At 41.4% G+C, this 144,179-nt stretch overlaps 4 protein-coding genes across 14 annotated transcripts in view; 1 reads left to right on the forward strand and 3 right to left on the reverse strand.

The window, feature by feature from the left end:
- Positions 1-49,641: 49,641 nt before the first annotated feature.
- Positions 49,642-62,546, reverse strand: LOC125879694 (NLR family CARD domain-containing protein 3-like). Of its 4 annotated transcripts, XM_049561692.1 has the most exons (13): positions 62,416-62,546; positions 61,431-61,734; positions 61,258-61,310; positions 60,865-61,101; positions 57,549-59,433; positions 57,195-57,368; positions 56,636-56,803; positions 55,883-56,056; positions 55,331-55,504; positions 54,630-54,803; positions 54,449-54,498; positions 53,852-54,036; positions 51,673-51,821 (listed from the first exon to the last, which is right to left on the reverse strand). In XM_049561692.1, the coding sequence occupies exons 2-13, from the start codon at positions 61,700-61,702 to the stop codon at positions 51,807-51,809; spliced, it is 3,561 nt and encodes a 1,186-aa protein (XP_049417649.1). In that variant the 5' UTR covers positions 61,703-61,734; positions 62,416-62,546; the 3' UTR covers positions 51,673-51,806. The 4 variants fall into 4 exon arrangements, with proteins under 4 accessions (XP_049417647.1, XP_049417649.1, XP_049417648.1 ...); XM_049561690.1 differs by lacking the exon at positions 53,852-54,036 and having other exon boundaries at positions 49,642-51,821; XM_049561691.1 differs by having other exon boundaries at positions 51,689-54,036.
- A 6,599-nt stretch (positions 62,547-69,145) lies between these two features.
- atf7ip2 (activating transcription factor 7 interacting protein 2) lies at positions 69,146-86,419 on the reverse strand. 8 transcript variants are annotated; one of them, XM_049561699.1, is made up of 14 exons: positions 86,288-86,419; positions 85,192-85,277; positions 83,298-83,564; positions 78,759-78,831; positions 78,488-78,619; positions 78,196-78,264; positions 77,947-77,984; positions 77,787-77,827; positions 77,641-77,696; positions 75,885-75,930; positions 75,559-75,638; positions 75,176-75,340; positions 74,891-75,078; positions 69,146-70,403 (listed from the first exon to the last, which is right to left on the reverse strand). In XM_049561699.1, exons 3-14 carry the CDS (start codon positions 83,525-83,527, stop codon positions 70,193-70,195), a joined length of 1,329 nt encoding a protein of 442 aa, XP_049417656.1. In that variant the 5' UTR covers positions 83,528-83,564; positions 85,192-85,277; positions 86,288-86,419; the 3' UTR covers positions 69,146-70,192. The 8 variants fall into 8 exon arrangements, with proteins under 8 accessions (XP_049417656.1, XP_049417654.1, XP_049417655.1 ...); XM_049561697.1 differs by having other exon boundaries at positions 83,298-83,580; XM_049561698.1 differs by having other exon boundaries at positions 83,298-83,651.
- Positions 86,420-90,281: 3,862 nt separating this feature from the next.
- emp2 (epithelial membrane protein 2) lies at positions 90,282-113,600 on the reverse strand. The gene is made up of 5 exons (XM_049561707.1): positions 113,390-113,600; positions 96,225-96,498; positions 96,021-96,129; positions 94,835-94,975; positions 90,282-93,392 (listed from the first exon to the last, which is right to left on the reverse strand). The coding sequence occupies exons 2-5, from the start codon at positions 96,300-96,302 to the stop codon at positions 93,223-93,225; spliced, it is 498 nt and encodes a 165-aa protein (XP_049417664.1). The 5' UTR covers positions 96,303-96,498; positions 113,390-113,600; the 3' UTR covers positions 90,282-93,222.
- A 28,961-nt stretch (positions 113,601-142,561) lies between these two features.
- The window catches only part of nubp1 (nucleotide binding protein 1 (MinD homolog, E. coli)), a 14,504-nt gene continuing 12,886 nt past the window's right edge, over positions 142,562-144,179 (forward strand). The window contains exon 1 of the mRNA XM_049561706.1: positions 142,562-142,630. Within this exon, the coding sequence (XP_049417663.1) occupies positions 142,600-142,630 (31 nt within the window). The 5' untranslated portion in view covers positions 142,562-142,599. The remainder of the gene's footprint in view (positions 142,631-144,179) is intronic.

Here is a 144,179-nt window from a genome sequence, read left to right on the forward strand (position 1 = left end):
TTTGGTTTGAAAATTAAATCAGTTTACTGTAGCCGCCGACATTTGAGCTTATTCTGCATAATGGTCTGGAAATAGCTCACTATGAGTAATTTCAGCAGAGACAGAGAGCCTGGCAGGTCTACTCAATAAGCACTCGGTCCACAGTATAGTGACACATCTTGCACAGTGAAAATAGGGAGTTAATGAAACCACTCGCGCACAGACAGAGGAGGAGTGATTCACACGTTGCTGATAAATGTAATTGTAGGGAAGAGTTCAACTGCCGCTTCTAAAATATGAGATTTCGACAAAGGCCTTCAACACCAGCAGGCGTATTACACTTGACATGTTATTAACACCCACCCCTTTCCCCTCTGACTGCGCCTCTATTCCTCTTTTAGCTACAACTCTTTCTGCTATCTGCCTTTTCTCTCCCTCCCTGCGTTCTCTCTCGCATTCCCCAGACCTGACATTAGCCCATTAGATCCAATGTAAATTACTCCAAAAGCTGTTAATTAAGTAGCTGGTAAGGTTACCAAAACATGCATAAAGTACCGAGTGTCCTGCCATTTTATAATTAGCCCCCAGTGGGCTATTCATTCATAGAAAAAGAATTAAATATCTTGTAAGATAGATAGAGTGGAAAGACCAACAGAACTTTGACCTTGGCGATCAAAGGGACGGATAAAGGAAAACAAAGCCAGCCTCTCTGCCTGTCTTTCTGGCCTCGTCCCACCATATTCACCCCTGTTGTCATGGTGATTAATAGAGACCTTAAGTCCACAGTGGGGTCCGAAAGCTGTGATTAGAGGAGATTGCACCTGTCAAACACACACGCGAGCTGACAAGGCAGACAGAGGTGACCCGAACATGGAGCCGGCCATATCTCTTCAAAGATAAACACAGAAGCTTAGGTCGTCAATCGCGCATTGACAGCAGCCACACTGAGGGGTCAGTGTCACGGTTATAGATTATACAGGAGCTCTGCAAACTTTGCAGCACGACTCCACGGTCAGACCACAGTGTTTTGTGCATTGGTCTGTAAACCCTGACACAGACACCAGCAAGGTTAGAGGTCCGATTTCCAAACCATCAACTATAGAGCCGTATAAGATCTACAGGGTGTTTATAGTCCCACAGGGAGTTGGAATTTCTCCTGAACTGACTGGGAAATGTAGAAATTAGCGAAAGTGAACTGCACTCAAACACTGGCCATCATTAGAAATAGAAATAGAAAATATTTTTAATCAGAGACAGAACTTTTAATTACTTCCTCAGGAGCAGCCTTGTTCAGGTGTTGAATGATTAAAAATAACTTTAAAAACACATTTAAAGAAATCTGAAGATGATTAAATCTAATGAAGCAATTATTTCTTATGATTTTTTTTTTCTATTAAATCGTCAAGGCATCTTTTCCCAGGCTGGTCAGTCTGAACAGGACAGCTGGTGATGGTGGAACCCAGAGCCAAAATGCATCAAGATGTTTGAAAGTGTGCCTCAAACCACTCCTGCAGCATAATCCACTTGTCTTCTTCTAGTGGCACTTCGGAGTCTTTGAGGAGTCTGTGGCATATCAGGAAAGTAGTTGGGAGATTTGAATCATCAGTTGGAGACCCCTTAGTCACTTGGGATCACTTCAAGTCGAGCAGCCAATCATTTGCTTGTCTGTTTTTTGTCATCAGTGTGCAGTGCTCTTCTAAGGAAGTTTCAGTCCACAGATTTTGCAGCAGAGTGAGCGCTCCTTACTTTCACGCTGCTCTTCTGTACAGGAAACTTTGACCCGACAGGCTCCAAGGTGACATTATCTTCTGCCTTCTGCTTAATAGTGACTTTACAGCTAACAGAAACTTCATACGATATAGTCTCTAGATTCTGATTGATATCTAGAGTCGGCACAATTAGTTGCAATTAGTTCATCTTCTAAATTACATGAACGTCACGGTCACCCTGAACATCCTGCCAAATCCTGTTCAGACTGTCAAACGAATAGATTAATATTTGTATTGAGCAGCCAATCTGATCCTATTAGCATAATTTGCTGGGTACGGCTCTAGAAAGTTGTGTATTTAGCCATAAAACCACAGTTCATTTAAAAGTTATTGACAAAGCTACCATGATGTCATCCACTGGATCATCTATTGCAGTTTTAAAGCCTTGAGTTCGGCATGTCAGCCGTCACCATCTTGGTCTCTTGGACCATATTTGAATGAGAGGGTGGAGCCATGGAGGAGTGAGGGGTGGATCTGACTGGGAACCTGAGGTTGCCGCCATGCTGGCTGCTGGTGTGAAGGGGTGTGTCCTCTCACGCAGGCGCAGGACATACATGCTTGTTGGCAGTTGGTTTGGTATGTTCATGTGCAATGTTTTTTCCGAGACGTGGTGACGAGAGTCGACACAGCAGCAGCTCTCATCACCGCTAGGTCTCTGAAGTCGGTTTTGTGTGTCTGGGCCTTTAAAGCCACAGTGTGTAGGAATTTCTCCCATCTAACGTTGAAATCATATATTGCATTCAAACGGATAGCGCACTCTAGCGCCTCACTGTTTCAAACGTGTATTGCAACAACGGAAGCCGATGATAACATTGATGAAACCATGTGATCCGATACTTCATGGAGTATTCATTCAGGCTCCTACACAGACACACGCGATGTGAGTTGACAAACCCCCTCCTCACCACGCTGGCTGTGTTTACAACGTAGGACTGTTGGGGCAGGTGTTAATCTAAACAAGCCAATCACATCTTGTCTTGTGACAACTGACAAGTGGCTCAACCTCACACACCTCTTCCCTCTCCTTACCTTTCTCCTTCAGCAGCTCTTTCCACCCGGGAAAAACGTTCATGTTGCCTTTTTGATTCCCTTTTGCGCTTTCTTGGCGACGAGGATTCCGTCTCCCGTGATGCTGCATACGCATGATCCTGCATTATGCTCAAAGAGTGGGACTTTGTTATGCTGCAGTAGTGCTGGGGTAGTAGCGAAACACCTCTTGCTCCTCTGCTTCAGCTTCTCAGTCACGCAGCACTGGCCTGGCTCTCAACGGAAACGCCAAAGGCAAGGCTGTATGTCCCTTGCTGATGGATGTATTCTCAAGATGGCGAAATGGCGAAACGTTATGAAACCCCCCAGACGACTTACCCACACAATGTACCAACAAATCCGAAATTCTCCTTTTATGAGAATAAGTCAGATTATTGGTGGAGGTAATAATACACCAATGATGACATATTTATGAATGCAGACATCGATTTTTGCCAATAAACAAGGACAGAGGACAGAGGGATGTCGTATGCTGTACAGCCCTTTGAAGCAAATTGTGATTTGATATTAAATAAAACTGAAATTGACAATTGACAAAGAAGCCATACCCTAAAATATACAATTACTAAATTTACTCTAAATGGGACCATAATTTACAAAATGAAAAATAAAAGCAAGAGAAAAGTAGAGTGATTTTCTCAAAGACTTCTGCTCAATCTGACTTTTGTTGCAACCAGCGGAGTCGTCTCCTGCTGGCTGTGAGTCACCATTGGCTTCACTTGGAGGTTGCCACTTGGGGAATACTATAGACGTGTTTGAAACATTCTGAACACACAAATCGACAGCAGAGAAGTGGATTATACTGAAGAAAAGGTTTAACTAGTTTCCATGGACACCTCTATTTCGACACATTTGATTCGCTGTTACTACGGTGACAATTGGAATCCATTGTAACTTTTATGAATTTAGGCCGACTGCGGCTGCTCTCCTCCATGAAGGAGAATGCTACAACCTTTTCAGAGCTGCCTTTCAAGCCTAAAGGGCTGCATATTTGATACACAAAAGATAGATTTTTAATAGAGTGTTCAAGGAGCTTTTACATTTCTCCTGATGCCATGGAAATAAATTGTTCACTTTGAAAGGCCGGGAAGCGACCAAGTGGAAACTATTAATTTAACTCAGAATGATTGTTGCTTAGTACTTTTAATATTTTATTAGTAGTATTCAGAATGTAAGAATGGATCACTCTTACATGTGTGTTCATGCATCTGCTTACTGTATGTATGCGTATTTCTGTGTTTCCATGTGTTAACAAAGGCCTTCCCCGTCGCTGTATCTACATGTGTGGTTTCCATGATTCATTGCGCATGTCTAACAGGTGCAGCACCGCACGGAGGATCTCAGACTAAAACATGATAAATCTCAAACTCCTTCAAGGTTAATCTCTCGGAGGTGTAGGATCCTATATATCTTCACAGTAATGAGCCATCAGCTGCCACGCTCCGCAGACGAGAGCTGGGGTGTAGATTCACTGTCAGAGCCGCGTTGCATGTGGGTGAGTGTGTTGTGTGTGCTGCACTTGATTACGCCTGGAAAGTGCAGTTAACGTTATTTTAATGTCCACAAAACTAATTGAAAAGAAAAAAAAGCTCTTTGAGAGACAAATTGGACGACAAAGGGAACATAAAAGATGACAAATCAGAAGAGGGTGCATGTGCAATTGGAGGGGAAAGGATAAAAAAAAAAGTCTGATGTGCGCAGAGTGGATAGAGAAAATGTTTTTAAAAAGACGAGAAGAAAAAAAAGCAAAAGGGGGTTCATGCTTTGGTTCTCCGAAAGAAGAGGGAGAGGCGGAAACTCTAATTAAGGATAAGAGACTCTTTCTGTCTCTCTCCTTTCTTTTGTGTGCCTCAGCAACTTTTACAGCACTTCTTTTTTTTCCCCTCCTCCCTTTTTTTCTCATTTACTGCAGTGGCAAGCACATTCCCCCACTCTGTTCAGTGCCTGCAGCATGGGAGAGTGCTGTACAGCCTCCTCTCAGGGCACACACACACGCAGATAATACAGAAATGCATACAACCCACACACTTACATTTGTAACTTGTGCATTTTTAGGCACAAATAAACATGCACATGCGTAATCATGTGTTAACCCAAAGACATACACACAAATACTGCGCCCTGAGGTGCCCTGCTGGGGAACAGCAGGGGGTGTAGGACTCAGAGATGACGTGAGTCCCTCTCTGATCTCCGCTAATGTGTTTGTTTCCGCGGAGAGTTGAAGAAAAATGAGAGAAGCTGTGGGGACGGAGGAGGAAGTGAAGGAGATAAGGAGAGGTACAAAGATGCAGTTGAGTGAGGGTGGGGAGAAAGAGGACAAGAGAGAAGGGAAGAGCAGGTGAGGCAGGAGGGAAGAGATGAGGGGGAGAAGTTGGTGGCAGAAAAAAGAGAAGGGGGGAAGGAAAGGAGGGAGTCAGGCAAGGATAAGAGATAGATGAGATGGAGCGATGCTGTGGATGTCTTAGCTAGGAGACTATTAGCATTCACACCCTGACGCCTCTCCCTCATTCTCCCATCGCTCCCTCTATCTTGTCCATCAGTTTCCATCTAAGCCTTTAGGGTGAAAGATTCATTTACACACAGGCGCACACACACAGACACATACTGTACAGCGGATGCTCATTTTGTTAAGGAAATTCTCTCCACGTAATTTCCTAAATACTTTTTTTCTCCTTGTTTTTTACACAGTTTCTTTTCGCTGGCTGATTGTCAACAAAAGAGACTGCTCAATTGATGTGAGAACGGCCCTCACGGCTGACCTCTTTCCTATTTTCTGTTGTTTCCAGGACATTTGCATCGTCAAAACATAAATCTCTCAGAGGCTCGCTGATGAGCTGTTATGAAATACCCCGTGTCCTTCTTTCACATCCGTTATTATATTTTGCTGTTTTCCTCTGAGACAAGATCTCTCATCACACCCCGGAGTAATAGTTTTGGAGAGCGCAGGATGAATACGCACACACAAACACACACACACACACACACACACAACATACGGTGAGATGAGATAGATGAGATAGATGGATAGATAGATGGATAGATAAGTACGCGTGCCCCCCCTCTCCCTGACACCCTCGTGTGCATTTGTTTTTCTTTTGCTTCACTGAACGATTAGCTCTGCCTGGATGGAGGAGCATGGCACTCTAATTTAAAGCATAAAGAAACCCAGATGCAGTCTTCTGTGTCACTGATGGCCTTACTAGTTTATAGTAATTATACTAACATCTAAAAACTGAACCGACGATGACAGATTGATGTACACCCTCTGTACGCTCCGTTTCAGTAACAGCTCAGAGACGTTGTATACATCGTAGGAGATGCATCTCCCCTTAACGGTTTTAAAGCAGATCCCTTTAGTCACTGTAGTTGTCCAGAAAAGACCATTGTCAAAAGCTTAATTTCTGAGAGTCCTTCCACGTTTGACACCAGTGACCATCCTTAAACAGAGAAAGGGTTTATAATTCCCCCCACTGACAACCACATATGACCAAGGTCTTGTATTTAGGTCACGTGGTGACACCTGATGAAGTTCCATTCACGGAACATGACAAAGGGATGGAGACTGTCCACTCAAGAAGAACAACAGCATCAGTCTGTTTGGCAAATGTCCAAAATGACATACGTTTACATTACTTACATTATTCTTACATTACAGTAGCAACAAAGCCCTCTAGCATCTGGTTGTGATTGGTCAACAGTACATAGGGCTTTCAATTAATCAGTCCATCCAGGATTTTATTAAATGATGAAGGATTGATACCACCTGAAATGCCTGATTTCACAGCAGCCAATGAGCTGTTAATGCTGCTCAACACAGCATTGAAGGACTGTCCCCATAATATAGGCTTTCCTCCTGCTCTCTCTGCCAGGATAGCATGAGCTAACACATCACAACATAATCTCATCCCTACTCGCCACAATTTGATGCTTGGGCAGAAGTGGTTAACCACAGCAACAGTTCATATCCAACACCGAGCCGTTAATCTCACAATCACAGCAAAATGGCTTGACTTGTTGTTAAACCTAAAAATAACCGTGGGGTAATATTAGCCGTGTGATGCTAACAGATAGCCCTGTCACTGGGTCCAGCTCCAGTCTTGCAGCAGCAGTCTCATGATAAACGGACAGAAAGAGAAAGGGTTGAGCAAATTTGTGGTAAAGTTGTAGTGATTGGACAAATTTGCAAGGTCACACAGAATTTATGAGAGATGGTCTCTGGAGGAGGGAATCCCAGGTGTGCGAGAGGGTGTACCCCCCCTCACCCCCACTTCCTGATTTCGATTGCCTCTTTTATCCAACGCCGCTTGGATAATAGCGGCACCATCTACCGGGACGAGGGGACGTACACTCTCTCGCACACCTGGGATTCCCTCCTCCAGAGACCATCCAACGGCAGGGGGCGTGGCTGGCCCGACAGATTCTGATAAGTCCATTGGGCCAGTCAACTGATAAATGACACATTACCAGCACGTCAGATGACGCTTCTGAGGAAGACTGGCGTTGCAGTCGAAACTGTCAAGGAGGTAAAAGAAACATCTCCTACACTTTTTTGTATGAAGATAAGAAAATATTGAACAATTCTAAAAAGAAGACAAAATGAACCTAATCAATCAATTGTTGCCATTGCAACATCACAGTTATTAGCCCATTAAATGACCTTTATCTGTGGTTATAACCCTTGTAAGGTGTGTTTACATGGATTCTAATATCTAACAAATAATCAGAAAAATAGCCCAATCAGAATAGAATAACCCTGTGTAAACACCTCAGTTGGAAGAGATTGGCCTGATCAGAAGGAATTCTCAATCAAGGCTGGGATCGGTGGTGTAAACTTCTGATTATACATTAAACAGTAAAATGTAAGCACCCCTTAACCATGCAAACGCTTAATCCCATTCTTTCTTGTTTTTCTAGCTGGAATAAATAAGGTCTTTCTGCATATTTGTCTGGCAGTCTGGCAGATGTGTCGCTTTGCAGCGGGAAGAATCACTTCAGTCCAAAAAAGCTATATTCTGATTAAATGCTTTGGGGCATGTAAACACACACCTTATTGGATCAATTTATTTAGCATCCATGTGAACAGTTATGTTGGAATATCTATAAAGAATGATTTCAGTCAGACTGAAGGAATATTATCCATGTACGCGCAGCTATAGATATGGGTCAGAAGGCCATTATCTGCCCATTCAATTGAAGTTCTGTGGTGACCTATTGACCACTGCTTCCACTCACCCTATATGCAGACTCTCACACATGGGAGAAAGTTCCATAAAAGCCTTGTCTGGCTTCAGAAAGTTTTACTTCATGGCCTGATGATGGCTTTTTAACTCTAATAGTGGGTGTGGCAGACCCCTACTAACTGATATCTGTGACACTTATTGCCACTGATAACGGCTAACAGCCAAATATGCAGGTCGCCTGTCCTAAGAAGTAATTTCAACTCAAACCATGATCTTTCCCTAAACCTGACCAAGAGGCATTTGTGTCTAAACCTAACCAAACTTTACAGCATCTCTTCCATGCATCCCTGCAGGCACAAACGTACAGACAGTCAGGTGTTCATGTGTGTAGAAAATGTTTAGCTCGCCTTCTTAAATTATTTTCAAACAGAATCCAAACATTATTTCAATTCCATCAATCAGACACACTCTGTAAGCCTGCAGCCTCTGATTCAAATGATTTCTATAGCATTACATTTATGACTGAACAGTGTGAATGTATGGGGATGGCTCTTGAACAAATTCCTCTTTGATGCTTCCTTTTTAATTTAATCATCTACAAGATGTGTCACCATGTTTCACAGTGTTATTCCATGCCAATAATTTATGGATGTAGTACTACACACACACACACACACACACACACACACACCTCTAAGATGTGTTTACTGCTAATGACTTTTAATTGAATAATCAAATCAGAGTAATTAAGGAGGAGTGATAACAGGGTTACATTTTTATTTGACAATGATTTTAATTAATGGCACATTTACAGTCTGATAAACTCATGAACTGCTCATTTTACAAAGCTGTGCATTTGAGCGTGCTGATGCTGCTGATAGAGGAGAGGAGAGGAGAGGAGAGGAGAGGAGAGGAGAGGAGAGGAGACAAGAGCGATGGAGCCTAAAGGGGCTGTAAGTGGAAAGGTTAGAAGAGAGACAGCAAGCCTGAGGAGAAATCAATAGACCAAACGTTGACATAACCTTCTACTGATCCTATATTAACCACACCCTAGTGGCCTGTATTTGGGAGCGCACACACACACACACGCACATGAACACACACTCACAAGGTCGAGTGCACTCTGTGATGTATCATCCGGGAGTTCACAAGGGACTGTTAAAAGTTAAAAGGGAACATGTGTTGTAGCTCGGTGACTGCTGAGTGTGTGTGTGTGTGTGTGTGTGCACGTGTGTGTGTGTGTGTATGTGTCACTGCTCCTTCCCCTCTGTGCACTTACTGTAAAACATGGATACTGCTGTAATTACAGTTGCTCCTCCATCTCTCTCATCTATCCCCTCCATCTCCCCTCTGCTTTCTTCTTGTCCTTCCTTTGATCATTCTCTCCTTGTTATTCTACATATTTGTCTTCCTCCATTCATCACACACTCTCATTTACCATCCTTTCTTTATCTTTTCTCATTCCACGTATTTGCAAAATCATTTAAAAGCAGCCTTTGCATTAAAACAACTGGTTAACTATTCACACATGGCCTTGCTTTAACCTGAATACCTAATGCCTCGCACATGTTGATATATTATTGAGCAGCAGCATCAATATGTTGCATTTCCATACTACAGTTTACATGAAGCTCACACACTTTAAATCATGCCTTCAGTGTTTGCTCCTATTCACAGGTGTAGTCACACACACGCACACACACTGCTCCCAAAACTCTGTAGTGATTCTACAACCGTCTGGCAATATGCCATATGCTCCGATGACGGCAGAGGAAGTGTGTGAATCTCAGGGTGCATTCTTAATGCATAAGTGTTTATCCATTAAAAATATATATAATATATGTATACTCATGAATTTAAGATAGGTGCGGGAGCTTAAATCATACGTGATAAAAGAGGTAAGTGTTTTCTTATGGCATGGGGCCTTACAAATGTTTTATAAAATGCAAATGCACAATATGACCTCTGTGAATACACACACACTAACATAGCTAAAGTAGGTTAGGTGACAGGAAGTTTAAAATAACACCCCTGATACATGGCACTGCAGCTGATGTTCTGTACGCAGTTTTTCCCGTTTCCACTGTGAAAAGTTGTGGATGGTACCAATGGAACCATTCCGTACCGTCCCCGTGTTTGGTCCCCCCTCTGTTGGCGTACCTAGCACACAGATCTGGTACTAAAAGGTGGAGCTGTTACACTGCAGTCTGTTGATTGTTGGTCAGTAGAGGATGGTCACTCTGTTCAGAGATGTGGCTGGTTTTGAGGCTCATCTTGGATGGATCTTCAGGTGTTTATATGTATAATTTTTTTGACCAGGTTATGTGAACTGCAAATATCCTAATCCTCACTCGAAGAAAAAAATGTGTCGTGGAGCGTTGTTCCTGTGAGCTATGGCAACACTAAACCCCTGAGAAGGACTAAATGCACAAACTCTGTATTTTTAAATATCCCATGAAGAGAGACTGTTTTATTTCGCTCTGAAAATATCAGCATGCAGCCTCGTGCTGTGGACGACAAACGAGACGTAGACTTCCATCTGTGTCACCGGTAATGAGGAAATAAATGTGAAAGGCGAGGCTTAAAAAGTGTCCTTACTTTCCTCACATTCACTGTGTCTTTATGTTGTTTATAAAGTGTCCACCATTCAATCTTGTTACCGTTAGCAACGGGATCTTTTGTGCAATATTTGTAAGAAAAAATCAGCACCAGCATCCTCCTACCAGCAGTGTGATTTCAGCAGCAGTCCTACAGACTTGAGGATTTTGCATTGCTTCAGGGGATTTGGGCCAAAATTCTGTATTTCTATATGTGGTAAGAGCTGCTGTAGCAATTTAGAGACGAGGACCTCACTATCTGCCAAGTACAATAAATACACAGGGATGTGTGTTGGTGACATTGCTGCAGGAACAAAAATGACAAGTCACAGTGACATTTCTGACACGTTGCACAGGAACAACAGCACTAAGTGTTCAGTGGATGGGGACAGCAGTCTATAAATATCACCCTACATTTTTACATTTAGCATGCCGTCAATATTGTGCATAACGGTGTGGTAAAGGTGGCAGCTTCAGCAGATTCTGACAGTTGCTGGGTAGAGGACAGGTGTGTGAACAAATGTGCTCCATTTTGATGACATATAGCCCCTTTGGAGATAAAATGGAATTGTTGTAGATCAGTGAACACCCTAGTGAGGCTGCCAGACTATCACAGGGCTGACACATAGAGACAGACAACCATTCACACTCATATTCACATCTACGGACAATTTAGAGTCACCAGTTAACCTGCATGTATTTGGACTGTGGGAGGAAGCCGGAGCACCCAGAGAAAACCCACGATGACACGAGGAGAACATAAAAACTCCACACAGAAGGCTCCAGCTGGCCAGCAGCCTCTTGTTGGGAGGCGACAGTGCTAACCACTGCACCGCTGTGCCGCCCCTCAGTAACTCAAATAACGATTAAATGATTGTAACCCTTTGAAACTTAAAGCAACATCACTTTTCTTGTGCTGCTTTCAGACGCCTTTCACACGTATTCAAACCTTTGAACTTTGAGCCAATTGGTGCAATATCTTTCAAAAACATGGGGGAAAAAGGCAATGAGCAACTTGGTATAAATGTTCCATACATTTGAAAAAAATGATTGATTTGGAAAATTTTCATTATTATACATTTAAAATTATGTTCCATAATTACTATAATTCTTAAGGTCTTTCTCTAGGTCATTTCCTTGTTTGCATATTGTACATTTGTTTTTCCGTTTGTTTTTGTTGTTTTTTTTTACTAATTTCTTGCTAATTTTTTTGGGTAATTTCCGCTTTTGTTGCTCATAGCCTTCTTCCCATGCTTTTGAAAGAACCCAAGCCAATTTGCTCTGGTTTCAAAGGGTTAAAAAATAATCTATCAGTGACACAACAATATAAAAAGATTAATAAAACTAAAACCTCCAGTATTTAGTTTTTTGTTGTTTTTATTGGCCACTTGGGGGCAGTATCGTCCCCTTATAATTGTGTGTTGGAAAACAGTGCCTATTTACACATCCATCAGACCTGAAGCAACATTTGCATCCTGCTTTTTAGCCTGTTGTATACAAATGACCATTTGTATATCAATTACTCACCCTGGGTTACGCTGAACTCATAAAGTTTCATTTTTCTTGCTTCCCTTTGGTGACCAAGAATCTAAAAATCTAAGTCTAATCTAAGTCTCATTAATCTAGTCATATGGTCAGTACCTCCCAAACAGACAGCTCTTTCCAATGGAAAATTAAACTGAGACTCAACTGATAAAAACAGTAATTTTCACTGAACACAGGAGCTGCCTGTCTATCACTGCCTTGATAGTTAGGATTCACCAAAGCTACCAAACGCTTTAAAACACCAAAGTCACACAGTAACACAAACTTACTGATCACTCTTTTTTAGCTCTGGTTTGGTCTCTACAAACTGTCCACCAGCGAGTGAAACAAAACAGTGAAGTTGCGGCTGTAAAATCAAAACAAGCTAAAATATGTTAAAATACTATAAAGAGGAGAGAAGAACTCCAGGGTCTGGTGAAAATCGTTGGTGAGTTTGGCACTACAAGCGATCCCTGTCACATTACACAGTCATTTGATCAATATAAAAATCCTGATTAGAGCAGCCTTACAAACTTTGAAAATAAAAGGATATCAGAAATCACAAAACAGCAGGAGAAGCACAGGTGTTAGTCACAACATTAACAAAAGCTCTGTTAAAGTGTCCCAGTAAACTGTGACAGTGAGCCTGCATGAACAACACCAGGACATGCCAAAATGTTTTCAGAAAATCAGTGTTGCGGTACCACCCACACTGTTTGAATGATAAATGATCTCCCACAGGAGCAGACACGCCCTTGCAATTAGTACAGAAGATGTCACCAACCTCTGTTTGCCATTTGAGTGTCCCCTTTCTGATGATGAAAGCTGGTGGCACTGTCTGTGTGTGATTTTCCGTGACATGTTAGATGGCATTCTTAAAAAGATCAGGGGCACTGTCCCCTCACTGCACTGCACATGAACTTGATACATAGTGAGAGCCAGTGTTTGGTGACATTACTGTTGCGTAGCACTTTCTGGAAGACCGCTGCTTTTAATTACCAACAGCTGCAAGAGCCTTTTATAATGAGGGGCTCTCTCAGACCTAATTACTCTGCTTTACTGTTGCACATACGAGCTGGCACACACACATGCAACCACACATCTCTCTACTTCAGACCAATTAAAGATTCAACACTTAGCCCCTGTTTCTATCTCTCCTGTTTCCTGCTCGCTCTTCCTCTCTGGTGTTTTCATCTAATTGGTCGTCTTGGGTTCTGTGTTGTTCTGTGAGAACCTACTATTTGTTTTGGTTTCTAATATTTAATTTTTAGGTTTATCACGTATTTACCTACTGTCTTGTGACACCCTGCAGGCTCTAACGTTAAGCAGCGTCTGAAATTCATGACTCACCCAGTATGTGTTGGCTTTTCCCTAAATCTCATTTTACATCCTTGGTGGTCTAGACAGGTTTGTTTTCCTCTAAATTTGGCCTCTAATTCAATGTGGCTGGTTCAAGTCAGCAAGACCAGCTGTCTCATTAGCCTATTGTTGTTTGGACAAATGGCCGGGCCCTAATGAATTGATGTGAATTTGTGGCCACAGTCAAGCTGCAATAAGGCACTAATTATAATATATATCCGGGGGGGACACATCTCCCCCAATATTCTAATATGCTCAAAATTTTGGTTCCACCTGCAAAATGTCCCTCAAAGAGACACATACTGATCAGGAAGAGACTCGAAATAACCACAAAAAAAGAAAACGACTACAGTAGACAGTTGAGTGAAACTCTTTTTTCGAGAAGTGTTGAATTCTGCTGACACAGATATCTCCAGTTGTACTGGCACAACCGCTAACATGACTAGCGCGCATGCTACAGAACAGCTAGCAAAAGCGTGGTCACAATAACTGTGCACAGGGCAGTAATGTAATCTGAACACAAGTGGTCAGCTGGAGATGCATGCTGGGCACAGGTGTTAACAGTGATGTATCTCGGATGTCCACTTGTGTTCGGATCACTGAAACACATGTTAATACCAGGTCTGAACTACTACTACTGCTACTACTACTACTACTACTACAAAGAGATACAAAACAGCTACAAAGAGGCACAAAATGAGCACAAAGGGACATCAAACAACTATAAAGAGGTACAAAATTACCACAAAGAGACATCAAACAACTACAAAGAAGCACAATATAACCACAAAGAGACACAAAACAAATACATAGAGGGCCAAAATGACCACAAAGATACACAAAACAACTAACAATTGTTAAATGAGCACAAAGAGACACAAAACAACTACAAAGGGGCACAATATGACCACAAAGAGACAAAAATAACTACAAAGAGGCACAAAATGGGCACAAAATGGCACAAAACAACCACAAAGAGGCATAAAATGAGCACAGAGAAATCAAACATCTACAAAGAGGCACAAAATGGGCACAAAATGGCACAAAACAACCACAAAGAGGCATAAAATGAGCACAGAAACATAAAACATCTACAAAGAGGCACAAAATGAGCACAAAGGGACATCAAACAACTACAAAGGGGCACAATATGAGCACAGAGAGACAAAAACAACTACAAAGAGGCACAAAATGGGCACAAAATGGCACAAAACAACTACAAAGAGGCATAAAATGAGCATAGAGACATAAAACAACTACAAAGAGGCACACAATGACCACAAAGAGATACAAAACCACAAAATGATGCATAACAGCTACAAAGAGGCCTTAAGCCACAACAAAAGGAGGCTAAATGTCTATACAATCTGTGTGTCTTGCTCTAATATAGGAGCGGCGGGCCTTTTGCGTGTCTGTGCTCAGGGGCCCACTGTCTCATAATCCACCCATGCCCCATAATGATGACTCCATGGCTACAGCCTTAAGGTGCAATATCACCTGCACTAAATGTGGATGTAAATTCATATAATCTTTGTACAGGGTCACCACACAACAGGAAGGAATCACTCCTCTTGTTGCGTTATCATAAAATGTTGCGGCCTATGATTCAGTCTGGACTCGTGATTACTGAAGTGCACGCAGTCAATACTCATTGCATAAACAACAATCAAAATGTCATGCAAACATGAATATAAAGCCTTAACAGAGTTAGCATTTGCCCATTTCAACTATTTTTCGAAAGCCGGACAGTTTTTGTGTTGTCTCTTCTGTGACGAGTATCGACTCACTGATATTTTTTATGCCTGCTGAAGGTCAGTTCATTCATACTCATGCATAAATTTGGCCCTCTAAATGTTAGCTTATCCCTCTGATATTTAAGGCTCTAATGGACTGTTCGACTCAGACATTGTCAGGATGAGCGTTGGGTCTGCTGTGCAGTAGTCTGCTGTGCTTGACCTTTTAACTCCCCTCTCACAATTATTAGAAATACAGATACATGCAGAGAGGGAGAAAGGAAATAACTAGGAAATAAAGTAATTCACAAAAGCAGGACACACTTGAGGAGTTCCTTCGTACCAAAGTTTATGATATTGTCTAAAACATTTCTTTTAAACATTTGATACAGGCCAACAGGTGGGTGTTGTTTCACATAAGCACATTCTTTACTAATGGTCTTTTCTTCCCACTAGCAATCACACTGGAGGAGAGCTTAAGAGATAATTGATCTACTGTCCAGTATCCCCAGGAATTGCATTTCATTAAAACTTTCCACACCTCATGATTTACATGCAATGCCAGTCTAAGTTCACGCACTCTACTTCAATTATCCATCTACTGGGTCACAACGTTGATCTGTAAGTTGTGTCATACTGTCTTACTCAGGGAAATCGCCACTATGCTTAAATAAAAATGACCAAAGTCACACAAAAATGTCAGTTACAGTATCATTAGGTTATATAACGTGACAGATTTTCCTGTAAAATACAAGCGGCAACCTCCGGGGCTGAAAAATGTAGCCAACGCAGAAGTACCCAAAACTGCAGTTCCTCTAATGGCCACCTGAGGCTGGCTCCCAGTGCGAGTCAATCCCCATAGACCCTCATGTTACAACTACAGTCTAGGGTAAAATAGAGTATGTGAGAGGTGTACCCACACGAGAGGAATTTAAAGCAAATTCTTCACATTTCAGGGCTGTACTCAACCAAAGAAAACTTCTCTTCAACCAATGGACTGGTCGATGGGGTAAAAAGATGTGCATGTTATCTCTAGATTAACGAAATCTGCCACAATACACTGAGTGCACTCTACCTGGTAGCACAGTGTGTCTCAGAATAAAGGAATACTACTTCACACATCTATTTCCAAACAGGTGCGTAGGAGAGAGACGAGGAGAGCACAACTTGCAGAAAAACTCCCGTACACAATTTGACTTGCAAAAATAAGGATTTTAATGCTGCAACATTTCAGTAACTAGACGACATCAGACAAACAGTTTGTGCATTGTGTCCACCAAAGCATTTTTTTTTTCTGTCACAGTGCTTGAAATTAACACTTCCCCTGGGCGACTAAACTCTGTGTTCGGACAAGTGGAATGTCCCAAGGGAAAAAAAATGTGTTATCTGACAATACGCTGCTACTCCTGAGCTTTGTGCACCAGTCCACCTCACCACTTGATGCTGAACAGAACTTTTGAGACGTAAAATGCTGAACTTTGGATAAAATGCTGCACTTGTCATTATCACCAGCTGTCCAATCACCATGGAGAAGGGGAGGGACAAATACCACAAATACCAACCATCACAAAACGAAAAATACAAGTGCTGTTTACAACGGGAAAAATAAATGGACCTGGATTTGTATAGCGCCTTTCTTGTCATCCAACCACTCAAAGCGAGTCACATTCACCCATTCACGTACACATTCATATGTATGTTGCTCCAGGGTACTTCGACATGCAGACTGGAGGAGCCAGGAATCGAACCACTGATCTTCAGATTGGTGGACGACCCCCGACTCTACCTCTGACTCACAGCTGCCATTGGCGGACACACACCATTATTAAAGTAACACCAGCCATTGTACGACCAGTGCGAATTTGGTTAGACAAGAGCACATCGACCAACTGACCGGAAGTTGACAGCATTACAGATTTTACTGGCTCACTCAAAGTGGGCATGGCTTAGTGACAGTGGTAGCAGACTGTTAGCTTCAACCTCCACCTTCCTCACCAGTGTTGGTAGATCAACAGGTGGAGGAGGTGAGGAAGAATTAATACATTAGAACTCAAACCATGCTCTTTTGCAAATGTCGACAAAGTTTTCACCATCTGACACCCAAACTCCTCTGACCCATGATATCACTCTGCTAGCTACAACCCATAAGCTAGCTATCAAATGATCAGTAGTGGGATTTCCATCCAAATGTATCGAAATTTTTGAGCGAATTTTGTGAAAATGTGCAAAAGAAAATGTGAATTTATGCCTGTTTCCATTCGTTATTGTTTTGCGATTATTGGGAGCCAACAGGAAGAGCAGTAGGTGGCGCTTCTCGTGAAAAATGAACAAAATAAAAACACCCCCGCAGAAGAAGAGTGACGTCACGCTCAACAACTGACCATGGACAGATTCCTGACAAACCTGTGGGCTCTTGGGAGAACTCTGGTTAGCATTTTGTCAGCGTTCACAGCGTACCTAACCATCTTGAAGAAGAGACGACAAAGAAGAAGTTTAATGTTAAGAGTACTGTTGTAAATAGCTGATAGGAGACCACCGTGTCGCTCTCCGTGTGTATGGGAACATAGGCATGTGAAGGACTTTTGGGAAGTAGTCGTCCAGCAGCATTTCACTTATGAACTCTGGCTGAAACATTTCCGTATGTCAAGGGCCACATTTGAGGATCTGTGTGCCGGTACGTCATCGTTTATTCGTAAAACATGTTTCCATAGCAGAAAGTCTCATTTTGCTTTTATCGATGTGCTGACAAATCCACCCTCTCCAAGCGTAAAAACTTTTTTGCGAATTTTCGGCCTTTTTTCGAATTTCTGGCATTTCCATCCATTTTTTTTTTCCGCAATTTTTGAAAATGCAAATAAAAAATAAAAATGGGTGGATAGATACCCCACTAGTTAGCTGGTCAAACTAAATCAAAAATGTTGTAACATTTTCTTGGAGAGAAAAAAGAGGGACATGTATTTAGCATTCATGTAAATGGTTTCCATTACAACACATCAAAGTTATTATGGAAGCATGAGAGGCAAAATAATAAAAGAAGGTGGCAGATCAACTGCTGCATTTTGGTACAGTGTTCTTCCCTCGGACCTAACACCTAGCAGCTACCATGTGACAGTATTTGTTCCTATATTGGTGTTGGAGAAAAGAATGTGGTTACTATATTTGTATCATGGTACTTTTAAGAACATTCGCTTCACTTAGTGAATCTGGATCTCTCCCAGTTCCACCACCTCCTTTCCACTATTGATTGTCCTTCATCTGCTCAGCATTGCATTTAAGCTACACTTAAGGCACCTAAACGGTTCAGAAATCTCACTTCTGTGGGTTGTGGTTTTTAAGGGAAAAAAAAAAAGTCTGACGCTGCATTCTGCCATGGCCTCAGGAGTGGGATGAGAAATATCCCAATTAATCAGTATAGGGGGAGAAAAAAAGAAAAGAAAAATAAACCCTTGAGTCAGGTCCACTCCACGTCCCCTTTAATCAAATCCACCCCAACTTCCCTTTAATCACAGCACTTTTCTCTAATGCTAAATACTAAATAAAGCCTGGAGGGCACAAGGGGGCGAGAAAATCCCCGGGAGATGTTCTGTCATCAGTTGAGCGTGGTACTGGAGTGGAAAATTAACCTCTTCATTCACCTGACGCAGAGATGGAGCAAGGAAGAGACATAGGTCCATCAAGCACGGACAGTACATCCTGTCATTTGTATGTATTGCTGCACCAGCCCAAGTTAGAAACCACGCGATTGTGCATTTTGTTTGAGCTCACTCCTCCCCCCCCCCCAATAAGCCTCAACCTTACTCCTCTCTCTTTTTCTCTCTCGCACAGAAAAAAAAAAAGATAAACAAACCATATTTGTTGATTAGCCGACATCTTGTTCCGTCTGTATACATCTTGTCTCTATCACTACGAGGTCTCCTCTTTCCAAGAAATTTGAAAGCAAGAGAGGATCTCTGCAAAACTGACGTGTGTTAAGACTCCAGATACTCAAGCCTTTGGTCCTCTGTGAGGCTTTACTCCATCTCAATGATGAAAGCTCTGGCAATTGGCTTTTCGTAGCAAAAATCCTCCCTTTCCCTCACACACACACACACACACACACGGACACACACTTGCCACCAGCGTCCTCATTAGGGCTTCCTGCCACTTCAGCACTTCGTATCCTGTCTGGTTTTAGCAGAGCCAATTTAAATGTCTTGCTTGTAGATTTGAATCATTTATGGGTGAAGTTTGGCATTTTTGAGCCATTCCAGGATTTCCATCTAGCTCAGTAAATGTATGTGGTGATTGTAAGATGTATGTCTGACTGGTTTTGACTCTGCTTTCCTGCTTAGTCCTCTTAAACTGCTGTCTCTGCATCACGTAAGTAAGAGAGGTGTAACTGTTACTTTTTAGACAATGCCGTATCTCAGCATTCGTGTCACCAAGACACATGATTGTGATTGCAAAGTTTGTAGTCAGGCCTTTCCATCTCCGTGTCCCTGCTTACGCAGTGGAAACTGTGTGACAAATGACAAGTTCATAAATGGATGGAGTTGGGCTCTCATTACATTATCAATACATCACAGGAGGACTGACACCAAAATCATTCTCACGTCTGTGAGGAACAACTTTGTACAAGCAAATGTTAAAAGAGCACTGCAGTGATTCAGTCCAGATTTACATAATGTTGGGGTACTCATGAAAGGTGGATTGGCAAACAGCCATGTCTTTTAAACTCTATGCCAGCAGACTGTAATGCAGGGTTTCCATCAAGACTGGCTTATACACCCATGTGATGTCACAGAGTTGTTTTCTCTGACTTTGCTTCTTTTTTGTTGGTAAGTCTGTAATCTCAGATTCCTAATATCCACACAGTATTACACAAGACAGATTTTTTTTAAATCGCAGACTATGTTTTCTTCCTCCTTCTAGTGTTCCTATTGGCATCTGAACAAAAACAAATTATCAGAGTTGAGGAATCTATAACGCAGCTGTCAATATGTCAATCACTGCTAGGCAGCAGCGAATCAAGATTCTGTTATCGCATTGTCTATGGACCCTTTTAGAGCTGACGTCACAATGTTTGTTAGCTGGAGGCAAAACACAATTCTCCACCACAGGACTGTAGGCTACACAGGAGTCTTAAAATGTCATCTCGTTGTGTTATTGGGAGCCAGAATAGGAGTCATGGCTCAAAACTGAAATTTCAATTCTGTCAAATCATCCATCCACTGAACGAGAGCATACAGGTTCTCGTTGCTCAGTGTTTACTTATTCAAGTAATATTCGCAGTCCCGGAGACTGAGTGACCTGACATGCTGCGTCATTAATTCAGTCTGATGCTCTACACTAAAATGAGAGCCCTGTTGGTCGAAGAAACAGAGCGTTATATTTCTGTATGAATTAACGAGCTGTTAAATTAATCACACATTCACTCCACTCAGTGCTCTGCTGCCCAGAAAGCACTCTGCTACTCCAAGAGTGCGGTGCTCTGGGTAACCAAATGGTACATTAAAACAGTGCTCTGAATACAAACAGTCCAGTTTGTGCCAGAGTGCACTCCGACACTTAAAATGAATATTTCAGAAAGCATCACTCCTATCATCTTCCTCCATTGTCTAAAACAAGCCAACAGAACTTGCTAGCTAGCGTTAACTAATGTCTGTGCAGAACTGTTTTGCCTTCAGCTAAGCCCCGCCCACCAAAAAACGACACTGTTTACTAACAGTAAAAGGGTCTATGCGTCACTTCCGATGTTGTCAGAAACATATTTTGGTGTACTGTTTGGCTGTAAATTGAGACAGTTTGCTTCGCCAATTGGGCGTTGTTTGGTTTTGGTACAACTGTTCTCAAAACAGCGGCTGGGATGCAAGCTCCCTCATTTTACAGCTAAACTGTACACTAAAATATGTTTCTGATGACATTTGAGGTGAGATATAGGCAATGTCATATGTTTTGCATTTGATCAGCGCTGCCTAGCTTGACCTCAGTTCAAAAGCAGTGATTGACAGCTGTGTTAGAGAATCCTCGGCTGTGACTTGTTTTTGTTCAGGCGCGGTAGATTCTTGCAAATGCCATCAGAGGCACTTGGAGGAGACAGAGACAATAAAATATATTTTTGTATAAGTTATCAGCTACTGATTTTTGGTAAATTAGGTTAATAAACAACTTTTAAATTATGATTTTGCTAGCTTATACAAAAGGTGACAAGGCAGTCCAATGCAAAACGACAAGAAAGTGCATCCCGCAGACGACAGTCCTTTCCAATACAGGACGTTAGGGGCTGCGCCAAGGGTGAAATGACAAGTTGTTAGGTTGTCATAGGTGTACTCATGGGTGTGTCAGTACATTGTGACATCACTGCTGGTTATGGTTACTGGTTCAACAAAGCACTCTTCTGACCAGACCCAACTGTGACGCTAGGTGTATCAGAGGTGAAACAGGTTTGAAATTTTCAAACTGGAGAATGCAACAGACCCCCGCTTTTCAGCCTGGTGTTGAGTTACTGGTTAGCCCTGCCATAACTGATTTTTTCTGGCCACTTTAGGATACTGAAAGTGAACTCTATACAAAAAATGACATATATTCAAATCATAAGGTTGATATGGCAAACTTTTTAGCAGAAGCATCAGCACTCATTTGTGTTTCTGACCACATGATGAATTTAAGTTCAATATTCACTCTCTTTCAGCTTTGTTTTTGGTCTCCACTAACCTACTGATGTAATATCTGGCTCTTTAGCTGCTAAATGCTTCACTATTTTCACCAGCTTGTCACTTACTCTGTCTGTTATTTGGTGGTGGGCATGTAGCATACAATTGATTGTTAGAGTGAACCAAAACAGTAAAGTTGCGAGCCGAAAAACAAAACAATGCGCTGAAAGCATACAGTGTATAAAATAATGGATGTAGCCCCCATGACATCACTCATTAGTTTGTGGACTCCTGTTTTTAAGCCTCGAGTTTGGCATGTTGGCTGTCGCCATCTTGGTTTTTCATAACCTTAACACTAGCTGCTAGCTTAGTTAGCATTGTGCGTTTACGGCTATAATTAACTGCGGTAATATTAATGCTAATGCTAATGTTTCAAAACAAGCTGCAAAAACGGGCTTAAAACAATTAAAACAACATTTCCAGTGGGACTACTTACCAGAAAAACTGGTCTTCGATTCTAGGAGGGTCTTAGTACAACCAAATCCTGAGCAAGATTTTTTTTAGGCAACCAAAATCTTACAATTAACTTTCAAGAACTGAAAACACACTGAAATAGCAGCAGCTACGGCTACAACTTTAGTTTGAATCTGGGGTTCCACCATGGCTAAGTTGCCTACTCAGTGTCGTCGTCGTCGTCGTAGTAGGAACTTGTCAACGGATGGCTCTCACCTGTCACTCAAAGCCGACACGCCCTTAACTATGCAGAATTTTAAGCCTTAATAGAATTGAAACGAGTGATTAATTCATTCATTAATTTTCTGTAACCGCTTATCTTGTTAGGGGTCACTGGGGACAGCTGACATTGGGTGAGAGGCAGGGTACACCCTGGATAGGTTGTCAGACTATCACAGGGCTGACACATAGAGACAGACAACCATTCACACTCACATTCACACCTACGGACAATTTAGAGTCACCAATTAACCTGCATGTCTTTGGACTGTGGGAGGAAGCTGGAGCACCTGGAGAAAACCCACGCTGACATGGGGAGAACATGCAAACTTCGTACTCTCAGGTTTTGAACCCAAGGTGGGGGATTCAAACAAGGAACCTTTTTGCTTCCTCACTCTTGGAGCAGGGCCACAACTGCTGTTTCTAGCACTAATGCGTTTGCTTCATTTTTCAGCCCCGGAGGTTGAAAGGCGGCTAGAAAATGCTTTGAAGCCCACCCTTACACATACAAGAACTCATGTGATTATTGTTGATGTAAAAATATTGATTCTTACAATTTTAATGAGCCAGTTAATGTGTGTATCTAATATGAATAAAAATCCACTGAACATACACATGTTCAAGGATCAATACTGTAATGATGTTGAGAGTCAGAGGCAGAATCGTTGCAGTAACTAATAACTTCTCCTCCTATCTGTATTGCTTTTCTGTCTTTTACCGTCTCTCTGCATTTTACTTGAAACTGTCCGTCTCTGTTGCCCGGTATTTTTTCCCTCCCTGTTCCTCCTTTGGGAAATGAATCACTGCTAATGTTTAAGACGCTATCTTGGAGTGTACTTAACCTCTGCCCCAACCCTCCACCACTGATTCCTATGCCTCTTTCTTCTCCCTCTCTCCCATTCACACAGTAGAAGTGAGTCATACACAGAACGTAATACACACATTTACAGAAATATGCATACATGCAGACACCCAGTGCAAAACTCATTTCTTTCCTACTCTTGATACAGATTATGTCTGGCACGTGTCTCTGTGTATCCACATCACTCTGTTAATATGGGTTTGTGCCTCTGTGCGGATGTGTGTGATACTGCAATTTACAGGGCATAGCTTTAATTTTGTCATCCCTTTGTGAGCGTGTCACCTCGGTTTTTACTGATGTTGTTTGTGCATGTGTGTGTGTGTGTGTGTGTGTGTGTGGGCTAGTTTAATCTGACGGTGCAAATTATGTTTGACGTTAATGAAATGTTTAATGAAGCCGTGGCCAGAGGGCAGGTGCAAGGAGCCACGTGCACGTAAGCACACACACAGACACACACTTACCGAAGCACCTACTGGAGTGCATTCACACACACAAGTACAGCCACACATGCACGTACATTTTGCACACACATGCACACAAAAAAAGCATTATAAAAAGGTCCCTGTCACATTAAACAAAGGTGACAGAAAACCACTGTCTCTGACATCCCTTCCTCCATCCCTTCATCCTCCATCCCTTCATCCTGAGGCTTTCAGCCCCAGAAAAGAAAAAAGCATATACTGACCTGTGTTTGTGAGCTTCTGACTTGTTTTCCAAATTTTCATTTTTCATTGTTTTGTGTTTCTCCACAAATGAAGGCGATGGTGTTGGCAGAACTTACGACACACTTGACACCAAAACTATCTGCTCATCTAGCCACCACCAATCACAAGTGAGTTTTGTTGTGCTTTGGGTGAACTGACGCTTCAGTTTGAGTCACAGATTAATTCATGCCCTGAGCCTCTCCCATTCAAATATGTTGCGTTAGCTTGCAGATGTATTTAGCACTTGTTTTAACCTTTCACACCGCCTGGGTTCGCAGGGTCAGAGTTCTGTGATTTGCAGAGACCTGAGCAGCTGGAGAGCAGCCAGGGCTCCTCGGGCATGGCACCTTTGGTTTGTCTGAATCACCGGTCCACAAATCAGGTCCTCGGGGCCACGGTGCTGCCGCATTTTTTATTCTGCTGAGTTGTTTTCATTTTGGCTGTCTAATCAGGGATGGTTCAACCAGGACAACAGGTTAATGGAATTAGCCACCTCACAGAATTAAAAACCAGCAATGCACTGAACCCTAAATGCCGTGATTGTGTGGCTTTCAGAAAATAATGCGTAACAGGCTGAGTTCCTCTATGCTGAGTGCACTTTCTTTTATAGTGGATCAGACTGCTTATATTTGATAACTTGACTTCTATTAGAATATGACAAATTTTTCTTCAATGCTCAGATGCATTATTATAAATAAAGACTAGAATTACCGCCTTGGGGAGATCTATACAATCAGCACAGTTTCAAGGTGGGCACCCACAAATAGGTCACCAATTCAGTATCTGACCAAATGTCTCTGCTTCTGTTCCTGAGATGTGATGCTGCATACGGCCAGAGAAGTGTTTTTGCAGAACATTATGATGCCAGAGTGAAGCTGACCATTGACCTCTTGGATATAAAATGTCACCACTTCATAATTGAATCATACTGTTTGTGTGAAATGTTGTCATAATTTCATATGAATTCTTGTGCTATGGCCAAAAAACATGTTTTGTGAGGTCACAGTGACCTTCACCTTTGACCACCAAATTTTAATCGTTCGTTCTTGAGTCCAAGTGAACATTTGCTCTAAATTTGGGAAACTCCTTTAAGACCTTCTTGAGATATTGCGTTCACTTGAATGGGAAACACAAGGTCACAGTGACCCTGACCTTTGACCACCAGAATCTAATCAGTTCATTATCGAGTCCAAGTGTACGTTTGTGCCAGATTTGAAGAAATTCCCAAAAGGCATTCTTGAGATGTCACATTCATTAGAGTGGGACGGATGGATGGACAGATGGACAGACAACCCTGAATACATAACACTCCCAGCCACAGCTAACTCCAGTGCGGTGGCTAAAAGATTTGACATAAATATCCAAAACAGAGTTCCAATTTATGAAATCATATATACAATCTCCAAATGATGCTTTGTTCTCAAAACTCCTCAAACTGTACAATCAACAAAATCACAAACTAGTGTCTAAATAGAAATTGCCGTAACCAAAAACTCATTTTAGCCAAAGAAACGATACAGCTTCACCCTACATTTGTGTCTCTTTCTATTTTTTTCTGTACTTATTGAGTTTAAAGTTTTTCATCTCTTCATATATTGTCAGACAGTGCATGTGGTGACACAGCAAAAAAAAAAAAAAATTCCCCTCATTAAGAATACAATGCTGAAAATGGGGGGTTCTCAGGTGAACTCTGTACTAGTGTTAAATGTTCTTGCCAACCCAGTCGCCAGAAAAAAGTTGGCATTGTACATGTCTGCAAAACATTGATATGTTTGCTCATTATTATGTAGCAGATACATTACAAATGTATGTTTCTATAATGCTATGGCTAACTTGTGGCTAGGTTTAGGGACAAAAACCTCTTGGTTATGGTTAGGAAAACATCATTCATTCAGTAATTTATTCATTTTCCGTAACCGATTATTCTGTTAGGAGTCATAAGGGGGCTGGAGCCTATCCCAGCTGACATTGGGTGAGAGGCAGGGTTCATCCTGGACAGGTCACCAGACTATCACAGGGCTGACACATAGAGACAGACAACCATTCACACTCACATTCACACCTACGGACAATTTAGAGTCACCAGTTAACCTGCATGTCTTTGGACTGTGGGAGGACGCTGGAGTACCCAAAAAAAACCCAAGCTGAGATGGGAGGACAGGACATGAGGGGCTTCTCCACCCTGAACCTCCCTCACCAGGCTCGAACCAGAACCCTATTTGCTGTGAGGCAACAATGCTAACCACTGAACCATCATTTCACCCTGGAAATGTTTTGGCTTAGAATAGCTGGTTGGGTGGGCACAATCCTAGCAGGAAAAACAGCAATGTTTCAGAAAAAAAATCAACTGTGTTTTGTGGCACTATCCCTGCTGGAAAAATAGCGATGGGTTGCTACAAAACATCCATGTCTGGGGCCTCAAGAGCTGCTGGAAAAACACAGATGGATCACCACAGACACCTGCATTTAGAGCCTAAAAAGCTGCTGGATAAACAAAGATGGATTGCTGCAGAACACTCATGTTCAGAGCCTTAAAAGCTGCTAGAAATACACAGACAGGTTGCAACACAACACAGTCATGTGGTGCCTAAAATGCTGATGGAAACTCACTGATGGTTCACTACTAAATGCCCACATTTGGAGCCCTAAAAGCCTCTGGAAACACACCAACAGGCTACAAACCACCCACATTTGGAGCCTTTAAAGCCACGGGATCAACAAAGATGCAATACCACACCCACATTTGAAGCCTATAAAGATGGTGGAAACATAGGTAGAACAGCCTGTTTTGTTGTTTGTTGGTCTAATGGAAACACACTGATGGGTCACTACTAAATGCATACATTTGGAGCCTTTAAAGCCTCTGGAAACACATCAACAGGTCACTACAAAACACCTACATTTGGAGCCTTTAAAGCCTCTGGATTGATGAAGATAGGGTGATACAAACCACCCACATCTGGAGCCTTTAAAGACATGGGATCAACAAAGATAGGGTGATACAAAACACCTACATTTGGAGCCTTTAAAGCTACTGGTACTACAAACACAGGGCAATGCAATACACCCACATTTGAAGCCTATAAAGTTGATGGAAACACAGCTAAAACAGCCTGTTTTGCTGTTTGTTGGTCTCGAGCAATGGTCTGCAGTGCAGCTTTGCAGGCATCTCACCAAGGTGACACACCATCCACCATCCCCACTGCCTCCCGATTACAGAATCAGCTTATATACTACATAACTTTTATATGCTCCATATGAAATGTGCAAATGTACTGTATTCATGGTTTGCGGAGATGTGCAATGCAGACATTTTCATCCTGTGACTGGGCTGGTTTTTGCACACTGTGTGAAGAGACCCAGAAAGGATTGCGTCACTGAACATCGCTCATCCAATTTCAATGTGTCCAAATAAATGGTTAGAGCAATCAGGTTGTGATTTGAATGCAGTGCTGCAAGTTCAAGGAAAACAGCCACTGGCTGCACAAAACGTCACCATTAGTTTCCAGATATAGTAATACCCAAAGGAGATTTTCCTTGCCCTCAGATGAGGGTCTAAGCTTGTTTTCATGTATTATTTTCATAATGTGAGCCCTGAGTGTAACAGAGAATAAAGGCTATATCAACAGAAATTGCCGGAGGATTGCCAGTTTGAATCCTGTGTGTGCGTGTGTGTGTCTGTGTGTGGGGGGGGGCATCCTTTCCTCTCCCCGCCTGCCCCCGTGTTGTTTAGGTGCCTTTGAGTGAAGCACTTAGCTCTGAACTGCTCCAGCTGAGCAACTTGTTATTAACAGTGAGGTGCAGCTCCCAGGTGTGAATGTGTCTGTCTATGAGTGCGAAAAAAGGCAGGCTACATGCTCAGCAAACCTTGCCTGAGTAAATCAAATTTTAGAAAGAAAAAAGAAAGTTCTAGCGGGGGGACGTGTTGTGGAAAGTATTAGAAGATTAACATCTTATTTGTCCTTGCAATCAGCAGCGATGTGAGTGCAGCCGTATAGGAAAGTAGAGAAGAGACTGTATAGAGAATTGGTTTTGAATCACGAGGAAATTGCCTATCGCAGTAACTGCATTTACCATGAGACCATCACACTCACACAGACACACAGATATACACAAAGACAATAGGAGAGAGGGAGGCAGTAAGAGTGCTGGGAGAACACAAAAAGAGTGAGCGAGATAGCAAAATGGAGCAGGTGGGAGGAAAGAGAGGAGATAAGACGGATAGAACAAAAAGTAGTAAAATGCATGCAGAGAGGAGTCATTAATCTTTGAGATGCCCCTTCCTCTTTTGTTCTAAATTGCCTGCTATTTATAGGCTGTCGTCGGGGCTGCACCCCGGTGTCGAGGATGTTCTCATTGGTCCAGAGAGAGGTCAGAGGTCAAGTGATTTAACTCCAATCGCAGACTGTGTGTCTACTATGCGTGTGTATGTGTGCGTGAGAGAGTGTGAAATGATTTAACTGTGCTCTGAATGTGTGTCTCCTGCGGCTTCATTATCCAAGCTGGAGAATCACACACTGAGGCAGCAGAATCACCTTTTAATGGGACTATTTTCAGCAAAATGGAAAGGAATGAGATAAGGCAACACACACACACACACACACACACACACACACACACACACACACACGCACTCAAGTGATAGAAGACATTTACAATCAGCAATAATGCAACACATTCTTTACAGAGGCATCAGGACAACTTTTCAGCTGGTTGTGCTGTTGGTAAAGTAACGAGTGGACACTTTTGCCCCAAAAATACAGCAGAATTTGTCGGATAAAGCCCAGTGGATGGTCATTGTGGATCTTATAAAGGAAGAGATGGATATAATATATAATATATCAACTTTTAATAAGGGCAGACAACTTCCCCAGCCAGTCCAAGACTGGGAAAAAGATTTAGCTGTCTCCTTTGATATCAATTCCTGGTTCTTCTCAATGACCCATAACTCTGAACTGCAACTTACTCAATACAAAGTTCTACATACAGTGCGTTTACATGGACAGTTTAATTCCCTTTTCATTCGGAATTAAAGTTCATTCCTATTGAAAGTGATCTTGTAAACACCTAATTCGGAATGAAAATGGCCAATGCGATTGAATATTCATTCCGATATAAGGGGCTGGAATATTCCGTTTCTAATTCGCACTTGTATACCCTCATTCCTCTTTAAGTTCATTCCAGTCTTTCTGCACATGCTTGTTTCCTTGCCCTTCTGGCACGATGACGTATATAGTGTGCGTGGTCCCATGGAAGCATTATTTTTAATTTCTACGTTAGAAGACTTGAAAATCTTGACAAGATTGGATGGTCGGAAATACAAAAACTCTGAGATTTACCTAGCGATGGCAGAAAAAATGCAGGAAGACGGGTTCGTCGACAGAGATGGAACAAGGACTACAGTATTTCCTTCCGGTAAACATAAACATGTAACATCCACCTCGTCCCCTATCCAATCAGAAACCTTCCCTGCCCTACCAATTGCTAAAAATGCACAATAATTCACTCATGCACACTTTTAATTTGGTAACTACCTCCTCCTACAGCCGGTGGCATCGATGCCCCCTGTACACACACCTACACATCCCTCAATTATAGAACGGCCAGACCACAACATCTGCCAGACTCTATTTTATTTCTATGCATTTTCTCATTTCTCCCTAGTCAACACATTCATTTCTTACTTTTCAATATGTACATGTATTATTATAATTTCTATGATTTGTTTCTTTAGAATTATCCTTATTTGGTTTGCTATGTTTTTTACATTCATACTTAGTCAAGCTCTGTATGAATGTTACCATATTTTCTTTTTCTGTCCTTGTGTTTTTGTATACACTTTTTTTTGCAGTAATAAAAAAGTAAAAAAAAAAAAGTTTACTTCTCTGCATTTGCTTCACTTCCAAAACTTGACAAGGTGAAGAGAGTTATGGTCCGAAAGCTGCAGCTAAACATTATTAGTGATAGTCGTGTAAAAGTACATGGGAGGACAACCTACTGTATTTAACTGTTCCAAATGCTCCCCGTTTTTTTAATCGACATGGATTTGTGTGACTGAAAGAAATAGTCACATACGTTGTGGCATCTAACAGCCAACCTTTTCTATACATAGTTATAAATTAACTAAATATTAAGCAACTTGTATAAAGATATTAGTTTATTTGTTTTATGTTGATTACCGCACACTCTGCTCATTTTGCTCATCTGGAAACTGTGAAAAGGGTCACATAGAAGACTTGCCGATGACTGGAAAAACTTATTGCACAATAACAGTTTTAATCTCCAGCCCATTATTTTATGTATGTTTGAGTGCTTGCAGACACTTCCTCTGTCTCCCTCCTCTCAGGCACCCAGGAAATGGTGTCTGACCATGACCAAGGCCCTGCTCCTCATAAGTGTAATTTACTTTGAATGATGACATTGCTCAAGTTAAAAGTTGAGCAAACTTTGATGGGAGATATGGGAGTTCACCAAACCCATTGCACTGATAAGAGTCATAGTTATTTTGTCCCGCCCTAATGTCTGCAACAAAACTAAAAAGGAGGCTGAGGGAGGTGTCAATCATACACATCTATTAACATCCACACAGTCCTGAGAAAAGTTTTAACTAGCCAAAAGAAGTGGAAACACCTGTGTAGGTGAACTGTGTAGGGCCATCAACTTAATGACTCATCAACTCCGTAGGGCTTACAAAGAAAAACAGTACTATACCTGAACTAATAATGAAGTTACAGATCTTTCACTGGGACTACTAGCTACTACTGAAGAAATACCCCAATTACACCTCCATGGTGTGTTCCTTAGAGTAAAGAGGACACTATTTAGGGGTTCAAGCACGGTCGCTTACTGCATTGTTTTCTCATTATTCTTTCTTCTATTATAATTATTTTCCCCCTCTAAAAAGGTGTTCATGCAGCAAAAAACAAAACACCAAGTCACCAAAACTGGCAGGTGGGTTGCAAATTCCACCCACTACTCACATGACACACACTGACCTCAAGGTGACGCTGTATTAATCAAGTTCACATTTTCACAATCATCTCAAAAATGGCTTAGCTGAGAGAATTATTTCATCATTTTAATTATCTAAAAATGTCAAATTTGGTGATTAGCTTCTCAAATTTCTCAAAATTCTATTTTCGATATCTAGTCAGCGTTCGCTTGGCCATTCATCGGAAAGCTCAGTCAGGATCATCTTCAGACCTCACTGATCTTAAAAGTCTTGTGTGTAGGATTTAGTGGCATCTAGTGGTGAGGTTGCAGATTGCAGCCAACTGAAACTTCTCCCATGTGCCAAATGTGTAGCAGAACTGTAGTGGCTGATGCAAAGACGTCTAGAGCCAGTGTTTGGTTTGTGCATTCTGAAGCTATGGAAGAAACCAGTGCTGAAGAGTAACTACTTACATATTGTTAGTATGTATCTTTACATCTCCGCTGACCAGTGAATACTTGGTCAAGACCCCTGGGGATCATGTTCCGACATGGCAGACGAAATGGCGTCAGAAGTGCTAGGCTTACTGATGAATGGACAAGTTAGACTAATTTTAGTTGGCCCAAGGCCAAGTTAAATGTGTCAAGGCACCATTTTAGGTAATAGTATACATGCCACCATCCCGTATAAGCTGTGTCTCTCTCTGTTCACACCTATCACATAGCTTCTGCATGTAGCCATGTTGATCTAAGCTCGTAATTAAACGTGCATTAAGAAAGAACTCTGTGATTGGCCTCGTCCTTGAATACTCTCACATATAATGGATATAAAGTCTCTCTTTTAGCAAGAGACTGAGGAGATGATGTGAGTGCTTTTTCTGAGTTATGCGAGACAGCTTTTGCCTGAGAGGGGTGAGCCGAGCTTTTAGAGACATCGTTGTGCTTGGCATTGGTAGCCAAAGTCCGAAGCTGAGAGAGCTCCGAGCCTGGAGCAGCAGTGATTCCGTGAGGTTTTAACAGTTCCAGAATCTCTGCGTTTAAACCTTCATGACGGGCAGCTATCCACGCACTGTGCCAGGTGTTCGACGGTGTAGAGGACTGCTCCAGTAAATCGGCCTCAAACAGTTCAGATTCACAGCCTGACATCATGAAACAAGATGACAGCCTGAAAATTAACAGCAACACCAAATGTATACTCACCATAAGCAGCAGGGGTGGTGACAGATGTACACACAGCTGCAGCATCAAAGGACTGCGAGCAGGAAAAGAGCCATATTTAAAATGAGTAGCAGTAAGATCATAGGAGTTGTTAAAGCAATCCCACTCTCTCTTTCAAGTATACAAGCCAATCAGTTTTGATCAAAATAGCCACAAAGGGTCGTGAAACATGTCCTCACTGAAGGTCATAAGCTACTTCAAATGGTAGTGAAACTAGATTCACATACCTCAGAGCGTGAGCATTTAGTGATGACCATGACAAATTACTTTTAAGAAAATCAAGAGCTTTACTTTTTGTCGTTTTTAACCATTTGAAACCTGGAGCGACATCGCTTTTCTTGTGCTGCTTTCAGACGTCTTTCACAAGTATTGAAACCCATGTACCCTGAGCAAATTGGTGCTTTAAAAAAAAAAAAAAAAAACATGCTGAAGAAAAAGGCAATGACCAACTTGATTAGAAATTTTCCAAAAATTGCAAAAAAAAAATGAATAGATTTAGAAAATGATTTAAACAAAAAAAATAAGCTTGGGAAAAGCTGCATTTATAATTATCATTATCATATATCTAAAGTCATGTTACAGAATTATTATAATTTTTTAAGCTATTTTTTCAGGTCATTTCCTTTTTTGTTTTAAAGTTTCTTTTTTCCCTATTTTAAAAATTATTTTCTTTTCTTTTTTTCTTTTTTTTTTACTTTTCTTGCAATTTTTAGGGGCCATTTCTTCTTTTGTTGCTCATTGCCTTCTTCCCAAGCCAAATTGCTCAGGTTTCATGGGGTTAATATGAAACAAGCATCCAAAATGTTTGAAAATCTGCTTAGCCCCAATTATTGCCATTTGCAGCTATCTAGTTTTTGAATGACATCATTCTAGGTTGTCTTTCACATCTGAGAAATTGTTGAGAATGATGTATCCTAATCTTGTCAAATGTCCAGTAAGGCTGAGGTCCTATGGGAGATATTTCTTTAAACAGCGGGTAAAAATGAATTTCAAGGAGTGAGATCCACGTGAAGGCTGCAAAAGTTTCCAGCTCCCTCATCAGTGTCACAGCTTGGTTCCATGCCAAGCTCGGCCTGCTAGTGTCCTGCAGGGACAGACGTTGTTGCGACAACTGGAGTGCATGTGAAGGCCAATCAGATGAAAACCCCCGGCCCACGTCAGGTCCCATGATGTCTCCGCTTCACTTGCAGTAAATTGTTTGTGAGTGAGTGTGTGTGTGTGTGTGTGTGTGTGTGTGTGTGTGTGCGCACATGTATGTTGGGTAACAGCATGCCTGCTGGCTGTGGTGTCCATCTTGGCTGTGTCATCGTTCGCTGACCTGTCTGTGGTGATGGTTTGTGACACCCCTCTCTCTTCTGCCTGTGTGTGTGTGTGTGTGTGTTCTTTATTTCATGTCACATTAACACTTTTATAGACTTCTCGTGCATTAAATTATCTCTCAGTAGTTGAAAGAGATGTGTGAGTGTGCAAATGTGGGCAATCTTAGGCTCACGTGTAAATATCTGTGTGTGTGTGTGTGTGTGTGTGTGTGTGTGTGTGTGTGTGTGTGTGTTTCCAAGCCCGCAGGACCTGTGGAAAGTGGGAGCTTGTTTGTTTTGTGGTTGTCATTGATTATGTGGACAATGATGTTGCTTTAATTGCATCTATGAAAATGTATCCTGACAGCATGACTGTGTGTATGTGTGTGTGTGTGTGTGTGTGTGTGTGTGTGTGTGTGTGCTTGCATGCCTGTGGGTATTATTCTTCTTTACACGATGTGGAAACTTTGCTCCTTATTTGACCTCAAAGACTGCAAGGCAAAAACTAGGACACCGCAGTGAGTACACATTAGCTCACACACAACCGCAGACACACACTCACTCAGCAGATTCTTATGAACACAGCTAAAACAAACGCACATGTTTCATGTGTGAAATCACAGTGCTTTGTAAACAGGTTAAGACAAAACCTCCCGGATTTAAAGGGTCCTGCTTTTAGTTTCCACACCAGACACAGCAAATCTAAGAGATACTATTTTATGCATCAGGGTTCTCAAAATTAGTCATACCGAGAAACCAAGAATTCAGCTGCAGACGGCCTTAACACTAACAAATATTTTATACTTTTTGAGGACATCCAGATGTCTACATCCCAAGGACCTCACACTCAGTGCCAGACCGAGGATATTCTGCGCCCTAGGCAACCTCCCCTTGTCCCCCTAGGGGAAAAAAATCGTTATTATTAGCCAAAACAAACAAGAACAAGAGGGAATGAGAAACACCACAAATATACAACTTCACCTTCTTCTCTCTTTTTTGTACCGCGCCCTAGATGGCTTTTTCGTTTTTATTTCCTTGCTCTAATTCTCTACACACACACCCCACTACACCATATCCGTTAATGTTGTAGCACAGGGGTGTCAAACATATGCCCCGGGGGCCAGAACCAGCCCGCCAAAGGGTCCAACCCAGCCCACTAGGTGACTTTGCACACCTTATGTTGATGTACTTGTAAAGGCTGAGAGGTTTCAGGAGCAGTCTAAACAGTGAGCAGATACTTCATGTAAAATACTGCTTCAGAGGCTTTTCCACCCTGACCAGAATACAGCTCTCTGAAATAACAATAAATACTTTCTGTGGTCATATTTTAAGTAGCGTTGTGTCGTTCGCGAACGAATCGTTCAAAAGAACGAATCTGTTGTTCCGGTGCTGATTCATTCATTTCTCAGTTCAGTTGAGCTCAGCAGCAAGCGTGCAGGCCGGGAGTGGAACTGCCGATTCGATCCCTGCGAACGATGAATCACTCACGAGTCGCAAGGCAGCCAGGGTGCAGTGAGGGACTGCCTACCATGTGACGAATCACTCAGTGAACGACGTAACCCCGATCCCTGAGTAATTCAAATCATTTCTTCTCTGTGATACACTTTCACAGGGTTTTCTCCAAGCTAACGGCTAATGTAGCCACCTCCCCATTGTTTTAACAGACTTAGTTTGCAAATAAACAAACTTAAAACGTTAGGCTGGCCAGTAATGAGACTCGCCAGTGCAGGGCAGACGCAGCAGCAGCAATCAGACTGAGTCGGACTACGCAGTACACAGTCAGGGCTCCTCCTGCCAAGCACTGAACAATTCGATGAACAAATCTTTTGAACAAATCTTTTTAATGAACTGACTCTAGTGATTCAGTAACATCTAAAGAGCTGCTTTGCCCGTCACTAATTTTAAGACATTGAACAATGTGCTAAAACTGTCAACCAGCAGCTTCAGTACAAAAGAATCTGTATCAGACTTCTATCTTAAAACGATGAGGGTGGAGCCCTGCTGCTGAGGCACTGACAAAACTTCAGTTTGTAAGGCAGGGGATGAATTAACCTGCATTTTTAATAGCTTCCACTTCAGTTGAAAGTTATGACAAAAAGTCACATGTAATGAAAGTGAGCAGCAGACTGACTGAATGTGGAACAACTGAGACATACTGTTGAATGTGCATATAATTTATATCTGCTTCAGCTAACATTTGCTTCACAGAGTGACAGCCGCGAACTCGGGAGGTCCTGATTCAGAGCTTAACGAGAGATTCTACGTGTTGAGTGTTCCACCAGCAGCTGATCATTTACACAAGATTCCTAGCTGTTAATGAGGTCTCTGAGAATCATGAGACAAGATCATTTAGACTCAGAAAGTCACAGTGACTCAATTTCGCTGAGCACCACATGATAAGCATGTACTTATGGGGACACCTGAGCAGTAAACCCACATGTGACTTTTTATGTGACTCGTACTGCTAGGCCGTGGGAAGTAATATACTGCTGTAACAGTCTCCTGGGAAGGCTCTCCACCAGACTTTGGAACCTAGCTGCAGGGGTTTGCTCCCATTCAGCCACAAGAGTGTTAATTCCCAAGGAAGTCAAGTTCTCCCAAAACAAACTTATAACAATCAGCTTACCTTTAAAGCCTAGTTATGAATTAAATTCAAAAGCTACAGTGATTACTTAACTTGGTTAGAGGGGGGTTGACAAAATAAAGGGCGTGCCTTTGGCTCCCTACAGACACCAGCAGAAGATGGTACTAACGGAAATTTAAATAGGCTCAAACATGATTTATTTATATATTATTCCCCTCCCCAAATGAAAATACAGGAGAAAAAAAATCAATAAAAAAAAAGGTAATCAGAAGAATTTCCGCTTTAACAATTATCTACTTTGTCCAATTTAAGATAATCCAAGTGAGAAGGAAATGTCCAGTATTTGAAATGAAAAACAGGAACCATGAAAAAGCAATGCATTGCAAAAAAAATAATCAGGCTCTCCAGGGTGGAATCAAGAAAAGAAACAATCTGGTCCCACTTGTTAGTTTGCTCAGTCCTTTTACAGTGCTCCACACACCTGGAATCGAGTGGATAACTATTAAATAGCAAGTGTAAATGCATCCAAGAAGTGTTAGAAAGGGACTGAATTTCAACACATTTTAGCTCGATGTTGAACAGGTGTAAATGCACCCGTATGTATAATTTTCACATCAGGGACCCAGGCCCAGATCCGAGTACACCTGACCCCAAAGTCCAGATTAGTGTGAACACTGTACAGCCTGAAAACGTGGTCTTAAGTATGGTTCATGTGTACTCCGGCATGATACACATCAGGTGTGAACAACCATATTAAAACACAGAAGTGGATTTCTATTTCACGTGAGTAGAAGGACTTTTTAACCAGTTATTTAACAGTCCCAATTTAATACTGATGTCTCTGTATCACACGGCAGTGCAGACCCAGATCTGGCTTTGCTGCTGACTTCGACATGCAGGCAAATCTACGGCAGGAGGTGGAGAGCCCCACGCCCAACAGCAGCAGCTCCTCAATTCACCTTGCTGCTCTGACGGTCCGACAGTCCCCGGGTCAGTGGTGTCCGTATGGCATAGAGTTCTGCTTGGGCGCAAAAAGATGGAGCCCAAACCTACATGAACCTGCAAAGTTTCTCTCCAAGGTTGACCCATCCCTGAACCACTGCACCAGTTTTGTGCCAGGGCCTGATTAAAAACCTGAATTTCAATTGTAAAGCATGTTATTTCTTATATACTGTATATTTTTTTAATAAGATAACATTTATTACGAGCTAAGGGCTGACGTGTTTCCTCACACCACTTCTCCTTCTCTTCCTTCGTCTAATGCACGACAGGTTCGGCAGAGCGGGCTCTAGTGCACATGGCGATTCATGACGATGCAGCATGCAGATGATGATCACTGCTCTTTGCTACATGTTACACACATCTCTCCCAGTGCTGAGGAGGCAGAAGCAAACCCCTCCGAACAAGTCGCCTTGCAGCCCCTCTGTCTTTTCTGTCCCTCTCTCGTGCATGTGCACTATTTCTCTCGCTCCGTTCTCCACTGTAATGCTGTCATTCCGTCAGTTTCCCTTTCTGTCTTGATTCAATCCTGCAATGTACTGCCAGTATCATTAAAAAACAAAAACAAAAAGAAAGCACACAAATTACAAATTACAGCCAGCTGGGGCTGAACATGGGCGGGCCTAGTCGAGCTGAGGCAGAAAATCAGAGCTCTACACTGTAGCACAACAAAGTATCACGTAGATGATGACACAAGTGCACTTGGGTATGGACCAACATTACTAATGTGAAAGCTGAGCGTCAGGGGAGTGGAGAGGAGGGTGGCAAATGAACTTGGGCACAGTACGAAACAATCACACCGGATATAAAAAACGCCCAAAGACACAAATGTGATCTTCACCTTTCCCAGGTGTTATGTGCACCCCTATGATAAGGCCAGCTGAAGTGACACTAAAATACAGGACAAAAGCAGCTTCTGCAGTTTCAACACAAATGGCTTGCAGAAGGTGTAACATGATGTTGTAGCATTTATTTGATCCCTGATAAGTTCAGGCCACTGAATAATCTGTGTAAGTGAGGGAGCGACGCTTTGGCTGTCTACAGAACACAAACCAACTCTAGGCAATTATACAACTTTGTGACAAAATTAGTCCCTGGTTCAGACCAAAGGAGACGACTCTAGGTCTGAAAGCAGCCTTAAACTTTTCTTCCACACTAAATCATTCTCGTCCACACCCTGCAATTTAAGCCCCGCGTGGAGCTTTTGGTTTCTCTCTTATAAAACAAGTTCTAAACACATACACACCAAACAAACACTATCCTGTATGAATGTAAGCAGCACACACAAACATGATCAGCAAGCACATGTCATGCATGTATGCATGTACTCGTACGCTTACACGACTATAGGAGGTACGGCACCGCCCCTGAATGCTCCTGTCTTTACTATCTTCCTTTTATCTTTGATGTCATTATCCAGCCTCCACTGCTCCTCTTACCTCACTTACCCTCCATTTTCTGAGTGTGTGTGTTTCTATATGACAGCAGCACTTATACCACTACTCATCAAAATGCAATGTGGTCATGTCACTTCTTTCTTCATATGTGTGTTGTCCTCCTCACTATTCTGCTATTTCTTCCAACTACTCTCTCATGCTAGAAAGGGTGAGTGACAGGAGGAGCAATGGAAGTTCCTAACGCGCGCGAGAGCGCACACACACACACACACACACACACACACACACACACACACACACACACACAAAACACCCCTTGTCAGGCTATAGGTGATTGGTTGCATGTTCTCACAGCGGCTGTTGCTGTCCCTGTTCTTGTAGTTGTTGCTGGAGCTGTTATTTTAGCTTTCATTTGGATGGAACCTTCTGGGGATGGTGAGCTGAATCAAATATTCATGATAGCAAAGAAAAGAAACATCAAACTCTACAAGCCTACTTCCAGCACCACAGTGTATACACACACACACACACTTACTGTGTGGTAGGGAATAGAGAACGAGGGAAAAAATAAAACCCTATATGTGCATAACCCCTATATGTCTTAACAGTATAGTCTTCTGTGACTGCTGCTGTTTCTAAGTCTTAAAAAAAGGAAATGCAGGGTATTTTCTGTGGATTGACCTCAGGAAAACAAGCATGTTCCTTCCTTCCATAAGTAATAAACTGGAATAATGCTGATGATTCATTCATTTTGTTCACTGTGCTGTCACAGATTGTGTTTTCTTAGCACAACTACAGAACTCAATCACTGGTTTCTCCTCTGTGTATTATCTGTCAGGAACCCGATTTGACATTTTGATTTCCATGCCCATGTCTCTTTGCTCAGGGAACCTGAAAAAATAAGGCTTTTACATTTACCGTTTTAACTTTTGAAAGCTCACTTTTTGAAATATTAATGCCAAATCTTGTCAAACAAGGATGTTGCATTAACACACTTAACAGAGTCACCTTCGGAGCCTGCTGCTGCCCACTGCCTCTCGTCTTCCCACTGTTTGTGTTTTACTTTTTCTCAAAGCAGGTAGGGTATTGCAGGATTAAAATAGACCACCAGATGATTCCCTGTAGGCATCTAAAGAGCTCCATTTCTAAAATGAGATACAACTATAACAACTCAGAAGAGGGGATACACAGCCTATTGAAAAATAATAAAGCTCACAAAATTAAATGCAATAAAAAGTAACAGGTCAATCCAACACGTTCTCACTCCCAACTCATCAAATACCACGCTGCAGCTTGCAACCCTACAGTTCAGACTGTGATGCTCTAGGTTGTTCCTTTTGTACACCCAAGTTCACTTTCATATAACTACAGGTGAACTTCAATAACGAAGCCAACGGTCAGTGTGAGTCAAAATGCCAGAACAGGCTTTTATTAAATTCAGGGTAGTTGGAGTGTCTTGCTGCAAAGGTTGTGGCGCATCAACCTATAGGCCAGTGCACTGGAAGTATACTATACTTGGATAACCAAAACTAGTCCATACTCATTAGTAGCTTTGTCACCTTCTACCTATGCCAGTCCTCAATGCCTATGTGCAGTTTCACATAGATTGACCACGTCAGTGAGTAGAAAAATGTGGGACAGACAGAATGACTGACTGACAGAATGACACACTGACAGTTTCCGTGATTATGTACAGCATACCATACCATGACTTAGTCATACCAAACATTAGAAAAAAAAAACAACAACATTGGTCCACAGGGGGAGCCACAGTGATCGGTCGCATTTTAGCCATTTTGAAGCATTTTTCTGTTGTTATAGCGCCACCCAGTTGCCAATTAGAGTTAAATTTCTCTAGTCACCTTGAGGCATCCTGTTCTACATATCTAACAAGTTTAGTAAAAATCCATATGGCGGTTAGGCCTAGATAAGAAATTAGCTCTGTAGCGCCCCCATTTTGTTTGATGGGGTCAATAATGGAGGGGTCCCCTCAGATTATGTGTGCTCATATGCCTACAAAGTTGCGTGGTGATGGGTGAAACCCTTGAGATGTTATACACCTTTATGTGATGAGCCACGCCCTCCACAATATTCATTGCCTTATAGAAGCTCAGTTTGAGTAAGTTTTCCAACTTTTGCCAAGAGGGAACTTTAGATATTGGTCCCTAGATTATGTTCACCCAGTTTCATGCAGATCGCTCAAACTTCCTAGGAAGAGATCGACTTTAAGTGTTTTTCAAAAAATTCATAATGGTGGAAAATCTATATAACCAGAAGTTATGGGTTCTTGAGGCAAATTTGTTCCTCATGAGGAGAGGCATCTCTGTGCAAAGTTTCATGTCTCTACGACATACGGGGCATGAGATATGCCCATTCAAAGTTTGCAATTTCAATTGGTTGCTATAGCGCCCCCCTTTGGCCAATTGATGTGATATTGCTTCATTCACATCCTCCCATGACCCTCTACCACTGTGCCAAATTTCACATGGATTGACCAAGTCAGTGAGGAGAAAAACGTGGAACAGACACACAGACAGAGTTTTCGTCATTATATAGTAAGACTACACAAAACATAATCACCGAAACCACTACCAGTGCCACACCAAACCTTAAATCCTATCACCACAACTCAACAATCAGCACTTTCCCTGTGAACACAACACATGTTAATCCTCATCCAACCACAGGCAAACATTGTTTAATATTAAGAGAAACTCACATCTCTCCTCTCCCTCTACCCCTGGACTGTTAGGAGCCTTTACAAAAAGAAACGTTGTTGGCAGACCCATATTTTGTAAATGTCATTTTTGCAATTAAAAATACAACAAATTCAATATTACCACTTAAAAAACCAATACCTCAGGGTGTGTTTGCACCCCTACACTACCTTAACGATAAAATCGATTTAAAACTGCAAGGTTTGTTGAGCTTACCAGGCAAACATGTGCACAGGAGTTGCCACAGATCAAATATGAGGCTCACACACCTGTGCTCCATGAGCCATTTAACAGCTCAGGTGCTCTCACCTTGACTGGCCAAAGTTTGCCTGGGTCCTAGTGTCTCCCTGCTACACTTAAGCGGGACTGCTTGCCAGTTTCTGCTTGATACATGCATAGTGTCCTATCAAAATAACGATTAAAATGACTACAACCTTGTCATAAACACGCCCTTTCCGTTTCCGGTGGTGGATTACTACCAACGGACAAAGAGGCTTCTATAGAAAACCAATGGATTACACAAAATGTCAAATAAATCATCACAGAAACCACAGCTTGCTACGATTTTTATGTCAGAACATCAACCAACACCGCTGACCACTCGGTGAGTTTCATGGCTTTGAAAATGAACATTTAGGGTGGTTTTAGGACAGGTTCACACATGGCCATAGGCAGCAGTGTTAAGTCAGGCAGAGGAAAGCCAAATCCTCCGAAAAGGAGCAATCGTCACTATTTTGGTCTTAACCACTCTATTTCATCATAAACAACCCAGAAATGGGGCTCAAAGTGCAAAATACCGGACGTCTCCTTTAACTGATAACTGTCATGAGAGCAGCTACAAAGCAAGCTTCTCATACACAAATGAAAACTATCCTAGGAAACAGTTTGCTTCAGGTATAATGACGCCTTATACACATAAGGAAGCAGAATATTACACGTCTATATATGGCAATGATTAATTTTATTCCTACAAATTTCATATAGCCCCACTTCAAAAAAACTAAACTGTCCCTTTAAGTTGGTTAATGAGTATGTCCCATAATGTGAGACATAACAATGCTTTCTTCAGTCCACCGAATGTAAACCAAAATCCGTTTTCACTGCAGCTGACGAGTATGGCGTCTGTCCGTCTGTTTCCCTCTGCATGGATGTCTAAAGTATAAATGTGTGAGAGTGACCTATCCCCATTCATAATTATAAATATGGCCCACAGTATATTACAGCCTAATGAAGCAGCAATGGATCATCAGCAGCAGTGAAAATAAGATTTGTAGTGCCAGTGGCTCATATGGCTCACTGGGTGGCCGTAAAAAATGTGCCCTGAGAGAGGAGCCTGATGAATGAAGAATTAACCATTTCCTGTTATACACACACACACACACACACACACACACACACAAACACATCCCTATACACAAATACGCACGCACAAAATACTTTAATTATATTCAAAACCTCTGCACACTCAATTAATGATTTGCAAAACACACACAACACACAATTTTCCCCAAACGACCAGTGCTTTTTAACAGATTAGATTTTTCCTAAAATAATTACATCCGCTTGTGTTACAGTAAATTGTTCCAGAGGCTGAATGGAGGAGGTGCGAGAACAACACAATAAAAAGAAATTTAAATTAAAATGAGTTGGACGGGAATTACTCAGCAGCTAAATGCTGCATGATGGCTGATGTGTGAAAAGATGAGTTGGCAGAATGTTCAAAAAAAAAAAAGACAATGAAAGCTAATTTGTGAGAAAACACTAAATCGTGTGTGTTAGCATGTCAGCGTATGTGTGTGTGAAGAGACATTGTATGTGTGCATGTGCAGGTAAAAGGTGAAATGAGCCATATGATTTGAGTTTTCAGATGTGTGCCACTGTCGATGCGATTGCTGCGAATGCTGTGTTGCCGATAGTCAGCCTGTCGCTCTAAATAATGCACAAGCGCATGTAAAAATACACAACCGCTCCCCTCTCACAACTCGTCACCTGTCTCCACAGTGTGCACAACATGATCAAGTTATAAACATGAGAGTACGCGATATATGCCCCATTAAAAAAACATGAGAGCCAACTTTAAAGTACTTCCACTTACAGTCAGCCACACACAGGCATAAAAGTACAATACCATACACACACACACACACACACACACACACACACAGCCCCCATCTGAAACCAGACATGGAAAGTAGTGTCGTGGCAAGTATAAGCTATATAAAAGAAACTCTCTTTTCAAATTCAAGCCAGAGCACTTGGATGTGAAAGCAAATAAGAGATAATGACAGGGAGAAAAATAACATGTAAGAGAGGATAGTTTGTGTGTAAGTAAGCATGTGTGCGACTGCGGATCGCGTTGGAGAACCCTGCACACTAAACTCGATACATAGACGATGGGCACTTACACACACAAAGAATTAGATGAGACCCAAGACTTTTCTTCAACTCCAAAAGAAGTAAAAAGACTAGATAGTAAGTGGGTTAAAGGTGGTTAGCTTAGCTTAGTATAAAGACAAATCTACCTGCACCTTCACTAACTAACTGGGTGAAAATACCTTGTTGATGCCAGAGGTCAGAGGAGAGCGGCCAGACTGGTTCAAGATGATAGAAAGGCAACAGGAAGTCAAATAACCACTGGTTCCAACCAAGGTCTGCAGAAGACCATCTCTGAAGCAACAACACCTTGTCCAACCTTGAAGCAGATGGGCTACAGCAGCAGAAGACCACACCAGGTGCCACTCCTGTCAGCTAACAACAGGAAACTGAGGCTACAGTTCACACAGGCTCACCAAAACTGGACAATAGAAGATTGGAAAAACATTGCCTGGTCTGATGAGTCTGGATTTCTGCTGCCACATTCAGATGGTAGGGTCAGAATTTGGCATCATGGATCCATCCTGCCTTGTATCAACGGTTCAGGCTGCTGCTGGTGGTGTAATGGTGTGGGGGAGATTTTCTTAGTACCAACTGAGCATGGTTTAAACACCACAGCCTACCTGAGTATTGTTGCTGACCGTGTCCATCCCTTCATGACCACAGTGTACCCATCTTCTGATGGCTACTTCCAGCAGGATAACGCACCATGTCACAAAGCTCACATCATCTCAAACATGACAGTGAGTTCACTGTACTCCAATGGCCTCCACAGTCACCAGATCTCAGTCCAATAGAGCACCTTTGGGATGTGGTGGAACGGGAGATTCACATCATGGATGTGCAGCTGACAAATCTGCAGCAACTGTGTGATGTCATCATGTCAATATGGACCAACATCTCTGAGGAATGTTTCCAGCACCTTGTTGGATCTGTGACACCAAGAATTAAGGCAGTTCTGAAGGCAGAAGGGGTCCAACCTGGTACTAGCAAGGTGTACCTAATAAAGTGGCCGGGGAGTGTACGTGTTAATGCATTTATTAAAAACTAGAACACCTTCTGTGGGCAGCCACAAGTGATCGCAGCCCACTAAACAAAACATGACAATATAGTAAAACACTGTTGTAATAATATAAAACACGTCTTCGTAGGTGAAGTTACAAGTGCAGCCCAGTTAACTGCTGAGTTTCAGCTCATTAAACCTCCGTTCAGACTTGTCCTGCTTACTGTGATCACCTATGCTGCGTCTTTATACAGCTGAACTCATTTAGCTGTTCTCATTTACATATTTTATTGTCTAGGAAGCATAAATTTAATTGTGGCTCATAAATGCTACCTTAATGTTACCCCAAGGTAAACAGTTATTCCTGTGCTGCTGCACTCAGGTGTCAATCAAATCATTATTTCACGATTGCAAAGTCTACAGCTTAGTAGCAACACCTGCATTGTGCAGTTTGCTTTAACGAAACCTAAAGGCAACAGACTTGTTTTCTTGACCTCCTTCCCACTCCCACCTGTCACCTTGCTGGGAAGGGTACATGTTTGGGAGTCATTTTTGCAACCCCATTCCTTTCACTTTGCACACAACTGCCACTGCAGGTGTGACCATTTGGAAAAACTGAAGGACTGAATTTATATAACAGGCAGTAAGCAACAGTTGTTATCATGGCATTGCAGAGGGTTTTTTAAGAACCATGAATCAGGAAATCCTGATTGCATAAATAGCATAACCTGACTAGAAATGCCAGATGTTCAACCTCAGGCAGGTACGCATGACTGTCTGGTGATGAAAGCAACTACTGTCAACAGCCAAATACAAAGAGGCTGATGAGTAAAGCAGCTGCAGCTTAATATTTGGCCACACCTGTGGCGTTGCTCCAGGGAAGAGAGTGCCGCTTCGTTGGTCTGTTGGTTAGTCCAGCTGATTATCTTTATACATCAGTGGGGTCACAGTGGGCTGGTGCCCAGCGGCAGTGCTGGGTCTAACCTCTGCAAAAAGAGTGGAATTTTAAATGGTACCATTAAAGTCACACAATAACCTGGCAGCTGGCAAGTTTCTGTTTTTGTCATTGAAGTCTGGTGGCTTTGAAGACAGTGACATAATGCCTCTTTCTGGTTTAACAAAGGATATCTTTCTTTTTTTTAATTCCCTTTTTATTTCAAGGTCCATCAGACAGTTTAATCATGCTCAAAGGACTAATAGCCCCATATTTCCAGCAGGGCCTTCTGTAGGACACAGTTACAGCAGAAAGTAACATACAAGTGAGTTACGGTGAAGTTACACAAGCCAAAATGGACTGATCAAGTAGGCATGAACATGGAAAAACTCTTACTCCCGTACTCGTCGTCCTCCGCTTACCCGGGTCCAGGTTGCGGGCCATAGAAAAACGAATACAAAAAAAGAATCTGAACTCCATATATGAACCAGAATGTTGGGGTGTGTTTTCATGATACTCTAATCACTTATCAAACAAAGATTAAAAAGGACAAAAGGACATAAATTCACCTTAAACAAATGAAGAACGTACAGGCTAAATGTACACCATCCAATTTTCCCATCTTTCCAAAAACTTGTCTAGTTGCAGACTAATAGAAGAAGTAATCCTTTCCATCCTAAAGATGTCATATAATGTCAATCCACTCCTCAACTGTTGGTATTGCTGGCTTTAGCCACTTTCTGGGAATAGCTTTCCTGCTAGCCGCACCTATGATCTGAAATAGGTATCTCTCATAAGAGGTAACACTGTCCAAAGGCAAGGTGCCCAATATAAGGTCTCTAGTTTAAAGGGAATGTCTACCTGGAATACTGTATGAACCTCCTGCCAGAAAGGAATTAATGATGGACAAGACCAGAATATGTGATAGGATATCTCACTCTTTAACAGCAATTCAAATGTTTCAATTCAGTTGTTACCTCTTGTGTCTCGGGCCGTTTTTAATGGAACTGGCTAGCATTGTAGATGAGGTTGTTGAGGGCACTTGCCGTAGGTGTGAATGTGAGTGTGAGTGGTTGTCTGTCTCTGTGTGTCAGCGCTGTGATAGTCTGGCGACCTGTCCAGGGTGCACCGCGCCTCTCGCCCAATGTCAGCTAGGATAAGCTCCAGTCCCCCCCAGCCCCCGATGAGGATAAGCGGTTACGAATGAATGCTTAGGATGGCTGATACTAGATTTCGTACTGGCTAGCTCATAGTGTCACACTTCTCACCGCAACATCTGTATAGATTAATCACATCTATAACACAAGATGGTAGCAACGCCTCAATAACATCAAATTTCATTCAATATTCTCAAGTTTCATTCCATATATTGGTTACTACACCCCATGTATACCCCCACAGCATGTGATAAGGCTATCACAACCTCTTCACACTATACACAGTTTCCAGATAATCTCAATACTTTTGGTGATGCCCTAACTTTTCTTAGGCTTCTAAAAACTGTTGATACACCCTGACCTTTACAACATATGGGTAAATCAAGATGAGACTATGAATAAATAATATGCATAAATAATTTCAAACAGAAGGTGACTCACGCGTGAAGGATTTGGTCCTGTCTTTTCTAAAAGGGTGCTTAACTTCATTTATTGCTCCTGTGTTTTACTTCACCTGTTCAAAGTTCCCTGTGTCCTTAAGATATATGAGGTAAGGAATGTTCTTTTAATTTAAATAAGCTGCATTCTTCCTGAAAAATCATCAACACAACACTGCAGAAACACTGCTTTCACAGAGGCAACCCTGAAATTTTAATGGGAGAATGGAAGTAGGGCATTGTGAGGCCACGTGTCTCCTTCTAATCAAGGTACAAATATGCAGAGGATATGCCTTGAAATGCCATTTATACAAACACACGCACATTCACACAACAAACCAACATGCCTGCACCGTCGGCAGGCCCTGCCATGCCATATCCTGTTAAACATCCCCCTCTAGTGTTGCACAGTTAGAATGCAGCTGCAGTGGTGCAAGGTATGAAGTGCAGCAATAGGCCTTTTTCACATAAGACATTTTGACATATCACAGTGGGAAAAGCACAGGTGTCGAAAATGAAATAAATTATATAAAATACCTCTTAGCTGCTCTGATTTCAGGGTCCTGGTACTTTGCATGCCAGCTCAATATCACTGTCACTGGGACAGTTTTGGTAAGGAGCCATTGTCAGTGTTATTAGCAACACCTGTGCTTTTACTACTATGACAAGTCAAAATGTCTGCTGTGAAAAGGGTCTGTGTGAGATTAGGCGGTGTCCTGTCACCTTCATGTCTGTCCAGGACTACACACACACACTACACGGCAACACTGTTGTATTACACATCACACTTCTTTGGCTTCTGTAAAGCCAGCTTGCTATCTAAAATCACACACTGAGGAAACATTAAGCTAGTATTGTTTGGCTCAGTGTGAAAAAGCAAAGCCAGCGTAATGGCGGGTCTTCTTTACAGCAGTATTGCAGAATCTCTGTGTAAAAGGGAATACCGTGTAGACATCCATCCATCCATCCATCCATCCATCCATTTTCATCCACTTATCTGGGGCTGGGTCGCAGGGGCAGCAGGCCAAGGAAAGCACCTCAGACGTCCCTCTCCCCAGCAACGCTTTCCAGCTCCTCCTGGGGGACCCCAAGGCATTCCCAGGCCAGATGAGATATGTAATCCCTCCAGTGTGTTCTGGCTCTGCCCCGGGGCCTCCTACCAGTGGGACGTGCCTGGAACACCTCCAGCAGGCGCCCAGGAGGCATCCTGATCAGATGCCCGAACCACTTCAACTGACCTATTTCGACGTGAAGGAGCAGTGGATCTACTCCGAGCTCCCTCTGGATGTCAAAGCTCCTCACCCTATCTCTAAGGCTGAGCCCAGACACCCCACGGAGGAAACTCATTTCTGCTGCTACCCAGAGCTCATGACCATAGGTGAGGGTTGGGACATTCAGTTTACATAATGATGAGGTGTGTAACTCTATTTGACATAAATATGAAAATCAATGTGTTTGTACAAATAGATAAGTGAAAAACCGAAATCTTATTAGTTGGTCCCCAAGCAAAACGGGAGATAATTCTTTCCAAACTTTGCAGTTTGGCTGTGCAGGTTAAATCTGAAGTCACGAGCCTGGGTGTTATCTACAGAGCCCCTAAAAAAGAAAAAAAAAATCTTGTGCGCACAAGATACTAACTCGAGCGCCGCACAAGATAAGCTAAATCGAGCGCACGAGATACTAAAACGTGCGCTCGACATACAATTATTTCCCACGCTGAAAGCTCACTGTCTGAGTCAGTACCATGGCTGTGTACTGTTTATAGACGAGGTTACATTACAGCGCAGCCAGGCACCATTGGCTCTCTGCCAAGTTTTCCAGCGCATCCGCTTGAATATCAAATTGTATTTTGTGAATACAAACTATATGCTGATGTTGTAAATAGTACAGGCCACGCTTTGGAAAGCAGAGCTAAATGGTAAACAAACATGGCAGCACACCGGTAAGGTAAGACAACACATTTACATGTCGTTTTCTATATGTTCTCTGACATTTATCCTAACGATATGAGGCAGTCTTTGTGGGAAAAAAAGCTTGTTTAGTGGACTAACTTTGCACTTGAAGTATGCCCGTTCACTTACGTTTTAACAGGTCTGACGCTACTATGCCCCTTGGCTGTATCTAGGCTAACGGCTAACATGCTAACTATTATTTTTATGTCACTAGTGACTTGAAACAAATTTAGGACGATAGGAGACGGTTTGAAATAAACCGAAATTTCCCTTTAAGTTCAATCTACGCGCCTTCACAGAGTTCTGCGGTAGGAAAGCTGAAGGAGGAAGACGCCGTGGTTATCTATGCACATTCGAAACAACGGCACCCTCCCTTCTTTATCTTTGACAGTCAGCCAAGGTGGGGTTGCTCTGTTAAAGACTTTTTGTCTTGACTGGAATCAATATACACACACACTCACACAAGGAAAGAAAAATGCTCCGATACTGTTTTTTATTGTGTGTGTATCCACTGGCAAACATATGACAAAGTAGAACTGATACTCAAGAGGCAGGGAAGAAGAGCGTCTTTCTCTCTGTCACAGGTTTCACTGAACATACCAGACATCAGAGATGCAATCAAAACAGATACAGTAAGATAAGGACGGAGAACTGTGGGAAGAAATGCAGACAAACAAGATCATTTTTAGAGAGCGTGAGACATACAGTAGAGTAGAGTAGACAAATCCTCATTTTGCCAGTGTGAACCTACTCTGATGTATTATGTGGCCTCTCTTGTTTCAGTTGTTTTATTAACCAGATTTTCTTTTTTTTGTGTGTATCTGCTGTGCAAGGACAAGGGAAACCTTATTTTGGCCATACTTTTATTATTATTATTATTATAACACTTTGACTTCTGTACATAGGTTTTCCAAAAACCAGACATACACACGTGTTAAAAAAAAAAAATGGACTGAGAAGCAAAGATGTGCTTGACATGAAAATTGCTTAAAAAACAACAACAAGATCTTTGATACATACTATGGTATTTACAAAGTCACAGTTTATGTTTTATGCTTTCTTGAGACCTTTTCAGATCCTGTAATGACTGTGTTGTTTGGAACCTTTAGACCCAGACCCTGTTATAATTAAGCAATATCACACGAGAAGGAGTGATGTTGTACTGTGATATTGTCATGGCTGTGATTCGGTCATAGGCACGAGGCCGCAGGCAATTACAGCCGTGACGATATCACAGTATAACATCACGAGCTCATGCTTTTATACAACAGTTCAACAATGAAATAAGCAAGGCTGATTAAGAAATGTTGAAAAATGAGGACAAAATAGATCATTTAAGCATTTTATTTGTCTTTCGCCAACAAAAATAGTTCCCTCAGGACTCCGCTGTCACCGTTGCTATGTAACGCAGACATGGTGCGCCAGGCACTTAGTCTTTATACACATTTATCTGCACGTTTCCATTAATTGTGCAGCCGGTGAAATAAGTTTCTGGTGACTGCATGGTGGACTGTGGCTTCACAGGCACAGCCAACTCTACCTTCTGATCTGACAGTATGTTGCTTTTCTCCAAGTCATTGAGCTCCGCTGATGAAACACTGACAAAACTGGATGTGTGCTCAGATGGATTCAGCATTCATCTCCTCTCCCTCATCTTCCTCTGATGACCATTCATAGTTCAATTCAAAATTTATTTTAGGAAATAAATCCATATTTTTGGCTGTTTGACAGTGGATGAATTAATTAGCCTACAACGCAACTGCTGACCTAACTGACACTGACCGTCAGTTTTGATTTGATTGTTGATTGCGATCAGCTGTGAGGCGGAGTGATACATACACAGTGAAATAACCGTGATGTTGTACTCCAATATTGTCACGGTTTTGCTGTCTCTCGACCAATCAGATTGCAGGGCCGGAACTAACTGTTGTATAAACTGTATTTTAGAATAGAAATTTGTCTTTGACTTGCAAGACAACATAAAACCATAAAACATGTTCCAACACAACAACAACAACCTGTTAAAAAAGTTTACATAAATCACAACAGAAGCAACATTACAAGACCAAATCCAAATTATTCAGTCTTATCATTGACAGTGGTAATACAGTACATAGAGCATGTAGCCAGAAGGCAGTATAGCTCTTTTCAGTTGTACATAGGACGTTTTCACAAAGATTTTTTGGTTACTTTAGTTTACGGAGGTGAATTGACCCGTTGGAAAAACTGAAACCAGGATGGAGCGGTTCACTGAAAGTTGTGTGGACAGTGTACAAGTGGGTCAGTGCATCAGGAAAGACCTCATAAAAGGACAAAATACCCGCTGGCCAGTCCAGATACACTCCTATGGTACTTCGGTATGTTCTGCGGCCCAGGAAGTTCAGATGGGAATAGTTGTGATAAAAGCAGCCGTCATAACACCAGCACCAAGACTTTTCATTTTGTCCCAAAGAAAATTCACTTGAACAGTCTCCTGCCCTGTCTATACTTTTGTACGCCACTCCAACATCGGCTGAATCACAATCAACCTCCCAGTAATGTCGACCAGTCAGACCCTCTTCACACAGTACTTGACAGCTGTCAAATCTGTCTGGATGATCAGAATATGGCTGATTCTCATGAACATGTGTCGCCTTTTTGTTCTCCTCTGTCAAAATTGCATTCACGCCTGCTGTGTTAGGATCCAGTGTCAGATCACAGGCATCTGCAATCAGAACAGAAGAAATAATTCATTAGTGCAGTGCAATTGCTCCGTAAGTGTGGGTCTTGATCTCTGATTGTTTGAGTACCATCAAATTAGAGATGTGCTACATCGTGATCAAACCCCACCACATAATATGAAAATGTTAAGTCACCAAACTTGAAACAAGGTTGTGTTATATAGCATGTGATGATTTTTAGTCAATAGCCCTATTCGAACGGGATTAGTTTTACAGGTTTTTTAGGTACGTGGGGTAAAGTAATAATTACCAGAGATTTTAGTCCCGTCCGAATGCCATGTCAGTAATCATTACCGCACGATGTCAGTAAAGATTACCGCGACTTTTACCTTCTGTAAAAGGGTCCCGGAAGATTACCTCAGGTAATACTAATCCCGTGCGAATAGACCAGCAGTAAATATGTGTGTGTAGATATTTCGTCATATCCTGTTTACAAGTGGTTTTTCGCAGATTTTCAAGCGTGGAGGCTCTTGAAGAAGCACTCAGTTTTGCATGTACTTCACAGTCGGACAAGTCCGTGTGAAACCTCAGGTACTGTGGGCCTATGACGAACATGATTCAACTGTGTTCGAGTGTGGTACGCACAGGAAGCAACGTCATACGCACATGACGACAGGAGGGGGCGGCGGTACGTGAATGGATTTGCCCCTCCCACTTGTGGTAGTTTTACTGATATTTCTTATCCTGTGCGAATCGGCCATTAATATTACCGATGTCCTGTGGTAAAGTGACATTACCCCACGTGCCCATGTAAAACTAACCCTGTCCGAATAGTGCTAATGACTGCACTATTCATTTGGCATGCTGTTCAGATTGGTTAAGTATTTTTGCAGGTGTGATACTTGTTTAAAGTGAAATGCTGTAACTGCAGTGGGGAAGGAAAGCAGACCAGACTGCACAAGATGCTAAGTACCTGATTATCTCCATCAGTCATTCATCGCATTTTAAGTTGAGTAACGCAGAGTGGGAAGAACTGCACATCTCTTCTTAAGAAGAGCATATACCATAGCCACAGAAAATATTCATTCCTGAGTGGCTGAGAAATGTCAGTGGGGACAAACCCAATGTCATTTTTTTCACATGAACATATTCCCCCAATCCCAAACGGATCCCTTACAGACTCATTGACTTAAGTCATAAGCCCTTACAGACCTAGGACCAATTCCATTTCTTCCCCTTAGCCCTTGTCTTGGCCCTTAGCTAGTCAACGAGTCTGTAAGTGATCCATTTGGGATTGGGGGATTGCTAACCTGTGACTGCATGTTCTGACATTTTATTAACACCTTCATAATGACTATTGTATTTTATCTATGTTTACTTTAGGCCTGTTTCCACCGCAGGAACTTTGGGGAAATTTTACAGGGCTGGGGCCGTTGGTGCGTGTCTCCACCGCAGGAACCACCGCCGAAGGACAGAGTTCCAGAACTTTTACAGGGGTTAAACAAGTCCCTGCCTCGGAGTAGGTACTCGGAACGGCCCCGAGAAACTCCTGGCTGGGGCTTGTGGATTACTTGGTGCTGATTGGATACACTCAAGGCAGGATGTGACGTTTTGTAATTAATAACATGGTTATCGTAGATTAGCTGGGCTAACCGTTAGCTGTTAGTGGTGTCTGTAATAACTCAATAAACGGTCCGTGAATAAAATATTTTTTCCAGCGGATATCTTAGTTATAACATGATTGAGCTAGCAAAGCAGTTTTGTGTTGCTATGTCTGGTATGTATTCAGTTTTGGGAAATCACGATGTCTAGAAAGCATCAGCTGACAGGGACAGCTAACAGCAGCAGCAAAGCTAATATCAGGACATCATCTGTTAAAAACCTCCCGTTGTCGGATACGACATGAAACTACTCCAGTTAGCTCAATCATGTTGTAACTAAGACACCCTCTGGAAAAAATATTTTTGTCACGGACCGTGACCGGAGTTATTACAGACACTGCTAACAGCTAACGGCGTTCCTACGCCCCTACGTCGCCCCGGTCAAAATGGTCGCACAACAATACGTCACATACAGAGCCCGGTAACTTTACAGGAACCTTCCTCCTACTCCGCTGTCGTGGAGACACGGCGGTTGAGAGGGCCGAGCGAGAGGACGTTCCCGTAGTAGTTCCTGCCCCCCAAATAGTACCAGGAACTTCTTCAGTGGAAACAGGCCTTTTGTATTGCTGCTCCGCATGTCGAATGCATGTTGGCCTGGCTGCCTAGAGAAGACAGGCTGTGTTAGCGCTGTCCACAGAGACAGAGCAACATTTCTTGCTAAAATGTAGCACATCTGAAGACATGAGAACAAAGCTCTTTACAAAAATTAAATGTAAACTCCAAGACATTGATTCACTCTGTGACCATACTAAAATACAACATGGAAAAAACAGTGTCAGTGCCATACGTGCAGCAAGATATGACAGCGTTAAGAGACAACCAACACAACAACATATAGTCCATCTCATCACAGATCACACTCTGCCTTTTAATTTCTGGCTATAATTTTGTAATAATTTATATTTATATTATATTTTAAGCCTTTAAAAAACTTGCAGACATTCTGCAACATACATGCATGTTACAACACCACAACGTTAGCATTCCATTAAAAATAATTATATGCTTACACTGTCTCAGTAGCTTCAGGTCAAACCAGCATTCTTCATTTTGGTCCACACTGATGGGAAATAGAGGGACAGCAGACGACAACATTGAAAATATTTTCACACACCAAATCAAACAAAGTGAATTTTGGAGATCTGACTTGGAATAATGGTAGAAATGAGAAGACTGCCTGTTTGAGCATACTTGAGTGTCTTTAGACTGTAGTGTGAATCCATCTGTATTTCAGTCAGGAGCTTGGCTCCTTGATCTGTCAGGTGATTAAAGCTCAGGTCCAGGTCCCTGAGGGTGCAGTGGTCAGACCTCAGAGCTGAGGCCAAGGCGGCACATCCATCTCCTGTCACTTTACAGAATGACAGCCTACAGAAACCAAACAACTGACATTTTAGGCGTGTGGTACATGCCCTTATCAGCAGCAATTTTCACTCGCTAACATGACACAAACCCTATTTGATTAGTCATTTATCAGGCTCTCCCTTTGGACTTGCTGACATGTAGCACCAGGAATCACACTAGTTGACATTTTCAGAGCAGGGCGCAGACCAAAAGAAGGAGAGGCAAAGCACTTGTACCCATAACACAGTAAAATGATTTTTAGAGGTAAATTTGCATGTGACAGTCATCATCCAATACACTGTATGTATTTACCTCATCCTTATTGATAAGTAAAAAGGGTGCATAAAATATCTGAAACACTGTTAAGGAGGATGCAATATGACTCCACAGCCACACAACCACCTACACTGATTAAACACCTCTCTAAAACAGTTCCAGAAAGTTGAGCATGATAAAATCCATGACTGCTATAAAACACCATAATATTAAAAAAACAAATCTGTATATTAAATTGATAAAGTCAAAATCAATGAGCTATTTATTACACTAACCTGAGTGTTTGCAAACAACAGTGTGGCTTTGTCAGTGCATCACAGAGTGCCATCACTCCTGAGTCCTGCAGGTCATTGTAGCTCAGGTCCAGCTTTGTAAGGCAGGAAGATTCAGAGCTGAGTGCTGAGGCCAGTGTCTTACAGCCATTCTCAGTAAGGCTGTTATGACTGAGACTGAAAGACAAATGTAGAAATATCATTCAATTGCTCAACAGAATGTTTACAATACTTACTTTGTGTGGCATGTTGTACATATTAGAATTTATTATTTATATATCCTAAACGTTCCCATTCACTTTGACGTTATTAAAATTAACCTTGTCAGACATTTTTAGCGTACTTACAACATGTTCTCATAAATATAAATAATGATATTTTTCCTGTATTGGATAGGAAAAGCATTAGCGTGTAAGAGGGAGGGAAAGAGGGGATGACATGCGGCAAAGGGCTATGAGTTGGGACTGAAGAACAAAGCCTTTGTGCATGCTGCACACACAGGTGAGCTGGGGTAGCGCCACTTCTTTCTTCTATTTTGAACAGTCTTTTACATACCTAAATACCTCAAGAGTGCAGTTTGCACTCATCAGCCAAGTAGACAGGATCTCCATTTCCGAATCTTTCAAACTGGTATCATTCAGCTCCAGCTCTCTCAGGTTGCTTGGGTTTGATGTGAGCGCCGTCACCAACACCTCACAGATTTTTGCAATCCTAGAATTTCTGTTCAGTCTTTTGATACAGAGATGATAAAACATGGGGTGTTTAGCAAACAATTTTACATTGCAAAATAATTAAATTCAGTGTTCATATGTTAAATATTGCTTACAGAGACAGAGCTTTAACAATAATGAAGGTATCAAGAAGTACCAATAAAAGACAAAAGGATTGCAGCTATTCTGACGATGTCGATGATGCCTTTGTAGCCAAATACATAATGTCTGCCATATTACACAGCCAAGAAGTTCGATGTAGAACCTTTTAGGGATGGGAGGATGAGAGTAGAGGGAGAGAGGAGTAGGAAAGAAAGAAGAAAGGATTTTCTGCACGGGCAATTTTGTATTGTTGTTGTTTTTTTCTTTTCTTTTTTTCTCCCTTTTTTGTTTTTTGTTTTTTCTTTATACCATTTTTAGAGCATTCTGCTTGTTTTGTTTTATGTTGATTATGTAAAGATGTATCTAATTGAAAACATCAATCAGAAAGAAAATGAATAAATAAAAAGTATAAAAAAAAAAAGATGTAGAACCTTTTATCCATACTACAGTTTTGGAGGGAGTGGTAAAATGTGAACAGTAGTAACTTGAGACTGACCTAAGCTTCTCCAGTGTAGGGCTGCCCAGCACAACAGAAAGCACAGAGCACAATGAACCTCCCAGTACATTGGCACTCAGCTCCAGTTCCCTTAGATGCGAGATGAATGATTTGATAGCTGATGCCAACTTTTCATACTGTGATTGTGAGTGTCCCCCACCTGAAAGACTACACAAAAGCAGGCCAAAAATGTCACATGAGTGCAGGGTTAAATGTTTCAGTCTGGACAGAAGTGGTTAAAAGATCAACTGAAAGGTCGTTGCTGCTAGCACAGCAAACAAGTTGACAACACTGACTATAAGTGGATGAAGTGTTGAGTTAGTGTCCCTGTTTGTTCGGGCTCATATTGTGGGGCTAATCCTTGATTGGCTGGCTGAGTGCACATTACGCAATTTTTAGTGTATTAATCCTCGAGGATGAGAGGCAAAGCCCACTTAAATATGGCAAAATTACCTAGCTTTTTATGTATTTCACTTCTTATACAAATGCATAACTAGAATGTGCTGAAAAAGAAGAAAACAAATAGCAACACAATAAAATTAATGACAGTTTTACTCACCTCAAAGCTTCTAGTTTACACTGAGAGTTTAGCAGTCCCTCAATGAAGCTCTCAAGAGCGTTCTCATAAAAGACACAGTTTGTCAGGTGCAGTTCAGTTAGCACAGAGTTTGGCATTCGAAGACCTGAGGAGATTGTTTCACAAAGCCAAGATGTAAGATCCACCCCTGAGATTCTGCAGAAATTAAAAAAGACAATCATGCAAGCTAAAGAGTACCAACTTGTGTACATAAGTAATCCTACCTTTCTGCTCATATGGCACACAACATAATTTTATTATCTTTTTTTATGTAAAGTGAGTGACAAATTGATTGCATGCAGTCCAGATATACCACAGTTTAAGTAACCAACTCACCTTACTTTTCTGCTGTTCCTCACAGCTGGGACAAGCCTAAAAATACCCTTTACTGATGGTCTGTATTTCTTCAGGTTGAATTCATCTAGAGGCGTATTTGACATGAGAATTGAGTCGGCCAGGGCTGAGCACTGAACAGGGGAGAGCTGCGTTTCTGGAGCTTGATCTGGTTTCAGATACTTCTGTACAGTATCATGTAGAGAGCTATCTTTCAGCTCGATCAGGCAGTGAACAAGGTTCAGACATCTTTCAGGTGAGCAGTCACCCAAATCTATTTCTAAGAGACTTGTCCTAATTTCCTTAACAACTGTAGAGTGTTCCTCTTCCTGCTGAATCAGGCCTTGAAGCAGTTCTTGTGTTGATCGTAGCGACATGCCAATAAGGAACCTGAGGAACATGTCCAGTTCTCCTGTCTTTCTCAGAGTTGAATTAGCTACTGAAATTTCCATCAGCTCATCCAAAGGTAAATCAACTGGATGTGCATCCAGGATAGGCTTGAGTTCTTCGTCAGATCCTTTGAGCAGGAAATCCTTGAGGCTTAGAGAATCTATTTTCTTTCTTGCAAAACTGTGGTACACAAAGAGAGCAGCAAAGTACTCCTGGACTGTCAGATGCACAAAGCAGTAGAGTTTCTTTGTGTTGAACACACTCTCTTCTTTGAATATCTCTGTGCACAACCCACAGTTAACTCCAGCTTTGTGTATGTCGATGTCGTAGTTTTTCAGGTCATTGGCGGTAAATATAATTTTGCCTTCATTCAGATGTTCAAATGCCATCCTGCCTAACTGAAAAATGAATCCTTCATTCGACTTAAAGATCGCCTCTGTATCTGATTCATTTTGTTTGTCGTACTTTTCGGTAGCTACCTGCATTTGAATGCAAAGGAAGTGCGTGTACATCTCAGTGAGAGTTGTGGGTATCTTTATGTCTTCATCTTGAGTTTTGTCCATTTTTAGCAGCAAGTGTGCAAGAACTTTTGCTGCAAGCCAACAGAAGATAGGTATGTGACACATGATGTATAAGCTCCGGGACATCATAATGTTGTTGATAATTCTCTCAGCAACCGCCTTGTCCTCAACTCTCTTTCTGAAGTACTGTATTTTTTGTGGATCATTAAATCCTCTGACCTCAGTCCACTGGTATATATACTGGCGAGGGATGCGCTGAATGGCTCCTGGTCTTGAGGTTATCCAGACAAGAGCAGACGGAAGAAGATGCTCCCGGAGGAGGTTGGTCACCAGAGTGTCCACTGATGATTCCTTTGTGACATCTACCAATCTTTTGGCTGTTTTGAAATTCAGTTGAAGCTGGCTTTCATCAAGACCATCAAAAATGAACAGAACTTTGTGATTAGTGAATATTCTTGCAACTGATATGTTCTTAAGTTCTGGATGGAACTCTCTCACAAGTGTCTCAAGGCTAAACTGATCATCTATGACCAGATTTAGCTCCCTGAATGGTAGCACAAAGATGAAGTCCAGGTCCCGATTGGTGCTCCCATCTGCCCAGTCAAGGATGAACTTCTTCACTGAGACAGTTTTTCCAATGCCGGCAATTCCTTTGGTCATCACGGTCCTGATAGCTCTTACTTCTCCTCTGTCTTGCTCAGATGATACACTATCTTCTAGTGTGCTTTTAAAGATGTCATTGCAGTTGATTTTCGTGCCCTCAGCTGTTTGACACTTTGCCTTATCTTCAATCTCCCAGATCTCATGTTCTACATTGATACGTTCACTCTCTCCCTGTATAATGTGAAGCTCTGTGTAAATTTTGTCCAGTGATTTTGCATCCATGGGATCTTTCTCAGTGCCTTCAAACTCATATCTGAACTTTTCCCTCAGATATGCTTTGTGCTTTTTGATGACTTCCTTGACAACTTCTTCAGCTGCAATGAAAGAGTGCAGTGATGTCAGAGCATAATCAAAGCAGTTCCTTGAGGACCACCGCAAAATTTTGAACAGTGTAGTAGTGATGGGCGAAAATGACCGAACAAATCTTTTTGAACAACTCTTTTTAATGTCTTTTATGTACCATTCAGCCTGTCAAACATCTGAGTGCTCATGAATCTGTAATGTGTTGTAAGGTGGTGCAGCAAAGGCACTGAATGAATGAGTGAGGACTGATTAAATCAGATCTGAGTCGAGACCTCCGCCAGCCAAGGCCAATGACGCATTCACATGCTCCTCAAATGATAATTATTCCGACTTGGGTGTGTTGATGAACTTTAAGTTGTACTGTTGAAGGACACAACAAACAAGATGTGTTGGATTTTATTGCTCAGTGTTTAAACAACACGTTAATAACAAAGAGCAGAGGGAAACAGATCAGCTGAGCCATGAAATATGATGAGGAACTAATTTTGTCAGACTATTCCCAGAGCACATCAATAGCATAAGGCTGTGGCGGTAACTGGGACGTCTGCTTCTTCACCTTCAGAGAAAGGCAGATTGTGAGCTCACAGGGCCTACCTATGTACAAGCCGGATTTGGAATCTATGCATTAAAATTAATGTTTTATCTCATTCATTTTTGTGGAGTGGGCAGCACTAGCTGTCAAACGTGCACGGACTGTCACTGAGAAACTGACACCATATTTTGCAAAAAGTTTCAAAACTCAAAAGGTTCAAAGAGTTCGATACATTTACATGTATGAACTCAGGCTGTTCTCATGCACTGTTCGTACATTTTCTAATGAAAAGGAATGCACCAAATTTCCCACATATCTTACATAATGATGAGCCAGTATATTGTACATACCCTACGTATTTTGTAAGGCTGTAACCACGTGACCACTGCGCCGATGGGAGTAGAGAAAATAGAGGGCATTTGTCTCGTAAGAGAGCAGTTTGGGGTGGCGGATGAGTCTTTGTTTCCACAGGACACCAGTGTTCAGAGCAGTGTGGAGCTGTTTTGAACTTTGAGTCATTTTAAGGTACGTCACCACCACGTTTATTTTCCAACTTTAGTAACTTTAAATGAAGTGCGTAACTTTACGATAACGTCATTTGTGGGGCACCAATTCGTAGGATATCATACAAACTATTATGTGAGCATTTTCGTAGGATATCATATGCAGTGTTGTATGAGGATACGTTAATCAACTTGAAGGAATCGATACAGTAAAAAGAACTGGTCCGCCCATCACTACTGTGTAGTACATTTGATCTACTAATACTGTTTTATCACCAAGCCATACCATAGCTGAATATGATGTCCTCGGTTTCTTACCACACAAACCATTCTAACATTCTATTATTATCATGTTTTACACAAAGACCTCAACAGAGGTCAACATATCAAAAAAACATCTCACGTACTTTCACATGTCTCTGGCTGAACCTCCCGAAGGATGTTATAGAAGGCAGATTTAGCTTTTACAGATGTGAGGGTCCTGTAGAGCAACCTCATCTGCTCCTGGCTGGTCCGGGCAGCCTCGATGTTGCTGTACATCTCTTCCTGCATTATGTTCCTCTGGAGCATCTCATCCGCTATTTTTATCACTAAAGTGACGTTCTGAATCAGCTTGGCCCTGTTGTTGTCCACCCAGTTAGCCTCTTTAAAAATGATGACAAACACACAATGGCACATGTAATCATCTTTTCAAAGCAGAGTACCTGGGCTACAAGCATGCAGCAGAATGAGAGGCTTTTTTTGTGATGTGGCTTTTTATGATCACCAAAGCAAGATTTGCGCCTCAAACTTAAACTCACCTTTCTCCTCCGTATTGGCTGAAGCAAGTTCATGGGTTTCAGAGAGGCAAGGACTGAAAAGTGGCAAAAACAACATAAAAGTCATCAATTAATACTGCTTAGAACTATTACTATTCGTGGTAACTTTTATTTATGTACACATAATAGTGTTTTAGTGTCAATGCAAGTCTTACCTTTGGCTGTTAACTTCAATGACAGTGTATTCATGTGCCAGAGTGCTGCTCTTATCATTACAACTACATTTTTCAGAGGAAGTTTCCTCTTCTTGCCTCCTTAAAGTCCCCTCCTCTGTTGTCTCCTTTAAGGCTCCTCCCTCCTCCTGCTGAGACGACCTTCTCTGCAGGAGAGGAGACACCTCTCTACTTTTCACTGTGGTGGAAACCTCATCTTTCTTTTGGTCACACTCATTTCCCTTTTTACAGAGTGCAGAGCACTGGCTCCCCATGATGTTGTGTCCTCGGTGTCAGCTCAGTAAATCTGTCATTTGGAAAGTATTTAAATGTCAACAAGTTCTTTTTGAACATGCTTCCCTACAAACATAGCTCTGCTCAGAACAGCCAAACTTGCTTTCATTGTTGTAGAGGGTTTACAACAGATCAAACTGCCCTTAAAAGTGAAAGTAAAAACATTTTTGATCTGCATCCATTTTTTATTTATTAATTTGACACATATTGGCAGTGATGTAGTGGAGGGTATACGCAGGTATATGGACTATACCCACTTTTTTTCTGACTGTTTACAGCATCTCTTCCTATCAACCAAGAATCCATTGGAATATATAGTAGAGCGGTGGTTCCCAACTGGTGGGTCACAGTCCAAAAGTGGTCACAGGTCCATTGTGAATGGACCACAAGTGACTCACAAACACACTTTCTTTCTAAGTGAAGTGAATTTCTGGCACAGAGCTTTTACTTTGAAGGTGTTTTTTACAGGCAAATTCACACATTAACAAACTGTTTAACTGTGTCAAAAGTAAAAGCAATGTCTGAGCTGTATTTTTCTTTATCAATACTCTAAAAACAACTCTGGACGCTTTTGATTTTACCAAAACAATATGTAAGATTTCTGACTGGACTATTCATCTGCATTTTTTGGTATACATTTAAATATCTATTTCCACACAAACAGGCACAGACGCATTCAAATGTGTTGTTTTACCTTTGAGTCTGAGTCCCTGCGGTAAGCTGCAGCAGGAAATGTGAGCGTGTTGCATTTTCAGCAGGGTGTATCAGCTTGTGAACGATACTAAGAAAGACAGCTTTTATCAGACGCAGGGAGCAAAATTTGGTAGGCGGACCCAACTGAGTGTGAGTGAAGTTTGTGTGTGTGTGTGGCAGGAAGGGAGTGGGGTGGGACAGACAAAGAGAAAGGAAAGGCTCTTGCTGCTGCACAGAAACTCCAAAACAGTTTAATACCTTTTCTTTTTTATTCTTTTAAGTGGCACAGCTCTCGCACATCAGACCACATCCCCAATTTTAGTGCAAGATCCAACAGCCTCCAAGTCCACTCAGGCTGTTTCATTTGTCCATGTTTTTGAGTCCAGACTCACTGCAGGTTGACTGGTTGTCTAACTCAGATATCATACATTTAAGCCAGACAGTTGGCAGCTTTCCTTTGTTAATAATTAACCAGAGTTTCACTGTACTGGGCTACATTTTAGTCCAGGGATTTTGTGGCTTGTTTAATCACAGTGTGGTGCATGGTCCAAGTTAGTACTGTATGTGGTAACTACAGTATGAATGTCCTTCTAAACAGTCATCCGACATGAACAGAAGTGACGGCACTGCTTTACTTACATCAAATACATGAGCAGACAGTGACAACAACACTCCAGTACCCTAATAAACATGCATACTTATTTATACGAGTTCACAGTGAGTACTTCACTGGCTTTACCTGACATTTCACTGAATATTATTTCAGTTTGTATGACGTGTCTTGCACAGTTATTGGTGTTCTGAAGAAAGAAAGCTGTTCCTGTCTTCCTAAAATGCACACTGACTTGAATGGCACACGAGGTAGTCTTTGAGACAGGAAGTTAAATGACACAAGACTTATGCAGCAACCCAAACCAGCACCCACTTCTTCAGAGGCTTTGGTGTACAGGAAAATGAGCTACAGTCAGTGAGTGCTGACAGTCAGTCACCGACCACAGGTCTCTGTATTACTGTTAGCTGCCCTTTTGGCTTCAGGTTGGGGATCTTGGCATTTGCTGTCCTGTATAGTTACTCGCCGTGACAACATCCTGGTGGCTAGTGTTGTTTTCATCTCATGAGCGTGTGTATGTGTCATCATGGCAATATGTGGTCCTGGTGACAACAGTTGCTGTGGGGACTACCACAGAAGCCATTTTGAGGACTTTGCCAGGTGTTTTTGTGCCTGTATAATTGATCCTTCGCTAAGCACCGCCCCTTTGTGATGGTCAGACAAGCTGTCAGAGTAAGCATGGAGCCCGCACTGTAACTAACTGCACTCCCTGAAGAAATATTATCATATTTTTGGAGAAATGAAAGAGTGATTCCAGAGAGAAGCAGACAGAGGGGTCTACAGTCTGTGTTTGAAGGATATATCCAGGATGTCAAACTGACTCAGCAGCAACAACAGGTTAAAAAGACAAAGATAGTTAGAAGCTAAAGCCGAACTATAGGCTACAGATCACAGTGTAAAAGTGAACCACCACATCACTGCTGATCGCCACACAAGACAATGAATATAAAGGGAAACTTTGCTGATATTGAACCAGCTGTGTGGCATCACAGTGTGCAGATGAACTGTGTTTGGCTTCACCCCCGTGCTGCTGCTGCCCTCTGCCACCTCTGCCACCAGATGGGCACAGATCTCCTGGGGAAGTCAAACAACGTTCATCTGCGCACACTGCGATGACACAGAGCTGGTTGAATATCAGCAAAGTTTCCCTGCTTCCCTTCACTGGTTCCTGTACAGCAGGGTCGGTCTTTGTTTCACTGTTATAATCATTAAAAGCAAAAGCAGCATGTGTATACATTCAGTAGGCTATATCTTCAGTAGCTAGCTAGCTAACCCTACACTTTTCAGGGTTTGATTTTGGTTTTGGAACAGGGAAGAAACGTATATCTTTTTCCAACCTCTCCAGGTAACAAGTATCATTAATACATGACGTGCCCCAGGCACAACATTTAGCTCCACAAAACCAGCCTGACAATGAAGGAAATCTGAAACGACTGCGTTAGAGTCAATGGAGCACAGCTGTGTTGTTGTCGGAGCCTGGTCTGAGCCGGCCCGGTGCTACATTATAATTGGCCAGTCTGTGTCCCAGATGGGACTTTGCCCCCCACTTTACACCCCTGGCTCACAAAACTTTAGAGTCGTGTAATGAAGATCTCGATGGCCAAGTTCAAAGATGGGTGTGACCCGAGTAAGGGCACCAGGAAATAGGGAAGGGGCCACTGGCCCCCCGACTTTACACCCCGGCCAACATTTGCTTTAAATCACATATTGCTGTTTATGTGCGTTTAAAAACCATTAGGTCATCTTGTGTTTGTTCCGCTAAGCAGATTTTAATGAAGATAAGAGGAAAGATCATGCCATCTTATGATCACAGATTTACAAGTGCCTATAAAATGTACCCCCCTACATTTAAGACTTTGTCATGCTTTATGATTTTACAACATTAAACTGCAGTAGACGTTCAAGATTATAATGTCACCCTTGTATTATATGATATACAGCTACAGTCCAATAAATTCTTAGCCAACTGCTAAAAGTTTCAAAATGTCTCTGCAAATTAATTAATCATTTGTAGAGTTAAAACGAAACTATTCAGCATAGACCAATGGCCATCTGTGTGTTTATCTTTGTTTATTTGTATATAGAGCCAGGGAGTAATATCCGATCACAAATGGTCCCTCAAGACGCACGTGGACATGCAATATAATGCTAGGTATGAACAGACAGACTTAGAGCTGTCCTCTTGTGATCCAATCACCCAAGACACATGTTCATACCAAGTGTAACCGCGGCTTACTCCGTACAAGTTCCTCAGGCCCTAAATTTGGGGTTTGAGCTCCTGTCCGTCAGTCAACAAATGCTGCACCACTGTTTGTGAATCAAACCTTGAGTGGCTCTTTTCTGATCCTTTTAACCAATCTGAGAATTTAAACAATTATGTAACAGAAACTACGCTCATTTTCATATGAAAAAGTAGAGTTTAAAGGTACAAACTTAAATGTAAATGCTCACAAAATTAAGATGACAACACATTTATGGAAGGGGTAATTCCATACGCATCATCCATTTTACAGGAGGCAAGGGACCGAGGAAGCAGGTCACCATTCTGCCAACACTTCACTTTAAAACTTTAAAGAACGCATTTGCTCCCTAATCACTCTCTCTGCTCCACCTCTGCTTTTTCTACCCGGCTTCTCTGCACCATTCTTTTCCTCGCCCTCTTTTCATAAGCTCTCTCTCCTCTGCTGTCAGCTCTAATTAGGCCACTGTGTGCGCCCGTACGTGTGTGTCAGTGTGATTGTGGGTTTGTGTTTTTAAGTGGTCTTCCGAGGCCCATCGCTCTGCTGTGCTTCCCCACTGGGTCCTGCTGGTCCAAGGGAGACACACACATACACACAGACTATTGCTGATGCTGGGAGCAGGATTTCGCTGCGGGTCTAATGACTCCCTTTACAGTTGCACTCCCACTCCTTCATATACGGCATTATATCAAACTGTGGCAGACCAACAGCACAAACGCAAAGGCAGACCTTCTTTGAAACATATAAGCCTAAATGGTTCCACATTTAGCAGTCTATACAGACTGTATACACACATTCTGGCCTGTGGGAGAGACAATAACTCTGCAGTCATATGTGCTGCGAAGGGTAATGCTGGTAAAACCAAAGTAACCCATTGCCAGGTAAGTGCATCTCATTCCATGTTGGGAGGAGCCAAGTTTATCAGTCTACTGGAAATAACACTTTACTTAAAGGTATCGACATAAGGGTGACATGACACTGTCATAACTATGACATGACACTGTCATGAACTTGTCATAAACATTATGTACATGTCAAGCGTTTATGACTGCTGTCATTAAGTGTCATTCGGTTTTTGTCATGACAAGTTAACATTGTTTGGGTTGTCTTGATTGACACCTTGACATTAATCAAAGTGACATTACCAGAAGATGTCTTTGTCATGACAATAATAATCATTATGTCAACTTGTCATAAACACAAAAAGAGGTGCATTTCTTGTTCATGTCAACTCTTGCGGTAATGTCACCCTAGTTAATGTCAACTTGTCATTACAAAGACAACTTCTGGTAATGTCACTTTAATTAATGTCAAGTTGTCATAATCAAGACAACCCAAACAATGTCAACTTGTCATTACAAAAACTGAACGACACTTAATGACAGCAGTCATACACATTTATGACATGTTCATGACAGTGTTATGTCACAGCTATGTAGATACCTTCAAGTAAAGTGTTACCCTATCTTTTTACTATACCTGCTTATCCTGTTCAGGGTTGCAGGCAGGTCTGGGGCCATTAAAGGTCGACTCGTGCCAGTATACAAGCACCTCAGTACATGGTCAGCCACAGACATTCAATGGGTGTGCTCCAAAATTATGAAGAACCAACCTGACTTTATAGAAAAATAAAGAAAAAATGATCAAATACATTGAGAAAAAAAGAAAAAAAACAATGGAGCACAAAATGAGAAATAAATGTAATTGAATTTTACATTACTTACTTTATCTCCAAGTATCAGTTCAGGACATTTCATGTCCAGTGGGTAGGATTCTGTAGCATTTATTGGCAGAAACATAATATAGAAGCATAAAATGTGTGTTTTCTTTAGTGTATAATCACCTGAAAAAAAAAGTATTGTGGTGTTTTCAAGAATGAGCCATTTATATCTATATAGGAATACGGTCCTTATCCATGAAGATCGCCATGTGGTACTGCCATGTTTCTAGCATAGCCAAACCAAACACTGGCTCTATAGGGCCATTCATGTTTTCACATCAGCCACTGCCCCTCCGCAATGAGCAACATCATAGCATAATTGTTTTAACAGGAAACTGCTTTATTCAGTGTTTTTACCAGATTAAATCGCCTGTCCATTTGTTTCAGAGAGGAAGAAACCTCTGTGGATAATTCAGCTCCTGGTCCTCTTTTATGCCTGGATCTTAAGTTGTCAGAGAAAAAAGGTGAGCACACATTAGCAGGTGCTGGGCTAGCAGGCTGTCTGCGACGTGCCAAACAGCAGCAGAGAAACACTGATTTTTAATGCAAGACTGCTTTATTCGGTGTTTACTGGTTTAAATCGGATGATTGGGCTCCTGGTCAAACCTCTTGAACAATCAACACTCAAGGAATTCTAAATATAAAACAGTTCCTTTAACTCTAACTTCCGTTATGCATTCATATGCTGACTAGATGCTAACTATCATTATTTAGAGGTTTATCCTGGAGAAGAATGTAAGGGTGGGTAGCACTGTGTGTGATTCTACGTGAACTGGCCCTTTAAGGTCTAGCCAGGTCGGGCACTCAAGTCTCCCAAATTCTGAGTGACTATGCCAAGCCTCTGTTGTGACTGATAGGAATTGTGGCCTGTCGTCTTCACTTACACGTACTGAATGTGAGAGCTGGAGGCAGAGCGGGAGAGTGAGGAGACTGTTGACTGCTGCCAGCTGGCAAGAAAGCAAAACTCGATCAAGCAGGAAAAGGAAACATCTGGAGCAGCAAGTAAGAGCACGACCACAGTTTTGTGTGTACATATTAAGTACAAGAGGGCCTGTGTTCTTTGTAAAGAATGTAAAGACCGGCATGAGGGTGTCATCAGAGAGGAGAGGTAATGGTGTTACCCAAAAAAACAGCTGTACGTAATCAGCCTCAGCTTGATTTAGCTGGTGGAAAGCCAAAAAAAGAGAGCCCACGCCTCCCTCTGTCGGCCTCTTGTGGCTGAATGAATGTGAATGAATAAGTATTCCATTCATATGAAAAAGGGAGAAGCAGAAGCAGTTGGAACCAAGTTGTATCCAATGTTTGAGATTTTTACAAGAGATGCTCCTAAATGTTTTTGTTTCTGTCCAAATACTGATTCTGATAACTTGGAACTGGAATTTCTCAGTCCACCTTAAATGTTGCATAACGCCTGTAGATGGCGGCATTCAGTCATTTTCAAGCTAATTCATGAACTGAAAAATTGAACAAATATGGGGAAGATGAAATGAGAATAATCAGTAGAGTGCAATTGTACTAAATTTAGAGCATTTTACCTGTAGCATATTTTTCTTATTGTCCTTACTCATGGTCAAGATCACTGTAGCTCTACCAGAGCCTTCGACAGCAATGGTGATGTTACAGAGCCAAAGTTATGTTTTACGTCGCGGCAACAAGCGCATAATCCTTGGGGCTCCAAGGCAGTCATAATAAATGACAGCCTACTATCAGTATCAGACAGTAAATTAAGTATGCACTAGGCTGAATAACTTCCAGGGCACAAAATGAGAGAGATTAAATATCAAAATAAAAAAAAGGGATCAAGACTATTTTTTAAATGTTCTATTTTGGACTTGCGCACTAAATGAAATATTTGAAAAAGTAGTCGAAATCTGTTTTTTGTTGGACATTGAAAAACAAATAATGAAATAAATCGTTTTTCCATTTTATTGTTTGTATTTATTGTATTGTATTATTATTGTACTCTAAAACAGTAGCCCTGAAAATGCGCAAAACTGTTTTATCCGGGTGGGAAACCACTTTAAAGCTAATTAATAAATTACATGGTATCTGATCAGTGTATAGACTTGCAGACTCCCCGAAAGCCGATCCAAAATTTTACGCAATTGGGGGCATATCGGAAAAACTCAAACCAAAATATGAAGGAAAATCACACAGAGCATACATTAAAACATTGTCATTTTTATTATCTCATTTAAAAACGTCATCATTTGTTATACATTGCTAACATTGTGTGAACTACTTTTTCACAGTGAAATGCATCTCATGGTTGTCTGTTTATTTAAGGCTTAAACAACTGCTCCATTATAACAGGAGATAACCAAACATGGCTATTTACACTACTTCCTTTGGAACCGTAATCAATGAGTCTGTTTACATTAACATGAATAATCATCAGTAATCTGGATATAACGACTAAGTAGGGAAAGGCAAATAACAGAACAGCTAGAACAGTCTGGTATGTTCAGAAAATGATAACCAAGATCTAAGACAATACCAAGTCTGACATCACGATATTGGTGATAACATAAATATACTGTCCAGCCCTAACTGGAGTACTCTGAAAGACACCGGATTACTGTTCCATGAATACACCTTATCCTGGTTATTGAGCACCACTGACTTCCTACACAGGAGCAGCTTCAGTCACGTGATGTTACAGAAATACAAACAATAGTGGTGGCGAAAACGTCTCACTTCTGGAGCAATGAAGTGAAACTGAGTTTTGTCTTTTGGTAGGAGGCTGCATGTCTTCATCCACTGCTTCCCTACATAGTGGTAGTGGAAGCAACAGGCTGGCACAAGTCAAAATGGAGGAGTGTTATAAGAGTAGTGTAACTCCTTTCAAGAACAGCACAGTGTGGAGTGAAAGTGTGTGTAGTTGAGACAGAGAATAGGATTTTTATGTATGCGAGGGATACGAAAAACCTGATTCGTCTGTGCTCATGTAAACACTGTATCCCAAATATGATCATAACCAGGATAAGCGGGTTATTCATGTCCATGTAACTGCAATAATTGCTGGAGGGCATAAATAAAGCACCTGTTAATGTTTGGCTGAAGTTCCACTCAATTTTAAAGTATGCCAAATAATCTTCCTGACATTCCCCACATTATCAACCTTAAGACACTTCATGAGAAAACTGGGCAAATCCAGGTAGAGGTAGCCTCACGTGTTCTCTCCCTTGACACCATGTCCTCCTCCCAGCTAGTCCGGTATGGCTCTGGTATCAACTTTACTGTAAGGTCCGTATCGGCCGAACTTGTCTTTGCCTATTACGGCGACACAAACCTTGTGTCCGGGCTTGTACTTGCTGACCATCACACACATGGGCAGAGGGTTGGCCGGCACCTCACCAAGGGTGGTCCAATCTCGAAAGACGCCGGTGCCCTTCTGCTTCTCCATGGTCATGAAGATGCTGCAGCACAGACAGACAGAGAAATGAGAAAGCGTGACTAAAGCAACGGAGCAACTAAAAGAACAAAGACTACAAAGGGAAGGAGAGCTGTGGTGAAGACCACTAACTGGCTGAGTCTGCCTCCATCTGGTGGTCATGTGTTGACATAAGCAGTGTATTCCTCAGGTAGATGTGTAAAAGATATCAGTCCTATAAAGAACCTGGCTGAGTGTGACAGCTTGTCTCAGAGGATGAGCAATGATAATTGAGTTGTGTCACGTGCCGCACACCGCTTGCATCAGATATCAGCATCTAAAATCTTGTAACTCTACTGAAACTAAAACCATTAGTCGATAAATCAATTTGTCTACTGACACAGTAATAATCTGCAATGCTTTCAATGATCGATTGACCAAAATTGTAAAAAAAAAAAAAAAAAAAGCTAAAGTTTAAGGATAAATACTTACACACTTCTCAACTATCTGACATTTCCGCTGTGCTTATTTCATATACTTTGTTGTTTTGCTATCATCTGTGATAAACCAAATATACTGTCATGGAGGCTATGCACTGTACTGCTGTGGACAGGCTGCAGCAAATGTATTTTAGCCACCTAAAAAAAAAAATCAACAACTGTTGAAAAAGGCTGTCTGGCAGCAAGGTGAGGCTGCGAACGAAGATATTCTAAATATAGTGTAGACTCAAAGTGATAGATCTTTTATTTTGGTGGGCCTTTTTAGGTGACTAAAATCTCGTTGGGGTGCCCAGTATCTCAGTGGATAGAGCAGGCACCCGATATACAAAGGTAATGTCCTTGCTGCAGCTACCACGGGTTAGCTTCCAGCCTGTGGCCCTTTGCTCCATGTTGTCCCTTCTCTCTCCCCCTTCACACTTCTAACTTTCCTGTCATTAAAGCCCAAAAGCCCGACAAACTAATTGGGCAAAGTTTGCTCAGCGCCATTTGATTTCATGTACAAGTTTTTGTATACAGACAGTGTGATTCGGTCTACACATTCTCAGGTTCAGGTTTCTATAATGGCAGGATTTGCCGCGCCTCTTTGTGATCAACCACAACATTAAAACCACTGTCAAGTGTAGGGACAGAGCAGTATTCTAAACTCCCGTGTTGCCAAGTCCGTTTATTATAAGCGACTTTGGACTTGTTTTTCTATAAAGTCACTTACAAATTTTGGTAGTTGCGGATCGCGTTTTTTTTTTTTGGGCTTGTTTCTAAAGCGTAGTTGCTTATTTGGGCTTGTTCCCAGCTCCATAATAAGTTGTCAAGCAGATATTTTTGATATGTTATTTAAACGTAGGATAGTTTGTCTTGCCTGTTCCCTCTGTCCCTCCCCTTTCCCCATACACACAGGAGACAGCAGAGTTTTTTCCCACCCGCATCCTGCTTCTAATTGGCTCTGACCCTGATGGCAACGAGTACTAGCCAATCAGAGGCAGAGCAGGGTAATGTGTTTTTTTCCTGGTTAGGAAAACGTCAGTCCTGTAACTAAAAGAAAAAAGATGAGTGCATAAAAAGCAATAATAAATAAAGAATTTGTGAATTCAGAATGATATTTATTTGTGTGTGCAAATTTTAATTATCAGAAGTTTACTGTGTATATAATGTACTTGGTACATCAGTCTATATTTGATATCCCATCTGTTTTCTAATGTTAAATAATGTTAAAAGGTGGTTTAACTCCCTCTTGTAGTCATTGTCCTCAAGCTCAGGGGGGAGAAAAATAAATAAACTATGTACCGTGGGTACAGTTTTGCAAAACTGCGCACAGTTTAACAATCTGTCCACATGGATGTAAATTGACAATCTGTACTCACAGTTTAAAATCCGTCCCCACAGTTTATTTAATTTTCTCTCACCGGAACCTAGGGGGGCTCCATAGAAAAAGTCGTTTGTTTTGGGCTCGTTTTCACAGGCCTGGTTGCTTATTTGTCTCGCGAGATCTGGCAACACTGCTAAACTCTCCAGATTGGACTACAATAGACAACGAGAGACCACCGCAGGGTCAAATGTTTAGGACTCAACCCCGTAATCACCCCCAGTCCTGACAAACACTCCTTTCAGCCATCCTAGGATCTTAAGACAATGCTTCTTTTCTCAACCACATCCTGTCCATTCCTGTCACCCCGGGGAATCACACCCCTCCCCTCTCTCACCAAATGTTCCTGAGCAGAAACTTCGTACATCTCTGGATGTGAAATTATACAGTTGTTTCCCTTATTGTTTTCTTTTCCATATCCTAAACTTGTACATGTGCATAATCCATGTTTGTTATCTGAATTATATTTTTCTTTAATCCTGTAAAACAAAAGATTAACGAGTTGCAAATTCAGTTTCTTTTAATCCCTCATTTAACATGGAGCTATACTGCCATCTTGTGACGGCAGTTAAAGTGGGTTCCCATATGGAGCCCCATATTATATTTAGAATTAAAATATAGTTGGATTTATCAATCAACCTGTTTGCATGAATATGTGCTTCCTCATTGTGTTTTTCTTTATATATTGCAACTATAGGTTAGTCTAGAGTGTGTGTATTTGAAGCAGTTTAGGCTATACATGTACTTTGCTGATACACGCGGTATAATAACAAGGAAGCGCAGCGCGTCTGCTCTTACTCTCTTCTTTTTCTTGTCCTCTTGCTCTTCTTTTCGCCTCTTAATCTCTTCTACGTCATTTTCCGTACTCTTCGTCTCTTTTGTTGTTGTTTTTTGCCTTTTTCGTTTTTGTCCACGTGCTTTTGCCGTATTTTATGTTTTAGCCAGTTACGGTTCCTGCGTAACTCTTACTTGCTCACAATCAAAGTTAGTTTAAACTTTTAAAGTTTTACTCATCCAGTTTTTCTTTTACCTCCAGTGCCTTCAGTAACATTATACTTGAAGTGATGAAGCCAGTCGATTTTTACATTTTCATGCGCGTTAATAGTAACTTTGATAACAAGATCGAACGGCCAACGAGATTGTTTTCAACTTTATCTGTCCATTATTATAAGCGAGTAATCATAACAAAGTAGACAAGTGCCTTTTCGACCTGCCTCGTCACAACTGTTATAAAAATTATGATCACGCTGTGTATGCCTGCTACTATTTTGCACAAGTCATGAAGACTTGTTCTGTTTCGTACTGCAACACTGCAACATCAGCAGACTCAACAGCTACGGTTAAGGGAAGTTCAGCACTATATCTGTAAGAGCAAGACGGAGAAACCAAGGGCCGGAGACAGGTCGAGGGCATGTAATCTGGGGGCCAGTGTAACAGGGTGTCACTCCAACAGAAGGACTGAAGACGGTTGTTATCTATTAAGTCTGTACCTGATGAACTGAAACAGTTATGACGTTATCTATGAAGTCTAACGCCCACCTGTGCTGTATAAAAACTTGCAGTAGATGCTCCTCAAGGAGCCTTTTCTCTGTAACCTCATCTTGTGTGTTGCACTGTGAAACGCTCCTTCTTGTACAAGAAAATAAATTCTGTTCAACTTTGATATTTCGGCTCCGGTCTCTGTTGCTTTAAGGGTCATTACGAAGAGCTTCTTTTGACACAAACCCAGAGATTTTCTGCAGCTTAAGAGAAGCAACGTTTGAGGGTCACCCAAAGGACATCGCAGTTAGACTCAACCGCTCCTCAACCACTGTTTTGCAGCTGTTTCATTCTGCTGGGAAGTCCGGGAGCTGCCAAGCGACAGTCCGGGTGGCCCTCGGAAAGAAACGTACGCCTGAATCAACGCTGCTACGAAAGTAGGAAAAGAAGTTCTCTAACTCCAGGCCGCCGCTGTGTGGTAAAAGAGTTGATGCCGAATAGGAGGCTTAATTATTCTGGTCGTAAGTTAGATTTCCTTAGGTGAATGGTTCTGCGCATCCCTGCATTTCCAATTAATCTATAGCCACATACTCTCTCACTATCGCCAAACTAAATAACTCACACGAGTGTTACAAGTGTTTCAATCCATATATATATATATATATATATATATATATATACATACACTATTGATTTTGTGTTATTTCATATCATTATCATTTGGTATTTATTTACTCAATTATTACACATTTAGCTTAAATAAATCTGGATTCATCGCCATGTCGTTGTCTGTGTATATCTCTTTTGAACAGGAACTAAGATCCCTGTATAGAGAATTCATAAACCAGATATTGAGATTGATTCATTATTGATAAGCGTGCTAACGAATTAATAATTGGTTTACAGAGTTATTAATTTTATTAGTCGCTTTCCTCATTAGGAGGGTGGTGCCCCAAACTTTATTACGCGTCCAAACATTCTCAAAAAGTTATTTCCCCTACACAAGTGAGGTGAAGCAGGACAACGCATCATGTCACACTGCAGGGAATGGCCTGAGAAACATGACAAAGAGCCAAAGGCATCAACCTGGCCTCTAAATTCCCCAGATCCCAATCGGGTGATTTTATCCAGTGGGTAGCCTGGCTCAAACCTGCCTTCTCAACACATAATGTCTCACCCTCTGCTGCTTCTCACCTGTAACTCTCCATTGGCGGCTCAGAGGGGTCTTTCTCCTCCACATCCCACGTTACAGACAGGCCAGGAGGGTTCTTGATGAGAGCCAGGCGCACCTTTGGTCTCTGGGGAATGTTGTATGAGGCTGCTTCCATGCTCAGGATGGAGGGGAAAGTGGTGGAGGGAAGAGGAGGGTACAGGTACTTGTCCTTAGGTTCAGAAAAGCAGGGAGGCAGTGGGGGTTAACATTAGTCGCAAACAGTCGAATGAATTACTACAGTGGGTTAGTTTGGGAGTGTGTATTACCTGCTCTGAGTCTGTGTACAGGGCTGTTACTAGGTTATTATCGACAGTTGAGAGACCTACGTTCACCCTCCCGGCCTTTGGTTCCTCACGCTGCTTGGACTCCTCAACATTGTTCTTTGTTTCCTGCTCATTTTCTGGCTCTTTCTTTATTGACGTGATGAGCCCCTGCATTACACAACGTAACACTGTGAGTAAATAAAGGCACAACTCAAAATATTAACATTAACGATGAATTAACTCAAAAGGATAAGTGATGTAGGGTTTTAGCAAAAACTCCCAATTTTTTTTTTCATGTGCATGAGTAGCTTGTCATTTGCTACATGTTACATATTTATGCGTGGCATGTTTCGAAGAGGATGTAATAAAAAAATGAAGCATCCTACCTCACAGTCAGGAGAGCCGTCAGGGGTAAGAACCGGATGAGGCAGCTCCTCACTTAAATCTGCTATGGCAGCCTTCAAAACTTAACAGGGATTATGTGCAATGACAAGTAGCAGGGGAAGGGACAGGGAAGAGTAGAAATAAAGGATGTGGTTATTAATTCATGTGCTCACTGACTCATATTATTTAATTTGGGTCATTATAGCAGCTTATCGTGTCAGTTTTTCTCACTGCGTGGTGAGATGATGTCACCAGAAGCTGTATTAGACAGTTTAAACTTTCAGCTATTCAAACATCCACTTGTATATACAGTGTATGACCACCTCACCTTTATTATCATCATGCATCTTCTTAAGTGCCTTTTTTGTGATTTCCTGGACAGAAAAAAATCGACCAACTTAAACATCAGTGTTTACACTGTTTTTAGTTCATACGAAACAGTGTAAGCCACCACATTAAAGGGTAATTTCTGTATATTTTCAACCTGGACCCTTTGTTCTCGTGTTTTTGTGTCTACATGACTAATAGACACAGCAATTTTCAAAATTGGTCCACAATGGAGTAAGATTGCTGCAGCTGTAAAACAGGCTGCAATGTCACCACTCTGAGCAATTGTGCACCCTCAATGTATGTCCTCTGAATTTTTGCTACTGACAGGCTCAGTTTGTTTTTCTAAGTGTCTGCCAACATTATAGAAAGGATTCCTACAGAGAAGGAACTTTTTGTTTAAGACTAAGATCATTTTTGTTTAAATAGAAACAGCCCTGAAATCGCTATCACCAAAGCCACCAGACTTGATTTAAATCAGCGGTGTCACACACACGGCTCGCAAGAGGGTCCAATCCGGCCCACTGGATGACTTTGCACACCTGATATGAATACACCTGTGAAGGCTGAGAGGCGTCACAGAAAATGCTGCTTCAGAGTCTTTCCGCCCCAAACAGTGTGCAGCTGTCTGAAATAACGATGAATACTTCCTGTGGTCAGCGAGATTTCTCATTATGTGCTTATTCGTGAGAGTTCAGAAATCTAAACTTCAGCGACTGATTTGCGCTGCAATAGCCAATCAGCATTGAGATCCTCTGGGGACATAGGACGCCTAGGACATACTGGCGGAATTTCATTGATTCAGTATTTTCATGCATGTATGAAGCAAGTCGACACAAAATAGTCGATCGTTGCGTCGCATTTGGTGTGAACCCGTCACACTGACAAAACTGTTAGGCGGGAGACGACTTAACCTGCTTCTTCAGTAGCTTCCATTTTAGTGGAGAATGATGAAAAACATTCACGTGTTGAAAGAGAGTTGTAGAAAAACTGTTGAATTTGCACATATTTTTCTTCAGACATCTCGGGCTGTTCATCATTAGTTTTTTAAATGGATCGACGTTTTCAGAATGACCAACTTTACACTTAAAAAAAAGGGGGACATTTTGAAGGGGTTACTATTTATAGGTTATTATGTAAAGGCTTTACTGGTGTGGCCCACTGGCTGTATGTGGCCCCTGAACTAAAATGAGTTTGAGACCCCTGATTTGAATTAACAGCAATTTTATCATTATAAAACACACTTCATTTAGAAACAAAATAACACGCACAAGAAGCATCTTGTTTTGTCTTTACATTGTTCAAACAATCACCAGCTCTGGTTTGGTTGAAATAAACAATTCAGCTAGTTAGATGTGTAGGTGTGGTGGGTGGTGGCAATTTCAGGACTGTTTCTGATGAAGAAAAAGCCTTCTACTTTTTCACAAAATAAGTCTGTCTCTGTAGGGATCCTTTCCCTAATGTTGTCAAACACTTAAAATAACAATATGAGCCTGTCAGTGGCAAAAACAAGCCCTTTTAGTGGTCGTCAAATGACAAAAATGCCCACAGTGATTATACTGAAGCCTGTTTTGCAGCTGCTGGCTGCAGCACCCTTGCTCAATACTGGACCAGTTACAAAAATTGTCTCCAGTGGTCACTTACAAAACAAAAAACAACATGGGAAAATATTTTTTGCCAATTAAACAAGGAGACATTTTTCTGATTTATACACTTGTATTGAACCCATTCATTCCAAGATATAAGTGCATATTTACTGTCATTCTGAAGAGCTCTCCACTCTTGTCCATGCAATCTGTGCTCTTTCTGTCAGCTGCAAAAAATAAAATTGCATAGAATTAACACTCATGCAATCCCAAAATGCAAATATTCAATAGCATGCACACACTCAGTGGGTTCTTACTCTGTGACGTGGCCTCTGTGGTTTCATTCTCAGAGTCTTCCCTGCAGAGTTGACATTAAATCATATTATCTCAGAGTGCAAATAAATACCAAGTACAAATTTACATCAGCACCTCCATCATTTTAACTGACGACTCACGACTGAACCTGATTCTACATACCTCATGATCTCGTTATCAACAGGAGATGGCAGGAGGCCCTGAGAGGAAAATCAGTTTTGTTCAGATCACGTGTCAGAGTTTACATCTCACACTGAACATCATTATCTAGTGTACCTATCATCACATTTTTTACTTAAAGTTACTTTACAAAAGTTTACAACAAGATTATTATATCAAGAATCTTTTCACTGTTGTGTGTTTGAGCATACGTTCTACAAACTGTAACTGCATGTGTTGGCTGCATCAAACCTTTTTCTGTGTCTTTGTTATGTAGGCAATAGCTGCTTCTGCTCTCTTGGTTATGGTGTTAATTTGAGCCTGAGGAAGACAGGAACATTCTGTAAAGATTCATTTGGATTAAGGTATCCTTTATCACAGATTTGGCTTTGAAACAAACACCAGTAGATTCACGTTTAGTTCGTTTGGTTTAAAGTGGTAAGAAATGGCAGTATAAAATTAACAGAGTTGTTAATTTGTGGTTGAAACCCTGTCCATTTCAATGCCTAGCTAGTTAAAAATGCGCACCACTACTTTCACCAACCTCCAGTTTCTGCATGGAGCTTTCATAGTCGACCTCGCGATCCAGCTGTTGAATAGTACCTATCAAACCCTGCAGCTTGTTTTCCCTCTTTTTAAATACAGTGTCAACCTCCTGCTCGATCAGTGTCTCCAGCTGTTGACGCACAATCACACAAAATAAGGACATGGAAGAGCTGCATTCGGGTGATAGTTACAGTACAGCATATTCATTTGCAAATGGAGCTATGTACAGAAAAAAGTATGTCTAATAATCACACAATACTGTCACTTACTTCAGATTGGGAGAATATCATCTTTGTATTACTGTCATTGGAGGGAGCTGGACTGGAGGGCAAATTATTCATTCTTCATGCATAAATACAGAGGAAAAACACACACAAAGAATGTCAACATTCACTTGGTATTCAACTGATAATGTGTCTAACTCTACACTGGAGAACTTACAACCTGCTTTTTTTATCTTTTGTACTCTGTTATTTGTGGAAATATGTCGCAAAGCAAGAATGACACATCACTTTGCATAGTAACACTAACATCTGCCATATCTGGCAACATAAAAGATTAGCATGTTGTGCCTAAAGCAGCCATCCATCTCTTTGCTCTAGAACCATCTCCAAAACAAGCACCAAAGAGGAGTTCTCATATAAAGGCAGTGCATTAAAGTGTTTTGAATCTAAGAATAGTGGGTGACAGAGGTTAAGTATGAGCCGGAGAGCACGACGCTACATACAACACATTTATAACTCCAGAAATATTCAATTATACTATTCAAAAACACTGAACTCTACTCTGTTGTGGTACGAACCTGGAACAACTTTTGGATACAGTTGAGAGGGAACTGAAATCTTTAAAGAGATGGTTTGATTATAATAAATTAACACTGAACCTGAGTAAAACGAAATTTATAATTTTTGGAAAATCAATCAACAAACTCCATAAAAAAACTCATGACAAACAATGTTGAAATTGAAAGTGTGTGTGAAAACAATTTTTTTGAAATATTAATAGATAATAAATTGTGCTGGAAGCCACATATAAACTACATCAAAACCAAAATATCAAAGTCAATTGCAATACTATTCAAAGTCACAGATTTTTTTTAATCAAACATTATTATACACCTTGTACCGCTCCTTTATTCTTCCATACATAAGCTACTGTGACACAAATCCAATCTATATTCTTCAAAAAAGAGCCATAAGAACTGTAAATAAAACAACAAGAGAAACAACAAACCCACTCTTTATCAAATCAAAATCTCTAAAATTTAAAGATCGGGTTGACTTCAAAACAGCTCAAATCATGTATAAAGCTAAAAATAAACTATTACCTAACGGTATCCAAAAGTTGTTTCAAATGAGAGAAAACCATCACGACCTGAGGGGAACCAGTATATTTACCAAACAATCAGTGAGAACAAACACAAAATATCACTGTATTACAGTTAAAGGAGTCACCTTGTGGAATAATTGTAACAAGGAACTGAAAGCATGTTCATCATTAAATAAGTTCAAACGAATGTTCAAAAACAACATACTGAAGGGATATATGATGGAACAGGACATGTAGGTTGTCATGTTGTTGAAGTATGTCTCATTCTGATTGCAATGTTATTTTTATGGATTTTTTGCTTGATTTGTTTGAGTTGTATATGTTAAACGAAGCGGAAAGCTTAAAAATTTAGGTTCAACATAAAGTTTAAAAATAAAATATAGAAAAAAAAGGGGGTAGGACTAGATAAGTTCACACTTCCTTCCTGATCCTTTTCGGACGTAAAATATGCAAATATGTTTCCGAGTTGTATTTCTTTGTTTGATTGTTTTTTTTGTTGTCGTTGTTTTTTGTTTGTTTTTGTTTTCTTTGGTTTGTCTTTGTGACTTGCTGAATGGCTGACCTTTACTTTACGCAACTTGATTATTCATGCAGGAATCAATGAAATCTCCTTGCACAGCCACAGATCGTCAGGTGCTGGTAGGTCATAAGTCATAAGGTAAGTCATAAGATATACAAAAAAATCCTCCGCACACTGACATAGACTTTACTATCGAAATTTAATGAAGGGAACAACGCGTTTTTAACTCATACCATGGTTGATGCATACTTTTTCAACTTCATGATGTATGTAATTGTATTGTTTTTGTATATTTTTTTGAGTCTTGCTTAGACAAATAGAGAAAAAAGAAAAACGAAATTGGTCATGTGACCAGCAAGCATTTAAACACACCTGAGAATGCTTAGGTCAGACCTGATGAGGTGAACCTGATGACGCGAAACACATTGTTCCCTTCATTAAATTTCGATAGTAAAGTCTATGTCAGTGTGCGGAGGATTTTTTTGTATTGATTATTCATGCCTTTCATTTTTTATTTCTTTATTATTATATTTTTTTTTCCTAACCAAAGCTTGTTTGTTTCTTTTAGACATGTCCGAATAAACATTATTCTATTCTATTCTGAACAGTTAAATACACTTTGAGCAACCTGCTGTAAAGAGAGGACGCAAAATGCAGTGTGATATACCAAGCATAGCCACTACAGCGTAAAAGAAAACAGCCAGAAAATACCACAAAGCAGGGTGTGCAGCTTTTCAATCATTATAAGCCATTAGTGGAAGCATCACAAAACAGATTTCATGAAGATGTACATGCGCTGAGTGCCAAGAGGAAAAATGTGCTCAAGCAACAAACCTCAGAGGTCAGCAGCAAAGCAAAGCTGGTCACAGAGTAAATGTTTAAATTTCAGGGAATACTTCTCCCCCCAAATGATCATTTGAGTGTCAATTACTCATCTGGTGCTAAGGTGAATTCATGTAGAAAGGTTTGTTCTTCTAATATGCCAAATGCAGCGCTCAGAGATAGTTGGTATTGACTTTTATTTGAACACAGAGTAAGCAAACTTGAACTCACAAAGGTATCCAGGTAATAGTTCATTCCACACACAGTCTCTGGGTATAAGGGTCGACATGTAGGTGAAAGGAGGACACACGCACAAGGCAGTGTGTAGTGTCTCTGAGCTGCACCAGGCAACTGACAAAAACAAGGAACACTCACGCTGAAACGCCGTGGCAGGAAAATACCACACAGTCACAGGCAGACAGAAACCAGACACGCTGAGGGAGAACTCGTGGTCAGGGACAGAAGGCTGGTGAGTTTACCGGGAAACAGACGACGTAGGCAGGTCAGAGACAGGCAGGGTTGATAACAGGAGATCAGGCAGGTAAGGAGTGCTGGAAGGTCTTGCATGAGGTTGAAGAACAATCTGGCAAAGAGTGTGTGTGCTGGAGAGGCTGATTGTTCAAATGTTGGTGTGGAAACTGAACAAGGGTGGAGCAAGGGACCTCTGGCAGAAGGCCCAGAGGGCTTGACAGGGGCGGAGCAGAGAACCTTGGGTGGAGAGACTGAGGGCCGGACATCTGAGCAGAGCCAACCAGGAGGATAATCATGATGCTGTAGCAATCTGAAGGGCAGCCAGGAGGCTGACATGATAGGCGAATCAGCCTGGAGGCCGACTAGTGGGCTGAGCAGACAGGTGGAGGAGAGTGGGAGGGCAGCCAGCAGATCTGGAGGACGGGCAGGAGGATGACTGGAAAGGTGGAGCAGATCTGGGGGTTGGCCAGGAGGTCGACCAGGTGGACAGAACACCTCTGAAGGCTGACCATGAAGCTGATCAGAGGGTGAAGCAGATCCAGAGGGTGGCCAGGAGGTCAACCAGACAGGCGGAGCAAATTTGGAGGGCAGCCAGGAGGCAGAGCAGATGGCCAAGGCCGATCCAGAGGGCGAAAAGCAGGTTGACTAGAGAGGTGAAGCAGATCTGGGGGGCTGCCGGGAGGCCGACGTGACAGGCTGAATTTTCATTTTTGGGTGCACTATCCCTTTAAAACACCAAACTCACACATTAAGACAAACAAACTAACTGATCGAGGCAGTGGCAGACCAGCAGCTGTTGTGTCCAGTGAGACAAATATTACTGTTCTTGTTACTGGAGTCTGGCTTTACAGAGAGCATAAATACGTTTAATTTTTAGTTAGGTCCCCTGTTGGAAGGAGTTGTCTGTTTGGAAAATACTGCAACTGGATAGATTTGTACTGCACCAGTTGTGAGAGAGTTTGTAAAGGGATGGTTCGATATAGTTTTGCTGTTTTCTTCCGGAATTCAACTTAACACAGGGTGGGTAACTGATATACATATGGTCATTTGGGGGGGTGAAGCATTCCTTTAATGTGCTGAATGGACATCCTGAGCCAAACAACATGCTTATAAATGGGTATTTCATCTCTGAAGTGGCTGTCTGTGGTCTCACAAGGCATACAAGGCTTTACAAATATGGATAGGCAATACCCTATAGGTTGATTTTTAAATTGTATGACAATGTAAGGACTGGATTAACCAGACACAATTTCTATTTGCTGTGATTTATCATTTATTTTCAGGTTTATAGGGCTGTTTCTCAATATTCACTTTCACACAATTTAGAATGGTCACTGGTCCAATACAGTACTTGTCACAACTAGCTCCCTCTGTTGGCCAGAGGATGGTGTAAATAGAGAACAATTTAGCTCGGCTGACACTTTTCTCTTGCCAGCAAAGAGAGTCACAACACTTTCAGAGACTCACAGGATCCATCCCCCTCATATCCACCTTTTACACAACGCTGAAATCATTTGCTTGACTGGACCAGCTCATAGGAAAGTACACAGCAAAGCACATTGATGCCAGATGAACAAAAACCACCGTTTGCCTGTAAGCAATAATATTAGTCAAACCATAAGCCACTTTAAATGAACATTTATGAAGCTGTTGGAGGTGAACTCACACATCCAGCAGTCTCTGGGCCACCTCTGCATCAGATCCATATCCATTTCTTTCTTTCAGTTCACGCCACCTTGCAAATGCCACACCAATGTTCACTCGAGCTCTCTGTGTGCCGGTTCGCCCCTGAGAACAAAGTCTCCTTCTCTTGGGTTGAGTGGAAGGCTTTACCTTCTTTTCAGCTTTCATTTTGGAGCTCTTGCAACCATGAGTTTGATCTTGAGCGTCTGCCATATTTTACCACACGTGCAGCGTGCTGTCAAGACAGAGGCTGCAGGGAGACCATTCTGTTGAGTGGGGGATCGTCAAAGAATGTAAAAGTTGAGAGGGGTGGCTAATACTGTCATCAGTGCATCACCTGGCAATAACAACAGCCACTGTTATTTTGTTTCACTCCTGTATCAATGGAATCTTTGTTTCAGAGCGCAGTAACTCTGATGTGATGCAATGCAATTACTATATAATATGCTGCCCACAATGACAAGATCATGGCACAAACAACCTTTTGTTGTGTATACTAAATTGTAGGACAGTCTTCTAATGTCCAGATATCTGTGTAACAAAACAGGTAGAAGTAACCATTAAAATGGAAAGATTTTTTACAGAAAGGAGTGAATTATGTAACTTAAAAATAAATTCCTTCCATTGGGATTTTAGTTTTACAAGATTTTAACGAATGTCCGGATAACAAACTGCTGAGTTTTAGTCTTCTTGACACACACAACATGAAGAACATAACGTGTGCTTGTATTCAAATGTAAAAAGACCATTCTAGAGAGTGCCACATTTCAGAATTAAAATGTTTGAAGTAAACAAACAGTTCACATTTATCACTGTATCATGAGAAGCTACTGTGGTTCGCACCAATTAGCCAAACCATCACAACCGCTGGGTGACATGAATAACATTGATCATGTTGTTACAATGCAATGTTGTGCTGGGAAACCTTGGGCTGGCATTCATGTGGATGCCACTTGATGTGCTCCACCCACCACCCACCCTGCAGGGCAACGTACCATGCAACACCGTAAATACCTTGGATCTTGAGAGCCACCTTGGGTCAGAGGTGAGTCAGCAAATAGTCTGCCACGACGAGTCCTCGTGTATGAACAAGCCTACGAGCAGGTCGACCCCTCACCTGCGACTGGAACTGGATACCTGGCATGCTAGAAAACTGGAGAAGTCTGACACGACTGACAAAGAGCATCAGCCAATGAGAAGCGGGACATGTCCCACGTCAGCACGCAGGAGGATGAAAGAAATGTGAGGAGGACAAGCCGGCAAGCAACAACAACAATGCCGGCGTCCATAGGATCACAGGGAGCGCGTTGTGTTTGGACCCAGGCCCTGGAGGCAGATCTGATTCAACACTGGGAAGAACAGCCATGTCTTTACGACATCACCGCGTTATCTGAGGCAGATATGAACACTCAAAAGATTACGATAGTCTCTGCGACTCAAGACTGGTCGGCCAGTCGTGTAATGTGAACTCGCCTTTACGGGCACGTCCCACAGATGCTCAATCAAATTGGGATCTGGGGAATTTGGAGGCCAGGTCAAGACCTTGAGCTCCATGTCAGTAGAGTAGTTTTAACGGTGTGGCATGGTGCTTTGTCCTGCCTGGGGGGCCACTGCCATCGGGGAGTGCTGTCGCCATGATACTTGCTCTGCAACAGTGTTTGGATGGTTGGTGTGTGGCGTTGCATCAACATGAATGCCAGGCCCAAAGGTTTCCCAGCAGAGCATTGCACTGTAACAAGATGATCAATGTTATACTTCACTCGCCAGTGGATTTAATGTTTTAGCTGATTGGTGTAGATGAACTAATCAATGAGGCCACAAGATATGAAATCTCCACAGTATAAGTAATTTGCTGCCATATTGATTATTTGTCCCACCTCTGCCTTGTACTACGCTCCTCTTTGCTGAGCTTTGTCTGAGCTGTAATGAAGTCCTTAACGTCTTTGCAGTGATGCAAACTGCTCTGTAGACAGAAACACAGGACACAGAAAAATGCACAAATTTGAAATAAAACCAACTTGCAATGCAAATTCCTCATTCCAGTATATGTCAAGTGACTGTGAATGAAAAGCTGATGATGAAGTTACACCCGTTTGTTTCCTAACTTACATGACCATTTTAAAACATATCACTTTAATAAGAAAATGTATATCTGCGGGGTTCAACTTAATATGCTAAATGAGAATTCAACTACACAAATCAGTGTGATGCAGTGATGGACAAAGTACACATATATTTTACTTAAGTAAAAGTTGCGATACCACGGCATATAAATACTCTGTCACAAATAAAAGTTCTGCATTCACAATTTTACCTAAGTAAAAGTACATAAGTGTTGGCAACAAAATTAGGCTAAGTACTCATTATGCTATCAAAACTAAACATGTATCACATTATTGAATTATATTTATTGATGCACTATTGTATCCGTCATCTTAATGTTGCTGTCAGTAAAGCTCATTTGAATAACTTTGTATGCTGCTGGGCAGTTAATAACACATCCTAATTCATGTGTTGATTCATATTTTGTAAACGTACAACATAACTTATAAGATATCAAATAAATGTAGCGGAGTAAAACGCATAATATTTCCCTGTAAGATGTACTGAATTAGATGTATAAAGCAGCAGGAACGGGAAATACTGAGGTAATAGATATTTTCACAAAATTGACTGTTTTCTTAGCAGGCTAACTTGTTAAAATATATATAAAGCAGCACTGACTGACAGCATAACGCGTTGACTTGTGAATTAGAAAACAATGACTTAAAACATCAGGGGCTAAATAAGTTTTTCTGTTTTAAACGAGCAACAAGCTAAAGGATGCACACTGCTAAGACGGTTAGCTAACAGTTAGCTTACATTTTTAACAAAGTATTCGTATATTCAAGCTACCGTAGAAATTGTAAGCGAGTAACTGGTGAGCTATCTAACGTTAGCGCACAAAACATGCCGGATCCAGACAGTTCCTACCTTATAAAAGATTTAAAATGCTCCAAAAATATAATTTATGACCACAAAGACTCGCACAAAGCTGCATTCCACACTAGCTCATGCTCTTCCGGTTATACTTCCGCCCAGCTGTGCTCACTCTTTTAACACTTCCGGCCCACGTTTCTTGAAAATAAAAGCGCCATTTCAAAGAAATGTGAGATCAGGAAAAGAAAATTCTCAAAAACTAAGCAAATATATTTCAAAATAGTCTGACCAGTAATTTCATATTATTTTATTCATAGATCTGCAAAATGGAACAAATGAATTTAAAATGACCCATACTGTACCATGGTGACCGTGTTTTTTTATTGCTAAAGCCAAAATTGTGTTTTTATTAGAGGCCAGGCAGGCAGTCCTGCCAGGACCCTCTTGTTTTCCTGCTCGTTCTTTCTTCTTCTTCCGAGGAAACAACTTTCACCAAAATGTAGCCCCAATACTGAAACTTTTGTACATTTAAACCTATTGCAAATTATGAAGTCAATGACTCTATTTTCTTTTCAAAAACTGTAAAACTTCTTAAACCTATCCCCTCCCCCAATTTTTGCTCAGTTGACACCAAACTTGCTACAGAGCATCTTCAGACTGTCCTCCACAAACTGTCCTCAGATTTTTGATTTATCAAAAATTGAGCGTACAGTGCATCAAGATGTTTGACTGTAAATGGTACTGTAAACATATACATGCAAATTCTTGCTAAATAAATCTTAAATGTTCATGAAAAAAATGACAAAATTCTAGAGTCATGGTAGATGATGTGTGGCAAATTTCAGAATTTTATATTAAAAACTGAGTTTTTGACAGCATTTTGAATTCTGTCCTCATGTGAACCATGGAGTATGGAGTAAATCAGTCATTGTTAAAAACAAATTAACAACATCTCCATGCTCTCTAGATGCAAGATGTGTATTTTCAGATTTTTGTCTTGATAACTAAATTTATGGCAGCAGTTTGAAATCTGCCTTGACAGCTGCTGTCATCCTGTTGGCTGGCTTAGTCAATTATGAAGCCACAAATGACTTGTCACCTGTTAATTATCTCTGTCAAATAAAAGATGCTCCTTGGTGTCAGAGGTTGTGAGTTCAAGCCTCAACTGATGCAAAATGTACGGCAATGTTATGGCAACTTTCTTGTTGTCTTCCTATTCTGCCTCTTGTTGCTCAGAATTGCCTAAAATTGCCCAGCCCTGACCATTGCTGCGCAGCACCTAAAATATTTAATTATTTTAGGCTATTTCAGGTATTTAGGCACATCACTGTTTTTTAATTTGCAGTTCAAGTTCCATGATAAAAATACCAACAAACAAAATGAGCTCAAGGATAACATTGCGGGTGGCATAAATAGTAAATTTCCTCATTGCAATTATAGCAAATTAGTCTCATTACAGTGTAATTGCTGTGAATGTCAGCTAGACTTTTCCCACTGCCAGATTATTTTATCTTCTGAACACTGAAAAACAGGAAAGTGGCGATCTTGCATTGCAGCATGGAAGAGAGGGAAATAGCCTATTGATATTTTCCGCAGGCAAGTGGATGTGAGGAGACAATAGCAAGCAAGCACTAACAGTGTGTATTTAGTATTGATGGATACTTGACTCAATTACAGATTTGTCACACACAAAGAAAATTTATTCATTGTAAAATACATTTATTGAGATCTACATCTGACTGATGGGTCAACAGTAAAAAATAAGCACCTATAAATCCTTGCAGGGGAGATGAGTCTTTCCTGAATCTGATGGAAGTTTGCCCAATCTGTTGTTCTGAGATTAGAGCAGCAGGATTCACCAAGCTAAAACAAGTTTGTTTTTAGGAGTGCTGAGCGGTCTGTTCTGGAGCTCGAAACCATAAAACTATCGCCGAAACACTGTGTAGTTTTCTATCAGTCCACTGGGTGTCAATAGCAGACAAACATTGTAGTTTTATGATGTGAATACATGCAAACAGAGAGAACTTAAATATTACAGAAGAAGCCACTGATGTGATGAATGAGGTCAAAATGAATAGCATGCTGTGATTTAGTTTGTATTAAATAGTGAAAGCAAGGGAGCCTTCAACATGCAGACACACTCCCAAAAACTTGGATGAATCCTATGCAGGAAAGGAAACTATTAAATTTAAGCTACTTCAACATTGACAATTTCATCTTGTCTCCATTATAAAGCAACATTAGACTCTGAATCAGTGTGGAATTAATACTTCATAAAGCATTAGAAACATTTCAACTGCAAAAAAAACATGTTTAAAAAACAAATCCCCATAAATACAGATTTGGCTTCAACAACTCATGCTCATTTGTCACTGTGGTCCTGTGGTTATTTGTATGGATCTACACTGACTAAGATACAGTACATCTACACTGACATAAAAACACACAACAGGAAAATTATCACAAACCATAAACCAAAAACATTCTGACTCCAAATCAAGAGTGGCTCTGATGACTCAGCTCTTAGAGGTGATTCCTGTGGCTTCTGTTGAATATCTGCAACAGCTTGCACAGAACTTAAGCTCAGATAATCTAAATTTAGATTTATTTTTTAACTCATCAAAGCTAAAACGAATAGTTTCAAAGACTACATAATCTGTTATTAACTAAAGAATCTCACTTTTAAACTTACTTTTCATTTCAATAAAAGTTAATGAGGGATCTGCTGAAAGACAAAAACTATTTAGTGAATCACTCTTAAGATGAAAACGTCACAAAAACGTATGAACAAACATCACAATCTTGGCCTCCGATATGCTGTTTTGATCATTTTCAAGTATCATCTTGAGATAACAGAGGAAAATCTTCACTTCCATTTCTTTTCCCTGAATCTTCAATATCGGTGAGTTGGTAAGTTACCAGGCTCTGTGGTCCAAACATTGCTAGACACGACCATATTCCCATCACAAAACCACCCAGTACAGCACCTCTGAAGGATTCATCAAGTCCGAGATATGTGCATTAATACCCCGCTGGTCTACCTTAACTGTTTAACCCCCAAACCAACACAGAGAAAGAGGAAAACAGTCTACACAGTGCTGCTACGGTATGAGATCAAACATTATCTCTATATTACCACAAAGGCTGACATTAGAAGTAATTCCATGAATTGGTGGCGGGTACACTGTAAATCATGCAAGTTGATTTACTTAAAAAAGTCGAGGAAATCAATTACCTCAAAAAGGTAAGTAAATGTGGCTACAAGCCTTAATTTAAGTTTACTGTATATCTAGCTGTGTAGTTGTAGTTGTATTTGCTTAATTTTTGTAGTTGTTGCAGCTTATAAAATGAAAAGTGAAGTTAACTTGTTTTTTCTGACTGTTAGCAACTTCAGCAAACAAGGTTAGTGACTTAACCTCATCATGACAAAGAGTTTTGATGAGTTTTGTTTTGGTGACATGTTTAAGAACATACAAATATATTTAACTAGTTTGCAACAAGCACTAATGTGGTTTACTGAGGTTTCTAACCCTTAAAAAAGATCAAGCTAATTTTCACTTAAGAATTGAATTGTTGCAACTTAAAAATGACAAGTTAGAACGAGCTAGATGAAAAGGTAGAACAAGCTGATTTCACTTGTCATTTTTAAAGTGCATTAACTTAACACACAATATTAAGTTTTTGCAACTTAAAAAAGACAAGTAAAATTAACTTGATCTTTCTAGCAACTTCAGTGAACCGAGTTAGTCTGACTTGGCGTCATCATGACAGAAGGCATTGTAGCATATGAAGGAGATGGAACATATTTAGGTTCTGTTTAGCTGACATTTTTAAGAATATACAACTATGACTGACTAGTTTGCAACGAGCAGTAACGTGGTTTACTGAAGTTGCTAACCCTTAGAAACCCTCACTGGAGCTGGATGGATTTCCTTCAGGCTGGACAATAAATAGTTAGCTAACATGATCTTTCTTAGGCTAACTAAACGTCTGAAAATGAATAAACAATCCTAATTATAGAAATAACAGGTTCAATCACTGATGAAGTAAAAAAAAAAAAAAAAAAAAGTCCACGAGCATTCGTCAATACAATTAAACTTGTAGCTATCACCTTTAAGTTAATGTCACTTGTCATTTGTAAGTTGCACAACTTCACAATATTAAGTTGTTGCGATTTTTAAAAAAAATGACAACAAGTTAAACAAGTTAGACAATAAGGTAGGACAAGTTGATTTGTCATTTTTAAGTTGCAACAAACTTATAATATGAAGTTGTTGGAACTTAAATTTGTAATTTTGTGATTTGTAATTTGCAACAACTTCAAAATATGACGTTGCAATTTAAAAATGACAAGTTAGAACAAGCTAAACAAGTTAGACAATAATGTAGAGCAAGTTGATTTCACGTGTCATTTTTAAGTCGCAACAAATTCATAATATGAAGTTGTTGCAATTTAAACTTGTCATTTTTAACTTGCAACAACTTCAAAATATGACATTGTTGCAACTTAAAAATGACAAGTTAGAATAAGCTAAACAAGTAAGACATCAAGGTAGAAGTTGATTTCACTTGTCGTTTTTCGAATGTAACAACTTAACACACAATATTAACTTAACAACTTAGCAACTTAAAAAGACAAGTAACATTAAGTTGATCTTTCTAGCAACCTTGGTGAACCAGTTTAGTCTGAAATAATGTAATCATGTCAGAGAGGATTTGGCATATGATGGAGCTTGGATAACTCCATGCAGCAACTTCACAAAATTAAGTTGTTGCAACTTAAAATGATGTGTGAATAAAACTACATTTTAAGGAAACTTAACAATTTTGTATAGATTTTAGATAGATTTATAGTTATGTTTACTTACCTTTTTTTTTTTAAGGCATTCGATTACCTAGATTTTTTTAAAGTAAGATCAACTTCTCAGATTTTACAGTGTACAGTACAATGGCACATTTATTGTTGTTAAATTCCAGAGCACACATGTGCATAGGGTTGATAGAGATGTTTCACTAATGGACCAAATAAACAGTAGCCCGGCGAGAGAGGGAAAAAATATGGCAAGCCTTAATTACTTTATACATCCTCAGTCACATGATGCTAAAATACACAACAGTGGTTTTAAACAATAAATAGCTTTGTCTTTTTTTCAGTGGAGCTGTGAACAAAGAAGCATAATAGTAACAAAGAAATTCTTATTTCAAGTTTGCGTGATCCTACGTTGTCATTTCAAATCCCGAATATCACAGCACATCATTGGTTCCTTTTTCACCATTAAAACACAAGTCAGTAACAGAAGAATACAAACAACGAGTTAAAATCCTGCATATTATACCTAAACTAGTGCCTCACTACACATCCTGTATGCTATGGTTAACATAAGATTCTCTTTTTTTGTCTTTTATATATATATAATTTTAGTATTTCAGTCTTAGAAATAAGCTTTTGGCAGTAACCTTAACTATACATACACAGCAAATATGTACAAAATTAATTCAGTTGACTATAGATTCACAAAAAAAGAGTATGGACCTCTTGGAAAGTCCCAGTAAGACAAATCTCCCCACTTGTCTTCGACTGTTATCCTTTGTCATCAGATATTTCAGACAGGTTCCTTCCTATGAATAGGAAGCAGGACGAGGAGACAAATCAGTATGTTGGAACACTGCTCATGTCCTGTGTAGTAGCTAGGGGGCAAAGGGAGGAGAGGATTGAGAGGGCATGTTCTCACGAAATGCAGCAAGGAGCCTCAGGGACCTTTTTCTATCCAGAGCAGTGAGTGTGTGCTGAATGCAGCAGGGTGCATGTGTGGTGCTGATCTGTAATGCTTAGATTTGACCTCAACTTCCTGTAAATGAATCTATCCGGCACCTAGCTGGCAAAAGTATGATTTAACTTTTCAAACAAAATATGAATCATGAGCCCCTTTCACACGTGCCCTGTGAACCTGAAATTATCAAGACATTACGCAGACATTATGTGAGAAGGCAAATGCCCAAATCAATTAAACTGGATATCAAACTGACTTCATCCTGCCAGCTCCCTACAAAGACAGTGTGATGTCAGATTGAGCCCATGTGTAAATAAAGCGGAGAATTCACAGCGAGCAAGTGGGCATGTGAAAGACGTTTCTATCTTGAGGCTCATGCGAAACCATCTTAGGATGAAGAAGAAGGTCATTTACATGAAGACGGCAACGAGAGATGACGAGATAAGGGAACTTCTTCTAGCAAGGGCCGAGGCCAAAATTGTCAGACGAATTCAAGGGACAGCAAGAGACTCTGTTGTTTATGATCAAATTGCGAAGCCAGCTACGTGACTGCAGCGTGATCCGTGTCATGCCCTGCCTCCTGCACGCTCTACCCAGGCGCCACCCCTCGCCTAAACCAAACTGAGTATAGGTAGGTGAGAACGCCTCTGACACGGACTAACTCCTGTTGTGTGCCACATGTGTGAAAGTCAGTGTGTGGACCTGATTCTCCTGATACCGTCTGGCGTTCGTATGAGAAAACGTTTACAGCAACATATTTTAGTGGCTGTCACAGAGGGTCTCTCCAGTCAACCATCAGCTGTGTTTCTGATGCTTTAATCCAGAAATAAAGTATACAGTGCAGCCTGACAACTTAACAAACTCTGTGTTTAGAGAGTCCTTGTGTACCTTTGCCACATTCAGTGAGAACAATGTGCCATCAGGAAGGAGAAGGGTGTGTGACTACTTGGGGTTTTGAGTGTGTACAGTGTACAAAATGTGTTGCTGAATGCTTTTTTCTTTGGTGAATTGTCTAGTTCTGAGCCTGAGATTTGAAGTTATTGTGGATTTGTGCTGTATTTCCTTATCTCCAATGGTATTATAACATCTAATGGTTAGTGAGAGAATGTTTGCATGCATGGTTGTTGAGGAAAAGTGTATGTCTTTACGCATGTGTGTCCAAGTGTTCCTGTTTGTATTCTATAAAATCTTCATGCCCGTGCGTCAAGCTTATCACATCTATTTGCGCTTCCTGAGCACCAGGTACATGAGGCCGCTGATGAGAGTCATGGGGAAGCTGATCCAGGCCAGGATATAGGAGGAACCGTAGGAGCCTTTCTTAAGATCGCTCGAGTGGAAGCTGTCTTTCTGAGCCGTGTACATGGAAGCTGCCATCATCACACATAGAGCTGGGAGGAGGAGGAGAAGAAGAAGAGAACCAGGGAAATTATAGTTGAGTTGAAGAAGGAATTTCACGTGAAAGCACTATTCACACAGGACGACAGGACCTTATGTGATTTGTGATAATTGCAGGGATCGACTGTGATCATTTGTGGATCTGCCATGTCTGTAAATTGTCAACACTGAGGCTGTGTGATAATATTAGCCCAGTGTGAATCGGCATCTCTGTTATTTGGGGTCATGTGTAGGTTTTTTGTTTGCCTCTTTCCTGGTCGAGAGTAATGGAGGCTGCACTGGTAATAATAAATGAAAGTTTTGATAGCATTAAGGGTGCAGGAGGTTCATGTCGCTGCACAGTATGCAGACCCACTCACAAAAAGAGCAAGCTCAAATACACCAGAGATGTGATGTGACATGTGATCATTTGCGGCAGAATCAGTTTTGTTTAATAATAATAAATAGCTGTTTTTCCCTGTTTCCAGTCTTTGTGATTAGCTATACTAACCTGAAATACAGTTTTGACAATTTTTCATGACATTAAAGATATTACGATATATTCTTTTCTATTCTAACAAAATAAATAATCTGCTATCTTTCCATCAATGTGAGGTGAAATTAGGAGAACAGATTTACCTAACACTTTCTGGTACTGTTCTGTAAGAGTAACTAAACCCCAGAGTTTTGGCTGCGGTGCCTCTGCCCTGAGTTTTATTTTTGAAATGCTTCTAAAACAGGGAAAAAGTATTGACATGGGTATAGGCTAAGAGCCACTATTCACGTCTTCATTCTGTCGACAAGTAGAGGGGGGAGGGCGGAGGGATGGTGATAACAGATGCTACCAAATGTGTCGCCTGTCCTGGATAAGCCAGTAGCAAAATTAAATTGCAGTGGCCATTTTCAACCACTAGAGGGCAGTCGCTATGCAAATTTATAACACAATGGATAGAATTCAAATACTTTGCACTAAAATGTGAAGATGTGGACCTGAATCCGTCATCATCACTACTAAATATGCACACACATTGGTATTCAACTGAAAAAAGTGGTTTGGGCATTTAGTTACGACTAAAATCCAGCAGATGTTCCCATGTTTTGTTTACTGTTACTGTTCTTACACTGTGAAGTGTGAAGTATCATACAAAGCCATATGTGTATGCCCTCAAGCAGTGTGAGGAAGGTTACAATTGAAATGTAATAGGTGACAGATTACTAGTTACCTTAAAATGTAATAAGTAATGCAACTATTTTAATTACTTCATCAAAGTTATGTAACTCATAACATTTGATTCTTTTTGATTTCTTTTCTAAGATGATGCAGAACAACAACCACTCCACTCAGCTTGGTCTTGGCAAGGGGCTGTACACATCAATAAGCGTGTGTGTGTGTGTGTGTGTGTGTGTGTGTGTGTGTGTGTGTGTGTGTGTGTGTGTGTGTGTGTGTGTCACTCACAGGCCAATAGCTGGATAATAGCGGTGAAAATGAATCTTTCTCCCTGTTGGAGCCTGAAGAGCTGGAGGATGAAGACGAAGAAGCTGACGCAACATAAAATGACGGCTAGGATCATGGTAGCCTGGACCGCCTGCAGATATGCTGAGGAGAGAGGAGAGAGGAGAGAGAGGGTGTTACATACACAGAGACAAGACTTACAGTAACCACACATAAGCTACATACAGACGTGACAAATTTAAGAAAAAACGTAAATTGTGAAACGTGACAAATGCAGATGCTTCCACACAGGTGCACTGCATGGTATAATTAAGCAGTTAACATCCAGTCATGCTCTGTGGCATGTATAGACATACTGAGCAGCACTAGTTTTATATTCAATTGGAATTTTGGACTGAAGTGTTAGACAGCGCTCTCCAACACCATCATCCAGTGTGTAAGATTTAGGCAGATTTAGTGGAATCTAGCAACGAGGACTACAGATTGCAACCAGCTGCAACTTCTCCTGGTTAGAATTCCTTCTGTGTTTATTGTTCAGTTGGTTTTTACTGGGAGCCGATTATCTGCAAAGGTCTCTTCCTGTGTAAAACAAATGTACCAGGTGATTTAAACTGGTAAAAACACTGAGTAAAACAGTTTCCCGCAGTTTCTCCGATGCTGTTGGGCATGTTGCAGATGGGCCACAAGCCCAGCACCTGGAAATCTGTGCTCACTGTTTTTCTGTGATAACTTAAGATCCGGACATTCAGGACATTTTCACCAGGAGTGTAAGTATCCACAGAGGTCTCTTCCTCTCTAAAACAAACTGACTGTGATTCAAACCAGTAAAAACACTGACTAAAGTAGCTTCATGTTTAAAAATCTGTATTCTTCTGACGCTGCTTGTCGTGAAGGAGCTGCTAACCATGGTGGCCGAAGCGAAAATGCAAATGGAAGCATCTAGAGTCAGTGTTTGCTTTGTCCATTTTGGGCTACTGTAGAAACATGGCGGTGAACATGGCAATCTCCATAAACGAGGTCGAGCTCCCTATGTTCAAATTAATGGCTCATCCTAAGGTAACGAAAACACACAATGATTTTTATTTTCAGGTGATTATACACTAAAGAAAACACTTCCTATATTACCTTTAATTTCTGCCAATATATCCCCTACATCCTACACACTGGACTTTTCCACATGCTGTCTTACCTGCATCAGGAGTATGGCTGTTCTGCAGAGGATAGCAGGTGGAGTTGCAGGAGTACCACAGGTCAGCGTGTATCACTTCCTGTCCAACTGGCGTCACCACCCACCACGCCTACATCAGGGACAGACACAGAGATGGTTAAAGTGCTGGAAATATCCCATGCTGCCCAGCTCTGTTTTGACTGTATGATTCCAGTTTATACTCACATTGTGAATGGTTGCAACAAAGAGGAGGATGGCCGCAGCCAGGTGGAAGAGGACGATGAAGGCTAAGATGATCAACATGGCTGCCCCTCTGTCTGGTCAGGCCCGTAAAATATCCCACAGGCTGCTTCAGTAGCTGTCTGCGTCTCTCACGGGCTGATTGCTTCAGCTTTTGGTGGACGACAGTGCTGCTGGATGTTTGCTTGTGTGTGTCTATGCTGGCTGTCACAAAGGCTGGTTCGCAGGTGTGGATCAAGGTCCTTCACATGAAAGGAGTCTGTTGGGAACAACATATATGTAATACTTTAATAACACACACAAATACAGGAGAGGTTAATCCCTTGTGTGTCATCAGCATACATCAAACACACAGATAAAGCTGTCGCAAAGGACCTATTTTCCGGTGCTTGGCAGCGTCAAATGTTCTGTATAAATGTGCACATATACCCACAGCTCATAAAGAACTGCAAGAAGCATATTCTTATGTACCAATTTGACTTTCCTGGATTAATTTGGAACACCACAGCACTAAATGGTTTGAAAAAAACTGCTAAAATAACAACAGCAGCATAATATTCAACTAGTGGCCTGTGGGCCAAATCTGGCCTGCGACAGTAGGTCATGTGGCCCTCCATTTTCTAATTCACAACTAAAATAAATTGATTTACAATGGGATTATTTTGAACTTTTAATACAAATAAGGTGCATAAAAAGCATGAAAATGGAGCTTTTAATGAAAAATGTGCCAGGCAAGAATCCACGGATCCCCAACCGAGGTCCAGGCTGTGCCCCAAGTGTCCTTAAATAGTAAAAACGCCCCTGCATAAACCTGTGCAGGACTTCAGCGACTGGCCCCTGGCCACCTGTCATTTTGCATAAGTGGCCCCCAGACAAAGCAACCTGAATATCCCTGATCCACTGTAAGCATGCATCATTACTGAACTGTATCAGCTTTAACAGAGAGATGGAAACAGTGTACAGGCAATCCAAGTAGAGCTGATATGCACCAACAGCAACTGTTACATCTGCAACCAATTACCAAAATTCAACCTTTCTAAACAACTGTGAAGAATGCTGGGTTAATGAAACAGCCAGAGAAATATTTGTAGTCTCAAGGTCTTCCCTCAAATTACAGAAAATGCTACTTAGACGTGAGACGAAGCTTGTATGTTGTGTCTATATGTATGTGTGTGTTTGACGGTGTGTATGGAAGTGTGTGCAAGAGGACAGTTTGTGGGAGTGGGGTGTTTACTGTGCAGTGACTGAAGGCCTTAATCCTGTCTATGACTTGTTGATGGAAGCGAGGAGTTGGCTGTTTACATCTTGAAACGGTCAGTCTGTACTGTTCAGTCAGAGCAGACCAAACTACATCATGCTATGTTAGCATAACGGCATTAGCAGACAATTTCTGTTTCTGCTAGTATATTGAGATGTCAAAAATGACGCATAAGAGTTTAAGGGTCGCTGTAAATTAACCAAAAACACTAAGGGAGCAGTGTGTAGGATCAGTACCCCTTTTTGACAGTCGCTTCTTTTGGGCTTGTTTCCATAGCCCTGGTTGCTTGTTTCTCTCCCAAGATCTGGCAACACTGACAAGCCGGCAAGCAGCAACAACAACAACAATGGCGGCGTCCACAGGATCATGGGGAGCACGTTGTGTTTGGACCCAGGCCCTGGAAGCAGATCTGATTTAACACTGGGAAGAATATCCATGCCTTTACGATGTGTCGTCTCCAAGTTTGGTGACGTCACCGCGTTATCTGGGGCTCTGTCAGCGAGGGCTCGGTGGAGAAATCTTGTGATGTGCACACACAAGTGGTAATGCAGTTGGTGAGACTCCCGCTGACAGAAACACATATCGTGTAATGTGAACTAGGCTTTAAACTGATGATGGCTGGTCTTGAGTGATGATGTTTAAAAGCAGCAGGCCGATCCACGGCTAAAGTCCCCTGTAATTTTTGCTGAGTTCTTCCACAGCAGGGCAGGTGAAAGAAGTTTACCTGTTGGAGGTGAGCTGTTTGCAGAGGTGCAGTAAGAGCCTGTTGTCTGCAGCTCTTCATCAACATCTCACTGTGGCTGTTTCTGCTTTCACTTTCCTCTCTGCCATATTATTAGACTTGCCTTTATTGAAGAGAAGCTGCCAACAAAGCCCGGCAAATGCAGTAATAACACATTTAATTTCCTATAGATTCTTCGCAATAAAAGTCCTTCATTATTTTGTTATGTGTAAACTTTTATTGTGAAGCAGCACAATAAGGAAATGTTGAGTTTTTGAGCAGCAACTTCACACAACTTCTAATACGGCTGATAGTGAACAGGAAACAGTAAAATACAGCAGATACCTAAAGTACAACCATGACGCAGGAGAGAAACTAAACTCCACACCACAGTCAGAAGCTACAAAAGTACAAAAGAGACTTTTAAAAATGCCCTTTTGTTTGGTCTCCTGCAGACAGAGGTGAGTACAGTCTCGCAACACACTTGCTTGTTTGTTTGGCGGAGGAGAAGCGGGGTCGTCTAGGGTTGGCTGCAGTCGGCAAGACGTCACCGCTACCCGCTTGAGGGCGGGCTGCCCTGCTTTTGGACCTACTCCTGAGAAGGTCCATCCCACGGCACGTTTTGACGTGGCATGGCGCGTCTAAACTGACAATGGAAACACAAAACGCTGCGGCGTGGCTTTACTCAACACGGCCAAGAGTGAGAGTGAGAGTTCTTTTTGCAGCATGACCTTGGTATCTGTAGCATTACAACACGAACCAAATGCCCAGAAGTGTATGGCTTCAGACAACACTGTTGACAGTCATAACAGGTGTGTGTGTGTGTGTGTGTGTGTGTGTGTGTGTGTGTGTGCGCGTGAGCCTCCGCTTAAGATATGATCTTCTACTGAGGCCTTGATTTTATGTGTGCACCCTTTCCGTAAGGATATCCAGTATTTTTGTTTGTTTGTGTGTTGCTTTCCTGTTTATGTTAAAATACACTTAAAGTAATTGTCTTGAAAGGAAAATCCATTACAAATACTAAATACATCCAGAAACCTATTAGGTTTGTTTGTCCAGGAAAATGCTCTGTCAGCATCGTTGTGTTTAGTTTAACGTTCATACCGCTACAAATAATAACACGAGACAGGAGTTTGATATCTAGGAAATGTTTCCAGCACCACTTTAGAGGCTGTTTCACAGCTTCACATGGATGTAGAGGAAAGACTACTGTGTACACTGTACACATCAAACTCAGCCAAAATACCCTGTGGGGACAACGCACATCAAAAACCGTATGTGCACACACACACACATGAACTCCCACCAAAGAAGCTGAGAAAGCAGAGACACAAACATGTTTAAAAGCACATGTGAGTGCAGGCAGACACGCACACACACACACACACACACACACACACACACACACAAAGCCAGACAGCAGAGGAATTAGCCCTCTCCGCCAAAATGGAGTCGCAGTAAAAACAACCTCTCCCCGCTGACAGGAAGCAGGCCACAGTTTTGTGTGTGAGCATGTGGCTGTGGGGTGTGCCGGAGGATAGGCCCTGTCTGAGTTGGGGGAGGGGGTACATCGTAAAATAAAAATCATTTAAAAAAGAGGAAACAAAATGAGCTATACTCTTTGATTATGAGACATGGGGGTTGGGTTTAGACAGGAATGTAAACAGCGACAGTTTTTACCTGCCAACACACACTTTAATTTGCATCTGAACATTGGGAGGAAAAAATATGAATATCACACAAGTGGAGCGGAAATTGTGCGCATGCAGACCTGCATTTAATGTGGATGACATTTTTTTAACATTCACAATGTGCAGCAAGACAACACTGTATGGTTTGTTTAAAGCACTGGTTCCCAGACTGGGGGTCGCAACCCCCACTCAGGGTCATCAAAGCCTCTGGAGGGGTGGGTTGCGGAGCCTCCTTGACTCTAAGGGGTGTAAGAAAACTTTGTGAAATAATATAAAGTAGGTCTATATTTCAGCCTTTTATTCATCCCTATTGAGAAGACTAAATTAAATTTTTAATCTTAAAGTTTAGATTTTTATTCAGTACATACATTTCCAAAGATTTCAGCACAGTGAAGATCTGAATACAAAGTATATTCACAGAGCCTTTAAGCCTAGTTCACATTACACGATTTTCACCATGATTTTGACGTCGCAGAGGATCTTGAGAGCCACCTTGGGTTGGAGGTGAGTCGGCAGATGGTCTGCCACGACGAGTCCTCATGTGTGAAGAAGCCTACGAGCAAGTCGCCTGTTGTCTGTGACTGAGACTGGATACCTGGCATGCTAGAAAACTGGAGAAGTCTGACATGACTGACAAAGAGCATCAGCCAATCAGAGGCAGGATATGTCCCACGTCAGCACGCAGGAGGACGGAAGAAATGTGAGGAGGACAAGCCGCAGGGTTGCCAGGTCCTCTTATTAGCCGCGACTTTGGGCATCATGAGAACGCATGATAGTCGCTTCTTTTGGGTTTGTTTCCATAGCCCTGGTTGCTTGTTTCTCTCCCAAGATCTGGCAACACTGACAAGCCGGCAAGCAGCAACAACAATGGCGGCATCCACAGGATCACGTGGAGCGCGTTGTGTTTGGACCCAGGCCCTGGAGGCAGATCTGATTCAACACTTGGAAGAATATCCATGCCTTTACGATGTGTCGTCTCCAAGTTTGGTGACGTCATCGTGTTATCTGGGGCTCTGTCAAGTGAGGGCTCGGTGGAGAAATCTTGCGGTGTGCATACACAGGTGGTAACGCAGTTGGCGAGACTCCTGTTGACAGAAACACACGTCGCCAGGTATGAACACTCAAAAGATTACGATAGTCTCCGCGACGCAAAATCAGGGGGAAAATTGTGTAATGTGAACTAGGCTTTACTCTCTGCTTAACAGCCTCATCCTGCATTAGAAAAGTATGCAGTTAAGACAAGCAAAGAGCTAACAGTGGCCATGCAAAAGGGAAAGGAAAATACTTTATTTCTCAAAAAAGAAGCCTTTTACATATGTATAACTGTTAAAAAAAAAAAAAAAACATAAATAATGCAACGAATTCTATAAAAAGCTCCCATAAATATCAGGAAAACTCATCTCTGATGCAATTTTTACAGGATATAATCTGCTAAAATATCATCATAATCACTCATCGAACTACATCGAAATACAGCTGCAGATCTCAAAACATTTCATTCTGTGCAGGATGTGTGTGAACATACAGTGTAATGGTGTGTTAGTGACAGGTCACACTGGGTGGAAATGTGAGATGCAAGCTTATTTTTAGGACTGGCAACAGCATGCTGGAGGTCTAACTGTTGCAGCTTTGGAGCTTTAAAGAGTCTTAGAAAACTGGTCTATTATAACATTACAATCACGGTGTCTCTAGGGTGGCCAATCAGACGTCAGGTTTGACCTTACAGAACAATTGTAGCGCAGCGTGAGACAAACAAAAATGGAGGGGACGGAGCTGGAAATACAAAATAGCCAAGGTAAATACCAACAGTTCATTCACTGCATCCACTGCACGGCACCTTTCTGGTATTTGAATCTAATCTGACCTGCAGGAACATTCTTTGGAGCAGCAAGTAATCTCTGAGACATGCACACACACACACACACACACACACACGCACACATACAGACACACACACAGCTGGATCTGATTCCATCTGCAGCTGCTTTCTCGTATCAGTGGAGAGAAGTTGAGGGGAGGATCGAGGGAGGGAAGGAGGGAGGAGACAGAGGGAGAAGGAAGGGAACCCCATTGGAGGGAAATGGAGGGAAGCGAGAAAAACAAAAACAAGAGCGTAAACGTGCACACACACACACACACACACACACTGAAAACCACAAATATATAGCCTGCCAAGACACTCACACAAATGAGAGACTCACAGACACAGTTGAGATGATTAAAGTAAATCCAAACCATGTAGACCTCAGACATGAAGGCCTGGTGATGACTGACAGAACAGACACAATATATACTGCTTGTGTAAATTATATGTATACATGCTCCTTTGTGTGTGTTTCTATTTATAGAGTTACCACTTTGATTGTCCAAACCGTAATGATCGTATACAAGGGTAATTACCCAAAACTACAATTATGCTGATTTATCATTGTCATCACTTTTCGTCTCTCACATTCAAATGTAAAAAGAGATTTATTTTATAATGTATTTGTAACATTTCAACAGCCCATTAGATGAGATTCAACAGTCCAACTGTTTTGCTTTATTGTGTAGATGTTAACCAGATTATCTAGAGTATATGTGACAGCTCGCTGCATATTCTCAGAATAATTTAGCTGAGCTTGAACTATTGACTCCTTTGCTGCTTGGGTTGGGTGAACAGTTCAAGTCCAAGTCAATTCTTCTAGAAACATGTTGGTATGTTCATGAACTGTCAGATATACTCTATAGATGATATGTTTAGCATCTACAGAAAAAAATGAACTGCTGTATAATAATTAGGGATGCACTGATTGTGAAATGCTGATACCTATGTTTAAAATAACACTTGGCCAATAGCGGTTTGTGTTATTTTTGTTGTTGTTTATTCTATTTTTGTTGTTATACAACTGTGCTGTGAAAACCTCAATAGATTTCATATTTAAACAACTGTATTGATTAGAGTACTTATTCAAGTTTCTCATGAAAAACTAAGATTTACAAGATTACATTTGAACACATCATGTTAGTGTTTTAATTTACCTTCACACAATACTCATTTTTACTGAACAGAGTTTGAACGCACCATAAGCCCCTTTTACACTGCCAGAATTTCGGCGAATGTTGGGCTGTTTTGCCGGCAAGCTGCGAGCGTTTAGACACACAGAGCCAGATTGGCGAGTTGATCCGAGGTGCCCAATTTTCAGCCTTGTAGGGTAGACATATTGGTGGAACCTTTTTTGTTTAAAAAGGACGAGGTGCCCTTCTGCCACGGGAGGGGCTGTTGAAGACTTGTGGGAGGAGCTGTTGATGACCTCGCACGTGCGACCCACTGGCAGTGGACTAACAGGAAACAGCTGATAGCAGGAATTAGCGAGCAGCTAATAGCAAGAGGGAAACGCAAACCTGACAGACACTGTTAAGATGAGCAACTGGGGAGACAAAGAATTGCGCGCCCTCCTTGTCCTCGCAAACCATGAGGCCATTAACCGTCAGATGACGGGGACGGTGAAGGATGGGCCGGCTTACGAGAGAATCGCTGAAGGACTGACCAGCCGCAGCCTGTCTTGGAGTTTGTCACTGTTTACGTCACACACTGAGCTACACGTTTTGTTACTTGCTCACGCCCCCCATTGCCCCGAAAAAGGCGCATTCTGTATAAACAAAAGTAGGTAGGCGGCATTTTGTTGCACTCCCCGATTTTGTTTTTATACTGCCAATACTGAAAGAAGACTGATTGGGCTTTCCTGCAAATTCACACAATTCCTATTTAAAAGGGGCTATAGTGTAACTCAATGCAACCTCCATGAGCTGTAGGCTCCGGCCACCAGCTGCTAACAGCTAACAGCTAACGTTCACTAGCTCCCCTCCTGCCAATGTCAATGCAGATTTGTTTTTCACAATGTAGCATTATCAGGAAAAAAAAGAGAAAAAAAACACTGATTGTGAGTTTTCAGCAGCCTTCGTCCTGAAGGCCTTGTTTGTCCTTAACACATTTTCTATTGTCCCTGGGACGACAGAATGCCTTTAGTTACAAGCCCTGCTTTTTAGCCTGCTCAAAATTGATGTGACACTGCCATCGGTGAATGTCATCTTATTTGCCGATAGGCCAACAGCAGTAAACAAGGCAAATCTCAGCCAATAAATCCAAATTGAATCCTTTTAAAATGAGTGATGTGTCTAATTTTGCAGAGTAATAAACCACATATTCTCTATTGAAAACATGTCCGTAACAGTAATACACTCTTTCTCCCTCTCTTTTTCACTGCCATTTGACACACACACACACACACACACACACACACACACACAAACATCAAACTAAACATGGAGCCCTGTGTTCCCCAGGGGTCCTTGGGAACGGTGTTGCCTCGCAGACGTGTCGCTCAGCGCTCACAGTAAAGTGTGAAGGCACTGATACTCACCTCTGACACAAGGCAACAGCTGCACACACACACACACACAAAGAGCACATGCATGCTGTATACATTAGCTCCGCTACGTCTGGTATGCATAACACAGATATTTCATGCCTTATCTATCATAATAGACATATGCATGCAGAGGGGTATTTCCCTCAGCTGTGGTGTGTCAATCAGCAGAACAACAGAGTATTCATCACTAAGTTAGAGATGATCCGATTATTCACCGTACATCGAGCAATATGGATTTCGCAGCACTGACATCATGTCACTTTACCGTTAGCATATCACCCTAGGTTTTTGTTTATACAGGATGTCACAGAAATCTTACTCTTTCTCCTAATCTTACTTAGCAATACCTCAGTTTCGTGTTACCACATAGATAGACTGATTCTGTCAGACTGCAGCCACCTCGCCTGACGCACACACTGACAAACAGGCTGCCATTCCTCCTCTCCACTCAGCCCTGTAATAGGAGGCTGGGGGACTGCTGTGCAAGAGTGCAAGTGTGTGTGCGCCGACTGATTCCCTTGCCTGGTGGAAAATGCTGACTTTTAATGTCCTTTTTTTTTTTTTTTTTACTCTTTTCATAAAACACAAAGCCACAGACTTAACTGGGCCTCCGAATCTCACTCCCCCGTCTCTCTCACTGTCCCTCTCTCTCTTTCTGTGTATGTCTCTCTTTCTGTCTTTGGCCATGGAAAAACTAATTCAGGAAGAGAAAAGGCAAAAAGGCTTCCAGTGGAGCCCTCTGGCCCCTGATGAGGTCGTACAGTGGAAACGCTTTATGCAACATTTCCTCTTCCGAACCCTCACTCTGACAGACTTGTTGGGATTCACCAATAGAGGATACTTAGTCCTGAATGCCTCGTTTGTTTTTCATGAACCCTGACAGTATAATACATTCATCACACCAATTTAAACTAATGCAGTATTTTTACTGACATCTTGCTTTGTTCTATGAGGTCAAAACAGTTGGGAAAAGCAAATCCTGATGGAATTTATTAAATCAAATCAACAGTCCATCTTTGAAGAATGAAAATGTCATTCTTTTACAGGTTGAGTTCAAGCATTCTGCGGTAGCAACAAATCATTCTGGTGGGAACAACAATTAAAGTGACAAGGCTCAGACATGGGTCAAATTTGTCCTCTTTCAAGATAATTTGCATGGTGGTTTTCAGTTGCATCATGTGTCGACTACTGATGTATAAATAGAAGAAGATACAGCACTGGAGGTGGGGCGCCATTTATTCTAATCAAAGTTGCTTAGTGGCACATGAAGCCATAAAATCTTCCCGGATCTTATGCATCATGGGGGCCACAGAGCAAGCACACTTAAGACTTAAGACTTCTGGTTTAGCCCTCTGCTAACTCAAATGGGGTTGAAATGATTCAATCGTGCAGCTTTTTCAGACTTCAGAAATGTTATCAGACCAAATGAATCACTTTCTGATAGTGTAACAAGTCATTTCCAGGGGTTGTGATGCTCAAAAACATTATCCGCTGATTTACAGAAGTCTCTTTCACATTGTAAGTCTATGGGAAAAGTCTTCTTGGGCCCCATTGCATCACATGATAGATTCAGAACTTGTAGTTCCACAGTTTGGCCACTATAGGCCTGTTTCCACTGCAGGAACTTCGGGGTAATTTTACGGGGCAGGGGCCGTTGGTGCGTGTCTCCACCGCAGGAACCACCCCCGAAGGACAGAGTTCCGGAACTTTTACAGGGGTTAAACAAGTCTCTGCCTCGGAGTAGGTACTCAGAACGGCCCTGAGAAACTCCTGGCTGGGGCTTGGGGATTACTTGGTGCTGATTGGATATACTCAAGGGGGGATGTGACGTCAACAGAAAGCAACAAAATAGCCGGGATTTTTAAAACTCAGCAGACGAGGGTTAGCACGTTCATATAGCTTCCGCCGTCATGTACCATATAGTGAGTTTAGTGAGTTATTACAGACACCGTTATCAGCTAACAGCTAACGGCGTCCCTACGTCGCCCCGGTCAAAGTGGTCGCGCAACGATTACGTCACATCCAGAGCCCGGTAACTTTACAGGAACCTTCCTCCGACTCCGCTCTCTCAGTGGAGATACAGCTGTTGAGAGGGCCTAATGTCAAATTGGCTTCAAAGCCCGGCTCGGTTCCTTGGGGTTTGGTGTTGACACTGAGCCAACACATACAAACACTATTTACTGATGATGACGGCAAGGTCGAAAAGGCTAAGTGCCAACCTGATGTTCCAGATGGTTTGTTACCATGAACCATCTGAGAGGCCGTTATTGGAATCTGTTTGGAAAAGGGCAGGCACTTTCAAAAAATACTTGGTAGGTGATTGGATAAAATGTCTGTCAATCACTGTCAGATGCCAGTTAGGAGAAGAGCAAAAAACATTTTTTCCCATTGAGAAAAGCCTTCAGTGGCGTTCTTTGCGCTTCTTTCAATGAAGATATACTCTCAAGCCTTGATATAACTGAAGCTATACCATGTCCACTGATAAGTCCATTAGTGCATCGCTCATTTTTTTATACAGTCAATGGGACTGTATATAAAGATGGACGGTTCATCTCCACTTCCTCCCACTGTACAAAGATAAAGCCAAAATATCCTGGATACAGGCCCTGCTATCTTGTGCTGGGGACGTCATTTGGAGCCAGAGTCTGCGCAGTAGCAGTCGTGAATTGGAGCCAGGGTATCAAGTTCCCACCCATACACCCACTGACTCAATCTGAGCATCATACCGACTGACAACATGGCTGACATCCATGACATCATAGGTCTTTTTGACAGCATTAAGTCTGATTAAAACCAAACTCATCAAAACAATTAAGAGTTGAAATTGATTTTTTAGTTTGGCTCATGCCCCATCCGCTAATATGGCAGGGGCAAGGTTCCTGACCTATACTTCAGCCAGCCATCAGGGCACTTTATGTCTGAGAAAGTATCATGCTGAAGATGAATTTTCGTATGATTCTTGCGTGATCTCATAATAATGTGCAAGGTAAAGCAAGTGCACCTCGAGTTAAGACTCAGTTTCTAAGGTTAAGAATGAACCCTCATGCTCATTTTTGCTTTTTGTTTCCCCCAGGAATGGCCTCATGGTGTAACCATGTGTGTGTGTGTGTGTTTGTGCACACGCACATGTGTACACAACAACAACAGGCAAGCTAAGGCTTATTTTTAGGGAAAACACAAAAGGCACATCTTCCCTGGAGCGAAGCCAGAGACCAAACAAAGCTTTGCTAAGGAAGAGCACAACAAAACCTGTGGACACCCACAGGCACAGATGTACACACACAGTTTGCTTTTAAAATGTATGCGGAGTCATCTAAGTGGCAGTGGAGCAAGTACAGAATTATAAATATAACCAGATTGCCCAGTGTGACAGCTATAATCCTTTACATTGCGGATTTACTAGAGCCATTTTACAAACAACAAGTGGCTGCCTGTAAACTCTGAAATGAGCTGGTAGCCTCGTGAGGCAGAGAGCGAAACTGGATGAAAGATGCAGAGACAAGTTTGCTATTTGCACATCTTTATCGCCAGTCAGCCACATATTTGGCAGTTTGGCTTGAGGGTGTCACCAGAAGATAAGCCATATTGGATTTGTTCCAATTAAGGGGCTGGATCCACTACAGGTCAAATTTCTGGGCCATATATGGCCGTCCAATTCCATCCATCTCCTTCAAATACAAACAAGAATTGCAGGTTGTTGTTTTTTTTACTAAATTTGGAGAACAAAACCAGTGTATTCTAAATGCAGTTGGTTAGGATCACCTCCTGTGGGAAGGAGGCTCAAACTGACTCTGACTTTGTCTTTTAGAGCTTCCAGCCCCTGAACAGACCCACAGCTGTTGCTCCCAAAGATTTATCGTTCATGCAGTGGCATTTTAGAGCATCTCTGTCTAACGTAGCTTATCTCTTACAGTCTAAGTTTTTCAGAATTTGCCGTACATAAGCTTAGCCACTGGATGAAGGGGAAACACCATGTAAATTAAGAATTCCAGTATATTTTTTCCATGACCTAGGATGGTTCAATTAATATTTGTCAGCTCCAAAACAGAAAATAACATAATCTTTTAGGGACGCACCGATCCGATACCTGGATTGAATATCAGCCCGATATTATCAAAATAGATGGATTGGGTATCGGAAAATACAACCTATACCTGAGGCAATCCTTTCCCTTTAAATTTATTGCAATGCAAGCTACATCATACGTCATGGAGCAAAGGAGAAAATCTGCTGTGTGGAGGTATTTCACACTATTTCAGCTGTTGTTGCACAATAGTTTATTTTTGTTAAAAATAAAAAGTTCATCATTGCATTAAACCGTTTCATCTTGGTTCAATTTATCTTAGGAGAGAACTGTGTAGCCATCAATGCCTGATGCCTCTAGTCTTTTCTGTTCTACATGTAAAGGTATATAGCTTTTTAGGTCAACCATGGTATCGGATCGGTATCGGGTATCGGCTGATACTCAAAGCCACAGCATCGGGATCGAAACTGGAAAAGCTGGATCGTGCATCTCTAGAATCTTTCCTAGTCTTCTGTCTATACATGGGTTCTCATCCAAATGTAGTGTAATTTCTAGCCATATTTTCTGGAAGCTGGGGAAAGGAACTGTAAATGTATGTTCTTTTCCATCCATTACTGTTATGCAAATATTGGGAGTTGGCTCAGCAAGATAAGCAGCAGATGGCACTGATTCTCAAGTCAGGTACCACTGCAGGAGAAGATAGCGCAACAAGATGACGTCATTAAAAATATTACAACAAGGTGCTCTTGGAAGAGTTCTGGTAACATCCCTGTATAAACTTGCAGTGGCATACGCAGTGACAATATGTTAAGACTGTTTGTCATCATTTATTCATTGAATCTTTTTCCATTGCACTTATCAGCATTTACCTTTTGTCATTATCCCACCTTTTCCAAGAGTTTTTTTATTTGTGCTGGTGCCAGTCAGGTTTTTACAGCACAAATTAAAAATGTGCACAAAAATAGTCGGATGGAAATGCACCCTATAGAGCAGTTCCAGACTTAAATTTAAGTTTAGGACTCCTTTTTTCAGATATGCGAGAGTGATGTTTAAGTTCCCACTTTTTTTTTTTTTGGATTGTCTTCATCCCTGGGAATAACATGTATTAGTTTTGGAAATAGGCGTACTTCCCCTTTAATGCAAACATGCGCTCATACTTACAATTAACATGCTAATGTTTGGGTGGAGACAAAAACCAAACATTATGTGTTTGTCAAGCTGAAATCACACCCAGTACAAAACAGCATCTCATAAAGCCGACCATTTCATAAGGACACTCACATCCTGATGCTACACAGTCACTTTACTTCTCACGCCACACTCTAAATAAGAGAGGAACGGAGTGTCCTTTCTAAAAAGAGAAGGGTAAATTTTAAATTGAAATTCAATGTGTGGAAAATGGATTATAAGTGTGCACAAATGATGCATTCAGAGTCCAAATCGACGACAGCACTGTCGCTTCAAACTGATGTTTTTTTACATTGGTCATGAGACTTTTTATTGCTGGTGACACAAGCCTAATAACTTGACATTTTCTAGACCTTTTGCCCTAACCCCAAAATCATGTCTCTTCATAAAAAGGTTATAAAACACTGGCTGCTTTGATACTTTGAAATAAATATGTGAGCTATGTTGAGTTTTGCTGAATACCAGGAGAGGAAGAAGAATCATTGTTCTGCACAATGACGCCGACATTGTTGCAAAGGCATACAGTGTGTGTGTGAGGGTGCGTGTGTACGACGTGCCTGTTCGGGAATCAGGAGCCTAACAAATTGACAAATGCACACACAGACACACACATGCACACAACTGTTTTCCTGCTGGGTTTAAAGACTTCCCCCTGACGCAGGAATTCTTTCATGTTGGACACTAACATGGTTTGTTAGGTAAGTGTGTGAGAGGGTACGTTTTCACACACATTCCTGAAGTGACAGCGCTGAGTAATGACTCCCACATGGTGGAGACAAGTTGGGGCTAACACCTGATGGAGAGGTAAAAAAAAAAAAAAAAGACACCTTCATCCTCATCTGTTTATCATCCCTTCATTCTCTTCCATCTTCCTGCTCTACTCTCAGTCACTTCACACTTGTTCGCTGATAGTTTTCATCTGTCAGCAGCTTTGAAAACCTCACACCCCCGACTAATCCCCCTCCGATCAAATATCACACACCTCGCTCCTCATGCTGCATTCAGTGGCTGAAAATACTTTGAAATTAACACTGACACTCTGCCATGAAAACGTTCGGGCATTGTGTCACATCACAGCCGAAACAGTGAGGGCAAAGAGGGCAAAGGATTGCAGCCGTGTCCAAATACTTGAGATAGAAAAATTACATCTGCTTGAGGAGAATTTGGCCACTGTGTGCATCAAACTTCAGTTACAGTCCAGTGTGTAGGATTTAGGGGAATAGATCTGCAGAAATGGAATCAAAACAGTGTTTTCTTTAGTGTATAATCACTTGAAAATAAGAATCACTGTGTTTTTGTTGCCTTAGAATGAGCCATTTACATCTACATAGGGAGCGGGTCCTCGTCTAAGGAGATGGCCGTGTTGCACCGCCATGTTTCTACAGCGGCCAAGACACACGCTTTATTCATTTTGTAGTGGTTTAAATCACCAGGTCTGTTTGTTTTGGAGAGGAAGAGACCTCTGCAGGGTTGCCTCCCAGTAAAAACCTCCTGAGTATCTCACTACTCTGACTGCCGGACAGGCCGATATAGTGCCGTATGCGTCTCTATTAGCTCGTCGCAGAATTTTGCTAGACTGGAAGTCCCCTAACATCATCATCCTGTCTGGCTTAAAGGATGTTTGTTCAGAAAAGAAAAGATGGTAGGAAAAACATTGTTTCAATTGTAATTTTTGTATGATTTGCAATTATCCTTCAATAAAAATATCATAAACAAAACTCCTGAGTGTCTGGATCTTGAGTTATCAAAGAAAAAAGGTGAGGACACACGTGCTAGGCTAGCAGCCAGTTTCCAACACGCCAAACATCATCAGAGAAACACTGATTTGTAATGTGAAACTGCTTATTCAGTGTCTTCACCGGGTTAAATCACCACATCTGTTTGCTTTGGAGAAGAGGAGACCTGCAGATAAATATGGTGAAACCTCCCAGAAGTGTGGTTCAGAAAAAAGGTGTGCATACATTAGCAGGTGCTGTGCTAGCGGCCTGTCTCTGATGTGCCAAACAGCGTCAGAGAAACACTGATTTGTAACCTGAAACTGCACCTGATCAATGTGTTTTGGAGAGGAGGAGAACTCTGTGGATAATTCAGCTTCCGTTACAAACCCTGAAGGAATTCTGACCAGGAGAAGTTTCAGCTGGTTACAATCTGCAATCCTCACTGCTGGATGCTGCTAAATCCCCCGAAGCCTTACCCACTGCAACAAGACTACCTTCTGTAAAGTGTGGGGAAAAGCTTTCACGTTACACACTGCGAGTTTTAAATGTCATTCATTCAGCTGCTAATTTGTGGCTCTTTAACACATTACTTCACACATTTAATGACTGCAGGGCTCATTAAACTAAATTAAAAGCTGGGTGAGGAGAGAGGAGAGGATGGGCTGCAGTATTTCAGACTGGCTCTGTTCTTTCTTCAGTAACAGTTCATAAAACAAAACATTTGACCTTTGAAACTCAGAGTGAATTTAATGTAATATTAAAGGGATTTGGAGGTTTTTCATTTCTTGTTTTCATAAAGCGTCTCCTGCAGATGTAGACCCCCAGCGTCACAAGAGCAGCATGTATGAAATCAGTGTTGGAGCTAGTTTCATGTTCAGCACTGGTTTCCTAGAGCAGGTTGAGGGAGTCCAAGTTCAGGTTTAGCCATCCACCTGTTATCCTTTTCTCTGCCTTTTCCCATGCATTGTGTGCAACGGTTTATAACTGCATGTTAGCCAGGGTGGATTAGCACCAGCCACCAGCAAAATGCAGGTAAAATAATGCAGATCTGCCACAGAGTGGGTGGTAGATACTGAAATCCACCTGTCAATCCTGATGCCAACGGGGGCATGCAAATTAGTTTCCGACACATTGTTGTATCTTTGTAACCTTTCCTCTCCAAATGACATTTAATCTTCAGACCACTGCTGGACTGCATTATCCATCATGCAAACATTGCCTTAGGAGTCTCCATTTCTGCATCCTACTCCTAAAAGACTCCTCCAACCTTTGCAAACCAGGGCCAAGCTGTTGCTGTTCTCAACCACAGGAGGGCGCCACCATTGAAGGGAGAATGCAGGAGTTATCACCTGCCTCATCAGTCAACAATGCATGACATGGGCAGCTGGATTCAGCATTGTAGTCCAAGTAATACACTTATATGGAGCCTGAGCTGATTTTAAGCAGATTTAATCAGCTCAATAAAACACTGACACTCATATATTACCACAGCAGCATCTAGTGTGACCATATGTGCAGGTTTACAGATGCAAAGCACCACAAGTTCAGGACTAACTCTAAGTAATGAAGCAGATACGCTTAAAGCCCGTATGGGGCACGCACACACGCACATTTCCTGTATCCATTGAAAAAAAAAAAGTAATTTATCTTCCCTCTCAGGGCAGCAAACATTCATTCACAGCACACACACACACACACACACACACACACACACACACACGCACACATTGGTGGCTGACAACGCCCCTTTCATTTCCAACGTCTGAAAGTTGGAGCCACTCAGCAGAAGTTATGATGTGTATAAATACCCACAGGGGGAAACACGGCAGCAAAGGCCAAGTAAAACGAGTCTATTATGAATTATAAAGCTAAATAAAGGTATCATAGTTACTAAATATAAATTATAAAAATATCCAACAGTTATTTAAGGAATATTTTAGGCTGGATGAATATTCCAGAGCAGTAAATAAGAACAGTTAGGCTCAAGACTCACCATAAAGTCACAATAATGTTGTTAATTGGTTATTTATTATATATTTCAGAGTCGCATTGGATTTGAATGGGACATGATCCCTCAGAGAAAGTTCCGTGCAGCATTCAAACAACATGCAAACTACAAAAATACAAAGTTTACTCACCGAGTTTTGACTGAGGAGGAAGCAAAGCTGTGAGGAGCTCCAGGTGTTGTGTGTTAATGGGAAATTAAAGGGAAATTGAGGGATGGTAAAATAAAAAAAGTTTTGGAAATAAAGCCTCCAAACGTGACAAAACGGCAGCCGGAGATCTCACTGCTAGTCCCGCAGAAAAGTTAAAGACGCACGCTCTGTGGACCGGCTGTCGTGAGCGCGCGTGGGAGGGCCCGAGGGCTGGAGATGGGTGTGGTCTGGGGGATTTAATATGCTGGGAGGTGTGTGTGTGCGTGTGCGTGTGTGTGTGTGTGAACGGTGACAAGGAGTTAAGACTCGGCGGGAAAAGTAACTAGAACGAAATAATTATGGCAGGCAGTCAGAGGGGAAGTTTAAAAAATCTGTGTTTCCTCACATGGCAGACAGACTGAGCGAGAGAAAGGAAAACAAACGACAGACAGAGGTCAGACTGGAGAGAGAGGGAGACACAAAGGAAATGAAAGGGATAAAAGGGGATGAGAAGTCACCATGAGGAAGGCATGAAGGCTGGAGGGAGTAGTGAAAAGGAGCAAGAAATGGAGGGGTGAAAAGGAGCAATGAATCAATGAATTTTCTCCTTGTTCCACCTTGTCAGTCACATTCCAGGTCCAAGCGGAGTAGTCATTTCCCTGTGTTTGTATAACCATTGAATTCTCTATTTGCGTTTTTATGGCAGGTAAATTGGGATAGTTTTTGGTGAATTACCCAATACAAAAAGCACCTAAAAATCTTAACTGTGTCACTTTTGGAGCTTGTTATGTAGCTTTGCTATATTTCTATAAAGAAATTATGTTGCCAAGTAAAATACATGTCACTCCGATGACATGCTCAGGTAACACGGGACAGTCATGTTTGTTTTTCAAATGGTTTAAGCCATTTATCAGTTAAATTATTAATTCATTAAATCATGTATGTCACCTAATTATTCATCCATCTTTTCTGCTCTGTTCTCCCTGTTCCTTTGCTGCCTGTTTCCTTGGTGCCATGGGCCCCGTTTCCACCGAGCAGTACGGCACAGTTCAGTTTGGTAGCTTTTTTCCCGTTTCCACTGTGAAAAGTTGTGGATGGTACCAATAGAACCGTTCTGTACCGTCCCCATGTTTGGTCCCCCCTCTGTTGGGGTACCTAGCACACAGATCTGGTACTAAAAGGTGCAGCTGTGAACACTGCAGTCTGATTGGTCAGTAGAGGACGGTCACTCTGCTCAGTGCTGAGTTGTGTCTGGTTTTGAGGCTCATGTAACCACTGTTCATACTGTGGGGAGTTTTGTTAGTGAACCGTAACTATAAAGTTGACGACGTGAATCCATCAACACACCTTAAATTTCAATGTGACAACTTTTAGTTTTTGCATGACAGACACTTTTAGTAATGAGTGGATCTTCAAGTGTTTGTATGTATTAATTTCGGCGGGGTTATGTGAACTGCATATATTCTAATCCTCACTTAGAAAAAAAAAAAGCGTCGTGGAGTGTAGTTCCTGTGGGCTACAGCAACACTAAACCCCTGAGCTTGCCTGAGAAGGACTAAATGCACAAACCCATTATTTTTAAATATCCCATGGAGAGAGACTCTCACTGCAGCCTGTTCTGTTTCGTGGTGAAAATGTCGGCGTGCAGCCTCATTCTGTGGACGATAAACAAGGAGCAGACTTCCATCTGTGTCAAAGGTAATAAGGTAATGCAGTAAGTGCTGGATGGAGCAGTCAGTGACAACAACCACACCCACATTTAAGAGTACTGTTTGCAGTGGAAACCCTAGTGTCTAGCTCTGAAGGGTTACTTTAGATTCCAAAGGTACCATACTTTAAAGTGTTTGTTGAAAATGTGTGTGCTTGTGTGCCTGATGACTAATAATGATCTGTTGTGGCTGACATGGACTCACTGTATCATCTTTAACATTTTAAGTGACAAAAAATACAGAAAATGTGTGTAATATTAAAGGATGGCATACAGTCGCATAAGTCGTGATTATACGGCACATGGTAGCTTAAAAACGTGTTGATTTTACTTCAGAAAAATGTCTCATTTTAGCTTATTTTTTGTCCCATTTTATCTGAATGCATTAAGCACTCAATCAAAACCCTTTTCCATAAAACAGTTAATAAAATGCAACATTCCGCATCCATTTTGCACCCTTTTTATTAGCTGCAACTCTCTTCTGAACAAAAAGAGAAAACATGGTTTTTCTGTTGATTCATTGGAGGTTTCCGTAGATGGCACTCTTTTCTTGGCTGGCTGTCACAGCTTATTATACATAAAACAGTTTTTCTTTTCAACTGCTGCCAGAAATGCAAGACACACCATTTCTTAGATTCCACATGGTTATGCTATCACGTCAACAACAAAAAGCATTCATGAAAAAGGCCGGAACGATCGGCAATCAAGATATTAGAGAAAATATTTTCTGTCACTTTTTTGCTTTCATCTTGCTGCTTTTCTGTGAAGAATGTTCTGCCCTATGTCCTCTACATGTCAGACCTCGCCAGCTGTTGCACTTAACTTATTTTACAGCATTTTCTGCTGACATTCTGACACACAAGAGCATATTTGGTCTCATTACCATCATTTTACCTCTCTGAAACATCACAGTTTTGTAGTTTTTGTACAGTCAGCTATGCATTTCCTCTGTGCCATTTGAGATAATTAAAAGGATATTTTGACACTTTAGTAAATATAGTTATTGGCTTTCTCGCTTCTTGCCACTCTCTTGTTAGTTTTGTAAAGCTAAAGCTATCTTAGCTTAGCATTAAAACTGGAAACTGGCTTTTTCCAAAGTTAGAAAAATCAGCCTGCCACCATGACAAGACTCCAGGAAGTCACAGTGCTAGGGCCAAGAAAAGTCTAGTTTGTACTAATTTACAGTTGAATGTGTAAAAGGCCTGTGTTTATACAATGCCACACCCATCTCTAAAGGCATATCAGCTCTGGGGCTGAGTCGACAAACAACTCTCCCATTAAGGCCTTTCATTTGCAAATAACTCATAACTGAAAAATCAACACTTGACTTGAAACCTCAACAACTATACAACATGTGAATGTTTGCTGTGATCACATTTATAACTGAATAAGGTCACATTATGATGTCCTCAGCTTCTTTGTTTTCCCCATGTGCTCAGTGGTCCGATGTTACCATTGTGATGGGATGGGATTCCTTTGTGGGGTCATAAGGAGACAGTTAGTTAGGACAGGCACGAGGTAATGAAGAGGGCATTGTCAAGCCTTGGTATGCAACACATAATTCTTTGCATTTTCCAGGCGGCCAAGACATGGGACTGCCATCGCTGCTGGAATAAATAGAAATCCATCCAGCCTGATGTAAACAGTTTGACATAACATCGAAGGTGAATGTTTGCTTGTGCTTACAATTTGCCCGTTTAACTTCGTGGCGTGTATAGCCTATGTACTGCAATTTAAATTAAAATTATTTTATATGGGACATACACTGGGTGTGTGAGGGCGGCTGAGACTCAGTGGTGTTTAAGTGACAGCCACACAAAGTAGGTCCAATGCTGCATTCCATTTAGCTTGGAAGTCAGAGGTCAGAGGTCAGAGATGGGAATGAAGTCACACCCAAGTTGATCAAAATCCCGTACAAGTCAGAAAACCAAGATGTTGTTAGCAGTACCAATTGATTTCAATGTATTATGCTGCATTTAACCACTGTAGCAACATGTGCACAGATAGAAGTTACACAGGACTGTCTGTATATGGCTGTTTGAGGGGACATAAGTGAGGCAGAAGTGCTAATAAACTGTATATTATTACAGCTTTCACTATCATTGATGCATGGGGCAGCCATGTTGGATTTTGTGGCTAGGGTTGATGAGGTTCTTTAGACTTTCCAAGTTGGAAATCTGACTTCGGAAGGTGTTCCAGTTGAAATATCATGCTGGAAACTTGGAAATTCCAATTCCAAATTCAAATGGGAACATTTAGAGCGAGCCAGTGCTAATGCTAACAGCTAAGCTAACAAGGCTACGCTTTCCAAGTATAAGTTAGCTAGCCTAGTTTGCGAGTTTAAAATTTCCAAACATAACAGCTTGATTGGTCCAATAATCAAAGCTATGTATGCTTGTTTAAAAAAGACAAAAATAAAAAACATTAATAGGCTGTATGGAACTATGACGTGCTCCTGTAGATGGCACGTCGTGGAAATTAGCAACACTGGCCCTCTTATGTCTTCTTTTAAATACACAATATCCCCAGTATCGTTATATATTTCCATACACAAGTACAAAAGGAAATATAATTCCAGATTAATTTGGACAGGTGACTGTTTTAAAGCAAATATGACAAATAATAATTTATTTTTATAACTGTCATTTGACTGTTTTCAACATTGCAGCCGAGACACAAATGCTCTCACTTAAAGGCACTGTATGTAAGAATGTGGCCAAAACGGTTACTGCACTCAAATTCAAAATACTGCCGCGAGTCGTGTCCGCCCCCCCCTCCCCTACAGATTCGAGGTTGCTGGACAGTGGCACACTGGAGACACTGCCACGGGCGGCTGCCGTGGCAGGGCCGCGTCGCCACGTCCTTGATCTTCGGTTTTCGAGCGGACCGTTCGCGCAAGTCCGGCTTCTCTGCTGCTAACGCTGCTGTCAGGATACAGCTGAGGAGGAGCCGGCTGCTAATACTATGTACTGGGACACTGCTAATGCTGCTTGCCGTGCTGCTGTAGCTCAGTCGTAACTATAACTGATGCTGAGACTCTACTGACTGCGTGACTGGTAGACGGTGGTGGGTGGCGCAACAGTCCAAAACACAAATTCAAAACATAAACATGATTTGCAGACTGTAAAAAAAATTTTAGATGCAAATATTCTAGCTGTACTATTGTTGTCGGTGAGATCAGTATGTTATATGAACATTATTCCTTAGTCTCTGTGACATATTAGGAGGATTTTATGACTATTTGCTTTAGATTTCTTACATATAGCTCCTTTAACAGTACACTAAAATATGTTCCTGAAAACATGAGGTGAGAAATAGACAATGTTGCAGAATCTTGATTCATATAAGATCAGTGCTGCCTAGTTTGACATCTTGACTGCACTTCATGAGCAGAGATTGACGTGATTGATAGCTGCTTTCGAGACTCCTCAGCTCTGATAGGTTGTTTCAGTGATTCCTGCAAATGCCATTATGTTTTATGTATTCTCTTCACCTTTAGTATAAGAAAAAATGAAGTGATCATGAGGCTATCGTGCAATTAACATTTCAATTTCCATGGTGTGCCACCCACTGGAGTAAGTCATAGTTCTGTGTAGCCTGTGAAAGTCTCTGGAAATGACTGTTGGCCTATGATTGGCCAAAGTCTCCCGTCATCGGCTAGATTTTCTAAATCCTGAAGAAAGCCAAGTGGAGATGCAGTGCTCTCTTAAGCCAGTTTAATTACAATATGGTCAAAGATTAATGTGGAATTTTTGCCCGATGAAGCCGGAACTAAATTGCCTACCCAAGCTTTGAATTAAAAAAGGAACAAAATAAGGGACATTTTGCCAAAGTTTGTCTTGAAAGGATAACAGAGTGCAGAATGAAAGTTAAGCTCCAATGTTGGATTCAAAATTAAACTTTAAGGCTTTAAAAAAAACAGTTCACCAATTACTATAATAGTGCTTGACCCCTCCATGTGTTCTCATAGCAGACAGCCATTAGGATTCTTTTAGGAAGCCTCAGGATGCCCTGCTCCTGTTGCCGTGCGAGAACAGCAGGTTACCATGGACAAAAATTCTCGTTAGACCACAAATTACTCTCGGAGTGTTTGCACACATTCACGTTTGCACAGTGTGCGCGCGCTCATACGCATTCACAGGCGTTATTTCATAACATATGCATATTCCCAAGATCCCACGCACATGAAGTGTTGTGCAGGCTGGAGAGGAATGGGTGGAATCTGTATGTTGAGATGATGCCTCATTGTAACACTTAATACAATGGACTCTCTCCCTCAGTTGATCTTTGGTTTTTTTGGTTGGATTCCTAGCTAGCAGACAAGCATGCACACACACACAACCACATCATTTCTTGCATTTTCTGTTTACCTTCCGTGTGTTTTAATATGTTAACCTATGTTTTATCACAGCCAAAGACTAGTAAATATCCATAACATGGTACAGGGTTGCATGTTTTTCTCTAGTCTGGAGGATCATACCTCAAAATTTGGAGTAGAGGTTTAACTAGACATCTTAGCACCACTCTTGGTGTGTCTTTAATTTTGTCTGTCACCTGTGTGTCACCCTTGTGTTGTACATTTCAACATCTCATCTCTGCACATAACAGCAATCACACACACACACACAGACCAGCAGCTAGCGCTTGTTTAAACAACAAAGCAATCCCATCATCCTCAGCTCCTCGGGCATCTGACCCCGCGTATCACTGCTCTCACCCAAACACACTTTTACGCACAGGGACACACACAGGAGTCTTGAGAACAGGTTCAACCTCTCTGCCAGGTGTCAGGTGTCCACCACACAGGTTAACACACTACAAACACTGGAGACCCACTCACACTGTACGTCATGTAGACACATATCAGTTACCTGCTATTGTTAAAGACCTATAGGTGGAAACAATAAGGTGTGCACAGCTCCACCCTGTAATAAGGCTATTTCGTACAGACCAGTATCTCACCTGAGGCAGAGATAGGTCATGGCTGCCGTGTGCTATTCTGTCTACGTCTTCACCTTCAAGAAAATTTACAAATATGTCTTATTTTGCTGGCCATGAGTTGTATTGTGGGGAAAGTGTTCGACATGAAAGAAAAGAAAAGAAGATGTTAATGATGAAAAAGAAACTCTGAGAATAACCTTAGTCTCAGAAGCAAGTCAGAGCCAACCCACATTGTGAAACACAGTGTTTCAGACATGCTTTCCCATTTCTGGAGTATATGACCCTGAGGCAAAGAGTATTGCGTAATAAAAGTGGAAGAGGCCCAACTGCTGCAAATCAGCATGAACACATCAAACATTAGCAGTGCTGTAGGAAGTATTCAAAACCATTATTTAAGAAAATGCTCTGTTACATGGACGAGCCATGTAATCAGAATTATACCATTAACTACTTCAAAGGGAAAGTTCACCCAATGTTTCCTCTTACCTGTAGTGCTATTTATCAGTCTAGCATATTGCTGAATTGCCGAGTGTTGTAGATATCAGGCGTAGAGATGTCTGCCGTCTTCCAGATATAATGGAACTAGATGGCACTTGATTTGTGGTGCTCAAAGCGACAAAAAATACATCTGAAAAACTCAACAGCAATGTCTCTTTCCAGAAATCATGACCCAATTATTCAAGATAATCCACAGACCTTGTTGTGAGCGGTTTCATGTGGGAACTGTTTTCTCTCTACCGAACCACACCTGCTAATTGTATCACAGCGCAGAAGGAAGTGTGCATCTACTCATGGATGAGTGGCTTGTGCCTGGATGTAAACATTAATGGCGTCCCCCTTGGCTGAGCTGCAGGGGCAATTGCTCTGAGACAACAAGGAAGGCTGAACTTTCCCTAAAATTTCATAGAAGAAATGGTCAAATATGCACTATTGAATTTACATTACAATAAGAATTTACATGACATTAAACGTGCGCTAGGATGCGTTTAACATCTTGACTATGATGTTCAAACGTCAGCTGTTTATCACCAGTTTTCAAACGTGACCTCCCTGTCATACATTCTCGTGTCAGCACGGTGGACGCAGAGCCTCCAAGTATTCCTATGAGACAGCGCTGAGCAGGTTTTTTTCATGCAGCAGAGCGAGACGGTCATTGGATAAATGCGTCAAAATCATCCCTTCCAAGGAGACTCAGCTTCCCTGGGACCTAATGGAGCGGTAGGCGGGAGAGGACGCTCGGTGTATGCATGATGATTGGAGGAACTGTCTATAAGGCTGAACACCTTTGTGACTGACAGCGCTTTGGAAATACAGACCGGCATTGTCGCATTTCGAGCTCAGTCCCATGCAGATATTTGCAAGTGGAGTCTTCTGACAGAGTGCCCTCTGGAGTTCCTTATTTCCATAGGCGATATAGCTTATTTTCATCGTTTGTACAACCCATCTGAAAATCTTTGAGGTGTGTGTTGCTGTGGTTCTATGTCATCAGTGTGATTGGAAAACAACTTCAATTAAATGTTCCTTTTATAAGTTCCTGCCTCGCTACAATATGACAAATTTTATGATGTAAACTTAAAGTGAGCTTCCCCTGTTTGAAAGACCAGCAGCCGCCACTGCTGAGCTGTAACGTTAGCTCATCGGTGCTAGGTGAGCTAGCAGCAGATGACATGCTTTGCTCTATGCAGTGATACGGTTAGCAGGTGTAGTTTGGTAGAAAGGAAATAAAATAATTCCTACATGAAACTGCTCACAACAAGGTCTGTGGATTATTTTGAGTAACTGGGTCATGATTTCTGGAAAGAGACATTGCTGTTGAGTATTTCTCAAGTAATTTCTTGGTACTTTGAGGACCACAAGTCAATTGCCATCTAGTTCCATTATACTGGAGAGAAGGCAGACATATGATACGATGCGATTCTGTGCAATATTATTTATTAGTCCATAGCCATTGAGTACAGCATACCATACCATGACTTAGTCATACCAAAAATTAGGAAAAAAACAACAACATTGGTCCACAGGGGGAGCCACAGCGATCGGTCGCATTTTAGCCATTTTTAAGCATTTTCCTGTTGTTATAGCGCCACCCAGTTGCCAGTTAGAGTTAAATTTCTCCAGTCACCTTGAGGCGTCCTGTTCTACATATCTACCAAGTTTAGTAAAAATCCATATGGCGGTTAGGCCTAGATAAGAAATTAGCTCTCTAGCGCCCCCATTTTGTTTGATGGGGTCAATAATGGAGGGGTCCCCTCAGATTATGTGTGGTCACATGCCTACAAAGTTGCGTGGTGATGGGTGAAACCCTTGAGATGTTATACACCTTTATGTGATGAGCCACGCCCTCCGCAATATTCATTGCCTTATAGAAGCTCAGTTTTAGTAAGTTTTCCAACTTTTACCAAGAGGGAACTTTAGATATTGGTCCCTAGATTATGTTCACCCAGTTTCATGCAGATCGCTCAAACTTCCTAGGAAGAGATTGGTTTTAAGGGTTTTTTTAAAAAAATTCAAAATGGCGGAAAATCTATAAACCAGAAATTGTGTGTTCTTGAGGCAAATGTGTTCCTCATGAGGAGAGGCATCTCTGTGCAAAGTTTCATGTCTCTACGACATACGGGGCATGAGATATTCCCATTCAAAGTTTGCAATGTCAGTCGGTTGCTATAGCGCCCCCCTTTGGCCAATTGATGTAATATTGTTTCATTGGCATCCTCCCATGACCCTCTACCACTGTGCCAAATTTCACATGGATTGACCAAGTCAGTGAGGAGAAGAACGTTGAACAGACACACAGACAGAGTTTTCGTCATTATATAGTAAGATTGTGCACATAGGGAAATTTGTCTCGGACTCAGGAGCACAATTATTGCTGCTTTACAGTAATAGTCCAGAAGAAATGAAAAGCATACATCATAAAAAAGACACCGAAAAGACATGTACTAAACATTACAGTATTGCACATCACATCTCTACGGCTGATATCTCCAACACTCGGCAATATACACCAAAACTATGTAGACTGATAACTGTAGGGAAGAGAAACAAGATGTATTTTTAACTTTGAGGTGGACTGTTCCTTAAACGTTGGGTAGTTTCATCTATAACGATGCACTATGCATGAAATTATCACGTTTTCTGAAAAATCTTAATCTGCAAAGTGACTCTAGCTGTCATGGAAATGGAAATGGAAAGCACACAGTGGGCCCCTTCACTCATGTGTTCTGCATTAGTCACTGAGTTTTAAAGTTCCTCCTGTAGGGACATCCTGTGTGGAGCAGCAGTTCAGCAGGCATATATAAATCTGACTTGTCATATGCATACTAGTCAGTCATTTAGAAATATATGTACCTTGTGCACCCTTTAGGCAATTAAGACATTTTTCTTTCCTTTGACACAGAGCCCCTTCGGAGCTTCACCAGTTTAAAAGAAATGTATTTTCATGAAACTGCACACTAGCAATAACTGGAGTCTGCTGCTGAAGTTCTTTCATCTACAGTAGTGACTCCTGTGTGACCATTAAAAAATCTCCCCTCCGTCTCTCCTTCTCCAGCACTTCTCCCACCTGGATGCATGCCAGCCACACACACACACACACACACACACACACACACACGAAAACACACACAGAGATCTGCAGCCAGACAGGAAGCAACCTCCCGCCTCCCCTGTTCCTGTTTCTCACAGCATTCATGTGTGAGTGTGTGTCTGTGTCCACGCTCGCTGTGCGGAGCCCTGCTACTGTAGACAATCAGCAGGAGGCAGATTGCACAGCACAGGAAAAAAAATGACACAATGACACGAGATAGAAGATAGTAGAGGATAGAAGAAATATTACTGGAGAGGAAAAAAATATACAGAAAATTATACAGCGAGGAAGAAACCAAGATAGTGACCAAGTCTGAAAGATGTGATTGTGGAACAATGCTGGCGGTCAAAGTGTTTTCTACACCCCTCTCCTCCCTCCCTTCCTCTCCTCTGGCAGTGGGAGGGAGCGAGTCAGGCCAATGGTCACACTGATGGAGATAAATGTGAAAACACAGTTCACATTTTTTGGACATTTTCTGAACACTTTCCATTCGCACTGCAAAGCTTCGCACAATTTCAGTTTAATGACAGTTGTGTATTTATGCTATCATGTATAGGTCTTTTGGACAAACAAAATGTGAAACAGAGGCCTCATCAAACATTGTCCTGTTGTTGTTGTCAGTCGGCTGCATGAGTTTGAAATACTGGTTTTATGAGGGACTGTAAATACTACAGCACTGGGATCCATCAGAGTCAGCTGAAAGTCACATACCAACCCAACATCAGCATCCATGTTGGTATTGTACATTTCTGCAAACCATGGATACGTTACATTTGTGCTTTATTGTGTAACGTATACATTGAGAATCTAGGTTTCTTTACATTCCAATAACACTGTCGTTATTGTGTGTCTAGATTTAGGCACAAAAAACACTTGGTTACAGTTAGGAAAAGATCCTGTTTTGGCTTAAAATACCCAGTTTGGGTGGCACAATCCCTGCTAGAAATGCAGTGAAAAGCAATTCCTTTTTGTGGCACAGTCCTAGCAGAATTTGGAGCTATGTCTTGGTAAAAAAAGGACATAATTTTTTTCCTACACTTTAATGTTCTCAAAAGTGCTGTTGTTATGTATCACAGTAACAGCAGACTTTATTCTTGTTATTTAACTTTTTCATCTTTTTACTGTTCTTATAATTCTTGATAGTTTTCTCTGGGTACTCCAGCTTCCTCCCACAGTCCAAAGACATGCAGGTTAATTGGTGACTCTAAATTGTTCGTAGGTGTGAATGTGAGTGTGAATGGTTGGCTGTCTCTACATGTCAGCCCTGCAATAGTCTGGCGACCTGTCCAGGGTGAACCCTGCCTCTCACCCAGTGTCAGCTGGGATAGACTCCAGCCCCCCCGCGACCCTCAAGAGGATATGCGGTTAGAAAATGGATGGATGGATAATTCTTGATAGACATTGCTGCTAGTTATTTGTTTCTCTGAATTTTTTCCATCATTTTATTGCAGTTGCTATTACACATTTGTATCCCTCTAGTCCATTGAATGTGAACTCGGACATTGCTGTAAAAGAGCTCAATGCTCAGTAAATTTTATCCAAATAAACACTGGTTTGATGATGAAAAAACAAACTTTTTCATGGCAAAATAATGTCTGCAAATGCAGCAATGTCTTATTGAAAACAACCGTTTTTCAAGGAACTATCTCTGCCAGAAATGCAGCAGTGTCTTGGTAGAAACTAGTCCCTTTTCATGACACAATCACATCTGGAAGCTCAGCAATGTCTCAGTAAAAACAATCGACTTTTGTGCCATCATTCAGACAAGAAATGCAGCAATATGTCTGTAAAAACAGCCACTTTCTGTGGCAGTATACTGGCAGAAAACACAGCAATGTCTTGGTAAAAAAAACAACAACAATCGCTTTTCATGGCACAATCACATCTAGAAAAGCAGCTATGGCATGTAAAAAACAAGCGCTTTTCATGGCACCACCCCAACAGGAAGTCCACCAATGGCACCGTAAAAAACACAACTGCTTTTTATGGCACTATCCTGGCACAAAATGCAGCAATGTCTCGATAAAATAATAGCTTTTTGTGGCACCATCTTGACAGGAAACGCAGCAATGTCTCGGTAAAAACTAGTCACTTTTCGTGGCACAATCACATCTGGAAGCACAGCAAGGTCTCAGTAAAAAACAATCGCTTTCTGTGCCACTACTCAGACAGGAAATGCAGCGATATCTCTGCATAAAAGCCACTTTCTGTGGCAGTATCCTGGCAGAAAATATAGCAATGTCTTAGTAAAAACCAATCGCTTTTTGTGGCACAATCCCATCTAGAAAAGCAGCAATGGCACGTAAAAAACAACCACTTTTTCTGGCACTATCCTGGCAGAAAATGCAGCGATATCTTGACAAACCAACAGCATGGCACCGTAAAAAAATAACTGCTTCTGTGGCTTCGTCCCGGTGCGAAAACACAGCGATGTCTCATTAAAAAACAACTGCTTTTTGTGGCACTGTCCTGGCATTAAAAGGCAAAGATGTTTTGGTAAGAAACAACTGCTTTTCATGACTAAAAAGCAGCTGGAAATACAACAATGACTTGCAGCCACAACTACATACAGTGATATAAGAGTGTTTTCAGTAGGTGTGGTTTTCCCAACACATGACAACACTAGAGGCGTTTTTATCCACTTTTCTGGTGGTCAAAGTTACTCTCTGTAGGTGTGAAATGTTGGCTAAAAAAGACTCTGAAAGAGGAAGAAAAATGCTCTAAAATGACGTGCATTAAGATAAACAAAAAAAGAACATTGAGCTGATCTTATTTAACCAGGTGACAAAGTTGTTATTCGTGTTTGTATCAACAGCCTGGAGGAGACTAAAGGTTGCTAGGTGCAAACACAAAGTAAAAAGTTCAGCACTAGTTCTGCTTCCACCTTCCCTTTCTCCTTTTCTGTCCACCCCCAACCCTGGTCACCTCTGTGTGCATGCATGTGTGTGTGTGTGTGTGTGTGTGTAACCACACCGGTGTGGTAAAGATAAAAGATCACACACACAGTCACACAAACACATGCTACTTTCCATTGCATTTGCATCCCCAGATTTTCATTTCATTCATTTGCTTAAGCACCCACCCACATGACACAATGCTGGACAGAGGAAGAGCCGACAGAAGCACGCTGGAATTAAACTGAAAATTTCATTTAAGAAAGAAATGAAACTGGGAGGGGAGTGTAACATTTTAGGTCATGAGTAATATCAGGGTTTGTCCCTGGCAAACACACTGACGCAAAGAGGGCAGAGCCACCCAAACCCTACAAGTCAACAAGGAAATGACCACTGGCACAAGAACCATACTGATAAGAAGGCTGCCATTAGGGATCTGTAGTTTACATTGCCAGTGTGGTTTATCAACACTTTCTCTCTGAGCTGATGAACACACAAACACAGACGCACTTACAATAAACACATGCACAGATTAAGCCATGTGCACACTCATTAAGACACACACTGTTTAATCACATAGACTAAATCAAATATTTTATGATCAAGATAAGATTGGTAACCCCGTGTGTGTATGACATGTTTTTCATCAGCATATTTTAAAGCATTTTTGTGGCTGTACAAAAAAGAGAAAATAACAGAAGCAGCTGAATGTCTGTGAAACTAATCTTTTAGTAATTAGAGGAACTGACAGTAAAATTATATTTATTAGGTTTGTGAAGACATTTATATACGGAGGCCCAGAGAGGCAAGCAAAAATATTTTTATCCTTTTTACCCGTTTAAAAAAAAAAAAAGAAATTAAATTAAATTAAATTAAATTAAAAAAAATAATAATAACGTAATTCCAGGGAAAAAAGTCACCTGTTTTCACAGATGAAAGAAAAGTCAGTAAAAAAAAAAGTCACTTGCCTCTCATGGTTTCTATATTTCATACACTTTCTTGAAACTGACATTATTTTGGTTGCCAATAATGAGTTGATAGTTAGCAATGAAAATGCATTGCCATATACATTATTATAGGGAGGTGGAGCGGGTCATCCACTAATCGAAAGAAGAAGAAAGAAAAATGTGGAACAGCCACACACACACACACACACACACACAGACACAGACACACACACACACACACACACAGTTTTCATTATTATATAGTAAGATTATTCGCAACCCTACGAGCACATAGACTGATATTATTAAATTGGAAGCAAACACAGGCCCCTGCCCCCCTGATCTGGCAACCCTTTACAGACTACTTTTAGAAAGACGCACCAAGTTCTTCTCCTAACTAGGCCACTTTAACTGACATAAAACATGGTCAATCTGACCAAAACTTGTGTCTTTTTCTATACATGTATGACAAATCACCCTTTAGAGTTTGACTTGATGAATATTTTCAATATTGTTGTATCAGAAATTGTGTGAAAGCCCCAATAAAAATTGTTGCAACAAAAACAGTCGTGACTCTACGGCTGATTAACTAATATCTCCATGTTTTACTGATCTGAACATGTGATGTCCCGAACAAAACGTGTCGAGTCACATCTGGGGAACATGTAAGGCTAAAAAGAAAAAAAAAAAAAGAATAATTAAATTTAGGATAAACAGCCTTAATTTCCTGTGTGTGTATCTCTTGACGTCAGAGTTATCGCTCGGTAAAGTACAGCAAATATTTCTATGGTAGGAAATACTGTGTAGTTTTTTCTCTCGTCCACTGCGGAGGAAAACACTTGTATCTAATACTATGTGACCAAAAATAGGCTGCTAGCTTCGCTAATCTTCCTTCCTTTACATAAACACTCTGGCAGTTGAGGACACACACAACTGGCTTCCCTTCCTTGGAACAAAGATATTTTCATTGTCATCACAACTGCCCCTCCGACTGTCAATTCGCAAACACAAACACATGCACACACACACAAACACCCTCACACACCCAGACAGAAAGATAACGATGGTTATTTTGGGGTTATTCTGTTCAGGCGGTGAGTCAGGACAGCTGCGAGGGAGCAGGGGACGCCGCTCAGCCTCCCATCAGCCAACACCCAACCTTCCCCCTCTACTGACCTCAGACGTCTTCAGATTGCGTGTATGCGTGTTTGTTCACATGTACACAGGCTCGTTATTGAGGCTGTTTGAAGTGTAAAGATTATAGCAGGTCAAAGTTCAAGTAAGGATACAATCCCCGCACAAACACACCACTATCTCACACTCACACACACCAGCATCACACTGTCCTCCTCTGTAAAACAACATCAACACATTCATCAGTCATGGCAGCATTCAGAGGCTGAGTTTAGTTTCTGTAGAGTGAAGGGCAGCTGTTTGATTAGTTTAGTTGGGGGGAGCAGGGTGAAGTGTGGTCAGTGGTTGGAGTTGCTGGGGCTGTGAGGTGGAGGCTGGGGGATGGAGGCATGAAGATAGACTTGATGTCTGGGATTCCTTTGGCTGCAGCCTGACCAGAATAACAGCAAGGAATATCTAAAATTCCACTTGGACTGCATGTGTGTGCACATATTCTTTTGCAAACATACTGCACCATAGCAATTCAACAGATATTTGATCGTGTTTATAAGGCAGTTAAATAAAAGTGATATAAAAAAAAACAGAGAACATGCACAAAAGAGCAGAAGAGCACACTGAAAGTGCAGATCTCCACAAATGCCAAATGCCCTAATCTTGCAATGTTAACGAAAGTGAAAAAAATAATTCATCGTTCACCAAAATTTAGATTTAATGAAAATCAAGCCAGTAGCTTTTCTGTAATTCTGCTGACCAACATAAATAAATAAAAAGACATCAGACAAACAAACTGAATCAAAAACATAACCTATAAATCAAGACCACTGCCAAGAAGAGCAAAAGCTTCTTCTTACCTTTCAGATTTTGAAAGGTGTGCCAGCAGACTGGATTTTGTGGGGCTGCAGTGTGTGGGAAGCTGGTGAGGGATCATATGCTTGTCACTGCTTTAATGACTCCTGGTTTGGTTGAAGGGAAACCTGTGTGGAGGGAACTGCTGATCTCCCACATGCTCTGACTCAAGAAATTAATCAATATGAGTGCAATTTTAATTCTTTTAGACCTAAGTGCAGCCTTTGATACTGTAGATCATGCCATTTTAATCGACCACCTTAAAACCTGGGTTGGCATCAGGGACACTGCACTTAGTTGGTTTTATTCTTATCTTTTAGAAAGAACCTTTGCAGTCATCATAGGTAATCACTCATCTTCATCAGCTCACATTATCTGTGGTGTACCGCAAGGTTCGATTTTAGGTCCAATTTTATTTTCTATTTATATGCTTCCTCTCGGTCATATCATTCAGCGGCACAATGTCTCTTTTCATTGTTATGCGGACGACACACAGATATATCTCCCGCTGAGACCCGTGACCCCAGAAGCCTAACTGCTGTCGTAGACTGTATCAAAGATATCAACTGTCGGATGGCACAAAATTTTCTTCAACTCAACAACTCAAAATCAGAAATTCTGCTGTTCAGTTCCTCAAAATCAATCAGCCTCATCAAAAACAATCTCGGTCCATTATCCTCAAATGTTATCCACGCATTCATCTTCTCCAGACTAGACTACTATAACTCCCTCCTTTCCTGCATCAACCATAAATCACTCTCCCGCTTCCAACTAGTTCAAAACGCAGCAGCTAGGCTTCTCACTAGTTTTAACAGGCGACATCACATCACCCCTATTTTTGCATTCTTGCTTCCCTTCATTGGCTCCCTGTCTGTTTTAGAATTGATTTTAAGATTTTACTGATCACTTTTAAAGCATGTCTGGGTCTGGCCCCTAGCTATATAACAGAACTGTTGACCCCATATGAGCCTGTGCGCAGCCTTAGATCCTCGGGCAGGGGCCTTTTGGTTGTTCCAGAGTCGAGGCTGAAGTCTAAGGGCGACCGAGCTTTTTCCATCAGGGCTCCTCGGCTTTGGAACAACCTGCCCGAGGATATAAGGTTTGCAGAATCAGTAACTTCTTTCAAATCACTTCTTAAAACCCATTTTTATAGACTTGCTTTTATGTGATGTCGTCGTTCTCCTCTTTTTTTCTTGTATTGTTTATTTAATAGTGTTTTAGTTGTATTGTATTTACTTATTTTATTCCCTTTGCTGTTTTCTCCTGTACTCCTTGCTGCTACCTTAATGCTGCCATGTTGTATATGTCTGCCTCTGCTATATTGTGTGTTGTTGCTGTATTACCTTGCTGTCATATTGTTGATTGCACTGATTTTGCTTTGTTTGTCAAAGCACTTGAGGATATAAGGTTTGCAGAATCAGTAACTTCTTTCAAATCACTTCTTAAAACCCATTTTTATAGACTTGCTTTTATGTGATGTCGTCGTTCTCCTCTTTTTTTCTTGTATTGTTTATTTAATAGTGTTTTAGTTGTATTGTATTTACTTATTTTATTCCCTTTGCTGTTTTCTCCTGTACTCCTTGCTGCTACCTTAATGCTGCCATGTTGTATATGTCTGCCTCTGCTATATTGTGTGTTGTTGCTGTATTACCTGCTGCTGTCATATTGTTGATTGCACTGATTTTGCTTTGTTTGTCAAAGCACTTTGTAAACTTTGTTTTAAAAAGGTGCTATATAAATAAAGTTATTATTAATATTTAGTGAAATCATAGAAATAGAATGAATAGAAAGGGCAATGAGATATTGTCATTTTAATGGCACAAAAGAAAATGGTGATTGTCGTTAGTTGTTATGGTGACGCCACATGTCAGTGGGGTAGAGATTAGATTCTCTGCCCGGGCCCGAACCCAACCTGTGGACCGGGTCGGGCCGTAATTTCCCGCCACTATCCTCAGGCTTGGACGGGTCAGGCTCCTCATAATAGACCTAGGCTATGGACCCAACTACTTAGCCTTGACGGCGCCATTGGCAGCACACATGTGAGTTGTCGATGGTGACAACGTGTGTGTCGGATTCGTCGAGTGTACCAAGTGCAGCACGATGCTGGTATATGACAGCAAAAAGACAGAGACCTCGACACTTAAAGGACAACTTCGGTATTTTTCAACCTGGGCTCTATTTCCCCATGTGTATGTGTGCGTATGATTCATAGGTACAACTCGTTCTAAAATTGGTTCAGTATTGAGGGAGGCGGATGCAGCCGGCAGCCGCAAAACGAGCTATAACAGTAACGGGGGCAAATGCGTCCCGTATAAGTTTGCGGATTTGAAGCGCTTTTTTCCGCCACTGACCGGTTCAGATTGCCAGTGCTATCTCTGTAAATAGCATACTACGCGCTTCCCTTACCTCTGGGCTGTGTGACGTCATCTCACGAGAGCTTTGCTTGTTGCTGGAACAAAACAGAGGAGCCATTCACTGCTCAGAGTGGCGCTGGTTGTCCCGGAGTACAGCTGAGTTTTACTGCATCGATTGAAAATAATGGTTCGTGTTTGTGCTTATCCGAATTGCAAGAACAGGATGTCGCGCAACATCGCGTACAGCTTTCTGCCTTTGTCGGACGGCGAGATGCTGAAGTTCTGGCTAGTTGTGCTACAAATGGATGCTAACACTCCTGTCCAGACACTGTGCCTTGCAGACCATCGGGTCTGCAGTGCTCACTTCTCCCAAGATGACTACTGGCAGCCGAAGAAGAGAAGAAATCCAATCCCGAAACACCTCTTCCAGCTGTCCCACAAGTAGAGAGAGCTACAGACACAGTGGAGCAAAGCTCTCATGAGATGATGTCACACAGCCCAGAGGTAAGGGAAACGTTTACTATGCTATTTACAGAGATAACACTGGCGATCTGAACCAGTCAAGGGCGAAAAAAGCTCTTTTAATGCGCAAACTTATACAGGACGCATTTGCCCCCGTTACCGTTTTAGCTCGTTTCGCGGCAACCAGTTGCATCCGCCTCCTTCAATACTGAACCAATTTTAAAACAAGCTGTACCTATGAATCATACGCACACATACACATGAGGAAATAGGGCCCAGGTTGAAAAATACCGAAGTTATCCTTTAAGAGGCACATGACGAAGGCTCTCCATGGAAAGAAAGAAAGACGAGTCAGCCTTCAATGTCCACGTTCGTGTCCTTAAAAAAGTTTCAGGTTTAAACCAGGCCCGGGCTTGTAATTACAGTTAAAGGGCCCGGCTGGGCTCGGACAGAACATGCACAGGCTCAGGTGGGATTTTTAGGGCCCGATCTAAGCTCTACAGTGGGGCCGTAAAGTGTGTCACACTCACTAGTTTGAAAACTATGTTTTGGCCTGTTTTTACACCTATTCTACTTATTGAACAGAAAAATTCAGCCGTGCACCAATCAAAGTTTTTCTCTTACACTAAACGAAGACCAACGCTAGCTAGCTAGCATTGTTAACTCATTGTAAAACATACTTCATTCAAACTTGATAGAAACAAAATAAAACTCAGGAAAACTGTTGCAGTTAGTCGTGTTTATCATTTAGTTATTTAGTTCACCATTTTAACAGTCAGCAACACTGGTCTGGTCGAAATTAACCCCTAATTCACTAAGTAAGATGTGAAAATATGCTGATCTGCACGCTGTTTATCCTGTGGACTGCCCAAAATTCCAAAGCCCTGTTAGTCTGATTGATTTGACTGAAAGCCATAGACTGTAAAAACAATGGCAGTAGCTACTTGTTTGTGGACTCATGTTTTGAAGGCTCAAGTTCGGCATTTCAGCTGTTGCCTTGTTGTTTTTGTTGGAGCCACAAGTGACCATATTAGAGGATGGAGCTGTGGAGGATCTGACAGAGAAGCCTGAGGACACCATCTGCAGTCAGCCTGTCACTCAATGTGGCCTGCCCTTAATTATGCCTGACTTTAAGTGAGCTACAAAAACATTCACACCAGTACAGTTGTCATTAATTTGGAAATTATCTTTAGAGATCAAAACCATTTTTGTACCTGGTGGTGAACATGGTTATTTCTGCTGTAAAGTTGGACGTTATAACATGGGGGTCTATGGTGATTGACTCACTTTTGGAGCCAGCCTCAAGTGGTCATTCAAAGAACTGCAGTTTTTGACACTTCCATGTTGGCTTAATTTTTCAGCCCCAGAGGTTGCTGCTTGCTGAAGAGCCACTTCTATTTTTTTCATTGAAGACTACAGCTGTAAGAAATATATTATGCATCAAAGCAGAAGAAGAAGAAGTGGGACTCTTTCTTTTCACCTGATGAGCAGCGGTCAGTAAGGTTGGGCGAGTGCGCCACTTAGGAAGTAGCCTGTCTATGCAGCCCCTCAGTGGCTTTAAGTTTAGGTTAGTTTAGGGGTGACAATTTGAAACTTTATGTTTCTCAGCAACCCTGTGGTGAATGTGTGGTTAGGTATAGGCACAAAAAACACTTTGTTCTGGTTCAGAAAAGACTATGTTTTGACTTAAAACACCCAAGTGTGGTGGCACAAAACTGCTACGACAGTTGCAATGGCAACAGTACACATAAAAATGGCCGCCGCTGTGATCATTGTGCTACATTGATTTGAATGAGAATGTCCGTTTTACTCTTATTCTGTTTATGTGTGGGAAATATTCCTATTCGCTTGCTTTCCAAGAATTATACGAGAATATTGATATTGCTTGCAGACATAATATTAATCTTCTCACCTGACTCTCAACAAACAAGTACTTGTTTGTTTTCTTTGCATTACATCTGTGATACTGTCAGAACACTGTGAAAGTGACCCAATTTTAAGCTGATAGTCTCATCTGAGTGCCTGATGTGTGACTTTTATATCACTTTCATACCCATATTTCATAGTACTTCTTTGTCTGTATGCATCCTCAGCAGTTTGTTTCTCTAACCCTTCATTTGTGGAAAAATAAGCACAGAACAAACACTCTTAAGTATGATCTGGATGGGTGACTAATAGAGATTTGCATGTGTTATCGCGCAGGGAGTGTCCACACACAAAAGCACGAACAAAAATGCATGCACGCACATGTACACAATGTGTTCCTTATGATGTGAGCAATATTTTTGCATAGTCTGTGTATGGTGGGCGGACATTACTTTGCATTATCATTGGGTGTGGACTGTGTAACAAACACTCCTATTTCTAGGGGAAAACTGAACTTAAATGTCAAACACAAATGTCAAGATCTTTGTCACTGTCTACACACACACGCACACATATTGTGCGGTCACACACCGGAGTGTCGGCCAGTGAGGTCCAGTTAAAACAGTTAAAATAGTCTCCCAGGGGATGACCCAACGTGACCGGAGCAGCTGAGAATTTCATGGGAGAGGGAGGAAAGAGGAAGATGGGAGGAAGAGGGGAGGATCAGAGGCAAGAGAATGATGGAGGAGTAACCCAAACCACACAGAAGTGGTTGTTAAAAGAACTGAACCTGTGACATTCTGTCACGCTGCTTCTGGAGCAGTTTCTGTAACCACCAGGCCACCCTGACTCTGTCATTCATTACGATACTCTGTTGGCACAGCAGGGCGCTGTCGTAGAGATCTCGGCCCAAAAACTGCCCTAGATTAAACAAGTAGTTGCAATCCATAATGTCACATACAAAAGTTTTCTTATCTGACATCCCTGTTGACATCGTTTGACTTTGTCAGTTATCGCCTTACAATGCTGTGGTTAAGGTTTAGTTAGATTGAGGCAAAGAAACACCTTTATTAGGGCTAGGGACAGATCATGGTTTTGGTTAAATTAAATGAACAGTGAATAAGATTTAGGGTGATTTAGTGTGGTGAGGACTGCAGATTGCAACCATATGAAAGTTCTCTTGGTTAGAAGTCCTTAAGATCCAGATATTCAGGAGGTTTTTACTGGGAGACAAATTATCCGCAGAGGTCTCTTCCTCTCCAGAACAACCAGACCAGGTGATTAAAACAGCTAAAAACACTGAGGGTGCTTTCAGACCTAGAGTCGTCTCCTTTGGTCTGAATCAGGGACTACTTTTGTTCCAAAGTTGTATAATTGCCTAGAGTTGGTTCATGTTCTCACGGCAGCATTTACAAGCGGACCAGATCAAATGCCTTGTGTGAGAAAGCTGCTCTTGATTGGTCAGAATTTCCATGTGGGAAAAATCCAGGAAGTAAACTAAACATTGAAGAAGAGTACACTTGCAAGATAAATGTGACACTTTCTAATGTCACAATGGAGGGACAACTACGCAGGTTGATTTTAGCGCTGCTCATCGTGGACTATATTGCTGTCATTGTTCATTTTAGTCAAACCATACAGTTTGAAAACTAGAAGACAATGTTTTGATGCATTGGATGTGCTGAATGTGCATATTAAGGCAGTGCAGGAGGAGGTGCACATTAATAATCCTCCAGGACTGTAACATGCTCATGCTTGTCTTGATCTGACCGAGACCACCTCTTCAAGGTCTCAGTCCAGTCATTTTGGTGCACATCTGAGTGTGATTGCTGTGTTCACACCTGCCCAATCGAACTGCACTTAGGGGGCAAACGAAATTAAGTTCGATTGAACAGAACCAAACGGGGCAGGTGTGAAAGCACCCTGAATAAAGCAGTTTCATGTTACAAATCTATGTTTCTCCAATGCTGTTTTGCAGACTCAAGATTCAGACGCTCAGGAGGTTTTTTCCTGGAGTGGAATTATCCACAGAGGTCTCCTCCTCTCCAAAACAAATGGACCTGGTGATTCAAACCGGTAATGACACTGAATAAAGCAGTTTCATGTTTAGAAGTGACTATTTTTCCGATGCTCTTGTTGCGGAGGGGCTGCTGACTATGGTGGCCGATGCTAAAATGTGAATGGCCCTAGAGCCAGTGTTTGGTTTGTCTGCTCTGTGCTACTGTAGAAATAAGGCAGTGCAACATTTTCAGATGATTATACACTAAAGAAAACATACTTATGGAGTCAGTGTCTGCCAATATATCCCCCTATATCATATACACTGAACCTTTAAGCACTTATTTAAAGTTAGAAAAATATCTAGGTCTAAGTTCAGGAACAAATGCTGTTATGGTTTCAAAAACATTGAGTGTTTATAGGAAATCAGTCTCCCATGTCGTTGTCCTGCTCATCTACCCCAACGTCCCTTTGTGAACTTTGTGGTTCTCCAACGTCATCTGACTTCCTCTTTTTCTTCCCAGAAAGACAAGAATCATAATTACCACAGTCGCTAGAGGGCTTTGTCACTTCAACATAAACAAATGTTGTTTTGGGGCACCTGCTGACTGATACTGTCATTCTCCTCATTTCAACCTGCAAAAAAGTTGACAATCAACTTTTACTGCCGTGCAAATAAGTCAAACTGCACATTCAGGTTACTTCATAGTACACACCCATATAAGCTGCAGCATTTTTCGCACGTCTAAGACACCTGAGTGATGTATGAACATGAAGATCAAAGATACTGTATCAGTAAAATGAAATCAAATACACAAACAGTTTGTTTCTGTACTTCATTTCTTTATCATATGCAGCTGGTTAGCAGCAACATGTACAGATCACACCCATCTTTTTTCCATAAACGACTCACTTCCTCTTTCCTCTTCAGTTGCCCTGCCATGCGCTCTCTCTCAAGCACACACACACACAAACTTCCTATGGTAATCCTTATAGAAAAAGTGTGAGTTATGTTAAGGCTAGTGTGTGTGTGCATGAGTGTGTGTCTGTGTGTATGTGGCATTGTTCCCAGTGTGATGACTGCTTGTGCAGCCAAGGCTTAACTTTTGTGCTGAGTAACTCTGTGGCCAAATTCTGACCTGAGTCTATTAGTGTGTGTGTGTGTGTGTGTGTGTGTGTGTGTGTGTGTGTGTGTGTGTGTGTGTAGACCACTTGCTGAATGGACAGAATGTGCCTGACTTCATGATGGACTATCTAGTCTAGCGTGAGTGTGAATGTGTGTGTGCGTGTGTGCATTTGTGCCTGTGTGTGTGTGTGTGTGTGTGTGTGTGTGTGTGTGTGTGTGTGACAGATTGACAGATGATGTCATCGCTCTAATGAACTGCGTGTACTTGCACAAAACTGACAAAATGTCTACATCAGTGAGGGTTAATAATACACAGTAATTTTGCAACATGTGCACTTTTGCACATTTTCCACGTCCCTACAGCCCTAAAATGTATCAAATAGAAACATTTCATATCCAGACTCCACCGTGGGTGTGTGTGTGTGTGTGTGTGTGTGAGTCCTCCCTTACTACATTATACTTCCTCCATGACTACTGCACCAGAGAAGAAGACAAAGGACAGTGTTTTTAAAGGTGCAGCTCAACCTTTCTGAACCAACCTCTTGATTTATTACAGAGAATAAATGATGAGCAATTTATTCACATACACAAATGTTTGCCATGCTTGTGGCGTGATTGAAGGGATGGCAATAGTGACAGAGCGCAATTAAGTCCAGCCTACACCTGAGGAGAACGTTCATCACTCTTCATTGACTTTGTAATGCATAAAGGTGCTTTCTTGTCACTTAGGTCTGCACTATCAACAGATGAAAGAACCCAGAGCTATGTTTTTATAAACTGCTGAACCAAAAACTTTTAAGGCTATAAGAAGACAAAAGTTAATATTACATTGGGGTGTTTCTTTCTTTTAACTGGGACTATGTGCCCAAATATTTGCTATATAAGTTACATTTTCTAATCTTGGTAGACAGACTGTAGAGGGTAAGGCTAACAAATCTATGCAAGACCTGGTTTTGATCTTCCATCCATCCATCCATCCATCCATCCATTTTCATCCGCTTATCCGAGGCTGGGTCACGAGGGCAGCAGGCCGAGCAAAGTGCCCCAGACATCCCTCTCCCCAGCAACACTTTCCAGCTCCTCCTGGGGGACCCCAAGGTTTTCCCAGGCCAGATGAGATATGTAATCCCTCCAGTGTGTTCTGGGTCTGCCCCGGGGCCTCCTACCAATGGGACATGCCTGGGACACCTCCAGTGGGAGGCGCCCAGGAGGCATCCTGATCAGATGCCCGAACCACCTCAACTGACCCCTTTCGACGCGAAGGAGCAGCGGCTCTACTCCGAGCTCCCTCTGGATGTCAAAGCTCCTTACACTATCTCTAAGGCTGAGCCCAGACACCCCACGGAGGAAACTCATTTCAGCCGCTTGTATCCACAATCTCATTCTTTCGGTCACTACCCAGAGTTCATGACCATAGGTGAGGGTTGGGACGTAGATGGACCAGTAAATTGAAAGCTTTGCTTTCCGGCTCAGCTCCCTCTTCACCACGACGGACCGGCGCAGCGCCCGCATCACTGCAGAAGCCGCACGGGTCAAATGTTAGGTCAAATGATGATGGTACCTGGTTGATTTGATCCAGTGGTTGTAAATGATATGGAGAGAGATGTCTGGAATACCTTGCTCAGCCTGCTGCCCCCATGACCCAGCTTCAGATAAGTGGTTGAAAATAGATGGATGGATGGATGGATGGATGGATAGATAGATAAAGGTGACATTTAAAATTTAATAAAAGTATTAATATCCTGATTGCCAACTGGTGCTCATTTTATTACATCATCTCACTGTACCTTCTTCTGCACTGGTGTTGGGAGAAGTTTGCCTAGAGGGCTTTCTGCCAGCAAAGGAGTTCTTGGTTAAGGTTAGGGGAAAGTTGTAATTGGGGTCAATATTAATAGATTTCTGCCAGAAATCTCTAGGCAACCATGTGCCTCTGCAGTGGCACCTGACTGACTCCACCTACTGCTTTTTTTCAATGAACAAACTCCCAGTATTCACATAACTGTAGTGGATGGGGGCAGCAGGTTCTCCGCCTTCCTCCCATATGCAGGTTTGGGTAACTGGCGAATGGTTGCCTGTGTCTATGTGGCAACCTGTCCAGGGGAGGACCCCACCTCTCACCCAGTGTCAACTGGAATAGGCTCCACCCCCCCCCCCCCCCCCCCACGCAACTAAATAGGTTAAGTGGTTATGGATAATGAATGTAATGGATGGAAAAGCACAAAAGTTCACTTTTCCTCTTGCCAATTTGGCGCCACATTTGGATGGAAATCCAGCTTATGTCTGCAGGTGGGTCGGTCCACCTCTTTGGCTGAAGAGAATAGAGAATGGATTACTATGTACAGACATTCATGCCCCCCTCAGGATGAATGGTAATCACTTCGATGAGTCCTTAACTTTTCAACTTGTACAATCATCAGGTGAGCCCCAGCTGTACTTTTTAGGCTATTTACTGCTAACAGGCAAATGTTAGCATGTGTTTCTTGTAAGAATTAAACAAAGAAGATATAAGGTGTTAATGTGAGCTTCTTGTTACCTTTGGTTTCCAACAGTTTCCAGTCTCTGTGCTCTCGTAAAGACCTGAGGGTAGTCGATCTTCTCGCCTAACTCTTAGCAAGAAAGTGAATACGCTCTCAATGCAGTGTCAACACTGATCTCCACCCTGCACTCAGGTTGGGCACATTTCAAACACATGCTAGTTCTAAAGGAAAATCTAGTTTCTTTCTTGTTTTCATCGTCATTTGTTTACTTTCTCCTTGTATTCTAGCAGAGCATTATACACAGGGTTATGTCAGCTTTGAGTGTCTTTTCTCTCCGTTCAAAGAGCTAATTGGACCTCTTTCTTCCATTAAAGGGTGTGGAGAGGCATGGGAGGGAATATCGAGAGGAAAGGAAAGACATTACGGCCATTTCACAAACTACGCTTTCAAACTTAAGTCTCCATGCAGCTGCACTGTTGTTTTTCTCTGCGTAGACTTTCATGTAGCCTCGAGGGGCCAGTTACACACCTAATGACACCCCTGACTTTGCTCTCTATCTCTCTCTGTGCTGCACCCCTCTCTTTGTGTCTTTGTATGTGTCTGTCTCTATCTTTTACATGTCTATTTTTATCTCACATTTCCCCCTGTGTGTCACTCAAGGACTTTTCATCAATAACATCACCTCCTCCATGTCCATTTATAACAGCCTCCTCATCTGTATCTACAAGTCCAAGGCAAGTTCATACAGCCATGACACATCAGACATATGTTATGTATTCTCTTTAATGTCTTTAAAACCTATGAAATCCCATTAAATGTCCAATGTATTTTAATTTCTTTATGGACAATGTGTGTCCTCAAATCTGGCCAACTGTTGGTTGACAACCAACCATGTATGTAAGAGCAGTGGTGAGTAAAGCTTTTTTAAAAGGTTTGTGTGAATGCGTTTGTCAGTTAATGACGGATGGGCCAACACAAAGAAAATATCACATTACACACTCTCGACACGGCAAACAATTGGGGGAAGGGTAGGCACACACTCACACAGCAGACACAAACACACATACACACACTTCCCCTAGTTCTTCGATTGCAAATGCCGACAAATGATACTCTGTCGACCAATCACCTTTTCCAATAACGCCAGTGAGCGAATAAAACAGCTTGGTCCCGAAGTTTAAATTTGTTTGAACAGACACAACTGTGGGCTACACAGACTTCCCTAACACACACACACACACACACACACACACACACACACACACATATACATATACACACACCTGTTGTATGAGCTCCCACAGTGAGAAAAGGTTGGAGAGGTGGAGATAGATTTCACCACAGCGACAACCTAAAAAGATGATAGAGCACTGACAGAGCATTGTCTTGTCACGGTAACTGTCACCTCGGTCTAGTTACCATATATAGTTTTTAAATTGTTTACACAACAATATGGTGTTACTCATGTCAACTGCACTGCTGATGCCTCCTTGGAATATTTGTACCCACTGCACTTCCACAGCCCTCCTGAATCACTTAACTACTCACCTTTGTTATGTGTTACATGGAAATCCTGATTAGATACCAGATGCAGTGCACTTAATGACAACATACTTTGTTTTAGAAATGTCCTTTAAAGAATGTGCATTATATGAAACCAATCACTGTTTGAAATGAGTTAAGTTCAACTCAGTGTGTCCCTAAGACCTAAACTTTTGGCTGGCATAACTCAAGCAACAGCACCACCTAGTGGACACAGTCAGTCATCTTAAACTCCAGTAATCACCCTGGTTTTAAACCAACTTCTGCGGCTAACTGAGGTTAATCATCATTATAACTGTGTTGAGCACAACACTGAGAAATGGTGAATGCTGCTTTTCAGCTTATTGCAGTTCCCAAAGAAGTTGGGAAGAAATCATTGTAGCAGGTGGACCAGGTCGTTATCTGTTTTTGGAAAATAAATAAATAGAAAATAAATAAATCTGCTTTTGTGAAAGAGCAAATAAATAAATATTTAACTACACTATTTTTTCCTACAGAGCTTAACTTTTTTATGTAACCTGCCTATTCTGTTGCGGTATCGTCAAAGCAACTTAACACCAGTTTAAAAAAACAAAATCAAAAACTATTTATGAAAGTTTTTCAAAATAAATTGCTTTATTTGTATTAGCAAATTAAGGCTTTATTTATTTTGTTTTGTTCATTTGTTAGGTTGTTTTTCTTCCTCTTGTTTCTTCAATGCAATGAATAAGGGTTTTTACAATTATTTTTATTCATTCATTTAAACATGGTGAATCAGTTTTGGTATCATGCAGCACAAACCTGGTATAACCTCCCAGATTTATTTTTACACTGCCTACACCACCCTGTAATGACTGTGTTTCAAAACTTAATTTTAAATAGTTTTAATTAATCACTGGACCTCTTGTCTGCACTTTTGCTATTTTTGATGGTGATTTTTTTAAAAAATTGTAAATCATTTAGTAATAAATTCTACCTTTTATATCTTTTTTCTCTTCATTTTTTTCGGTATGTTTTATATTTTATTGCTCTGTAAAGCACTTTGAATTGTGTATGAAATGTGCTATACAAATAAAGCTGCCTTGCCTTAGTTTTATTTTATTTTATTCTATTTATTTATTTATTCATTTCGTTTTATTTTATTTTATTTATTTATTTTTTCATTTCGTTTTATTTTATTTTATTTATTTTTTCATTTCGTTTTATTTTATTTATTTATTTATGTTTTCATTTCATTTTATTTTATTATTTTTTATTATTTTATTTTATATACTGCGCAACCGGAGCTTCATATTGTGCGTACCCGGAACCTTTTAGCGGGGAAGACTTTAACGTGAGGACACTTGTGCAAAGATGTCAGACGTACCGGATAACGCTAATGAGCGTGAGTTTTTAACTAAATATTTTTGTGACATTTAGACAATATTAATGGTTTCGTAATATGTAATATTGTTATAACAGTAAGGCTGTTGTCGGTTTTAAACAAACGTATCACTGTTACTGTAGCAACACTGTACCGTTAACGTTAAATGTTCCTGTTAGCTAGTTTTTACACTCAGGCAGGGTTTCAGTTAAATAAAATATCATTACAGTTGCATATAAGCTGGCACTACTGGGTTGTTTTGAGAGAAAATTAAACAGAAATCGCTTGTGAGGTTCAATGACGCACTTAATAAAGTGTCTCTTATAACGTGACAGCCATTTGATAAATGACAGCGGGTCGATATCGCAGAAGTTGCTTAATTTAGCTCGAACAAGACATAATAAACACACAGGACTACATATACAGTGCTGAAATCTTTGTTTTATGAGCTGCTACACCACTTGAAATGTTGCTGAGTCACTGTGACACAGACCTGTAGACTCAATGTGGAAAATAACAACAGTTACTTTCTGGTTTTTACAGATATTATACCACATTAAACCATACTGTTCTGCTGTGTTGCATTCACAGATGATATATGCTACACCCCAGAGTTACATTTAATCTCCTTAACATCCGAGTTACTTTTAATTCTCTGTGTAATTAATTTCAGTGTTATTATATATTCACCTTGACATGGTTGGTGTGTTTGTAAACTTAAGTATCTCAACTAGAATATGAAAGAAAGTCCTGTTTGTTTCATCCAAGTTTGAAATGACAGTCCCAGCAGCAGGCAGTGTGGGTGAACAGGTTAGAAAATACATGCACTCACCTGCCACTTTATTAGGTACACCTTACTAGTACTGGGTTGGACCCCTTTTGCCTTCAGAATGGCCTTAGGTCTTCATGGCATAGATTCAACAAGGTGCTGGAAACATTCCTCAGAGATTTTGGTCCATATTGACATGATGACATCACACAGTTGCTGCAGATGTGTCGGCTGCACATCCATGATGAGAATCTCCCGTTCCAGCACATCCCAAAGGTGCTCTATTGGACTGAGATCTGGTGACTGTGGAGGCCATTGGAGTACAGTGAACTCATTGTCATGTTTGAGATGATGTGAGCTTTGTGACATGGTGTGTTATCCTGCTGGAAGTAGCCATCAGAAGATGGGTACACTGTGGTCATAAAGGGATGGACACGCTCAGCAACAATACTCAGGTAGGCTGTGGTGTTTAAACCATGCTCAGTTGGTACTAAGAAAATCTCCCCCACACCATTACACCACCAGCAGCAGCCTGAACCGTTGATACAAGGCAGGATGGATCCATGATGCCAAATTCTGACCCTACCATCTGAATGTGGCAGCAGAAATCCAGACTCATCAGACCAGGCAACGTTTTCCAATCTTCTATTGTCCAGTTTTGGTGAGCCTGTGTGAACTGTAGCCTCAGTTTCCTGTTGTTAGCTGACAGGAGTGGCACCTGGTGTGGTCTTCTGCTGCTGTAGCCCATCTGCTTCAAGGTTGGACAAGGTGTTGTTGCTTCAGAGATGGTCTTCTGCAGAC

Source organism: Epinephelus fuscoguttatus, linkage group LG19 (genome assembly GCF_011397635.1).
Source record: "Epinephelus fuscoguttatus linkage group LG19, E.fuscoguttatus.final_Chr_v1".
Classification (NCBI taxonomy): domain Eukaryota; kingdom Metazoa; phylum Chordata; class Actinopteri; order Perciformes; family Serranidae; genus Epinephelus; species Epinephelus fuscoguttatus.

What these genes read in the sequence shown, in the direction of transcription:
- LOC125879694 (XM_049561690.1), bottom strand. Translation starts at nt 61,702, where the DNA reads ATGGGGAGCCAGTGCTCTGCACTCTGTAAAAAGGGAAATGAGTGTGAC. An exon ending in TCAGCCAGAGACATGTGAAA is followed by an intron (nt 59,434 to 60,864) that starts GTACGTGAGATG and finishes CTTTCATTGCAG; the next exon opens with CTGAAGAAGTTGTCAAGGAA. An exon ending in TACAGTCTAAAGACACTCAA is followed by an intron (nt 54,499 to 54,629) that starts GTATGCTCAAAC and finishes ATTTCCCATCAG; the next exon opens with TGTGGACCAAAATGAAGAAT.
- atf7ip2 (XM_049561699.1), bottom strand. Translation starts at nt 83,527, where the DNA reads ATGGCAGACGCTCAAGATCAAACTCATGGTTGCAAGAGCTCCAAAATG. An exon ending in GCCCAGAGACTGCTGGATGT is followed by an intron (nt 78,832 to 83,297) that starts GTGAGTTCACCT and finishes TTATGCATGAAG; the next exon opens with AATGAATAATTTGCCCTCCA. An exon ending in TGATATTCTCCCAATCTGAA is followed by an intron (nt 78,620 to 78,758) that starts GTAAGTGACAGT and finishes GTGCGTCAACAG; the next exon opens with CTGGAGACACTGATCGAGCA.
- emp2 (XM_049561707.1), bottom strand. Translation starts at nt 96,302, where the DNA reads ATGTTGATCATCTTAGCCTTCATCGTCCTCTTCCACCTGGCTGCGGCC. An exon ending in TTGTTGCAACCATTCACAAT is followed by an intron (nt 96,130 to 96,224) that starts GTGAGTATAAAC and finishes TCCCTGATGTAG; the next exon opens with GCGTGGTGGGTGGTGACGCC. An exon ending in TATTATCCAGCTATTGGCCT is followed by an intron (nt 93,393 to 94,834) that starts GTGAGTGACACA and finishes TCCTCCTCCCAG; the next exon opens with CTCTATGTGTGATGATGGCA.